At 37.3% G+C, this 121,081-nt stretch overlaps 2 protein-coding genes across 4 annotated transcripts; both read left to right on the top strand.

The window, feature by feature from the left end:
• Positions 1 to 3,343: 3,343 nt before the first annotated feature.
• LOC125243884 (uncharacterized protein C7orf31 homolog) lies at positions 3,344 to 8,388 on the top strand. The gene is made up of 6 exons (XM_048153746.1): positions 3,344 to 3,553; positions 6,630 to 6,878; positions 7,023 to 7,169; positions 7,783 to 7,854; positions 7,961 to 7,990; positions 8,143 to 8,388. Exons 1-6 carry the CDS (start codon positions 3,531 to 3,533, stop codon positions 8,300 to 8,302), a joined length of 681 nt encoding a protein of 226 aa, XP_048009703.1. The 5' UTR covers positions 3,344 to 3,530; the 3' UTR covers positions 8,303 to 8,388.
• Positions 8,389 to 22,480: 14,092 nt separating this feature from the next.
• osbpl3b (oxysterol binding protein-like 3b) lies at positions 22,481 to 118,627 on the top strand. 3 transcript variants are annotated; one of them, XM_048152095.1, is made up of 23 exons: positions 22,481 to 22,859; positions 69,410 to 69,637; positions 76,867 to 76,983; positions 77,475 to 77,528; positions 78,475 to 78,588; positions 82,497 to 82,661; positions 83,911 to 84,022; positions 84,102 to 84,205; positions 86,726 to 86,818; positions 87,143 to 87,302; positions 88,230 to 88,360; positions 93,322 to 93,429; positions 97,477 to 97,614; positions 98,353 to 98,446; positions 100,017 to 100,261; positions 102,326 to 102,463; positions 104,670 to 104,733; positions 104,831 to 104,909; positions 110,863 to 111,007; positions 112,182 to 112,326; positions 112,534 to 112,660; positions 117,329 to 117,451; positions 117,629 to 118,627. In XM_048152095.1, exons 2-23 carry the CDS (start codon positions 69,542 to 69,544, stop codon positions 117,723 to 117,725), a joined length of 2,649 nt encoding a protein of 882 aa, XP_048008052.1. In that variant the 5' UTR covers positions 22,481 to 22,859; positions 69,410 to 69,541; the 3' UTR covers positions 117,726 to 118,627. The 3 variants fall into 3 exon arrangements, with proteins under 3 accessions (XP_048008052.1, XP_048008054.1, XP_048008053.1); XM_048152096.1 differs by lacking the exon at positions 22,481 to 22,859 and adding an exon at positions 68,898 to 69,300; XM_048152097.1 differs by lacking the exon at positions 93,322 to 93,429 and having other exon boundaries at positions 22,482 to 22,859.
• Positions 118,628 to 121,081: the final 2,454 nt, after the last annotated feature.

Here is a 121,081-nt window from a genome sequence, read left to right as displayed (position 1 = left end):
GGGTGTACATGGTCTGCAACAATGCTTAGGTAGGTGGTACATGTCAAAGTAACATGGCAGGACCCAAGGTTTCCCAGCAGAACATTGCCCAAAGCATCACACTGCCTCCGCCGGCTTGCCTTCTTCCCATAGTGCATCCTGGTGCCATGTGTTCCCCAGGTAAGCGACGCACACGCACCCGGCCATCCATGTGATGTAAAAGAAAACGTGATTCATCAGACCAGGCCACCTTCTTCCATTGCTCTGTGGTCCAGTTCTGATGTTCACATGCTCACTGTTGGTGCTTTCAGCGGTGGACAGGGGTCAGCATGGGCACCCTGACTGGTCTGCAGCTATGCAGCCCCATTCGCAACAAACTGTGATGCACTGTGTATTGTGACACCTTTCTATCAGAACCAGCATTAACTTCTTGAGCAATTTGAGCTACAGGAGCTCGTCTGTTGGATCGGACCACACGGGCCAGCCTTCGCTCCCCACGTGCATCAATGAGCCTTGGCCGCCTATGACCCTGTCGCCAGATCACCACAGTACCTTCCTTGGACCACTTTTGATAGATACTGACCACTGCAGACTGGGAACACCCCACAAGAGCTGTAGTTTTGGAGATGCTCTGACCCAGTTATCTAGCCATTACAATTTGGCCCTTATCAAACTCAAATCCTTACGCTTGCCCATTTTGCCTGCTTCTAATGCATCAACTTTGAGAATAAAATGTTCACTTGTTGCCTAATATATCCCACACACTAACAGGTGCCGTGATGAAGAGATAATCAGTGTTATTCACTTCACATATATATATATATATATATATATATATATATATATATATATATATAATGTGAATTGAACTTTGTATTGCTTTATTGTCACTGAAGGGCAATTTGTCTTGGACTCTATATGGTGAAGTACACACACAATACATTCTTATGCTCCTTCAAATCATTATGAAAATTAGAGCAGTAAATAATAATGCACATTGACATGTTTGGCAGATGCCAAAGTGACAAGCCTATAGCAATGAGGTGTATATTTTATCAGTTCATTCATTCACTGGAAATCTCATCTCATTGGCATTGCTCTACTGTTTGAAATACAGGAATACTGAGAAATCATTAAAAAAAAGATGCATTGTATAACATCATAAAACAATAATTTTCATAAAAATCATATATTATTTAAAAGTGCGGACCATTAAAATACCTTAACACAATTTTTTTGTGTGTGTAAATTTGCAATGAAGCACTGATAAAAGCTTTCTACTCTTGGTCATGATGCCAAACCATACATATATATACATATGTACATACATACATACATATATATAATATAGTAATATAGTGAAGACATGTTTCATAAAATATAGATTTTATTTAATAGATATAGATTTTATTTAAAATAATGTTCATAAATCATATATATATATATATATATATATATATATATATATATATATATATATATATTTAATGATTTATGAACATTATTTCAAATAAAATCTATATTTTATGAAACATGTTGAACCTTACCTTAACCCTTGTGAGCCTTATGGACATTTTTGTCTTTTTCAGTTTTGTTTTGTTTTTTTGATAATTTTTCTTGTGTTAATGCCAACTGCATAAATTTTGGCTCAGGTGTGTATTTTTATTGGAATTTTACTATTTCACCCCCATTTCCTTTAATAAATCTATTTTACATGTTACACAAAATAAAAACACTCAGTACCTTAAGGACAAAAAAATCTCCATTAAAAACCATTGAAACTGCAATTTTTAATCCCAAGGCCATTTAACTATAGAATTATGCAGTCTTTGTTAACAGGCTTTCATTTTGTTGGCAAGGTTTCAAAATTAAAATCTTACTATTTTTTACAAAATGGTACAATTTTCTCAGGTTTGGCCTATAAAGCAAATACTTGCTTTATTCCTGTTTTCTGCTTCTGCATATTATATTATAGCCAATTGGATAAATTATGCAGCTATAATTGTTTGTTGGTATGGATGTCAGACTGTGGTTTATATGTGTGTATTAAAATTGTGTGTGTGTGTGTGTGTGTGTGTGTGCGCACACAACCACTGTGTGTACCAACAGAACTTTGCTGGCATCTAATGGGGAAAATTTGGTACTGCGCCCAAACTAAATCTTACTGAAAGCTCATTTTTTGAGATATCAACCTCAAATTTTTAACACAAATTATTTAGATTTTCTAGCAGTTTTAGAGTTCAACATGTTTCATAAAATATATATTTTATATAAAATATGTTCATAAATCATTTTCATAAACTTAAACCTCCTATATATATATTTTTTTTTATTTCACTTTTTAAACTTGTTTTACTTCAAAAAAAAATCTGTCAAGGGTCTTCTTTAAAATGAGACCAAACTTGCATCTGTGCTCCCAAGCTTAAAATTTTTATGACAGTTTTTGGACATGGACATTTTGTGTAACTTTTTTTAATTGACTCACAAGGGTTAAACTCTTGCAATTTTGGGGATCTGCCCAGAGAGTGTTTATACATTTTAATTAGCATCGATCTTTCATCTACGGATGTGTAACGCAGACAGGTCTTCAGAAAACAATTTCCTCAGATTCTGGGACTGTAGGGTGCAAATGCAGGAGAAGTTTACTAGTATTCATGTCTTGTGCTCCATAAAAATCCTCCATGGTGATCTTGATAGGTTAATCACTTAAGCGCATTTAAATGGTTGCTGGTGTGCGTTTTAGCCTATACCAGTTGATGCTCATTAGTACGATGAGGTACTGCTGCAGCCCTGACATTTAAAACCACCCCTAATGGACCGCAGCAGTATATTCCGACACAGGCTAATGAAACCGCTTCTCTATAGTTGAGTATTAACAAGCAACCAAGGGAGCGGGATCACTGCACTACATTTATAATACAACAGTAGGAGATGTAATACAGCAACCCCTCCAAAGAGGAGTACGATAATTGGTCACTGAACTTAAGTTTGGCATGTGTGCTAAATCCCAGCTTTTCTCGAAACCTTTGACAAGGCCCCTAGAGGATCCCAATTAAAGGTGTAATACTGAATATATTGCTCAACGCAGCCTTATAAATAAGGCCGGTCAGTGGAAATGCTTGGCAAGCAGTTGGCGGTGCCACCGGACAGGGTCTGGTATATCGATCAAATGTTCATGCTAAGACAGTGAGTGGGAGTTTTTCCTCAGGAGTGTGCATTTATAAAAACAACTAGGTATATTAAATGTATGTTTAATGTAATGTATGGAAGTGAAGCATTTCAGGACCACGGACAGCACTCCTGCTGTTTTAAATGGAGAGAGCAGTGATGAGTGGGGGGAATCAATTTAGAAACCTAAAAGAAATATCAAGTCATTACTCAAGCCTTTAAAAAGAATTTTAACTGAATGAATGAAGATTCTATTCTAATTTCCATTATGATGTCATCATACGACGTGTGACTATTGTGCCCATGCAGGTCTACGTTCTTTTTTAATCACTTGAAACATCAAAATAAATTAAGCTGACTGTTTTTCGAGAGCTGATATTACAATGGATGGAAAATTAAGGAGAGGGTAAGGCAATGTTTTCTAACTTATCAGAATATTTGAGTCTCTTGAATACAGCTAAATGTAAAATAACTTTTACAAAGCTGCATCCATTCCTACAGTGTATTAAGTCTCTGTAAAGAAACTTTGGTAACACTTTAATGGTCCCTTTTAAACATTCTGCTGACTATAAGTAACTTTGCAACTACAAGTCATACTCTCATTAACTGTTTGCTTAAAGGTGCCATCGAACGTTTTTTTACAAGATGTAATATAAGTCTAAGGTGTCTCCAGAATGTGTCTGTGAAGTTTCTGCTCAAAATTTTTTTTAATAATTTTTTTAACTGCCTATTTTGGGGCATAATTAGAAATGCGCCAATTCAGGGCTGCTGCCCCTTTAATTGCTCACGCTCTCCGCCCCCCCAGAGCTCTCGACTCTATCACTGCATAAACAAAGTTTACACAGCTAATATAACCCCCAAAATGGATCTTTACAAAGTGTTCGTCACGTAGCATGTCTAATCGCATAAGTATGGTATTTATTTGGATGTTTACATTTGATTCTGAATGAGTTTGAGGTTGTGCTCCGTAGCTAACGGCTAATGCTACACTGTTGAAGAGATTTATAAAGAATGAAGTTGTGTTTATGAATTATACAGACTGCAAGTGTTTAAAAATGAAAATAGCGACGGCTCTTGTCTCCGTGAATACAGTAATAAACAATGGTAACTTTAACCACATTTAACAGTACATTAGCAACATGCTAACGGAACATTTAGAAAGACAATTCACAAATATCACTAAAAATATAATGTTATCATGGATCATGTCAGTTATTATCGCTCCATCTGCCATTTTTCGCTATTATTCTTACTTGCTTACCTAGTCTGATGATTCAGCTGTGCACAGATCCAGACGTTAATACTGGCTGCCCTTGTGTAATGCCTTGAACATGAGCTGGTATATGCAAATATTGGGGGCGTACACCCTGACTGTTACGTAACAGTCTGTGTTATGTTGAGATTCGCCTGTTCTTCGGAGGTATTTTAAACAAATGAGATTTATATAAGAAGGAGGAAACAATGTAGTTTGAAACTCACTGTATGTCATTTCCATGTACTGAACTCTTTTTATTCAACTATGCCGAGGTAAATTCAATTTTCAATTCGATGGCACCTTTAATATCTGCTAACTCTTTATTGTGATGGTCCCCCAACAGACATTCTACTGACTATAAATAAATTTACAAGTACATGTCAACTTATTCTAACCCTAACCCTACCAGTCTACTAATACTCTACTAACAATCTAATAAGAGTTAGTAGATATTTAGGTGCAATGTTGCTTAGTCAACAGAATGTGTTAAAGGGGCCGTCAAAATAAAGTGAAACCGAAACTTTTTGTTTAAATCTACTTAAACTCATTATGTAAAACAATGTAAAACTTGACTATAATGACTATAATGACTTGACCTCAGCCGAAAATGAAAATATCATTGTTCAAAACCCATAAGACTTTCGTTCTTCTCCGAAACACAAATGCAGTTATTTTTAATATTCTATCATCATTTTTGTCTATCCATTGAAAGTGCGTGCAATCTAAATGTTCAAGCTTCAAAAAATAACATAGACGAACATTCATATTCATATAGCACATCAAATTATGAATGGAAGCTCAACTTCATCGGTTCTTGTGGGTCAAGCATACACTTTTAAAGGGTTAGTTCACCCAAAAATGAAAATTTTGTCATTAATTACTGCTCTCATGTCGATCCAAACCCGTAAGACCTTCATTTATCTACAGAACACAAATTAAGATATTTTTGATGAAATCTGAGAGGTTTTTATCCCCCGCATAGACCAGAAAGGTGCTAAAGACATCGTTAAACAGTCGACGTGACTTAAAATAGTCCATGTAACTATTGTGACGAGAATAATTTTTGTGTCTAATGAGTCGGCGTTCTGGACCTGGAAGCGCTGAACGTAAATAGCATAGGAGAATGACACAGAAGAGAAGATATTGTTAAATAAAGTAATTTTTGTTTTGTTTTTATGCAGAAAAAGTCGCTTTCGTCGCTTCATAAAATTAAGGTTGAACCACTGCAGTCACATGGACTATTTTAACAATGTCTTTAGTACCTTTTTGGACCTTGAATGAAAAAAACGTGAAATTGCTGTCTATGAGGGATAAAGAAAAAAACCTCTCAGATTTCATCAGAAATATCTTAATTTGTGTTCCGAAGATGAACGAAGGTCTTGCAGGTCTTCATACGTGAATAAAAGTCTAAATGAAATCGGTTCATCATATAAAACAATCGTATATCTTTAGAAGACTTGGATTAAACCGCTCGCTTCATTACTGACTATTAATGTCTTTATGAATGTTTTGTAGCTTGAAAATTTTGGTTGCACGGATCTTGATGGACAAAAATGATGAGAAAATAGTTAATTTCATCTGTGTTCCAAAGATTAATGAAAGACTTATGAGTTTGGGAAACACATGAGGGTGAGTAAATGTTTCATTTTCGGTGAACTACATCTTTAAACATTCCTATATGTGTAAACTGCACTACTTTTTCATTGGATGCATGTGCTATGAATTCAGCTGCTGAAACCAGAGATGGTTTTCCACTCTCTGCAGTAGCCTAGATCTCTGTTTCTCAGATAGCCTGCTCTGGTTTCAGCCTATCTATTGAATACAATCACCGAACTTTCTGCACTCGGAGGCCCGGCCACAGCAGACTTTACATTCGGAGCTGTGATTGCTCTCTGGAGGCTATTGATTTCTTGCATTATTCATTAGGAATACATTTACTTTTGAATTTACATAATTAGCTTTGAGTGTAACAGTTAAAACCTACCGACGGGAACTGACATCAGCCTAATTTGTTCAAAGATGACTTTTGCATTATATTCGGAATTTATAAGTGAGTTTAAGGGCTTAGCGGCAGGATTAAGTGCGATCTGTCAGCGAGGCAGGTCTAATGAGCATCTCGCATCACCAAATCCCTTAAACACAACAAAGGCCGCAGCTGAGCTTCCATAGTGATGGTGTTTGGACTTGGATAAAGTGTCACTCTGTGGTTTCATGTGGCTGTTTGTAGATTCAATACTATGAACAGTGTGGGAATCCAAGCCTACGGGAGCAGATGCGATTTTCATGGCAGCGGTGACCTGCCCAACATTCGCCGTCCTTTGATCCACCAGAATCAGGCTGAACACCTGCCCACCTTTCAACCTGTGTGCCAGAGCATTGGTCAGGGAAGCATGAAAGAGGAAACCTGCTCTTCTCCACTCAGACTTCCACCCATCTTGAGGAAACCGTTAAGCATCACTGGACTCTATATTCCAAGGTGAGAATATTCAAGGAGGCTGCATTTAAGATTTAGTTCTATATAATGAAGAGGAGTATTTTGTTATCATGTTTTGAGGACATAAGCATAAAGACGATTAAGTGTGATGTGACCTAAACTATGTGTCTTTAAATTTTACACAAGGGACAACAGGGTGTACCCAAAAAGGCATCATAAACAGCAAAGCCAACAGGCTTATAGAAAGATGACTTTCAGTTATCAGAATGAACATATCCCTGCAGTCATTAGGGGACATCAACACTTCGGCTTTGGAGGATCTGTGTTGCCTGAGTGAGTATTGCTAATTTTTTAAGTCATATCTGATATGTATTGAACACAATTTAATAAAATAAAATAATGTAAAATAAAATATTACATTATAATTTAATAAATTAATAAAATAACTAAAATAAAAATATTTTATTTATATTTTATATTTATTTTAAATACATTAATTTTTTGAAATATTTTGTTTCTTGTTTATATATATATATATATATATATATATATATATATATATATATATATATATATATATATATATATATATATATATATATATATATTTCATTTGTTTTATTGAAAAACTGATCATGAAAAATCCGATAACGCCTGTTAAATTCCTTAAAAGATTTCAACTTAGACTCCAGACTAAAATTTTTATGTGTTTATCTATATATATTTATTTTAAATACATTAATTTTTTAAATATTTTGTTTCTTCTTTTATATATATATATATATATATATATATATATATATATATATATATATATATATATATATATATAATTTCATTTGTTTTATTGAAAAACTGATCATGAAAAATCCGATAATGCCTGTTAAATTCCTTAAAAGATTTCAACTTAGACTCCAGACTAAAATTTTAATGTGTTTATCTTTAGGTCTGTTATCATTGAGCAATATTATGACCTCACCCTAACCAAGAAGAGTAATGTCCGACTGAATGACCAGCTGTAAGTTTTCAGAGACTCTCACTTGTTAATTTCACACACTAATCAAACATTAGGTTGATATTAACATTATTGATTTATTTATTATTTTATTATGGTTTGTTTCCAGGGTTCCCAAACCAACGGACATTGACATGAGGTAAAGTTATGAAATATGTTTCTGTCTGTTTTTGTTTTTTGTTTTTTTGTTTTGGTTTTGCAGTCAGTCAGGGATGGGTCAAGGACAGAGTGAAAGAACAATCTTTTCATTGTAAAAGATTTATAATCCTGTGTCTGTGTGTGTTCTTACAGTAAGAAGATGATTAAAGTTGATATTCCGAGGGAACATCCTTACAGCTCCCACATCCCCCGGTATCCCGCTATATTTCCATCATACCGATCCCCACCAGTCCAGCCTTCCAGCGCTTCTGCTCCTGTAGTTGTGTGGCGGCATCATCAAAGGAGCAAATAAACATAAAATAAAAGCTGAATAACAAAAAAAATGTTATGTATTAAAACATTTTGTGGACAAAATGCATTTTGTAATCCAGACAACCCCTTTCACAAACAAAATACATACATCTCATTTGAACATTGAGTCTCTTAAATACACTGTGTTGCCAAAAGTATTGGGACACCCCTCCAAATCATTTAATTCAGGTGTTCCAATCACTTCCATGGCCACAGGTGTATAAAATCAAGCACCTAGGCATGCAGACTGCTTCTACAAATATTTGTGAAAGAATGGGTCGCTCTCAGGAGCTCAGTGAATTCAAGCGTGGTACCGTGATAGGTTGCCTCCTGTGCAATAAGTCCATTCGTGAAATTTCCTCACTACTAAATATTCCACGGTCAACTGTTAGTGGTATCATAACAAAGTGGAAGCAATTGGGAACAACAGCAACTCAGCCACTAAGTGGTAGGCCACGTAAAAATCACAGAGCGGGGTCAGCGCATGCTGAGGCGCACAGTGCGCAGAAGTCGCCAACTTTCTGCAGAGTCAATAGCTACAGACCTCCAAACTTCGTGTGGCCTTCAGATTAGCTCAAGAACAGTGCGTAGAGAGCTTCATGGAATGGGTTTCCATGGCAGTGCAGCTGCATCCAAGCCTTACATCACCAAGTGCAATGCAAAGCGTCGGATGCAGTGGTGTAAAGCTCGCCGCCACCGGACTCTAGCAGACGTGTTCTCTGGAGTGACCAATCACACTTCTCTGTCTGGCAATCTGATGGACGAGTCTGGGTTTGGCGGTTGCCAGGAGAACGGTACTTGCTTGACTGCATTGTGCCAAGTGTAAAGTTTGGTGGAGGGGGATTATGGTGTGGGGTTGTTTTTCATGGGTTGGGCTTGGCCCCTTAGTTCCAGTGAAAGGAACTCTTAATGCTTCAGCATACCAAGACATTTTGGACAATTTCATGCTCCCAACTTTGTGGGAACAGTTTGGGGATGGCCCCTTCCTGTTCCAGCATGACTGTGCACCAGTGCACAAAGCAAGGTCCATAAAGACATGGATGAGTGAGTTTGGTGTGGAGGAACTTGACTGGCCTGCACAGAGTCCTGACCTCAACCCGATAGAACACCTTTGGGATGAATTAGAGCGGGGACTGTGAGCCAGGCCTTCTTGCCAACATCAGTGCCTGACCTCACAAATGCGCTTCTAGAAGAATGGTCAAAATATCCCATAAACACACTCCCAAACCTTGTGGAAAGCCTTCCCAGAAGAGATGAAGCTGTAATAGCTGCAAAGGGTGGGCCAACTCCATATTCAACCCTACGGATTAAGAATGGGATGTCATTAAAGTTCATGTGCACGTAACGGCAGGTGTCCCAAAACTTTTGGCAATATAGTGTATGTGTGCCCCTGCTCCAAAATCAGAATCATTATAAACTAAATAATTTATCTGTAGCTCTCTTAGGTGCAGAGAGTTCACTGAATTCGGAGTTTGTCCTTTCTTTTTCTATTTAAAAGGTGCCAGCATGACCTTAGATTCACTGAGAATGGTTTTCTTTTTATTTCTTCTTCAAACTATTGAAAAGCATGTCTCACAGAAGCAATGTCCTTGAGCGTTTGCAAACACAAATTCTTTCATTCTTCTAGCATCTGTGCCACCTCTGCATACAGAAAGCTGAAGAATGACAGCAATCTGTATTTTAGCTATTGTTGGAGGTTTATAGAGGGAGAATCAATGTTAAAAAAAAAAAAAAAAAAATTAACAGAGTGACCTTCACTGGGCAATCTACCAGACATTTTTTCCCCTGTCATTTTTATGACTGTTGAAAGATGTATTATTGATACTTTCAGTGAACCATATCTATAGTTTTCTTCTTCTAAACCATGACAACCATTAATTGTTGTATTCATATACTATTTATCTACAAATTCATGTTTAACTATATATAATAATTATAACAAATGACACTGTGCATTAATACAGTACACCAAATAGGCCTACACCTTTTCTCCTGGATGGTTACCATCCCAAGTTTATCTCCCTACTAATCAGTGCTGGGGATATTACATTACAAGTAACACGAGTTACATAATCAGATTATTTTTTTCAAAGTAAAGTAACATATTAACTTTTAAAATTACAACAAAATATCTGAGTTACTTTTTCGAATAAGTAACTGTAACACGGTTAGTAGATGTGGGAAGAAGGAGGCGGGAACCGGCGAACGTTGAACCAAACTTTAATATAAAATAAACAAAGAACAAAACGAAAGTAATGCCGGCAGACCCTCGCGGACGTCTGCCGGCCACACAAACATAATAAAACGTAAAATAAAGTCCAGGCCTGGTCCTCTCTCGTCCTTCACGGTCGTCGCTCCTCCTTTTATGCCTCCGGAGCTCCTCCGTGAGAGACTCGAGGCCGGCGCGCCTCGCAGGTGATGCTCATTGTCACTCGCGCCACCGGCCTCGTGCTGTTCCCTCACGGCTCTCGCCCGCCCTGCTCGTCACATACCCCCATCGTCCCTCGCAGGCCGGGGGGTACTCCCGACTGCGCTCTACTCCCCCCCGGGGCCTGTCTCGGCGGCCGCAGCACCTGGGGGTAAGGACAGACGAGACGAGAGAAAGGAGACGGAAGCAAGGGGAGCGACAGGACGAGAGAGGGGAGAGAGGAAAAAAGAGAAAAAAAAAAAAAAATTCTTGGTCCGGTTCCCCGACACACTGCCACTCTGTCCTCAGCCAGCCGGGAGGCTCTTCCTCGCGGTGCCATGCGGTGGCACTGGACGCTCGGTGGACGGCCCGATCCTCGACCGCCTCCTGGCGGCCGGCGATGGCTCCTCCGGACTTAGGGCAGCCGGCAGCGAGTCCCCCGTTCCCTGCTCCTCCCCTTTATGGCGGACGGCAGCAGGCTCTGGCCCACGGCGAACGGCGGCGACTCCTCCGCTCCCTCTTGGACGGCAGCCACCCCACCTTGTCCCAGGGGCACGGCCTCGAGCTCTCCGTCCCACCTGTCACTAGGCTTCAGCACCACCGCCTCGGGCAGCCTCTCGCGGTCTTCACACTCCCGCGCTGCCCGAACTCCGCAGCACCGCGATCCCCCTCAGCAGCGAGGGCTCTCCGACAGCATGTCCCTCCTTCCTCCCGGGTTTCGGCACCAATGTAACACGGTTAGTAGATGTGGGAAGAAGGAGGCGGGAACCGGCGAACGTTGAACCAAACTTTAATATAAAATAAACAAAGAACAAAACGAAAGTAATGCCGGCAGACCCTCGCGGACGTCTGCCGGCCACACAAACATAATAAAACGTAAAATAAAGTCCAGGCCTGGTCCTCTCTCGTCCTTCACGGTCGTCGCTCCTCCTTTTATGCCTCCGGAGCTCCTCCGTGAGAGACTCGCCATTCCCTCACGGCTCTCGCCCGCCCTGCTCGTCACAGTAACTAAAGTTACTTTGTTTTCCCATTTATTGACTGTCGCCTCTCCTGTCCCCATGTTGAGAGAAATCAGGAGTAAGTGCAAAGGTGCTGTGTGCGCTGTGAACATGATTATTGCAGTTTAAACTAAATGTGAGCATGCATTTACACATTTGCACAAAAACAGATTCAGTATTTCAAACAGAAATGCACACTTAAAATAATACGCGAACATGCAATAATTAGGCCTAAATGTTAAATAATATAAATATACTTTTATGTAATCTCACTTCATGAACCAATGTCTTTGCTGCTGACCTTCGATGATCCAATTAAACCATACCAATAAGCAAAAATTACTTTAGATAAACATCACATTTGTGTTTCATTCTTTTGTTTTTATTACTTAAGTTAGTGTTGAACTTTCTTCTCTAGCATCCTATTTTTTCTGTGATCCAGAATGGCAGCACAGCTGAGAGGTAAGTTTCAGATGCGCCCTCTACTGTACAGGAGCGAATTTGGATTTCCTTCAGCCCTGAGGCTTATTCATTACACTTTTGGTGTGAGAAGGCCTTTACATTTGCCAAAAAAAAAAAAAAAGTGCTAAAAAGTAAAGCAAAACTAACATAATGCATTACTTTCTATAAAAAGTAACTCATCATCATCATCAGTCCCATGACCTGGTGTGGTCGTCGGGTCGCTGCGCTGTGGAACATCTGATCGTTGGCACATAAAAAGTAACTAAGTAACACAATTAGTTACTTTTCTAGGGAGTAACACAATATTGTAACAGCTGGCATAATAAGCAGGACTAAGAGAGAACGATATGTAAAATTTACGAACATAATATGTAATAATATGTAAGATTTAACCTCAATTTTATGAAGTGATGCGAGTGCTTTGTTTGCACACACACACACACACACAAAAACAGAATTTACCACTTTATTTAAGCACTCATTTTCCAAAGTCATCTTGAATGTTGAATTGTCAATACAACTGAAAATTTTGAGAGAACAGTTGATTTCATAAATTGATGTTGATTTTCATAAAATGGTTTTGTTTGAATTCACCATTATGGTGATTAGTGTTCCCTTTGGTTGGGTACTTGAAACTTTTGGAACATTGATATTACCATAATTCTCTTCCTATTGATGCAGCAATGCAACAAAAATGATGTTTTATTGACAAAGTTTGGTAGGAACACGTTCAAATGATCTACCCAATCAGCACAAGAGGATGTCTATATACATAGTTGACTCACCTATGTTCCTCTACAGTTTTTCTGCATCCACCTGAATATAAAAAATTCTTGGCCGGTTCCTATTCCATCCAGGGGTAAGGGGGGGAGAACTCTGGATTCAGAACAAATTCCAAGCTAGGAGTCCTCCCCTCAGACAGCACGCCAAATACACATACTCTGATTATTTGTAAGTGTGAACTTGTGAAATCACAGTTGTTTGAAGTTTCAAAGGAAGAGAAATAATAAACGCATTGCTTTTAAAAGATAAACTAACTTCTTGCTAAATCTCCAATATGCATTTCATGTTGAATTATGGTCTATTACAACTGAATTGTTAACAGCTATTTCATAAAAACCATACTACTGTGAAACATCAGACACTTAAGGAGGTTAATTTCCTATAGTTGTGCCAATATCTTGCAAACCTGCTTGGGTCACACACAGACATCAACATTTAACAAGCAAAACACAACAGTGGTAACATTGTTATAAGACTCTTGCCATTACAAAATTGTATTTGCCGTCTTTAAAAAAAAGCAAAGCAATTGCTTAATTTATTCATGCCTCAATGCACTCTGGGAGTACACTGTTACTCAGAAATATTAAAGGGTTGGTTGCATCCGAAATTGCATTCTTCCCTAGTAGGTGCAAAGCACTATGTGACAAAATAAGTATGACTGAATTCATAGTACGCATAAAAGAGTAGGCAAAAAGTACCCGGATGTCTTCCGACGAGATTCTGAAGTGTGCATACGATGGACTACTATCCCATGAGGCTACTGGAGAGGATTTGTGAATGGCAGTGTATGTAACTGAAGCGATGTAACTGACTCTGGTAGGTCACATGATAATGACAGCATGGGGAATGTAGTAGCCTACGTCCGAATTACTGTACATTCATACACACATTCATACAATATAGAACATACTTTTTTAGTGGTCATGAAATAATTACTTAAAATAAGTATATACATACTCAAAAGAGTATGCGATTTCAGACGCAGCCTTAGTTCACCCAAAAATAAAAATTCTGTCATCAATTACTCTTTCCAAGCCTGTAAGACTTTCATTCATCTTACAAACACAAAATAAAGATATTTTTAATATAATCTGAGAGATTTGTGTCCCTCCATTGACAGTCTACGCAACTACCACTTTGACGCTTCAAATAGTTCGTAAAGAGATCGTAAAACTAATCCATATGAATTGAGCGGTTTAGCCCACATTTTCTGAAGAGACATGACTGAGAACAGTTTTCTTTTTTATTTGTACTTCTGGAGCTTTTTCAAACAAGTGAAAAGCATGTCTCACAGCAGCAATGTGTGTCGGTCCACTGGTTGTCCTTGAGCACTTGGGTACACAGATCCTTTCACTGCAGCGCCTGCGACACCTCTGCATACAGAAAGATGAAGAATGACGGCAATCTGTATTTCAGCCATTGTTGGAGTTTTATAAATAGAGACTGCAGTATTTTTGAATGACCTTCTACGGGCCTTGCATACATAAGCCTAATGTTTTTCCTGTCACTAATTTACCAAGAAAGTTGTTCTGCGAATAATAATGTCACAGTAAATGTTGTTGACTTCTTCAGACACTATGAAAATTGTTACTGTTTACAGTTTAACTGTCATATGAATGATTATGGTAGTAGTTCATAATGTTTTCTCTCATGTTTGTTACACGACTAGTTAATTTAGTACATTCCATGAATCACTTTGGTGATCAATGACTCTACTAAATCAACAGAGGGCGCAAATCCCATGTTTTTAGGTGTGGAAACTATATGTTAAAGGATTAGTTCACTTTTTAATGAAAATTTGCTGATAATTTTACTCACCCCCATGTCATCCAAGATGTTTAAGTCTTTCTTTCTTCACTCAAAAAGAATTTAAGGTTTTTGAGGAAAACATTCCAGGATTTTTCTCCATATAGTGGACTCCAGTGGGGTTCAATGGGTTGAAGGTCCAAATTGCAGTTCCAGTGCAGCTTCAAAGAGCTCTACACAATCCCAGCTGAGGAATAAGGGTCTTATCTAGCAAAACAATCAGTCATTATCTAAAAAAATAAAATTAAAAAAATTAAACTACATTTTAAACAAATGCTCTGCAAACCGCCACGCAATTTTTTTTAATTTTTTTTTTAGAAAATGAACAATTGTTCTGTTAGATAAGACCCTTATTCCTCGTCTGGTATCGTTTAAAGCCCTTTGAAGCTGCACTGAAACTGTAATTTTGACCTTCAACCGTTTGGGCTCCATTGAAGTCCACTATATGGAGAAAAATCCTGGAATGTTTTCATCAAAAACCTTTGTTTTTCGACTGAAGAAAGAAAGACATGAACATCTTGGATGACATGGGGGTGAGAAAATTATCAGGAAATTTTCATTCAAAAGTGAACTAATCCTTTAAATATAGGCCTAAACATTATCTAAGGTAAAATTAAACATTGCTGAACATCAAAATTTGGCTCCTATTTGTAATGTAAATTATTTATATTTTTAAATGTTGTTTAATGCTTATTGTCAGAAAATTTGATAATTACACAAGTCAGGTTTTTAAACTGGATTTAAACATGCCCCACATTATGGTGACAATATTGCAAAATTACAAAGCTCACAATTAGTTTGAAATACGAAAATTAACACAACACAACACCATAACAACATAACATAACATAACATAACATAACATAACATAACATAACATAACATAACATAACATAACATAACATAACATAACATAAAACAACATACCATACCATAACATACCATATCATAACATACCATACCATAACATACCATAACATAAAACAACATACCATAACATACCATACCATACCATAACATAACATAACATAACATAACATAACATAACATAACATAACATAACATAACATAAAACAACATACCATACCATACCATACCATACCATAACATAACATAACATAACATAACATAACATAACATAACATAACATAACATAACATACCATAACATACCATATCATAACATACCATACCATAACATACCATAACATAAAACAACATACCATACCATACCATACCATAACATAACATAACATAACATAACATAACATAACATAACATAACATAACATAACATAACATAACATAACATAACATAACATAAAACAACATAACATAACATAACATAACATAACATAACATAACATAACATAACATAACATAACATATCATAACATACCATACCATAACATAAAACAACATACCATACCATACCATAACATAACATAACATAACATAACATAACATAACATAACATAACATAACATAACATAACATAACATAAAACAACATAACATAACATAACATAACATAACATAACATAACATAACATAACATAACATAACATAACATAAAACAACATAACATAAAACAACATACCATACCATAACATACCATATCATAACATACCATACCATAACATAACATAACATAACATAACATAACATAACATAACATAACATAACATAACATAACATAATATAACATAACATAAAACAACATAACATAAAACAACATACCATACCATACCATACCATACCATACCATACCATAACATAACATAACATAACATAACATAACATAACATAACATAACATAACATAACATAACATAACATAACCCTGGGCCACCAAACCAGTCATAAGTCGCATGGGTATATTTGTAGCAATAGCCAGCATACATTGTATGGGTCAAAACTATCGATTTTTCTTTTATGCCAAAAATCATTAGGAAATTAAGTAAAGATCATGTTCCATGAAGATATTTTGTAAATTTCCTACTGTGAATATATCAAAAATGTATTTTTGTGAGTGGATATGCGTTGCTAAGGACTTTTTGGACAAAGTTTCTCTACAAAACTGCTTTTAGGAAACTAGCCACTAGATAATGAGAACACAATTTTGTAGTATCTTAATTCCAACACTAGATGGGAGCATTGTCTTTCTTTAGAAATCTTCAGCCAACTGAAACAAAGCGCTGTGTAGCAGTGGGTTTTATTTAAAACACTCCCATCCTCTTTGTCCAAGACAGTATTTGAAGGCTTTCCTATCTAAGCTGATATTTGCCTGTTCTTCTGTTGTAATTTATTCATTGCATTTAAGCAATTAAGATCATGTTCATATAACTGAATTTAATAAGTTAGCAGAAGCCCTCTAGTGGGTGCCAGCACCCTGGTTGAGAACTACTGCTGTAGAGCATTTGTGTTGATTATACCTGAACTCATTTGAATAATAGAGTTATTTTGCCTACTCGTTATTGTAGCTGGAGGCAATTACAACATGTAGTGTAGTTTAATACGCTGTACATATAAATATTTTCAAAAATAAAGACAAACATCGATGGTGTAATGTTGCTTAATTAAAGGATTAGTTCACTTTCAAATGAAAATTTCCTGTTAATTTACTCACCCCCATGTGATTCAAGATGTTCATGTCTTTTTTTTTTCCCTTCTGTCGAAAAGAAATGAAGGTTTTTGATGAAAACATTCCAGGATTTTTCTCCATATAGTGGACTTCAATGGCCTCCAAACAGGTCAAAGTTTGAACTAAATTTTCATATTCAATATGCTAGTGCAAGTATATAACAACTAGTTCAAACTTTGACCTGAGGAGGGCAGTAATACACTTAGCAGTGTCTACACTGCTGGAATTCAAATAGAGAAGAAGAAGAGAGCTAGTTCAAGATGATCCTTAAAATAATTAAAAAAAAACAAAATTAGAAAATGAGCGATGTTTTCTCTAGATAAGACCCTTATTCCTCATCTGGGATCGTGTAGAATGTTTTGAAGCTGCAATGAAACTGTAATTTTGACCTTCAACTGTTTGGAGGCCATTGAAGTCCACTATAAGGAGAAAAATTCTGAAATGTTTTCATCAAAAACCTTCATTTCTTTTCGACTGAAGAGAGAAGGACAAGGACATCTTGGATGACATGGGGGTGAGTAAAATTATCAGGAAATTTTCATTTGAAAGTGAACTAATCTTTTAAAGACTCAACAAACCACATTTCACCATGGGAACTTCCTCAAACTCTGTGCTTTGGAAATGTTTTTGGTTGATGGTGGATGCAAACTGTTATAATGCTGTGTGATTATTGTTTGCATCTAGTTTCTGGTGGAAGCCCACACATTTCCAGTGCAGTCACGCACAAACCCACTTCACATGAATGAATACACTGTCCTCTAACACACATAAGCACTCTCAATGATGAGGGTGTGTGTAATACCCCAGGAATGTGCTAAAAATATGCACAGCTTGGTGAACACACCCCCATAACACAGCATGTCCGACTATGACTAACAATACCCTCAACATCCCTTCTCTGTTTTAACTTTCTCATCCATTACAGGCAACACCAAACTGATGAAAGATACATTGTGCTACTCATGTATTATTTGGCTTCTCTTTATTGCTGCTGATTGGTTTTGATACAAACTAGAGGCTTGGATGCTCTTGAACACTCTTGAATGCTCTGCAGTTATTATCTGATAGTTCATTCTCTGAAGGGTTGTCTACTTCTTACTTATTGGTGACTTACTGGTGTTATCATGGTGACAACATGAACATAATTTATGGGCCTGTGGATGTGTATAACAAAAAGGATATGACATGCATTTTTAATAACCTTAAAACATTATGGAAACATCATAAATCAAACTGTAACATCATACATTTGTGTTTGTGTAAAGACAATGATTCCCAACCTTTTTGTGTCAGGTGCCTCCACAACTGAATGAGTAGTGCCACTCCATTTACCCAAACCATTAGCACTGTAATGAAAATTACCAAAATTGCGGTTGCACATTATTTTACAGTACATGCACTTATGTACAGTATACTTACAGTGAACTTACCTAAAAATACTGGTTAATATAAAAGGTAAATACATGGGTTAAGGTTATAGCTTTAGGGGTTGGTTCAGGGTTAGTATGATTCACTTTTTAAAACTAAAAACAACATATTGGAATAATATAGATTTAGTTTTAATTAATTTTGTTTTAATTCAGTTTTGAATATTATAAAATTAAACATCTCAAACACTATCATTAGGAAAAAATGGGTGAAACTTTAAATTAGGTGTCTTTAACTACTATATACTTACAAAATTTGTGTTGATGTATTACAAAACATTTGTGCTGCTTCTGAGGTGGGATACGGGTAAGGTAGAGGTTTGATGGTCTGGATAGGTTTAAGAGTGGGTTAATGTGTAAGGAGAGGGTCAACGACAGTGTAATTACAAATGTAATTACAGAAATGAAAGGGTTAGTTCACCCAAAAATGAAAATAATGTCATTATTCACCCTCATGCCGTTCCACACCTGTAAGACCTTCGTTAATCTTCGCAATTTTACTTGAAATCCGATGGCTCAGTGAGGCCTGCATAGCCAGCAATGACATTTCCTCTCTCAAGATCCATTAATGAACTAAAAACACATCTAAATCAGTTCATGTGAGTACAGTGGTTCAATATTAATATTATAAAGCGACGAGAATATTTTTGGTGTGCCAAAAAAAAAAAACAAAAAAAAAAAAAAAACATGACTTATATAGTGATGGCCAATTTTAAAACACTGCTTCAGGAAGCTTTGGAGTGTTATGATTCTTCGGTGTCAAATCATGATTCGGATTGTGGGTCAAACCGCCAAATGTCTGAAATCACATGACTTTGGGGCTCCAGACTGCTGATTCGACACACCGATTCATAACACTCCGAAGCTTCATGAAGCAGTGTTTTGAAATCGGCCATCACTATACAAGTCGTTTTTTTTTTTTTTGCCACACCAAAAATATACTATAGCGGATATAATATAAATATTATACTATATACTATAAATATAGCGATTTATAATATTAATATTGAACCACTGTACTCACATGAACTTCAGATTTCAACTAAAATATCTTAATTTGTGTTACAAAGATTAATGAAGGTCTTACGGGTGTGGAACGGCATGAGTGAGTAATAAGTGACAATTTTCATTTTTGGGTGAACTAACTCTTTAACTGCAGATGTAATTACATGCAGGTATTTTTAAAAATATAAGTACAATATAAAAACATGCATGTGCACAAGCGCATTTTATCAAATGATTAATTTAAGTGTTTGTGGTAGGTATAATGACAAAATTTTAAAAACTGTTAAACGTGTAAGTATCATACAATCATTTAAGACATTTCTCCTTATATAGAACCTTTTTGCCACAAAATATTCTTTAACATCGAGTCAAGTACCCTATAGGTGTTACGGACAGATGGGACAGAGACACAGATGATGCAGAAGGGCGTTTATTAACAACAGCAGGTAGTGAACAGATGCAGGCAAGTGAAATAGGTGAATAGAATGTAGTTAAGCAGAGACTGGAGATAATACTGTCCTTTGTCTTGCAGGTGCGAGGATCTTGAGAGGATGGGTGATCGGTGATGGTGAGGATACACACAGAAAGTAAGTTGACACACACGGAGACACAGGAGCACGGAGACTGAGGAAACACGGTGTGGAACAGGATAGTCGCTTAGACGTCTTTGAGATTACCATGAAACAGTCCTCTTCATAATAACGAGACTGAAGGAGGGGAGTGGTGTGCTTAAATAGTCCTGTGTGATGAGGTGCTGACGGGGAACAGGTGTGTGTGTTCAGCTGATGGTGGAGTGAGTGCAGGTGAGGGCCAGGGAGGATGATGGGAGATGGAGTCCAGGACAGACGGAGACTGTGACCATAGGGTTCTATACAGAACCCTACTTTTTTTCTTAGAGTAGCTTTTACCAAAAGCTGAGGTAAGTACTAAAATATACTGAAGGTGCAAACAGTGTCATACACACACACATAAAAAACACTATGACAAAAATATAATGCAATAACCATTAATTCAACAACATAAGATGTAACAAACCCTAATGTGCATGACAAAAACAAAAACCAAAAAAAAAAAAAAACAGAGACATATGCTAAAAATGAAAAACCATAAAATGTGAAGTGTCAGGGAATTCTAGAAACGTAAGTTTATAACTTTTTAATGTTAACTATAAGATGATTTGTTTATTTTTACTTCCAAAATGGTACATTAACCACATTTTACCGTGAAATTACATCAATTAATTATCAATTACCCTTGCACACCTGCAGGTAATGGATAGGTATGTAGGAGAAAGGACCAAAAGAGTCAAAAATCAAAAACAAAAAGTCCCACACACTATCAGTGCTTACAAAAGATGGATATGCCTGATGAAGGTCATGGGACCGAAACGTTGTTGCAAATAAAGGAATTTTGATAATTTTGTAAGCATTGATAGTGTGCAGGAATTTTTTAAATGTAAAATTACATGAAATGTATTGCAGTTTATAACATCTATTACAGCAATTAACAGTTTTTTTTTTTTTTTTTTACTTTAGCAGTTTTTACAGTCTTAGTTAAAATTACAATCTTTTTACAGTGAAATCAATGCCATAGTAGAAAAACTCATCAAATCTCTCACCTTTTCTTTTAATGAGACATCCAGGCTTGTTTATCTTTCACAGGTTTTGATAGTTCTAGGAGCAAACATGTGAAGAACCTTTCATGACTAGTTTCTGAAATCTGGCTGGTGAATGTACATTTTCAGCTATGAGTGTCATCCATACAAATGACCAAACATGTGCTTTCGGCCAGTGGTTCCCAAACACATTCCCACATTTGCATGTCTTCTTTGTCTGACACACCAATTTTAGATCTTTGAGTCACTATGAGCTGACAACCATAATCAGGTGTGTTTGATGGAGGAGATATGCAAAATGTGCAGTGTAGGTGGGCCTCCAGAAATGTGTTTGGGAACCACTGCTTTAGGCTATATCTTTCCTCAAATTCCCTAAAAAAAAAACAAAAAAACAAAAACAAACAAAAAAAGATAATTGCAAATATATTCTTCTTTTGACTAATATTATTATAGGTTTGTTATATTAGACTATTTAAATACATTTAGAATAATTGTAATATTATTATAGATTAATATTTAATCTAATATTTCATGCAATCATTTATTGCAATCAACAACATTAAAATCATCCAACTGGGTAGCTTTACCCGTGGGTATGTCAGTGCTTTATAGAGGGTCTTTTTTCCATCTATGGTCCATCTGGAAATGTGTCAAAGGTCAAGGAAAGTCTAAGAAAATGATGCTATGTAGGCTATTATAAAAGCTGTATACAAAGTGACTTTGGAGTGACCTTCATAAGGACCAACATCCATCACCAAATAGCCTATTTAAAATGTTGCTGACCAGGGGAAGCAGCTAAGCAAAGATGTATTAATAAATTAGAAAATGTAGGCATTATGTTAAAAAGAACCATTTATATTCATCAAAGTAACCAAAGAGCAACAAAATTGGGTGCTTAAAAACATTAATAAGTTTAGTGAGCTCTGAGAATGCGGCGACGTCACGGAAAGGTGTTGTCAACCCAGTGTAGCCCCGCCTCTACTTGTGACGTACGTGGTAATTCCCCCGCTGATTGGATAAGGTCACTTTCAGTTGCGTCTGTGAACCGCTCGCAGAACCCACGCGCACAAGACCGTTTATTTGCACAGTGAGCGCGAGGGCAGCGCATCTTCTGACTCGTTTTTGATTCAGCTCATTTAATCTTTTTATTTCTACATGTCGAATAACAGCGGTTTGTTTCAATATTTAACTGTATCCAGTTGTATTGCTTGGAGGTCAGTTACGCTAATACCCATCGTAAACTTCAAAAGAGGTGACAGTCTCCTCACAAATCGATTTGGTTTGTTATTATTCTTCGCTTGATACGCTGTGTTGTCGACAAGATGCCGCGCGGATACATTTCGTAGTTCTCTCCGCAGTTTTCTTATCCTCCGGAAGTGGCGGTCAGTTTAACACTAGTTTCTTCAGTTTAAAAGGTAAGTTAAAAACTTCTTCAACTACTGTAATTATGGCATTCCTTATTCTTTTCACAATTTTATTGGTTCTGCATGCCATGCAGTCCGGAAACATGTCCATGCATGATTGCAAGCAATGTATTTACCAAGTCAAGACTGTAAAAACGCTATAATAACTGATGTGATTAGGAAACTATTTTAGCTCGGGCGTGGACGACAGGAATTTTTGCAGCTATAACTAAAAATCCCTTTTGAAGAGAAAAGTATATCAGTGTTTTAGTTTGAGAGTTGCTTAATGGCTATACATTATCTTAATTTTGAGGGTTGGCTGACATTTATTTACTGAATTCATGGCATTATATTAATGTGAGCTATTTTCTTGAATGCACAAGGCATCAAACGTGAATTTTATTGGCCAAAGTTATTCTTTCATCTTTCTTCAATAAAGAATGTGATCACGCATGTGTCAGTATTAGAGTCTTTCTGTATTGATGACTTTAATCTCTTTAGATGCAAATAGGTTCATTAAATTTGCAGTAGGAAATTTGGTGCTTGCACTTCAACATGTATTAAATAACAAGCACTCTAAAGTACAACTCACAAGCTTGTCTAATTGCCTCAGTGAAATGGCATGTAGTTGCAAGTGAAGATGATGAAGGTGATGATGATGGTTTGAAGAGTTAATGTCAAAGAATGTGTTTGAGAGGTCTGGGTGTGTGAACTACTGGGTGTCTGACTTTGAACACTATCTGAATGTGACAAGAAGCACTGTATCCATTAGAAATACTCTCTTTTGTCATTTCCCTGTCACCATGGTAACAGATTGTGAAATGTGTTTTCTATGTATGTACTAGTCCTAACCAGAACTGTGTGCCAGCGAAGTACATTTTTTTAATACTTGCTACCACATTATTTAAAGGGACATTGAGCTGCCTCAGTGGCCAATTTGTGAATATTTTCGCAGCAAGATATATTGGGGGTGGACTGACTTTTATCTTCCTTCACGGCCATTTAGAGTAGAAGCTATGTTCTCCCTCCCTATCTCTTTATTTGCCACTTTCTATTAACAATACTCCAAGAAACGCAGACTTCAATGCATTACAGTTTTTTAAAACTGAACACCGCAGTTGAACAGGACAGAGCATTTCTGCAGAGATTTCTAAAATGATTATTTCACACAATATCCCACTGTGAAATTCAGTGCGTAGTGATAGCCCAATATTTTATTGATGTACACGACACAAATTAACGCTGAGTCAGAGTGTGTTTGTAGATTTCTTCAGCCTGTGTCAGTGTATCAAAGCATGATTGGATAGAACAGGGGGTCAAATTGCCCTCTGCGTAGCTTGAACACCAGTTGATTTTTGCAGTGATATGCGAAAAGGCTGTTTCTAACAGAATGGACTGAAAATGAATCTGGCAGGTTGCGGATGTCTTCAATAACATCTAAAATGATGAATGACAGCAGTTAATCCTGCCTCAAGATCAGTGCCACAATGTCATGAGAAATACAGCTTTAACCTAGTTTGCAACCTAATGTGTCAGTTTGTACATTAAAGTATTTTTGTTAACTAAAAATGTTACAAATTGAAAGTTTCACTGTATTTCGACTGACAAATAGAACAGACATAATCCAAGAATGCATATATAAGAAAGTCAACCTCAGACATATTGGCAAACTCAAAATAATTTCAGAGATGCTTAAGTTCAATGATAAAGAAAAAAAAACATTTTGTAATATCTGTTTATTCATATGCCTATGAAGTAATGTTTTAAAATATTTCATTTAAAGGCACAATATTAAAGATTTTTGGATTAAAATATCCAAAAACCACTAGAACAATGTTATATAGTTTGTTGACTTGTGTACTTACATTATCCCAAATGTTTCCAAGAATGTTTAAATCCAGAGAAATAAGTAATTTTAACCAGGACACGGATCGTGTCCTTGCGTCGCCTATCAATGACATCATACCCGCATTACCCTCGATTTCTGGTTTTACTTTTGTAGAAACCATGGAAACACCAAAGACACTTTAGTATGTGAACCACTTGCAGAATCTGTGAAAATGTGAAGAATTTTAACAAAATAAGAGAGATGACCCGGGGGTGAAAACTTTTTGAATTTGAAGGTAAATTGTACTTAATTTGTCTTCTGGGAAACATGCAAGTATCTTCTGTTGCTTCCAAAGGGCAGTACTAAATGGAAAAAAGAGATATTTAAACAAAATAAGAAAAATTTCATCCTGTTCAAAAGTTTTCACTTTCACTTATATGTAAACCTCTTTTATGTAAAATATCTTACTCAGGACAGTGCTAAATAAAAAAATAACATGCATTTTGTATGATCTCTCTTATTTTGTTAAAAATTTTCACATTTTCACAGATTCTGCAATACTTTTTCATGCAACTGTATTATGTGTTTTATTAGACATATGAGCAACTGTTTGGATACATTAATTGACAAAAAACTAATCATGTTAAATAGCTCAACACAGTAAGTCTTATTGTTTAAATCTCATTTTCTTGATTTACCACGAATACCATGTTTTACCATGCACGCCTAATATCGATCTAGCTTACTGCAGTGTGCAACAAGTGTCTCATAGCAGCTGCCGAGTGAACAAAGAGTAGCACTATAACAACTTTGAACACACAAAGGTATCTAATATGATAAAAAAAGCTCTGCTTTACCCCACATTCTCATGACCAGAAGAAACGGAAGTGGCGACAGAGGCATATTAAAAGATCTGCTGCTCTCGAGCCGTGTGTTGCACTCGTCTCTCATTAGCAATCGCTCTAGCGGCTTCATTCCACTCCAGCGGCTTTCAGCCACACCCTGCTTACTACTAAATAATAATATAATAATAATAATTCCTTACATTTATATAGTGCTTTTTCTGGGCACTCAAAGCGCTTTACACATGGAAGGGGGGAATCTCCTCAACCACCACCAACGTGCTGCATCCACCTGGATGATGCGACAGCAGCCATATTGCGCCAGAACGCCCACCACACACTAGCTTATTGATGGAGAGGAGACAGAGTGATGAAGCCAATCAGTGTATGGGGATGATTAGAAGGCCATGATGGACAGAGGCCAATGGGCAAATTTGGCCAGGATGTCGGGGTTACACCCCTACTCTTTTCGAAGGACATCCTGGGATTTTTAACAACAACAGAGAGTCAGGACCTCGGTTTAACGTCTCATCTGAAGGACGGTGCTTTTTGACAGTATAGTGTCCCCATCACTATACTGGGGTGTTAGGACCCACACAGACCACAGGGTGAGCACCCCCTGCTGGCCTCACTAACACCTCTTCCAGCAGCAACCTAGTTTTCCCAGGAGGTCTCCCATCCAGGTACTAACCAGGCTCAGCCCTGCTTAGCTTCAGTGGGCAACAAGTCATGGGCTACAGGGTGATATGGCTGCTGGCAAACAAACTACTGGCAAACTACTAAAGTAATGCTAATAAGTCTATAATACATTAGCTCATCCATGAATATGATTCTTAGACGTGAGGACACCCCCCATGATTCGGCAAAATCATGGCGCCATCAAGCTACGCCTTTGTTTTGAAAAATGACATATTGTGCCTTTAAGGACTTTTATCTATTAATGAATTTATGCATTTAACTGTAATTCATTTTATTAATTAATCAGCATATCATGTTAAATTACATTAATCCAAAAAAATATATATATAGTATTAAACATGTTTATAACATTGTTATAATGTAAATATGGCTCGCACATTATATTAGGTGTCTTTAACTACTATTCACTTGGTGAACATGGTGTTCATGTTGTATTGCCAAACACATTTGCTGCTATTGAGGTGGGATACGGGTAAGGTTAGGGACAGGTTTGGTGGTCTGGTTAGGTTTAAGTGTGGGTCATGTACCCCCGGCGTGTGGTGGGTTTTGTGGGGGGTAATTGAGAATGAATGGGGTAAAGTCACGTGAGAGGAGGCAATGTCTCCATCGCGCTATGATTGGATGAAATTGGTTATGAGTTTGGTTTGAAAAAGTTGGTCTGTGCGATAAATCCCACCTCTTGTTGATGTGCACGTTTCGGCGTCAGTTTGAATGAACAAATGATGGCATCAATGGGAAGACTAATTGAAAAGTAAGTAAACAGATCACCCAGTTAGATATCACTGCTTTATGTCACGTCAAAATCAAACTTGAAATGGACTGAGAACATGATGACTGTGGGGTTTTTAGTGCAATCAGCTTGGTGAAATTAAAAATACATCTTCCTGTCTGTGACAGACGGTGTTTATGGAGCATGACTGATGATCCAAAATAGCCCAAGTTGACTATTAAAAAGAAAAACATCAATACACAAATAAAATATATATTGTTTAAATTATTATTGCCTTTAGTTATTATTTTGAAATGAATGTAGAAATGCTTAAAACACTAACTTGATGAGATTGACTTGGTTTTGATAAATAGAACATTTATTACAATACATTGTTAATGTAAAATTACAAAACAGAACTGTATTTGGTTTCTTTTTTTCTTTTTTGATGTAATGTAATGTTCATTCAACAAGGAAGATGTGTCATCGTTAATATTAATGCACATGAATTTACATTGATTCATAAATAAATAAAAATTGTGCCTCCTCATTTCAGAACACCACTGCATGCCACTGGTACACAATAAGTGCATTGTATCAAATGATACATAGTTGCAAGGGAATGAGATGGTCCTCTATCCATTGCCCTTTCTCATAAAAATAACCTTAAAGAAAGTTCCATATCATCCATTCTGGCTTCTATTTCAGTGCTTGGTATGTCCCAGCCTGGCCAAACCTAAAGGATGCATTAGAGGCTGTAATTTCCTTTTCCATCAATATTGTATTATGGTGCCATTATGGTGCACTTTCCATTTCTTCAAATGGAAACTTCCTACAGCTTTTCTGCTTCCCACTGTAGAGCCCATGCAGCTCTCAGATTAGTTTTCACACTGAGTGTGAAAAACACTGCTAGATACACCATGTAGGAGAATAACTTAAAACTAAGCTGTGGGCAAATGACTGGGCCAGAGCTTATGGGAAGAAATGGGAAGTTTTAAGTTCTTTAAGGACATCCACCATATGTTTGGCTTTTTGGTTTCACCTGATGTCTGACAGCAGCTATTCAGGTAATCCTTCCCAGTATGGGGTTGCACATAGTAGCTGTGTCCTTTAACAAGAAAACGCACCTTTATTTTCACACCAGGACAGCATCCTGAGCTCAGGACCGTTTTACAAAATCACACACGCTGTTGCCATAGTCACAGTGTGAGGTGAAATAAGTTGAGTTTGATAAGAGTCCTCGGGAGGGTGAAAGAGGCTTGATTCTGTGGTTCTTTGATAAGGTATGGGAAGTTCTCTACAATCTCAACTGTGTGTTAGAAATGTGTTGTGGATATGGAGTGAGAGTGTATAGGGCTTCGAGAGCAGATGTTGTCGCTGCTCAAGCGCAGTGGCAGGTGTTGCCACCGTCTGCCTTCTTCATCATCCATAAAAGATGTGATTTCTAAACCTAAACAGGTGGGTGAGGTTACAGCTAGATGGAAAGACACCATTCTGTCTCAGATTTCTCTGGTTTTCACTGTATTAATATGTTGTTTATTTAAAGCAGTTTGTTTTTCACATGCTTCATTCACCTTTATTGAGGCAAAATCTGATATCTTTAACATCGTATTTAAGCCTTAATGATGACACATGATCTCATTATGTCTGTTCAGACAGTCTGTGCTGTAGACAGCTGATATCAATAGCTTCAGTTCAACTTTCCTTTGGTGTCATTTCATTGCTGTCTTCTTTGTGTTGTAGAAAGAGGACAACTCACAGAAAAGTACATGTATTATTATATGTATGTTAAAGGGTTAGTTCACCCAAAAATGAATTTTCTGTACTCACCCTCATGTCGCCCCAAAACTGCAAGACCTTTGTTTGTCTTCTGAACTCAAATTAAGATATTTTTGATGAAATCCGAGGGTATCTGATCCACACATAGGCAGCAATGACATTGTACCTTTTGAGGTCCAGAAAGGTGCTAAAGACATTGTTAAAACCGTCAACGTGATTACAGTAGTTCAACCTTAATATCATGGAGCGACAAGAATACTGTCATTTCTTTATCCTGTAAATGTAAGAAACATCATTTATATTATATTACACACTGTTATCTCATTACAGTTGCCACTCTTATAAAACACTTGAATTACATGTTGACTTTTAAAACTAAATTTAATGTCCAACAACAGATATTTCAGCAAAATTAATATTTTTGCGCTAAATATTAATTGTCTTCCTCTCTAATGCGTCCTAAAGTTTGAAGTTTAACGCAGACTGTCAGGATGAGCCTTCATGCAAATGGAAATATGTGAAATTGTAACACTTACAAATAATGTTATCACCATAAAATGAAAGTTTTGCGCTGAGGAAACATATCACATATGATATGGCATCTGTCAAAGTGCATGACAGGGCAAGCCATGTTAAACATTAGGCTAATGCAGTGGTTCTCAACCTTTTTTCCCAGTGGGCCACACTGTGGTCCAAGTGCAAGTTTCACTGGCCACATATCATTTACATATGACGTCACCAATGAAAACCAATCAGATTTAAAGGTGCCGTAGAATGTCTTTTTAAAAGATGTAATATAAGTCTAAGGTGTCCCCTGAATGTGTCTGTGAAGTTTCAGCTCAAAATACCCCATAGATTTTTTTTTAATTAATTTTTTTAACTGCCTATTTTGGGGCATCATTAAATATGAGCCGATTTAGGCTGCGGCCCCTTTAAATGCTCACGCTCCCCGCCTACGGAGCTCGCGCTTGCCTTTAACAGCATAAACAAAGTTCACACAGCTAATATAACCCTCAAAATGGATCTTTACAAAGTGTTCGTCATGCAGCATGTCTAATCGTGTAAGTATGGTATTTATTTGGATGTTTACATTTGATTCTGAATGAGTTTGAGGCTGTGCTCCGTGGCTAAAGCTAACATTACACACTGTTGGAGAGATTTATAAAGAAGTTGTGTTTATGAATTATACAGACTGCAAGTGTTTAAAAAATGAAAATAACGACAGTCTTGTCTCCGTGAATACAGTAAAAAACGATGGTAACTTTAACAACATATAACAGTACATTAGCAACATGCTAACGAAACATTTAGAAAGACAATTCACAAATATCACTAAAAATATAATGTAATAATGGATCATGTCAGGTATTATCGCTCCATCTGCCATTTTTCGCTATTGTCCTTGCTTGCTTACCTAGTCTGATGTTTCAGCTGTGCACATCCAGACATCCTGCCCTTGTCTAATGCTTGAACATGAGCTGGCATATGCAAATATTGGGGGCGTACATATTAATGATCCCGACTGTTACGTAACAGTCGGTGTTATGTTGAGATTCGCCTGTTCGTCGGAGGTCTTTTAAACAAATAAGATTTATATAAGAAGGAGGAAACAACGGTGTTTGAGACTCACTGTATGTCATTTCCATGTACTGAACTCTTGTTATTTAACTATGCCAAGATAAATTCAATTTTTAATTCTAGGGCACCTTTAATATTATGGAATTAGCAGATATTATTATATTATACCTACCTATTATTATATTATTATTATACCTAGATGTTGCACACACAGAAGAGGTGGTGTTTTCTGGTGCCACATACTGTATTTTATTTCTGTCACACTCTGCAAAATCAACAAATACCAAAAGAAATTTGTTTTTGTTTCACACTGTGTGGAAATTACTGGCATTGTGACTTCTTCATATCAAAGTGAAACTCTCTTGTTCAATAAACTCATGTTACACAATCCCCTGATATACAGTAGGCTATGTCACAGAAAATGAGAACAATTTATTCCACTAAATAAAAACTTACTGACATTAGTATTACAGTAATCAGATAATAATGCTCAATGAACATACACAAAATGTGTACAAGCATTTTAAGTAACTATTTAACTCTGGATGTAAATCTTTAACAGCATCATAACAGTCACCAAACAATGACAGAATGTTATACAGGCCACAAGTGCCTTAATAAGCAAATGCTACTGAACTCTTTTTACAAACAACATTGAGCGCATTGTAATTACAATCTCTGATGATATCAAGCATTCTGTCACGTCGCAGTCCCTCGCGTAGCATCCGCTAGCATTCGTGGGTGCACCAATGTGGATATTTTTTATCAATTTAAAATACAAGTACATCAAAGAACACATCGAATTCACATGTCTTTTGACACTATCAAAGGCTACCCATCTCGCTCATTGACAGCAAACTGATTCTTTCTCTTAAATTCTTCTTACCTTCACTGCTGATGCTACGATTCTTCTTGTTTGCAATGTGTTCCTTCATTGGTATGTTCCTTATTTCGTTTTTCTCCTCCAATAACAAATTTGTCCATTTTAATCCCTAAATTTACAAAAAATAATGGCTACTATTGGAATTCTGCCAAAGTGCGTGCTTGTAAGTGTTCGTTAACTGAGTAGCCTATCAGTAGTAGGTCTGTCTGAAAATAATAGGCCTATATGATCACCAAAATAATTTTATATGACAAAAAAACCTTTATAGTTCAAACTTAAATTCCTCTAATCCATTTTAATTTAATTTAAAAACAAAAATAAATTGTAAAACTGGAATTGTTTTTTTCAATGTGGTCAGCATATCGTGGGCCGCATTTCCATTCATGACAGGCTGCAGGTTTAGAAACACTGTGCTACTGCATTAGCTTGAAGCTTAAAAGAGAATTCTCATGTTTTTGGCAGCTTGGATCACGTACCTTTCCCTCAGCAGCTCACTCTGTTTCCTCCACTGTTTGCATTTTGTCCCTAGAAATGCATTATTAAAGGATTAGTCCACTTTCAAATAAAAATTTCCTGATAATTTACTCACCCCAATGTCATCCAAGATGTCCATGTCCTTCTTTCTTCAGTTGAAAAGAAATTAATAGGGGTGTAACGATACGCTCAGGTCACGATACGGTACGTATCTCGATACAGAGTTCACGATACGATGCGTATCACGATATTTTGAACAAAATGAAACTGAAATTCAAACAAGATTTATTAAAAAAACATGAACAAATTTCAATAATTTTCCTTGTTGTACATACAAGATCACATTTCAATAAAATAAATAAATATAAAATTTTAATAAAAACCTTCTGTATTCAAATTAACAGTTGAATAGGGCTGTCTGTCACTGAAAAAAAATGTTAAATTTAACATGAACTTAGAATTATGAATAGGGGCCGTTCACATATCGCGTCTAAAAACGCGTGGAAGGCGCGGCCGCACCGCTTCTCCTTCTTTCCAAAGCGCTTGCGCTCCTGTGGCGTCGGTCGTTGCTATGCAACCATGAACTGAGCTCTCCAAGAGGATCAGGATGTTTCTGCAAAGGATAAATGATTTCTAGCCCTTGCATTAGTTTTACTACGAGATATATTGATGGAGATAAGATATAAAAACCACCATGAACAGCTATGATCAGCTGTTCGGCTGAGCTTTTGATGTTTTGTTACGGAAAGGCCATAGCTGATCGGTTGATTCTTGTCACGCGACCTGCGGTGCGCTTGCGGCATTCTGAGAAGTTGAGAATTGCATGCGCGTCGCGACCGCGTTGATCCCATTATGAGCGCGCCTGCCGCCCGGCTACATTTGAAAATAATAACTGACTTGCACGCGGAAAAGACGCAATATGTGAACGGCCCCTAACTTAAAGCAAAGCATCGCAAGCGTCTTTTGTAGGGATGCACCGATCCGCCTTTTTCACTTCCGATACCGATCCCGATACCTGGGATTCAGTATCGGCCGATACCGATCCGATCCGATCTTCAAGTAATAAGAAAAGCGCTAAATTACCTAATAAACTGTATGCCTCACTTAGGGCTGTGACGGTCGGCATGACAACCGCGCCACCGCTGTCGTGGAGTGTCACCGGCGGTAGTGTGGCGTGTATATAATATATAATCTCAAAGGTCGGGTTAACCGAGAATTTTCCGTCATTGATGGAATTTTTTTAGCAGTGACGGAAAAAATCTGCAGCCTGTCCGTCATTTTGACAGATTACTGAGGCTGATGTAACTTAACTGTAATTCCCACCCCTGTCCAGTAGGTGGTGAGCGTGCTCCAGTGTGGCAGCAGAGCGCGAGTTCAGTCTCCAGAATAAAATGAAAACGATGCCTTTGATTACACACACCCAGTTTGTCCATTTTATTATATATTATATTATAATACTTATGCTTACATAAAGTTTCTATTCCGTTTTGTTTTAAATAGTTTTTATTTTTGTTGTTGCTGACTAAGTTTATGGTCAATGAATGGCTTTTCCTACGTGACATTGTTTACAACACTGATTGAACTGACGTGATACAGATTTCGGTAAGCTACTACAACTTTCAACATATTTTTTGATTTTCATTCATGTTTATTTCCTTCTGTAAAGTAGTAAAGAAGAAGAGATGATCACGTTCACTCACGATCCTCAAAAAGTGTTGAGATGAGATGTAAGATGAAAACTGAAAAGTGACGCAGACTTTAACTTTTCATAACACTTTCTTTTCATAATATAAATAATTGCATAGCCTATGCCTATTTGTTTATCTTATACGTTTGTGAATACATATGAAAATGTGGACGAAATCAGAAGCTATTAAATGTCTTATAATTAAAATATAAAAATTAAAATGATGCAGCAACATATGATAGATAGGACAGAACAAAAAAAAAATGCTATTAAACAATCTTTCATTGCGCAAAAATATTATAATATGAACGGCTCCCATGAGCGGCACAAAGCGCTTTTATGCGTATCCCGTGTGCAGAATGATGTGCTTGAAGCACCATGGAATCAGCGCGCAGCGGCAGCGCTCCGCAGTGAAAAGTTCAATGCACAAAGTGAAGAAATATTGATGCGTATTGTATTACCGGTATCTTGATTAAGTATAATAATAGAAACATTGATTCATCTTGGAGAGAGTTTCATTGTGTTGACTGTCGTAACTGAACGCGACACGCAGTCTGAATGCTGAATGGAGAGTGACTGACAGCCGCAGCGGAGGGAGGCCTTTACGTGAACTTTAATTTAACAACTAAAATATTCATCTGTACCTCAAATTAAACTATGGAATGGCTTCAGAGCACTTGGAATATAGTGCACAGAAACTTTATGGTGCTTTTTAATGTGTTTGTGCCTTTTGTAGAGCTTAACAACAACAGAATAGTACACGCACAATATCGGATTTTGGATCGGTCCCGTCCGGCCGATACCCGATCCGGCAAAAATGGCAGTATCGGCGCCGATACCGATCTGAATATCGGATCGGTGCATCCCTAGTCTTTTGCTTTTCTGTGAGCACAGCTGTTGCTGTGCACTGCGGTGAAAGAAAGCCACGACTTTTCTCACGCGACCATGCAAGAGACTGACATGAGAAACGTTTAAACCTGCTTGCAAGATTCAATGTGTGCCCGAAACACTTACTGAACTAGAGAGCTGATTGAGACACACCATCTACGATAAATCGTTACACCCCTAATACTTATAGTAATTTAAAAATGTGGTAGCATTGGATCTGGACAGGAAGGATAACTCTGGGAGTTGGAAGGGGTGTGTCGCGATTCTGCCTTCTCACATCGCGATACAGGTTCGTGGACCTGCGTATCGCGATTTCGGTTTCATATCGCATATCGTTACAGCCCTAGAAATTAAGGTTTTTGATGAAAACATTCCAGGATTATTCTACTTATAGAGGACTTACAGTTTCAGCGCAGCTTGAAAGGGCTTTAAACAATACCAGATGAGGAAAAAGGGTCTTATCTAGTGAAATGATCTGTCATTTTCTAAAAAAAAATAAAAAATTATTTACGTTTTAACCGGGTGTGTCTCATATGTCCTGAAAAGTGAAGCTGCGGGCTCTTTGATCGCCCCCTGGAGGCTGGATGCAGTACAGGTCATAAACCCCGCCCTCTCAATGCAGTCGAATGAGACTTCAGTGAAAACTTAAAAATAAATTCTGCTTCAAATAAAACTTTCTGAAAGATGGTTTTGGTTATTTAAGGTAGTTGTTATCACGCTGATATATATTCAATTGTTCGTTTTTGTGATGATTTAGTTTTTAGCTAGCAATTTGATGCTATAAAAACGGGGCGTGTCGTCATGATTCGAAGTTGATTAACAGCTTGTCTGAGGACTGTCGGAGCCTCGAGGGGAGATTGAAGATGTATTAACTAACTGTTAATTTTCGATTTCTTTGTTATTTAACACCAACAAAATGAGTTGTTCAGCAGTAAACTGTACTAACCGACCTACAGGATCTGACGGATCACTGAACTTTTTTTCTGTAACATTAAATGTGAGCGTTATAAGCTAATTAATAAATGTTATTAGTTAAGATAACACACCTAATGTTAACTATGTCTGGAAAAAGCAGGTGATCGTTATCTGGCAGTTACTTATTATTTTTATGGGTATAAAATAATAATTAGCAGGACAAAACTAATGATAGCTTACTCTAATTATAGCAATCGATCTCCTGTAACGTTAGTTGAACTTGATTTAAAATGGCAGGACTGTTTCTGACGATTTAGAGTTGTTTCTAGTGGCATATTATATTGATTTTATCTTCTGAATTTGCTGTTTCAAAAATATTATTGCTCTAGAAACAGAATGGCCTATTATTTTATAGGTAGAATTTTAAATTGTGTATAATTTTTATAGTCTATTTAAAATACATGAATGATGACGCAGTCGTCTGGGCGGAAGTTTGATACCGTGACTCCGCCTCCGACTCCACTGACGATTCCTTCTGCGCATGCCCAGGCTCCAAACTTTTTTTTTTTTTTGACGTATTGCGTAACGTGTCAGCGCCCATTCATCGGCCCATTTTGGCTTCAGTTCATTACAATGGAAGGAAGCGGCGTCACGTCGTCCATCTTTTTTTACAGTCTATGGTTTTAACCATGGTTGATCGTCTTGAACTAGCTCTCTTCTTCTTCTTCTCTATTAGAAATCCAACAGTGTAGACACTGCTAAGTGTATTACTGCCCTCCACAGGTCAAAGTTTGAACTAATTGTTATATACTTGCACTAGCATATTGTATATGACAATTTAATTCAAACTTTGACCTGTGAGTTTATTGAAGAAGAGATTTGCCAGTCATTTCAACACACTGTGAAACAAAAACGAATTTCTTTTAGTATTTGTTGATTTTGCAGAGTGTGACAGAAATAAAACACCGCCTCTTCTGTGTGCAACATCTAGGTATAATAATAATATTATTATCTGCTAATACCATAACATTGAATCTGATTGGTTTTCCTTGGTGACGTCATATGTAAATGAAATGCACCCCACAAGACTTGCACTTGGATCATAGTGCGGCCCACTGGGGAAAAAGGTTGAGAACCACTGAACTAACCAGTCACACCGGTTATTTCATCCCGATCTAGCTTTTATAATATTCCACATTGTCTATTAACAGGCAAGTCAACGTGACATAAATTGACATTACCTCATCACTCACTCACAAATGTTTCATAAATGGAGTTCGTCTTATCTTGATAATGCTTTCTCCAATGTTTTTTTCCATTCAAAACATTTTAAATAATGTACATGTGATTGATGTCTGTGTCAGGGCAACCCATTACTACAACTTTTCACATATTTAAGAAATCGGCAAAATATTTATGCTGTGTAACCATACCAACTTATTCCATCATTCTCTTCTTAAACTTTAAGTTTAACAAGTAAAGAATTGCATAGTACTTTTGAGGATATGAACGTCCAGTACTTTTGAGGATAGCATCCTTGTACCGGTGGCCTAATAAAAGCTGTTTTATTTTACATGGAGTGGGTTGCCTCACTGAAACATGGTGGTGCCATAATGAGATCACGTGACCTGCTGAATATTCGATTTACCTCAGTAAATCTGTGAACAGAAAAATTAATCATGACTGCAAATTCAAAAAGTTAATTACGACTGCAAATGCATTTATTTGAAATGAAAAATGTAGCTTTTGCACAATGTATCAGTGCAAAATCAACAAAAAATGACTTTGTGCACCTTTAAGGGATGAAGTTTTTTTTAACCCAGAGCTCATTCGAGACTATTAAAAAACCTGGCAGTCATAGAGGGTGCAAGTGTTTCTTCCTGGACAGGTTTTCTGGTCTAATAAGTCTTGCGAAGAGAAAGCAAAAAAGGTCAGAAAATCAAAAGACCTGAGCCAGTTTGCAGAAACGGTTGAGTTGTCAAGCTCAGAGGTCATGACTAATTGGCTACTCTGCCTTATAAATATTAAAGACAACAAAGAGCTTCAACATGCTCCTCCACTGTTCCCCTGCTGTTCTTGCCTCTTAAAAATACCTGTAACTAAAGGGTCAAAATGGCTGTGGTCTAAAAAAATCTTTGGCCTTAAATAGAAATGGATCAAAGCACATCTGCATCCCAGCAGCCTGTGGAATGAGGCCTCTGGTGGAGAGATAAGAGTTTATGGCCCCTTTGTGATCTAACAAGCCTCATTAAATAAACCTTGCTGAAGATACAGTACCAGGCTATTCTTCTGCACAAGACTGCAGTCTAAAGTGGAGTTTTATTCAATTCTAGCTGTGATCGGGTTTTATCAAATGGACGCTGATTGAAACTATGCACTTTAGCCTCCCTCTGCTTTTCTGTGCTTTCCTGGATGCGCTGGAGTTTGTAATAAGAGTGGAATTTAATATTCTGGCATCTCCTAGAGTGCTTTAGATTACTATATGTTATGTCATGTTTTTTTAGAGTTTAGAGCATCAGAGTTTGCCTGTTATTCGCAGAGGGTGTATGGGGAAGGCAGGATAAAGCTCTTACTGGCTGTACTGGCTAACTGATGTGAATTATCGTACATTAGACACATTATTTCAGGAGGTGGAAATTTTTCCAGAGCAACGCTGAAATGTGAGCCTGTGTTGCCTTTGTTTGCAGCATCTTTCCATTTCAGCAACAAAATGGAAACCTTTTAATGGTATTCTCACTACATGCACTTTATTTGTGCAAAAGAATCAGACACTAGCCCTCCTAAACAAAGACGCCTACACAGAAAATAAATAGCTGAAGTTTGGCTCACTGTCATTGCTTTGCTTGTGAGGAAATGTGTTATCACGATGTGATAATTAGCAATCCTACAATGCATAAATTAGGAGAACCTTTGGTGTCCAGATTCACCTTTCTTGCATTTTCTCTACAAATATCATTAAAAAAAAAAGAGATGCTATTTTGCTGATGTTTGTGTGATTTGATGATGTGGATTTCTATTTGGAGAATCAATGGAGCTATTGATATCAGAGCTGCTTTTTAAAGAATCCCTAATTATTTTAAAGGCGAAGTGTACATTCTTAAAAATGCTGGGTTGTTTCAACCCATGTTTGGGTCAAATATGGGCAAACCGCACCATTGGTTTATATTTTTAAATTAAATTTTCAAACCCAATGGTTGGGTTTGGCCATATTGGACACAAACATGTGTTGAAGCAACCCAGCATTTTTTAGAGTGTTTAAATTATGTGCCACTGTATTAAAAAAAAAAAACTAATTTAAAGCTGCAGTCCGTAAGTTTTGCCTGTTTGTCACCATCTCTGTTTGAAACCTGCAATTGCAGTTATTTGCGGAATTATCATCTTTATGTGTGTTATGCATCGGCACGGCTCCTCAGCGTGGATGAATCTAATGTTTGCTGTCAGTCACCACATCAGTGTGGATACTGTGCTTTGGAATCACAGATTGTAGTCTTGGAAGTGTGACCAAAATAAGAATTTTTACTGGAGAATGTCATAAAAGTCACAAATCTGCCACTTTTGTTCTGACAGGCATGCTCGAATTTCCTGCAAAAACCCACCAGTACCACTCAAATTAGAAAATATTAGTACAAGCATACTGTTGTGAATCGGGCTAAGGTAAGAAGATAGTTTTGAACACTTGCTGGTTATGTACTTGCTCAAAAATTGATTTTAGATCATTTTTAACCAAAAAAAAGCTGACTCCAGCTTTAAGTTTGGTTGCTACCTTAAATTTTTAAGTGCAAACAACTTGTCATTTCAACTTGAATGATATTAAACTGACATAAAAAAGTTGAGTATTGTATAAGAATAACATAAAAAAAGTTGAAAGTTGCTTAACTTATTTTGATGAGTTAAAGTAATGTAAAAATGTCAATACTTTGTGTACAGACTAAACAAAAACTTTTTGAAGATTGTTTCAACAGATTTTTTTCATTGGACCCCACTGATCCAATTCATGTAGACAAAAAACAGACATTTTTCATTTTTCAAACCACTGGGACGTGTGTGTGAGAGGGTTTTGTTTTAATTCTATTGTGTCTTGTTGCTCTAGTGATACTCTGTGTTGAAATAAATGAAAAACACATGTTTTGTAGTGGCAAGGTTTTATGCATTGTTGTTAATAAAATAATGTTCTGTTTTATCAGTCATCTGAAGTGGTTTACTTGTTGCCTGCAGTATTGATTTAAAGGGTTAGTTCACACAAAAAATGACAATTCTGTCATTATTTACTCACCCTCATATCCATTGATGAATGTTTATATGTGAATAAAAGCCTAAATTTAATCTGTTCATCATATAATGCGATCGTGTCTACAAAACCTCTCAATTCATATGCATTAGTTGTATGATCTCTTTATGACATGACATGAGGGTGACTAAATGATGAAAGAATGCAATTTTTGGGAGAACTAACCCTTTAATATCACCACTGTAGTAGAAGATCTTTGTATTGTACTGAAGCCAAAATGTTGGTATCGATCCAACCTCTAACATGCATTAATATTCAGAAAATTTGTCTTAAAAATATTTCAAGTCCAAGAATAAATTCAAGGTTGTGCAGTTAAAAAGTATCTGCTGTTGACATTGTATTTCTGCAAGGCAGTAGTTTTATTAGGTCAGGGCCTCAGTCTCAGAGCTGACACAAGGAGTCTTCAGTAAGAGCAGAATTTTCCTGCTGGGCTTCTGTGGGTCCGCTGGGACTGAAGTGCCCTGTTTGCGTTCTCGCCAGAGGAGGATTTCTGCTGCTCTTACACAGTCTTGCTCTCACTAAAGTCAGTGTGACATTTCTAAAATATTCTCTATTTTAAGATATACATGACTTCTAGTAGCCATTCACAGTGTCTCTGCAGAGATCTGATCTTTCTAGATCAAAGGAGTCGATGAAATATTTCGAGCAAACATCTGTTTGGTCTCTGTCGAAGAAGATGGTTTTCCCCGTCTCGGATATTGTTGTCTTTCCCCTCAGCTCTAATGAGTCAGTATTTGGCACGATCACGTCATCTGAAGAAAAGGGAGGGTATGTGGCATGTTTCAAACAGTCTGAATTCATGTCAAGAGATTTACGAGGAAGGGAGGGGCCCTAGGGTGGATGGGGGTCGGAAGTGGTTGAAGCACAGGAAGCAGAGCTTGTTCGTTCAAGAAACATTTAATCGGAAAAGTGTCTCACAACGCTAGACTTCATGAACTGTATTAACAAGGAATCCTCCCACATTCTGTCAAAACCATTAACTCTTCCATCTCAGCTAGTGCTGCGAAGAAAATGTCAAATTTGAAGGTCAAGTGCGTGAAGTATTTGAGTGATGTAATATTCATCATTCTTCTCTCTACCTTCTCATTGGTTAACCTAAGAGATTTTTACTAAAATCCAACACCCATCATGCCCACCTGCACACCATTTGAAAAACTAGAAGTTATCTTCACAGTTCACTGAAGAGCTGTTTCTCAATATTCTACATTCGCTCTGAGTGCCAATACTAATGCCAGTACATTTGTAAATGTGAGCGCGCTGGCGCGGTCTCATGGAGGCTGAAGCACCAGGGTTTGGCAGGCGCTCAGATGGAACTCTACAGCATCTCATGAGGAAAAGAGCACATCTGTGCATTCTCATGCTGGAGGGAAAATTCAGCCTCGAAAACACATCAGTGTCAGGCTTTCTGTGTAGACAACTTTGTTGATTATAATGGAAGAAATTTCAACACATCATATGGCTTCGTTCATGTTCAGTGTAGAGTGTACACTAGAATAGAACATTCAAAAGATCAGCATTTATTTGAAATAGAATTTAAAATATATATATTTTTTCTGCTTAATTTTTTTTTTTTGTGGAATCTGTGATACACTACCATTCAAAAGTTTCCCAGGTGAAAAAGTACACTTCCATAATGTACTTAGAGTGCTCTATTTTTGCGTACTAATATTGTACTTAATATACTAAAAAATCTTTTTTTACTTCTTAAGATCATCTTAAAGTCCCTGTAAAGTCAATTCTGAGAATTCTTTCTAAACATAAATGTTACAAATGTATTGCTGAAAGACATTACAAAGTCTGTGAATTGTGTAATGCTTAATTGTGAAGTTAGAGCGTTAAACAGTTTTTCACCAAGTCTCTGCTCAGGATTTTTTGGGCGGAGCTAAAACGGGGGTCTGATGACGCACATCGTCCCCCGAGCATAGCCCCTCCCCTAACACTATATAACTGTCGATCACGAACCGAGCGTGGCGCCGCCTCTAACGCGACAGCGGTTCACTCACTCAATCTCGAGTGTCATTACAGTCATACAGCCCTTTGCACATTTAACTAGTAATGCCTTCATCACGCAAATGCATATTACATGGTTGTTAAAATATACAATATGCTCGGTCTCCTTATTTATAAACTTTAATCAGACAGCTGGGATTCACAGATAATCCGCTGTTTTTGGTGAATGTGACTGAACAGACCTCGGCCCCCCTCCCGCCTCGGCCTTCTTACCGTCCCGACGATAACCGATGATATATGGGGCCGGACAGAGTCTCTCCCGTCCCGGCCTTCATCCTCCTGTCTCGCGGCACCGTCATTTGTTTGCTTATGTTATAATTAGTAGGTAGTCCACAGTAACTCTACTAAAATTTGCAACCCTCTAAATGATTATTTTTATATGCATCAGTATTTGACTCATTAGACTCAAGTCAGTTGAGACGGCAGCTCTCGTGAGTGGGTGTGGTTTCAGCGCCGACAGCGGACACGCCCCCAGCGTTTGAGAGCAGAGAGCGCTGCCTATTTTTTCAAGATTTTGATAACTTATTTCATTTACTTGCAGATTTTTTTTAATCATTCAAATTTGGCAGGGTAGTTAATAACACATTTTTCTGCGGTGTGACAAACTCAAAACACATACTTTAAAATGACTTTACAGGGACTTTAAGAACATGTAAGTGTACTCAACTGTGCTATTTTGAGACACCATGAATATGAACTAAAATGTGCTTTTAACATACTATCTCTAGAAGATATTCATGGTATCACAAAATAGCACAGTTGAGTACACTTAGTACTTCTTAAGATAATCTTAAAAAAATCTAAAGAAGAATTTTTAGTATATTAAGTACAAAATTAGTGTGTGAAAATAGAGCACTCTAAGTAGGCTACATTATGGAAGTGTACTTTTTCACCTGGGTTGAATTTAAAAGGAAAGAAAGGAAATTAATACTATTATTCAGCAAGAATGCATTAATTTGGTCAAAAGTGAGATTAAAGACATTATAATGTTACAAAAAGATTTATATTTTAAATAAATGAGGTTCTTTTGAACTTTCTTGCTGAGTAACACACAACCTTATACATTAATATATAGCTGCTTTTCCATCCAAATTTTCATCATTTTTAAAGAGACAGTTCACCCAAAAATGAAAATTATCTCATGATTTACTCACCCTCAAGCCATATATGTGTATATGACTATCTTCTTTCAGTCGAACACAATCAGAGATATATTTTAAAATATCCTTAGTCTTCCATGGTTTATAATGGTTGTGAATGGGGGGGGGGGCACGTTTTGAAGTAAACAATAATGCATCTATCCATAAAAAAAGTAATCCATATGACTCCAGGGGGTTCATAAAGGCCCTCTGAAGCAAAGGGATGCGTTTTTGTAAGAAAAATATCCATATTTAAAACTTTTTTAAATTCAAATAACTAGCTTCCAGCAGACAACCGTATGCAGAATGCCAAATTTCTGAGCTCGGAGCCCTCCCCCTGGACAGCACGCCAAATACGCATAACCTTTATTCTACTTAATTATATGTAAGTGTGAACTTGTGAAATAATGCTTTGTGGTATATCGCAATATATAACCATGTCATGAGGTGATACCCAACCCATTGTGTTGCTTCCTCTGTCACCATCTTTGATGTGAGAAGTAGCAGAAACACATGCCCAAATGCTAAAAACAAGTAATAGTTTTTGGAAAAAACTTACCTTAATGCAAAACTCCAGAAAATCAACCTCAGCCAAGTTTATGTGGAGAACAAATGTTTTTATTTAACTGAAAATTTGCATAGTTGGATGAAAACCCAGCATCTGCTAATATATAATTGAACTGATGTCGGGTCACAAGTTTGTGTATGTCGACTGTTTAACAATGGTATCAAACTTGACTCATCCATTGTACTGTTTTTTTTTTTTTTTTTAACTCAAGTGTTATATAATGTGAAACTGTTTTTGCACAAAGGACAGAGTTATTAATTTGTTATAAATAATCTTATCTGTGGTTTGGTTTTGTCTGCGTCCATCAAGTTCCTCTTAACCTTCCATTTGTAAAGTATTTCTAGGAATTCACTGGATTATCAGAAATATGAATTGTGACATGGTTATATAATATATAAAACAGTTGAATTTACAGAAAAATAACTATACTATGATACAGTAGATACCATTATGTTGATATAAAATTTCTTGTACCTTAAAATAATATTTAGGCTATCCCGCAAACCACATGCAATTCAAGTAGCCCTAATTTAGCCCTTCAATTTATGCTTGACCAACACACTAGTGTGTTTCCTTTTCTTAAAGTGTCTGTAAAGCAACTAGTGTGTCTGATATTGTACAGCATCATGTTCTGCTCAAGGACACAGATGGAACAGACCAACAGGACACTACACTTTCAGGAAAGCTGCTGAGAGACAATCTGATTTTTACAATATTGATGTTTTATTAACAAAGTTCAGGAGGAGTACGTTCAGATAATCTACAAAATCGGCTGAAGAGGAGGCCTAATAGCTGACTCACATCTGTCCCACAACAATTTTCCAGCATCCCTCCTCCATCCCAACTGCTCATAATTATTTGTTCCCATACCAGCCAGGGATGGGGGGAGGGGAGTACTCTGGGTTTGGGCCACATTCCAAGATTGAAGCCCTCCCCCTCGGACAGCACTCCAAATACTCCTTACTCGATTATATGCAAGTGTGAACTCAGGAATTATCAGCATAACGATTTGCCTGAATAATTGAATTGAAATTTACAATTTCAGAAAGTCTATGACAGCAGCACTTGAGCTGAATAAACTCTTTTGTTTTAAATATTCTAAAATCAGACACCGCAGTATTTAACAAGCACAATGTACTGAATGTTAATTTGTATTTAAAGAATGCTGAACACATTCTGCTCTAAATGAAAGATGCATGCACAGAAACTAAAAACTTTAAAGATTTGCATTTTACCTGCATATTTGAATTTGAATGTAAATGCAGATGGAGGTGCAAAGTGGAGTTTGTAATGGATCAGATCAACACACCAGCTGAATTTTCTATGTTGGACAGTAAGCTGGAGCAGACATATATGATAAGAGCTGCCAGAGTGAAAGTTAATGAAGACCGATGTCCAGCTGAGATAGAACGTCCTCTGAGAAACCTGCTCACAAAAGCAACCTCTCTGCTTCTGAACTTCCCTTTGAAATTGAAGCCTGCAGCTCAGTATTACAGCATAGACTTAATGAGAGATGGTACTGATTCTAACGTCATTATACCATTATTTGAGTCCTTACGGATCCCGGTAAGATATTTATCTGTCCTGAAGAAGCTAGAGAAGTCACTAAGCGTGAGAATGTCATTGTTCTTGTTTTGTTTTTTGTTTTTAACCGCAAAGATGAAAATCCCAACACCCATCTTAGGGGTGTGTCTTGGGTAATTTTAACTACTCAAGTAATTTGGGTGGGACAGGGGCATTTTGTGTTCATACCGTGTTCATATATATATATCTCTATATCATTGCTGTGTTTAGTTCTTGAGTACAGTTGTGATAATGGCACGATTTCACCCTCTGGATCAGTCTGAATCTGTTGGTGTGAGGAACGCTGTTACGGCAGAGATAAACATCACACCTATAAAACACTTCCAAAGCAGAAGCTCCCATGTTTCTTGCACAACACTATGAGTCATTCATGCCTCTAAGACCTCAGACCTCACATAAGTATCAATAAAAGCTCTATCTGTGTCTCATCCACAGCAATTCATTGCGAATCAGAGAGCAATGCATTTGTTTTTGAGTGTCTTCAGGATCTGCTGCATAATTCAAGCCCACCAGCTGATTAGATTGAGGCTTTGCCCACGGGCTTGACTGTTAAGCGGAGGTGGCACAGTGTGCATAAGCCTCTTTGGGCAGGGCTTTCTCAATGGAGTAAGTAGGGATTTCCTGACTTAATCTATTGGAAACACATTAAAAGACAATGGGTTGTATAGATTTGCCTACGGCAATGTTTTGATTTTGCAGCAGGGGATACCAACCCCTTCAAAAAAACTGGGCCGAACAAAATTTTTTCCAACATGTTTTGTGTGTTTTCCATTTATGAAAAATTTCATTTAATTGTTATTTATTATTTATTATAACAAATATCTAAAACTCTTTAACTAGATGTTGTCATATGAACAACTAATCAGTAATTAGACTGGACATTAGATTTAAGCTACACTTTTTAATTATCATTTTTATATTGATGAATGTTACTATTTTATGTATTCTGTTTGAACACAATCATTTTAATGAATCAATTTCATTCCTAGCTAACAAGGAACGTTCTCAAAACTTTGGGTAACTTACTGACAAGGTTCTCTCAAAGTTATCAACAAACATTTTTCCAGTAATGACGATTCCGAACGTTTGTTCAGAAATATAGTGTTATCAAAATGTTAGCTCAAAAAAATGTATTTACACATCATTCATGGAACTTTTTATTTCTGAAATGTTTAAGTTGGACGTTTGTCTAATGTTTTATAATGCTACTTGTTTCTGAACATAACATTTCCATATTGTTTGCAAGCTGATGAAATGAAATGTTTCCTTAATGTTCACATTAACTGGACGTTTTGATTGAGTAACCTAATGGGAACCTTAGCAAAGCATTCTTAGATTTTTTTTTTTTTTTTTTTTTTTTTTTTGAGGAAGTGAGTGATGCAAAATTTGATTTAGACAAATGACTCCTGTGTTTGATTTGGACTGATTTGGTTTGAATGATTCATTAAAAAGAACGATACCAACCAATCAAGTGTTACACATTCAGTCAACAGTCAGTTAGGATAACACAATAGAAAATGCTTTCAATTATTTTGAAATGTCCAGTCTTTCTCTCTCTTCACATTCAATTGACAACTAGGCTAAAATATATGTTTGTGGAGAAAACGTGTCTTTGTGTGTGTGTGTGTGTGTGTGTGTGTGTTTTAATGTTTTTTCTTTTTTTTCCTTTTTTTTTTGGCTTGGCCATTTTCCCTTTTCTTTGTTTGGTTCTTATGTTCTCTTTCTCTTTGTGTGTTTTGCTCGTGTTCCTCTCACTCTGTGTTTCTGTTCTGTCTTTGTCGATTTTCCTCTATGTCTGTGCTCATTCACTCAGATACCCCCACTTTTATAGTGTAACGTTGTGCAGTCATATATGTTTTATCCTCTCTCAAAGTAACAGAGCTTGTCTGGTTCAAAACAAGGTCTTTTTCAAGTCAGCCAGTGTAATATTACTTGACATGTAGAACCAGAGACCAGACTTCAGACTGACATGTTTTGTAAACTGGACTGTTATGCTATGGATGCTGGAGTGTTGAAGAAACAGTTGACCAAAAATGAAAATCTGGTCAGCATTTACTCAACCTCATGTTGTTCCAACCCAGTATTGTTATCATTTTTTTTTATTAATTCACATGACTTGTGTGTTATATTCCAAGTCCATATGATCTCTTCATATGCAGAACAAGACTGAAATTTAAGCTGTTATTTACTGCTAATCTTCCTTTATGGCAGAGTTCTCAAATATCCTCATTGTGTTTAAAAATGTAAACATGATATAGGGAGCTACGGCAAAGGGGAAGATTATCAGTGTCATTAGCTGACATGAAATTGTCACAAATACCAACAGGAAGCCTGAAACTAAAAAGTTAATTATTAAGTTAATTATTTCGTATTTTATTGTTGAAAATTTTTATGTTTTTAAAGGGTGAATTTTACATAACATTTCTGGGTCTCATTTTATTAAAATTAATAAAATAAGAAATTTAAGGCAGTAAATAGTAATACATAAAATAAAGCATAGACTTTATCATTTTGTTTAAGAGATAGTTAACCCATAAATATCTTCTTTCAGAAGAACACAATTGGAGATATATTTAAAAATATCCTTGCTCTTCCAAGCTTTATAATGGTAGTGAAGGGGCTAAGTGGTAAGCTTAGACTCCTCTCGCAGTTCAAACAAATAGGGCTGGGCAACAAACTCAAGCTCCTCTTATATCAAAGTCCTCCCACATTTCTCTTTAAAAATGATCACTTTAGACTAATTCGTGACCGGTGTTTTGTTTTGCTCTATCGTCTGCTTCCGCGTTCATCATTGTGTCATGTGTCGGGTCAGAGGTTTCTCTTCTGCCACAAATCAATACGTACGGCCGTCTGCCGGAAGCTATTTATTATAGTTTTAATTAAGGATATTTTTCTTACAAAAACCCATCGCTTCACATCAGAAGGCCTTTATTAACCCTTTGGAGCCGTATGGATTATTTTTATGATGGATGGATGCATTTTTTGGCTTCAAAATGTGCCCCCCTCCCCCCAATTACCTACCATTATAAAGCTTGGAGGAGCAAGGATATTTTTAAATATTTCTCCAATTGTGCTCTTCTGAAAGACGAAAGTCATATACACCTAGGATGGCTTGAGGGTGAGTAAATCATGGGATAATTTTCATTTTTGGGTGAACTAACCCTTTAAGATCATATATTAATCTACTGTTTAATTTGACAGTATACTCAAAATGTATCGATGTATACATAAACTGTAAGATCTAGTCTGACTTTGGCACCCATTTCTCTGCAACATAATCTGCACTGTTGCACCTTGGCATTAAAATATGTAGCCCCAAAACGCAGATCAAGGGAGTTATTTAAAGCCCCAGCAGGCCTCCACATCATCTTGGACCCAGATCTCGCTGACCTGGGGAGAAGGAACTGATATCTCTCACTGCCATTTCTGTAAACATAAGAAGAAAAGTGTTGAGTTTGTTGAGTTTCATGTCAGTGTTAATCTACTCTCACAGCAATTAATTAAAAAAAGAAACATAAAACAGGAAATTATATCATGGAGAGGACTCCTGCAAAACATCTTGACTGTGCGGCAAGGTCAATTAACCTTTTAAAATATGTAAAATATCTTTTAGAAATTTTAAAATATTGTTTTTATGACATGCAAGGTTATTTTAGGTTGTTAAATATAGTACCTGGGTTATTATCGATAACTAAAGCTAAAACCATAAAAAACATTTTCATTACTTTCATTACTTTAAATAAAATAAACATTTACTGAAATAAAAAAAGTTACCCCTAAAGGGGCATGTCACATTCAGGTCATGTTCTGTTTTGTTCATTGTCATGTTCTTTTTAGTTTCTAGGTCATGGTTTTTGGTTTTTGTTGGCTATGTTCAGACTGCAGGCAAATCGGATGTTTTCTCAAATCAGATCTTTTCAGACAGACTGTCTGCACTATTAATTATAAGGGATTAATTAAGATTTGTTTGTCCAGTCATATCCAACCTATCTGCATGGGTTGCTTTGGTAACAACGTAGGCATACCCATGTATGTGATGAACCTTTCAAAACAGATGCAGGAAAAATGGAGGTGCATCATCTTACTCTCCATATAAGCACCCAGTCAAGCTGCGGTGCTGAACTCCTCTGTCGCACAAGAAAAACATCTCGGATTATGAATGTAACCCTTGTTCCCTGAGAAGGGAATGAGATGCTGAGTTGTCTTGACAACATTTTGGGGAAGCCCTCGGTGTGTAAACATCTGAAGCACGTGTGAAACTAGACCAATCTTGGTTGGTGCTGCATCGTGACATACTCAGTGACGTGGCATGTGGAATGCACGGAAGCTATAAAGAGATGCCGGCACACAGTAGCGTCAGCTTCTGATAGGTCGAAGCAAGCAAAAGGGACGCAGCTTCTCATTCCCTCGTTAGGGAACAAGGGTTACAGTCGTAACGAGAGACATTTCCTTTTTAAGGGAACTTGCGCTGTGTCATCTTGACGACACTTTGGGGAATGTAATGCCCACTGCGCCATGCCAAGTGATGTCTGTCCTAGTGTGAAACTGTCCAGGCACAGCTTAGGACGAGAGGACCTGTGCGCCCGGTGTGGAAGGAAGATGCAGACTATAAAATCTAATGAACGTTTGCGGGGTAGCCCAGCCCACATATTTCTTGCGAGGCATGCCGCGCACCTGGTAGGCCGTAGAAATTGCCTCGACAATCCAGTTGCTGATTGTCTGCTTGGAGGCCGTAGATCCTTTCCTGGGCGACCCGAAACATACTAACAGCTGGTCTGACTTCCTCCAGTGAAAAAACCTCTGAACATACAACTCTAGGGCCCACACAGGGCAGAGTAAATGAAGTCTCTCCTCTTCCTCCGACACACGAGGTGGAGGATGGAAGGCCTGAAGAATGGTAAATCTAGGCACCTTAGGCATGTAGCCAGATCTAGGGTGTAAGATAGCCTTCACCCTCCCAGGAGCAAATTCCAAGCAGGGAGGGGAAATAAACAGAGCTTGAAGTTCCCCAACTCTCTTGATGGATGTAATGGCCAGCAAAAAAGCTATCTTTAGTGTGAGAATTTTCTCAGACGCTGACTCAAGCGTTTCAAAAGGGGCCAGGGATATCCATTCGAGAACCACCACCAGATCCCAGGCTGGGACTCTGGTATGAGTCGTAGGCCTCGACCTCCATACGAACAACCAACTGGTGCCTACCCAGAGTATAGTCTTGACCACTGTGGCTGAGAGACCAGCCTCTAGGTACTGAGCCCCCTCAGGGGCCAGACCCACAGTTTCCACAGCTCTGGACGGCAGTGAAATATTGTACCCCCACCCTGAGAAAGCAGGTCCCTCCTGATGGGAATCTCCCAAGGAGGGCCTGCCAGGAGTGACACGATGTCCGAGAACCATACTTGGGCTGGCCAGAACGGTGCTACCAAAAGGATACTGACCCATCCCGATGGACCTTTCTAGAACTCCCGGGAGCAGAGCAATCGGGGGAAATGCATACAGGCGTAGCCTTGGCAACGTCTGCACCATGGCGTCCAGACCCATGGGTGCTGGATGCTTGAGAGAGAACCACAGCAGATCTAGAGCACAACCTCTGCTTCTCGCAGGGCCAGTCAATATTTAATTAATCTACAGCACGAGTGAAAACCTCCACAAGCTCCTCATACATGGAATCATGGAGTGGTGAGTCTTCAAATTCTCCCACGTCGATGCTGAGCACATCCTCAGATACAGATAACTCAAGCATCAAACCCTCGTCCTGGGTGAAAGAAGCCACAGAGCGGGCTTCTGCATTGGGATCGAGGCCATCAGAGCTGGCTGATGAGTGCTGAAAAAGTGCCTCGGCGGCATTTATTAACCCACTAGAGTAGTATGGATTACTTTTATGATGGATGGATGCGCTTTTTGGAGTTTCAAAAACTCGGGCACTATTCAGTGCCATTACAAAGCTGGGAAGAGCCTGAATATTATTTAACATAACTCTGATTGTGTTTGACTGACAGAAGTCATATACACCTAGGATGTCTTGAGGGTAAGTACATTATGGGTTAATTTTCATTTTTAGGTGAACTAACCCTTTAAGGTCACAGAAACTACATTACCATGGTAAATACACAATATGAGCTGTTAAAAAAAACCATATGGACAATGATACTGATGAATAGAATGACATGAAATCATAACTGCATGCAAGTCCTTCCCAGCTAACACATGGCATACCAGTTATGTAATTTATTTGGTACTTTTTGTTAATTTCATGACTTACTAATTGAAAACGTAGCTATGACGTTGAATGCTCATAATTTCATTTGCTCTTTATAGTGAAGTGATATACAGCACGTGGCTCCGCATTTGCTCATGCTGCAAGCACAGTATAACATCTGACAGGACAGGAAAGTTGTTTTTCTAAGGTGAGAGACAAGTTATAAAAATAAATAACATTAGAACAATGACACTGACATATAGCCTGACAACATCTCATCTGACATCAGATAATGAATCAGGACAACATGTTTTTCTCAGGCACACTTTACTTAAACTGCGTCTGACAGAAGAGTCAACAAAATAAAAGTCTTGCATCAGAAAAACATTTAGAATGATGTTTTTTGTTGTTGTTTCTTTGACTACACACTTTGCGACCCACTTTTGGGTGACGACCCACCATTTGAGAAACACTTTTAAACTATGTTTTTAGATAATGTTTCCTCATCTTTATCATTTACCAGGGGAATCAGTGATCAACCATCAGAACTTCACAAGAAGTTATAAATATTTCAAACTCTTTTCGAGTTGTTTTGAACTTGAAAAATAAAGCTTTGGCAACCAAATTATCGCTATACACTCACACTAGTACATTTAATCAACCTAAAATTCAATTAATCCAGAATGTCTCTAAAGAGCACCGGTTGTCATAGAGGTTGCATTAATACGGCTAAATTTCCTTCATTAAACTAGTTTCTCCTGAGGGAAATGCAGGCCTGTGCCACAAATCAAGCTCAAACATGTCTCTATCCCCATAGGTCCCTCCCACAAGAATAAAGTGCCTGCTTGATATGTTTGCCAACACTTTGTGCAGGCAGAAGTTGTGAGAAATCCCTTACCATAACCATTAATCTAACAAGCTCTGCTGGTCATAAACCCCTCAAAAATACTCCAGTCTGCTAAACCACCATCTCGTTACCGCTGTAAGATGTATACCTCTTTAATCAAGCTCGATCGCTCCAGTAATACTGCCCATTACTCTAGCCTGCTGTAAAATCCCCCTGATTATCCCGCTTGCTTGTGATAGAGGCTGCAGGTTAATGATAATCTGCCAATACGATCAATCTGGTGCATTTACGCCTCTGTCTATAACTGAAACTGCCTCTTACATTTTCAGTAATTAAGCGTTCTGTGGTTTACTTATATACCTTATACCGTAAATATTAGAACAAACTATAGCGATTATTTGTGGTGTATTTGTGTGTGTGGGTGTGTCTGTGTGTGAGAGAGAGATTTGGGCATCCTACATTTACAGCGACCCCTTGACATCACCCTCTCATTTTCTGGAACATTATAGCACCTCAACCGTCTGCCGCCGCCTTGCCTGTACCGCCACTGTCATTCGTTTTCCGTCAGAGCTTTGTGTGGTAGTTATTTTTGGCATTGTGTGTGCCGTGCTCACTTTCAAAAGAAACATACAATACGCTGCACCCTGTGACAGAGAGATTAAATTACAGGGCCGCAGACACAGAGAGAGCTGCCAGTCATTCTATCTCACCTAGACCGTAATACGTCACTCCCTCATCTTTGCGGACGCTGCAGTAACAAGTGCAGGTCTTGCTGCATCTGAGCATTATCCTAATTTGTCTCCCTGTTGTTTTTGTTTTAGATGGTTTTGTTTTTTGTTTTAGATGGGGGGGGGGGGCTGTTTTTATAGAAAGTTTGGCTGATACACATAGATAATTACTTTTATATTATGATCTTCATAACAATTGTCTGTGTATGACCATTAGGATTAGGAGTTTTGCATTTTTTTGGCATAATTTTTATAACAGTTAGTACATTTGGTTCTGCACAATCCTTATAATTGTAATCCAATAGGGGTGTAACAGATCGCGGTTGATCCATGATCTGTACGAACCAGGCCCCACAGTTCGGAAGGCATGTGATTTGTGGATTAACTGCATTTAGCCATTATATATTGAAAGTTTACCAATTTAAAACACTCAAGCATTTTTAAACAATTCAAATGCAAGAAGAGTCGAATTTCGCAATTGCGTGTTGTTTTAAAAACTTAAAGCATGCGCGCTCACAGAGGCGCATTTCAGATGGCGCACGAACACATAATCGAGCTACGTAAGCCCGGAACACACCAAGCCGGCGGTCGGCCGTCAACCTGTCGGACAGTTTTTGTTCGCCTGTCGACTAAGTTTTCTTAGTGTGTTCCACACCGTCGGCTGAAGTTGGTCCTCACCGGCTTTTTTTCGGCCGATTCGACATGTTGAATTGCCGTCGGAGCTCGTCGGGCCGTCTGATCATTCTGATTGGCTGTTCAGCTACTGCCACCTGCTGGTACGGGAAGGAATTTCTTCTTACGCAGGCGCAGAACGGACGTGCTACTTAGCCGTTGGGTGTCTAGTGTCGGTTTGGTGTGTCAGGGCAACTTTGGATCCAGACGTTGCCGACATGAGCCAACCCCACAGTCTGCTTTCGTTACCACTAGTTCTTTGCCGTCAGCTTGGTGTGTTCCGGGCTTAACAGTTGAGATAACTTGAGAAAGAAATTGGATGCATTTCATCATATTGGTTCCGTGCATTCGGTCGTGCATTCATACTTGGTTCCACGCATTTAATGACAGCAGTCTAAAAATGCGATGTTATTAATTGTCAAACAACAAAACAACTTTAACAATGATTATTCTATATTTACTTTATACAGTGAACACTTGCAGTGTAATTACAATTATATTTATATTATTACATTTTTGTACATGAATATTACTGTTAGACCTAACTTTATTTGTAACTGTTCTATAGTATTTATCTATGTTTTAATTTGTGTATTCTTATTTTTACTGTCTGTTCACTTGTCTTTAATGATGTGTGAACTTTATTAGTTAGGAGTTTTTGCTGTGGTATCAAAGTACTTAAAGTGTTTTTTAAGTTAAATGTTAAGCATAGTTACAGTTGTCTTAAAATTTTTTATTTATTTTTTGATGATCTGAAAAATGATCCATTCTGTGACTCGAAAACCGTAATATGATTCGAACTGTGAGTGTTGTGATCCGTTACACCACTATAATCCAAACAAACAAAAAAATCTTGCTCTTGTAATAAAAAAAAAATAATATATATATATATATATATATATATATATATATATATATATGATACAAAAAATACAGCATTGTAATACAGTAATAAAAAAATCATGTCTGGGCACAATGATTTTTTTTTGTTAGTTTTTTGTTTGTTTATTAAAATCAGTATAAATGAAATTCTTTATCATCTGTATTTATAATTGTTTTCATTACATTTTCATTTCATTAAAATTATTTTAGTAATAGTAATAATATAAATATTTAGTAAATATTAAATATTATTATATATTTTAGTAAATGTTACATTGTAAATATTTAGTAAATTATATATATATATATATATATATATATATATATTTCAAACATATTATTACAATTTATACAATTTAATACATAATTGTTTTGTAAGTTTAAAAAAAACAAAAAAACAATTGCATTAATTTATTCCTGTGGTGGAAAAGGTGCTTTTTTAATACAAAGGCAGAGATTGTTGCTCTTGTGATTCTGTTAAGATAGTCTATTGTTCCATTTCCCTTTCGCTTGCTTCCTTTAATAAATAATGAATAGGTCATAAATAGTACTAAAAACAGCTGCCTCAACAGAGTTTTGATTAAAGAGTGAAATGAAGAGTGTGTATTTATCTGTTATTTCTGTGTCTATAATTGATGTAGTGTGAGAGGGTCTTGGATTGCCCACAGCATTAATAAATCTTTGATTCAGACCGGCTGTCTGTGGGTTGGAGCGCTGTGATGTGGCCCATTTCCCCAGTCTGTCACTTCTATGACGTAAAAACCAGAGATTCACACATTAACAACGAGGGGTGCGTTTCCCAAAAGCATTGTTAGTGAACTATGGTCACAAGTTCCATCGTTACCAGCACAGTTCAACGAAGTTCAGGTGTTTCCCAAAACCATAGTTCCAACGAACATTTGCAAACAGTATTGCAGTGTAAGTTGTGTGGTTGAAACTACAGCTCTTGAGCCTCAACCTGTGGTTAGAAGGATAGTTTCTTGTTAGTGTGACATGTGACCTTACATAGATTGTGCTTTTGAGCAAAATAAGCGCTGCACACCCCAGAGTGACGTAAGAGGGAACTTGTGTTTAAATTAAACATCTGGAAATAAACCAAAACAATGGAGAACAAAAATAGCAAAGTAGTCTTCAGATGCCGTGTTCCTTATTTACAGTAATAATCTGACATGAATTCGATATAGAATGGATTAATGTTATTTCTCCACCACCTGTGTGATGCATATCGTTGAACCAATGTGGTTCGAAAGACGGATGTGCAACAAAGTTACTATGTTTTCGGGAAACAGTCGTGACTAGCTAGTTAATTTCTACAATAATGCATTGTACTATGGTGGTTAAGCAGTGTTAAGTGACTGAGACCAATCAGACACAATTAGTTGTTATATTCCATAAATAATCAACCAGAGCCTACCCAACAAACAAATTAGGTGTCTGTGAAGTATTCCCAAACTGTAATTAACACTCAGATACAGGACAGGCCTCTGGTTACCCTGGTAACAATTAATAGTTTCTCCATCAACACCCTATCAAATTACATATGCAAAACACCATGCTCAAAGACATGGTTTCCTTCAGAATGTATGACTCCTTATTGGCTCACCCACCTCCTGAGGGTGTGACATCTTCACACTTTAAAAGATCACAAGATCACATGGATTCTGAGAAATTCTGACCTGAAGATGATGCTGAGCTAGATAACCTGTAAGGACCCCTAAGTTTGTGACAGGCTGCGGTTGAGACTTTCCATTCATCAAAGATCCTCTGACTCAAACTGGTTTGCACGAGGTAGTTCATGTGCTGAATTTCAAACTATGTGATAACTTCTTGCTTTCCTGTATTCTGCTTCAGCTCTCTTTCCATTGCTAAACTATATGCACGTATGTATGCGTATGTTAGATTGGTTTAAGTGTTTAATGTAGTTAATAAAGTTTTGTTTGTGACACATGTAAAATTGTTTGTGGTTCATGCTCATACTGTAGTCCCTAATCATGTAGATTTTTGCTACATGCTACATACAGTGTTACTGTACAGTAAGAAAGTTATTTCCCATAACCCCCAAAAATGAACATTTCTTAGAATTAATAAACAAGTAACTTGATTGCTGGACGAACTGGTTAGTTGATTGTGGCATTAATTCTGATATATCAAGTAGTGCCTAATTTCTTACGGCTGATCTAAATATAAGATTAGTTAGAATTAATTATTCATATTTCCTTTTCAGCTAATTTGATACAGCAAGTTACATCATTGTACAGGAAATGTACCCCAGAACTTTTGACCTTGCTCGGCTGGACCTCAGGGTCGAGTTGGTAATAAACATCTCATCTCTCTTTTCCTAATGCAAGTGAATTTCTAAATGTTCACAAGAAACTAATCTAATCCTGTTAATACTAACACAAAGATATATAAGTGGCTGCTTACCTGCTTATCATCAGCTCTTGTCCAGTAATATGGTTTTATGGCTGCAGTAATACTCTAGAACAGGGGTATTCAAATAAAGTTACAAGAGGACTGGTCTCTATATTTCCTTCCCAGCGGAGGTCCGGACAATACTTTTTTGGAATAGTTATAAATATTTCCATCTGGGCAGCATTAGTATTTTGTAAAAGAAAAGAAAAAAGCTAAACATTCAAAATAGCCATCAAAATGAGGATATTGAGTCCCAAAGGCCAAAGCAGTGGCGTCTGAGAAGTTTTAAAAAAAAGTCAATATCTCATCAGCACAATTGGATATGAATATTAGTTTTGGGTGTAACGTGCAATAAACCAATCAGAGTCTCATCTCCCATTCCCTTAAAAAGCCAGTTCTCACACCATGGCGGATTCGCTATGGTGGAATTTGCAAGTGGAAAAACTGAACACTTCTCTAGTGAGGAAACGAATCTGCTCGTGCACGAGGTTAAAGTATGCGAGCAGACCATCTACGGGAAAAGCTGGCTTCCACCAAAGCATTTTTTCCTTTATGCACACAATAATAATCTTTTACATTGTAATCCTTTACTTTTTAATATTTGGCATGTTTGTGTGCTGGTGCGTGTCCCTGTGTGTGTCACAAGAAGAGTGTACACGCGTTGTGCACCCACATATTAGGCACATATTACTAACGCGCCCTTTAAATAACAAAACAAATATTACACCATTGACTTTAGACCAGGTTTCAGTTGGTCAATGGCGCAGTCTTTTTCAGTTTCCTCAAAATAGCAATGCGCCAACAATGTGCCTGAACACACCTCGTTTTCAGACCAGTACGCCCATGGGTGCCCAAATGGGCGCAAATGCATTTGCTGTTTAAACAACATGGTGCAGGACATGAAAATGATAACTGCGTCGGGCTGAAACTAGCTAAATACATTGCGCCGGGTGTATGATAGGGCCCTTAGTCTGGTACAGTAAGTCTAAGTTTAAAATGCTCTGTTCAGCATTTTGAACAGAAAAAATGTTTATTGTTTTCTGTTCAACATTATAAACATGAAACAAAGTTATCTAAGTAATTTCATAGTTTTAAGTCTTTTCTTGCCATCTACAAATAATTTTCTTAATTATATTATTGTTTATCATGAAATTTTCTTAACAATCTATATATATATATGAAAACCGTTGCAAACCTGGTTTGAAAGGTCAGAGACATATACTGTATGACGGATAAAAATAACTATTTGCTTCATCCTCATTTTCTGAAGTATTTTAATGAAAATATACATTATTTTGCTGCTCACCATGTTTCTTCTACGGTAACTGTGTCATGTGCAGCTCTTATAGAGCTTTACGTCTATAGCAGGGGAGAGAAGTAATGCGCAAGGAATGGAAAGGGCATAAACGTAGCGAGTTTGGCTCTATATAAAAATATTAGAGGAATGCTAAAGGATCATTACCATAAACGGCCCTGATGCCTCCTCTAGAATCATCCAGCACTGCCCTAAAATATTTGTTGGCCAAAAAAGTTGTGATCCATACAGCTTTTGTGCTTTATTCCAATGTTTTTTGGAAGCCGTACTATAGCTTGCTGTGCTGAACAGACAGAAATGTATGTTATTTACTGAAAGTCTTGACATCCACTCTTTAAAATGCACACCTTGGCACACTTAGCGATGATCATTCTTGTCAGTTGGATCTCTTCAATTAATGACTTGATCTGGTACACAAAACCAGTCTGAATGATTTGGGTTGATCTGCTCAACTCAAAGACTGGTCACAGCAATTCTGAAAAAGAAGAAAGTTGTCAGTGTGTAATGACAATTTCAATCTGTTCTTCCCAAAAAAAAACGGCTTCAGAAGGCATGTAATAGAGTCGCATAGACTATTTTATGATACTATTATGGTACGTTGGTGTCCATTTCGAAGCTTGAAAGCTTCCAATCTTCGTTCACTGCAATTGCATCGAGAGCAAGTTCTTTCAAATTTCTCTTTATGTGTTCCATGGAACAAAGTTAAATGGGTTTGAAATGACATGAGGGGGTGTAAATGATGCTAGAATATTTATTTTTGGGTGGACTATATCTTTGAAGCTCAAGCTGAGTGCTTGAGCCCCTTGATTTCAGACGGCAAGCTGCAACTGAAAAAGGATCTTGTGAACATATGAACTCATGAAGCAAATACACAACAAAAGTGCTATTTAAGGATCAATCAGGATTTAAGCATCAGATTCCTAAGAAAGAATGTGAAAAACATAAATAGCTCATATCTAACTGATATCCAACATCTATATTTACAACTTAAACCATTCTGTCTCTGTGTCTTTATTGGCGTAAATAAATAGCCTGTGCTGTATTCAACTGCACACATGACAGTAGGACGTGACTCAATGCCCAGAGATTTTCTTCAGATAAACAGCCTGCTTCATAAAGCTAGAGTTACATGCCGTGTGTGCGTGTGTTTGCACTTCTGCTGGTCTTTGTAAGATGGTTATTGTGTGTGTGTTTGCATAGTTTATATGCTTCTGTGCACATATATGTTTGCATATTCCTGCTTGTGTGTAAGGTTAGATAATGCATGTCCATGGATTTTCTCTTTTATTAATGTAGATTTTACAACCCAGGCTCGTTGGAATAATGTGCTTGTGGTGACATTTCTGCAAAACGATATTATGTTGTTTCTTGCACATTTTGCATCACTTTAATAGTAAAATGTTCAGTGAGTGGCGCTAAAAGCGTTTAGTTTCATCTGAAACAGATGAATGTGAATCTGGAAATGTACCATAAACGTAATCATTCCGATTAAAATCATTCCGATTGAAAGATTCGGTGGACTGTTTACATGAGACATTGGGCCCTATTTTAACGATCTAAACGCAAAGTGTAAAGCACACGGCGCAGGTGCACTCAGGGCGTGTCCAAATCCACTTTTGCTATTTTAACGACGGAAAAACGGTCCGTGCGCTGGGGCGCATTTTTGAAATGGGATGTCCATATTCTCTTAATGAGTAATGGGCGTAACGTTCAATAAACCAATCAGAGTGTCATCTCCCATTCCCTTTAAGAGCGAGATGCGCTCGCGCCATGGCGGATTGCTATTTACATGGCGGAATTTGTTGGCGGAAAAGCTGAATGCTTTTATATTTATGTAGCCTACACAATAATATTCTTTTACACTGTAATCCTTTTGTTTTTAATATTTGCCATGTTTGTGTGATGCGCATCCCTGTGTGTAATAAGCAAAGTCAACGCGCACTGTGGACGCGCTCAGAGGCGCAGTTTCTACCAACGCGCTCTAACAAAAAAAACATTGCGCCTTTGACTTTAGACTTTAGACCAGGTTTGAGTTGGTCTATGGCGCAGTCTATTTTCAGCTCCTTAAAATAGCAATGTGCCGGCAATGCGCCTGAACACACCTCTCTTTTAGACCAGCACGCCCATGGGTGCACTAACAGGCGCAAATGCATTTACTAATTTAAGGACGTGGCGTTGAACGGGAAAACGCGTACGGCGCCGGACGCAAACTAGCAAACACACTTGCGCTGCGCCGGGTGTATTATAGGGACCATTATCTAATCCGATATGGTGTTTACATGCGCCGGCGCTTTCAATCGGAATGACTTTGTGACATGCGCACATTAGCCTATGTCCTGTTTCAGTTTTACTCCAGATTGATTTTGCCACCGCCATTTTGCATTCTGACGACCCCTGAACGATTGACGTGATGACGTAGACGAAAACTAAAATCGGTTTAACGTGTTTACATCTCAGAATTTTTATTTTGTTCGGTTTATAGAAAGGTTTATCCCACCCCTCTCAAACTGATTACAGTTTAATTCGATTTGGGCATTTTTATTCCGAGATGTTTATATGGAGCACTTTTTTATTCGGATTGGACTTTTAAACCGATTACAATGCTCCGTGTAAACGCACCTATTGACCAAAGTCAAGTCAAGCTAAGATGAATAGCGAATTTAGCGAACCGTTAGGGAATGGAACGGGTCCGGAGAGTCTGCAGGGTCCAGAGACACAATTTTTAAAACTTTCAATGTAATCTTCAAAATTGTGAAATGCTTAAAAACAGTGTCTAAGGGTGTGTTCACATTTGGCAGGTTTATTTAGATTAAAATGAACTCTGGTGTGATTGCTCTCAATGCTTTGTTAGTGCGTTTCATTTAAATATGTATGAAAGCTGCCATTCGAACATTGGTGCACACCAAAGAAGCAGACCGAGACCCCTGAAAATTGGACCAAACATGGACCAAAGACATCTAAATGAACCAAAAACAGGATGTGATGTCACAAGATCCTAAAAAGGACAGAATGCTCAAACATACCTGTTTTTTCTCATCATAGGAGCTACTTCACACATTGCAGTTCAGTACAGGCGTTGGAGCCATCGTCTGTTTGCAGCAGACCAGTTTCAAACTCAGATCCTGGAGGGCCACAGTCCTCCAGAGTTTAGTTCCAACCCACAGAGGGGTTTTCCTTGCAAACTGTAACAACTAAACACCAATTTAAGCAGCATTTTGGTGTATATATATATATACCATATTGAAAATGTTGTATATATATATATATATATATATATATATATATATATATATATATATATATATATATATATATATATATACAACATTTTCAATATGGTATATATATATATATATATATATATATATATATATATTATATTGAAATATACATTTTAAGAAAAAAAAAATCTAGGAAAGATGTATATTATAGATGCTTTGCTTTTTCAATCAACCTTTTGTCTTTAGAATAGTTAATCATTGGTAACACTTTACAATAATGTTCATTAGTTAAACATTAGTTAGTGCATTAACTAACATGAAATAACCATGAGAAATACATTTTTTACTCTATTTACTAACAAATATTCCATATAAAATTAGGTTATTAAAGCCGCATTCATGACGATTAAAGAATTAGAAAATGCAGTTTTAATCGTTTTAGGTGGAGTCATGTCATATTATAATGACTATATAAACTTCCCACAAATATTTCATGTCAACTACTTATGTGTGCGCGTCTACGTGTATGGCTGCATGTATAGTGTATGTGTGTGTGTGTGTGTGTTGAGTGTGATCAGTGGAAAGTGAATGAATAAATAATAGGGGCGGCACACTGAGGCAGCTGCTCTCTGTTGGCTTCTGAAGTGGCGCGGGGTGAGGTGAGACAGGCGGCGGTGGAGAGTGCCGTTTATTCACAACCAGGAGTCTGTTTACCGGAACAAACCAGTCGCCACAGCTACTTAAAGCGACCACATACTGAGACCGTAATTAGCCGTATTTGTATCCTCGATTGCTCAGTAAGAGGTTTAGGAAGTTGCCGTCAATTCAAACAATCAACTTCATGCTGACTGATTTGACTCATCTGAGATGAAAAAAAATACAAATTCCAATAGAATGGAGAAAGTTGAATGAGAATATCCAGCTGTTATTTCACCTGAAGTTGCATATAGAAACAAATAGGCAACAAACCTCTCTTGGTGTTATAAAGGTCACAACAGCACCCAGTAAAAGTGTAAAGTGTAAATACTAAAATTGTTATTACTATTAGTCATCATCAGTGAGGTGCTTAACACACACCATCTGTGTAACCGCAGGTGTAAATATGATTTTGTGATCTGATCACTGAAAACAGGTACTCAACTGAAATAACATTGAGCATTTCAACATTTGTGGTGAAAGTAAAATTCAAGCACATTGAGTTCAACAGCATTATTTTGTGGTTTTTCAACATGTACAGTAGTGACACATTGACTAAAATGCCATTGATTAAATTTTTGACTGGTCACAGGGGACCCTTTTGAATGCATGTTAATATCAGGTGGAAATGGCAACATGTTTCGGCTATCCACTTTGGATGCAAGATTGATGTTTTTATGACAGGACGCGGTCAATGCAGATCACTCTCTCAACATGTTTTCTAGTCTATGAAGGTTCAGTCATCCAGGTCATAGCTTGTCAGTTACAATTAACACAAAAGCTGATTGTAAATTTTAAAGACACGTCTTCACACTGCTGCATAAAAAAAAATGTGGATTACTCCATCCTCACAGGAAGTGATTAAACCTCAGAATGTCATTGTGCAGCAGACACATGATGCTGATCATTAGCTGATGAGTCGTCATACTGCAACATACTGCTCATTTTCACAATTTCCTGTGTCGTATCCTGCTCTAAGTGAAAAGAAAGTATAATTTTACTAAAATAAGTAGGAGTAAACAACCGAAAGAGAGAGAGAGTGAGAGACTTTTTTATTGACTTCCACAGGCTGATGGAAATGAAGGGGGGTTTGGTTGTGGAGTGCAGAACTAATCTAATTAACCTTGCTGCATTTCACTGTCCCACATTGTGACCTGTGCTGCTGCTCATAATGAAAAGTGAGAGAGAAAGAATATGCTTTTTAAAATGCCATCAAAATACACAGTAGAAATCTCAGCCAATATGTGCCTTGCCACAATACTAAAATATAGAACATTTTGCTTGCCTTTCTATTACTAATAAATACTAATTTGGAGGAAGACGCAGAACTGGTAGATGGGACAACCCAGGACGAAGGAAGAGCCAGGGAGGAGATGACGGAGGAAGAAACCAGGACAGCACTTACAGCAGGAGGAGATGAAGGCAGGAGGAGCCAGGTTGGAACCCAGAGCACTGTCAGGATGAAGGCCCACGGTGGATTCGATGGTTGGTGGTGCCAGGGTGGAGTCAGCGGTTCTACTAGTAGTCCGAAGTACTCAACAGCGGTGGAACCATGAGATTTGGAGACCCAGGCTTAGCTTGGGTGTCTGCTTGGGCGCTCTCTCGGTGTCTGCGGTGGGCTTAGGCAAAATGTCCATTTTGGGTGTTGTTGGTGGCTGGCTGGTCTCTGGGTCTGGAGTGGGGCTGGTGTTGGCCTCATCCGAGAGGCAGACAGTCATTGAAATAGTTAACCCTGGGTCATTCTAAATTCCGGGTAAATGGAATCCTGGGTTATCTTGCTTCACGTTTCACACTGCTCATATTTTACCTGGAGTTAACAATTAATCCTGGGGATTTGTAAACTGACGTTTCACACTGTAAATACCTAAACCCTGGGTTAATGTTCTTATTTGCATATTTGTGGTGTCAGTGTCATTGATTGGATGAACGCAGCATGTCATCTGTTTACATAAAGCTCTAGCATTCTGCATCCTCGTATTGACGACCGTACTATCGAGTTTATACTGAATGGACATTTTGGACTATAAAGATAAGAATGAAATGGTCTCCTTTTTCACGTTTTCTTTCAGCATTTGACATCTTACTCTCAAACGCGGAATTTACTGTTTCTATACAATGCGCAGTGTTTCTGTGACTGTCCAGAGCAGGCAAATATGAGTTCACGATTGGTTGTCTGTTGCTAAGCGTCTGGCTGTAACATTCTAAAACCACATTAGGTGCGTCCCAATTCGCGTACTAGTGCACTATTCTATGATGTTTTTAAGTATAAATAGTGCAAGTAGTGCGTTCACACTGAAAATTCCAAAAAGAAAAAGTGCACTTTAAATACCCGGATGGTGCACTAAATTAACGGAAAAAACGAAGTGTGGAATGTTGGACACTTCGTGCACTCAACTGTCGCAGCTTTAATTACGTAGAGGAGGGGGAGGGGGTATCGGACTCCGTTGTTATATGACAAAATAACCTTATACAATTCACGCACTATATGGATGAGTACATAGTGCATAAGTACATAGTGTATAAGTGCATAGTGTATAGTGCGTCGTTTGGGACGCAACTATTGTTTCACACTGTACAAGTTTGGCACCGTAATGCAAGGTTAACACCTGCTCCAGAGCAGGGTTTCATAACCCCGGGTAACCCCGCTTATAAGTTACAAGTGTGAAACGTTCCTTTACTCTGGGGTTAAAAGTGGTGTTTAGAATGACGATAACCCGGGGTTAAGCGCAGTCTGAAAGGCCCAATAGAGAAGTTGTTATTAGCCAACAGCCACTCTACAAAAGCAGCAAATGTCCCTCAAGGGCCATCACATGCAGGCATGCCTTACATCGCTCATTTAAAGGTGGGGTAAGTAGATTTTCAAAAATGCTGTTTGGACATTGTTGATATTTGAAATCAACCCCAAAAAAACCCACCCCTCTCTTCATTGCTCTGCCTCCAAAACTCACACTCCAATCCTAACCACCCTGCTCTGAGTCAGTCTCGAACCCTGGCCCATTCGCTGCTGGCAGGCGAGGCGAGTGCACTAACAATGACGCTAAACACCTCATTCTCTAGCGGTTGTCAGTGCACAGTGGTTTACCTGCACAAGAGAGTGGATGTCTGTTTATCACAGCTGATGCGCAACAAAATAATGCTTCACGGAAAATAAAGCGCAGATGATGAACAAACGACAAGGAAGCGCAAAAAATGAACGTACAGTACACAAGAGTAAATACAAACAAGTGTTTGTTGTTAGTCGCAAACAGCACAGCAGCTCCAGACAATCACTGACGCTCACACCCAGTGTTACTCACGTGTGAAGCGAAATCAAAGCAGCCTCCGCGTCTGTTTTCAGGTTTTCCCGCTTGGCTCTCTCCAGCGCTGGAACGCTTTTCTAATATTAACGCGGGTCCTAAAGCGCTTGCCCAGTCAGAAACCTTCATTCCAGTGATATTCTTTTGAGCTCTTTTTATATTGTTTCATCTCTCTTTCTGATCTCCCTCTTGCTCGTTCTGTGTCCTCGACCATCATACGCCCCCTAATGCTGATTGGTTACACATTTGTTGTTGGTGTCGGCCCGACTAACTTCCAAACAGTGTTTTTGAAAAACCACCTTTAATCTGTTGAGGAAAAACGTACACAGGGAGCGGTCGGGGAAGGTGGTAAGGCACGCCAGGTCTAAAACATCACTCGTGTGGTCCTCGAGGGTTTCATCTAAACAGAGCAATCTGACCGCAGGAAGATTTATTTCTTGTTAGGTTGGGTATTCTGTAACGTTGTGGCTGTATAATGCGCACAATGAGGAGTTTTTAATGAATAAATCTAAAATGTAATGCAGCAGCTCGACAGGAAAACAGAATAGCACAACCACATAAACAAGTCCAAACACTGAACAAAGGGAACCAAGGGCTTAAATACACAGGGAGACTAATTACAGGAACTGGGAACAGGTGAATACTTAATTAGAACCTATGAAAACATATGAGTGACTAGGACTAAACCAAACAATGACAATGAAAACTAAGACTAGACAGAACAGAACAAAACAAAAGAACGTGATAATACCATTCACTTTCTTTGTTTAACAGTTCTATTTAATAATTTATTAGACAGATAAACAAAGACTGTACATGTATGAAGACAGAGAATGGGAGCTCATGTGAATCTCCACTAAGGTGCTGCAAAGCTGCTTTCTCAGCGCTGCCAAAATAAAAGTTCTGGTGCTGTCAGAATAAAAGTACGCTTCCGACACTTTTTGGCCAAACTTAAAGGTGCCGTAGAACGTCTTTTTAAAAGATGTAATATAAGTCTAAGGTGTCCCCTGAATGTGTCTGTGAAGTTTCAGCTCAAAATACCCCATAGATTTTTTTTTATTAATTTTTTTAACTGCCTATTTTGGGGCATCATTAAATATGAGCGGATTTAGGCTGCGGCCCCTTTAAATGCTCACGCTCCCCACCCACGGAGCCCGCGCTTGCCTTAAACAGTGCATAAACAAAGTTCACACAGCTAATATAACCCTCAAAATAGATCTTTAGAAAGTGTTCGTCATGCAACGTCGAATCGCGTAAGTATGGTATTTATTTGGATGTTTACATTTGATTCTGAATGAGTTTGATGGTGCTCCGTGGCTAAAGCTAACATTACACACTGTTGGAGAGATTTATAAAGAATGAAGTTGTGTTTATGCATTATACAGACTGCAAATGTTTAAAAATGAAAATAGTGACGGCTCTTGTCTCCGTGAATAGAGTAAGAAATGATGGTAACTTTAACCACATTTAACAGTACATTAGCAACATGTTAACGAAACATTTATAAAGACAATTTACAAATATCACTAAAAATATCATGTTGTCATGGATCATGTTATTATCGCTCCATCTGCCATTTTTCGCTATTGTTCTTGCTTGTTTACCTAGTCTGATGATTCAGCTGTGCACAGATCCAGACATTAATACTGGCTGCCCTTGTGTAATGCCTCGATCATGGGCTGGCATTATGCAAATATTGGGGTCGTACATATTAATTATCCCAACTGTTACGTAACAGTCAGTGTTATGTTGAGATTCGCCTGTTCTTCGGAGGTCTTTTAAACAAATGAGATTTATATAAGAAGGAGGAAACAATGGAGTTTGAGACTCAATGTTTGTCATTTCCATGTACTGAACTCTTGTTATTCAACTATGCCAAGATAAATTCAATTTTCAATTCGATGGCACCTTTAAAAACTAATCAGCCAACACAATAATTATCAAAATACCAATATATCAGCCTTGGTGATGTATCAGTCTGTAGGTTGGTGAATAATCAAATAAACATACACAAAAATATTTTTATAACATTTAATAGGCTTAAAAGTTAAAACATTATCTATATTAGGATTTGTGAGGATAATACTTCATTTTTTATATTAAATCACAACCGATAGGTGTATTTAAACTTAAATGTGCAGTAGGTGATCTGGGAAAAGCTAGCATTGAAAACATATGATCCCACCCTCCCTGCAAAATGGCATCTGAAGCCACGCCTTCTCCAAAACACATAAAGGCGCACACACACAGCTGCTCTCTGCAAAGCGTCACAAGAACACGCCGTTAAAGTACCTCATGTCTCAAAGCACATAACATTACAATAATAATGAACGTAAACAACTTAGGCCCCGTTTACACTAGTGCGTTTTTGTTTTAAAATGGCTTTTTAAAATAAAAAAAAAACGATCTTCGTCTACACTACAGGGCCGAAAATGCATGTCACGTGATTTTTCATGCACACTGGGAATGCGAGTACAAGTGTAAACAGTTGCCTCTTGCTCATTTGGATAGCTGTAGTATTAACGGTGCTCTAAGTGATGTCACACGTTTTTAGGCCAAAACATTTTTTGTCACATACAGCAAACATCTCCTCACTATCCGCTAGCTGCCTGTCCCCTGAACACACTGTATAAAAAACGCGGTCTCTGTAGTCGCCACAAGCTCCGAAAACGGCAACAAAAACAAACTGGTGCAGCCTGGACCACGAAACATAATAAACATGCTCCAGCCAATAACCGACAAGAATGATTTTAAATGCGCGTTCATGACTGTTTCAGGAAGCACGGAGGGGAGGGGGAGGAGTAGGAGGAGGGAGGGTCTAGCTAGCCTCTGTTTTGTTTGACAACACTTCGAACGTCAACAGGAAGTTACTCCACCCAGGATCACTTAGAGCACCTTTAAAAAAAATGCAGAGTTTATCTGCACAATGGGCAGCCACTCCATCGTTTTCAAAAGTCTCCGTTTTGGTAAGTTTATACTGAAACGCAACCCCGGCGTTTTCAAACTAAAACAGGTCTGCAGCGTTTTCGAAAGTCTCAGTTTTCGAGGTTCGAAAACACCGGCGTAGTGTAAACGACAGGCGTAACCGTAGCAAAACTTATGCGATTTAAAACAAAAACACACTAGTGTAAACAGGGCTTTAGAGAGCTTGTACCTGATTGCTGCAGATTCATTTCAGTGTTGATACTGTTGACATGGAAACGCATAATTCTGAGTCTGACTGAACAGCTCCGGTTAGAACGTCACGGGTTGCCATCACTTAATTATGGTAGTTATGGCATGAATGCAGCATAAGCTTGTTGTTTTGATTCAGTAGGAACTGTAAAAGGTGGCTGCTGTTTTTTTGTGGTCCTCCGTGACTGAGGTCTGTCTGTAATCTGTATGAACTGCATATGATGATGTATGATGTCTGCGCGAACAGGGTGCACGAGGGTATGTAAAAACATACGTTAACAGGAAGGTAGGACATTGTATTATTTAATTCGGACCAAATATAATAATTGAATGAACATTTTCTGGTCATACGCCTTCCACAGACATTATATTTTTTTTAAAATACACTTATAAAACCATTTTAAAAAAGTATGACCGTTAATATCAGGATATGAGACTTTCAACCAGTATAACAAAAAATGTTTCTGTAGAGAATCACCTATTGCACCTTTAATGTGACAGAGTTTTGTGAATTGTGTGTATATATATATATATATATATATATATATATATATATATATATATATATATATATATATATATATATATATATATATATATATATTATATACCCTTATATACATATATTATATGTGTGTGTGTGTGTGTGTGTGTTTGACTTATACACCACACCCTGTAACCTACTCCATTATTTGACACTAGGTACAGGTGCTGTAACACGAGTATGCATATGGTGCTGTCGTGACACAAGACTTCAAACAAACCCAGACACAAGCAAGAGGGTATTTGCATTTTGTTCTCCATTCATGTGAGAACCACACTGAGAGGAAGACAGAGCAGTTTGGACGAGATGAGACAGGGAAGGAAGGACGATTACTACAGCGATCATTGACGTCTGTTTCTGCTATAAATGAAGCACAGATTCATAGTCAGTGTGTGTTCAGTGTAGCCCCCACACTTTCATAACTCTGTAATCATAATTCAAAGAAGCTGAGTGAGTAGGAGACGATCTGTGGACGACATCTATAGTATGTCCAGTGTTTCACACTGGCATCTTTCCTCAGCACAACCCTAGGATTGTGTATCACGCTGACCAAGCCTTTATGCTTTCAGATAATTCTGCTATTTGATATCCTGTGGTGGGTGAGTGGTGTTCATTACCTGTACAGATGAAAGCCTGACATCATGTTGAGGTTGCCTTTCTCATAAATCTCCTGATCGACTCTTTCTTTCTCTCTTCGTCTGTCCACAGGCTCAAAGCTTTGGAAGAACAAGCAAATGGAGACCCACAACTGCTGAGCTATCGGTTCTCCCTCTTTTCCTCTCCTCCAGTTCCTCCTCTTCCTCTTCTTTTTTACATTCTCCATCTCACTGAGAGCACGAGATGAGTTCAGAGGAGAAAAGTTCCACCATGTCCCAGAAGATCTCCTCTCCATCTCACAGCAATAGCAGTTCCTCCTCCAAACATGACAGCAGACAGGTGAGTTTGTGTGTGATTTGACAATTAATAAGCTACATTGGTATCTAACTCATCCTGCACCTTTGAATGGATGAGAAACCTCAAATCATTTAGCATGTTGAGGAGAGGTGTTGTATTGCTTTTCTAAGCTATCAGAGAATGATTTTCACCTGATGGATGATAAAACGACCAAACCCGGAAAAAACTGAAATGTATAATTTTAGTATAACAGCACAAAGCAATCAAAAAGTCTAACTAGCACTATTAAATACAAATGAAGTGAGGATGAACAAGACATAGACTTCCAGCTGTTTTGTATTAGTGTGTATGAGATCAATTAAGACAGTGTTGATATTCCAGGTTTAATATTTGTCCTGCTGATACTGTAAATAGGTAGTTGGCGTGAAATAATTTTGGGAAATTGACATCCTGTGGTGTGACATGAAATGCGTCATTTAAGATGATGGTTTCTGATTCTTTTATAGTAAAAAGCATGAAAGCCTGCACATGTTCATTCGAAAAAAATGTTTTATTCAGAATTCAGTACATAAAAAATGCACAGTGCAAAGACAAAACATTTTTGAAATCATTTTTGAGTGTCTACCATTCTTTTATATTTATTATGCATGTATTTATATGCCCTTGTAGTAACTGAGAGAATACATGAAATATTAAAGATTAATTTGCCACACCACAGGACTATTTACAATTATTTTTTAAAGCAAAAGGGTAATTAACATCAATAGTTAAAGGGATAGTTCACCCAAAAATTATCCCATGATTTACTCACCCTCAAGCCATCCAAGGTGTATATGACTTTCTTCTTTCAGTCAAACACAATCGAAGTTATATTAAAAATATCCTGGCTTTTCCAAGCTTTATAATGGGAGTGAATGGTACCATTTTTTGAAGCTCAAAAAAGCACATTCATCCATCATAAAAGTAATCCATAGAAAAGTAATCCAAAAGTAATCCAATCCGGCTCTAGAGGGTTAATAAATGCCTTCTGAAGTGAACTCACCGTGAGTTTTTGTAAGTAAAATATCCATTATTATAACTTTATAAACTGTAATCACTATCACACATTCACGAGAGAGTCAAGTTCCGGTGTATAACGCAGGATGTAAGTGTAGTTTGAGCTTAGATGAGAGTAGACGCCTCTCACGATTCAAACTCAAGCTCCTCTGACATTTCTCTTTAAAAATGATCTTTTTCGACTTCTAATTCATGACCGGTGTTTTGTTTTGCTCTATCCTCTGCGCTTCTGCGTTCGTCAGTGCATCATGTGTCGTGTTACAGTTCACTCTTTGACCAGAACTAAACTCGCTTACGGCCAGATATTATATTTTATAAAGTTATAAATTTGGATATTTTTCTTACAAAACCACATTGCTTCGCTTCAGAAGGCCTTTATTAACCGCCTTGAGCAGTATGGATTACATTTGGATGGATGAATGCACTTTTTTGGGCTTCTTTCCCATTATAAAACTTGGAAGAGACAGGATATTTTTAATATAACTCTGTGTTTGGCTTGAAGAAGAAAGACATGTACAGTACAGTCCAAAAGTTTGGAACCACTAAGATTTTTAATGTTTTTAAAAGAAGTTTCGTCTGCTCACCAAGGCTACATTTATTTAATTAAAAATACAGTAAAAAACAGTAATATTGTGAAATATTATTACAATTTAAAATAACTGTGTACTATTTAAATATATTTGACAAAGTAATTTATTCCTGTGATGCAAAGCTGAATTTTCAGCATCGTTACTCCAGTCTTCAGTGTCACATGATCCTTCAGAAATCATTCTAATATGCTGATTTGCTGCTCAATAAACATTTATGATTATTTTCAATGTTGAAAACAGTTGTGTACTTTTTTTTTTCAGGATTCCTTGATGAATAGAAAGTTCAAAAGAACAGCATTTATCTGAAATACAAAGCTTCTGTAGCATTATACACTACCGTTCAAAAGTTTGGGGTCAGTAAGAATTTTAATTTTAATTTTTTTGAAAAGAAATTAAAGAAATGAATACTTTTATTCAGCAAGGATGCATTAAATCAATCAAAAGTGGCAGTAAAGACATTTATAATGTTACAAAAGATTAGATTTCAGATAAACACTGTTCTTTTGAACTTTCTATTCATCAAATAATCCTGAAAAAAAATATTGTACACAAATATTTTGTACAATTGTACACATTAAATGTTTCTTGAGCAGCAGATCAGCATATTAGAATGATTTCTGAAGGATCACTGTACTGTACATCTAGGATGGCTTGAGGGTAAGTAAAATTATGGGATAATTTTCATTTTTGAGTGAACTGTCTCTTTAAGGGAATTGAGACATGACCAGCAAACTCTTGATGGTGCAGACTGATTCTGTCTTGGCATGTAATCTGCTAGCAATCACATTGTTTACTTTATGGCACAAGCTGATTGGTCTCAGATATATCTGCAGCAAATGAGCTTGCTTGCTCAACATTTAAATAGACTGATTCAGAGTTTTCTGTAAGCCGGTCCATTAGTATGCTCTCAGAGTTCCTCTGATAACTTCCACCTCCCCCAGCGCCACCTCTCTAGATCTGCTATATGGGTAATTTTATGTATGTATATTTGTGCAGCTGCTGCATATCTGTGAACGTATTGACAGAAGCAAGTCTCTGTACTTGCTCTGCAGCAGCAGAAGCATGCTTAGCAGATCTAGTCCATTAAGACCAGATAAAATGACATTGTCATAATCATTAACATGTTAAAACTAAGGGTTGTCATGACTGAAATATATTTACCCTTATAAATTTATATGAAAGTATTTATAATCATTTAAATTTGAACCTAAAATCTTGATGTCAAGAAATAAAAATTCCATGCATACATGCATCAACTGCACAAACATTAGCTTTTAGTTAGATATGATATAGCAGATATGAGAATCTATAATTTAACAGCTGTGGTTTGTTCTTAATGCCTGATGTTCTGTTTATACTTCTTAGGATGACAAGCATCACGTAACTTTTCTTGATACTTTTCGTGATTTAAAAAGATATTGAACAAAACCATATAAATAATTTACATTGCTCAAAATGAGTTCTTTTTTGTAGTTTTCTGAAAGCAAATGAAAACTTGATGGACATGACAGATGAAAGCAGAAAGCAATGGACTGGACAAAATGTTTTTGGACTTTGTCCAAAAATTTCTCGGCTATTCTTTTCTGATTTATCTTCTTCAGTCTCATTACCCGCTGTTCTGAAACACAGTATTAATCTGTCTTCTCTCAGTCAGAGGACTCTGTGGGAAATATGAATATCACTGATCTATGAAATGAGCCTTGAGTGCCAGATAAATAAAAAAACTCAGCAGCCCCCTTTTTTTTTTTTTTCATTTATTTCAATCCCAAAACACTTCCTGATACTTTGATGTGAATGAATTAGTGGTAAACTAATCATCTTCTGTGGAAATGAAGGATAAATACAGCAGGATTCAAAAGTGCTCTCAGACTTTTGGACACCGTTGCGTGTCTTTAATCACACTTTGTTCATGCAGGTTTATTTATATTGTGTATAGGCTTAATATATCTGTGTGCATACAGTATGTACACCTGCATGTGTGTGCGTTCATATGCTCTGAGCTCCGGAGGGCGGATGGGTGTCCTTCTCCCCAGATGAACACGCTGACCTGATTATGAGGCTGTAATCTCTAATCTCATCATTTGGTAGCATTATAAAGCTCATTACTCCTTCTAAGCGGAGATATGTTTCACTGTTCGGGTGGCAGACGTTACTCTCAATACCAACATCATGGAATTATGTTGTGTAGAGTTTGAACTATACTGCAAAGAGGGTTGAAATCCCAGCAGGTGATCTGATGCCTTCATTAACAGAACTATCTATCAAATAAATACTTTCTGAGAGTGCTGCATACTAACTGTATACTTTGTGTCACAACATGGGGAACAACAGACATTTTTCCCTCTAAAGCACTCTAAAGAATATATTATTTATATATAAAACATTATTTCTGTAATAAGTACTCTTTTTAAAAGTATGCTAAAGTGTACTTCTTTTTCACCAGGGTGATCAGCTGGGCTCTTTCACTGTCATAACTCCCTTGAAGGTTGTGTTTGCTCTTTGATTTGAAATGTTGTGTAAGAGCAGTTGGTTTCATTAGTCTCACTCTGTGGTTCTTAATGCATGTTTGGGTTTTGTCCTTGGCAATATAGAAATGTCTCTTTGAATGTTGTCCTTGATGTAGTGAATTGCTGAGATTGTGTTTGGGCAGTGCAGCTCTTGCCTTGAGGAAGAGACAGAGTTTGCTGAAGAGGGAGAATGGAGACCCACATTTATGTCCCGTCTGTCAGGGCTCTAAATAATAGAGAGAATATCTCTCTTCTCTAATTCCCACCTGATTGCTAACAGTGTATGCACATAAATTTGTTATACAGTGCCCTCCACTAATATTGGCACCCTTGGTAAATATGAGCAAAGGTGGCTGTGAAAATAAATCTGCATTGTTTATCCTTTTGATCTTTCATTCAAAAAATTCACAAAATTCTAACCTTTCATCGAATTAAAACAATTGAAAGTGGGGGGAAACTCACATTATAAAAAAAAATGTTTTTCTCCAATACATGTTGGCCATAATTATTGGCACCCCTAGAAATAGTAAAATTATATTTTACCCCCTAGTAAAATATCTCTGAAGTATATTCCCATTCATATTTACATTTTTTTTAGCACACCAGGGTGACTAGGAGCATGACATTGTCCAGCCATGACTTCCTGTTCCACAGGAATATGAACATGAGGAATCATGAAAGGCCAAATTCCCTTAATCGTTCATTACAATGAGTAAAACCAAAGAATATAGTTCTGATGTGCAGCAAAAGATTGTTGAGCTTCACAAAATAGAAAGTGGCTGTAAGAAAAAATTTAAAGGATTAGTCCACTTTTAAATAAAATTTTCCTGATAATTTACTCACCCCCATGTCATCCAAGATGTTCATGTCTTTCTTTCTTCAGTCAAAAAGAAATTAAGATTTTTGATGAAAACATTCCAGGATTATTCTCCTTATAGTGGACTTCAATGGCCTCCAAATGGTTGAAAGTTAAAATTACAGTTTCAGTGCAGCTTCAAGGGCTTTAAACAATACCAGACGAGGAATAAGGATCTTATCTAGCGAAACGATCAGTCATTTAAAAAAAAATAAAATACAACTGTATATGCTTTAACAAACACAAATTATCGTCTTGCACGTGCTTCCGCTTTCCGCATTCTTTAAAAAGCTTACGTATGTCCTATGCCTTCCCTATTCAACTTACGGAACGAACGCAGTGCCAGAATCATTTTTATCCGTAAGTAGAATAGGGAAGACGTAGGACATACGGTCTTATCTAGCGAAACAAACGGTCATTTTCGAAAAAATATAACTGTATATGCTTTATAAACACAAATGATCACCTTGCACGTGCTTCCTCTAAAACCACACTTTCGTGGTGACTTACTTACGGAAAAAAACAGAACTGGCGTCGTGTTCGTTGCGTAAGTAGAATAGAGAAGGTGTAGGACACACAGCGTAAGCTTTTTGAAGAATACGAAAGTGCGGTTTTGCCGGAAGCACATGCAAGGTGATCATTTGTTTATATAAAGCATATACATTTACATTTTTTAGCGAAAATGACTGATCGTTTCGCTAGATAAGACCCTTATTCCTCGTCTGGGATCATTTAAAGCCCTTTGAAGCTGCACTGAAACTGTAATTTTGACCTTCAACCATCTGGAGGCCATTGAAGTCCACTATAAGGAGAATAATCCTGGAATGTTTTCATCAAAAACCTTAATTTCTTTTCGACTGAAGAAAGAAAGACATGAACATCTTGGATGACATGGGGGTGAGTAAATTATCAGGTAAAATTTTTTTATCCTTTAATGTTCAATAAGGCTGCATTTTTTTAATCAAAAATACAATAAAACACTAATATATTGAAATAATGCTACAGTTAATAACTTTTTTTCTATTTTAATATGGTTTAAAATGTAATTTGTTCTTGTGATGGCAAAGCTGAATTTTCAGCGGCTGATAATCCAGTCATCAGTTTCACATGATCCTTCAGAAATCATTCTAATATGCTGATTTGGTGCTCAAGAAATATTTCTTGTTATTATCACAGTTGAAAACATTTGTGCTGCTTCATATTTTTGTGGAAACCGTGTTTTCCCCCCCAACAGTTCAAAAGAACAGCTTTTATTTGAAATTATATCTTCTGTAATATCACTTTTGATTAATTTAATATATCTTTGTAGAATAAATGCCAGACTTTTCAATGGTAATGTGTATATATGGTTTGTGTTGGTTCTGAATTTTATCCTAAATTCAGTATTTTCTTTTTACACTGCTTTTTATTCACAAATATTTCCAGTTTGTGATCTAAAGAAATGACAATACGTGCAGGAGCTCTAAACCTATAAATAAGTTGAATACTGGGATGAGTTGATTGATTTTTTTTTTTTCTGTGTTCCTAAATAAGGGGAATCATAAGCTTGCATCAACTCCATTTTCTAGGCCTGCTGCCTTCATGACCTATTAAATCACTTTCTGTAAATTTATTATGCATCTTCATTAAAATTGACAAATCTCTACATTATTTCACACACAAATAAGGACAGTGCGGTACGACCAAAATCATATACCTGTATGATCCTAAACCAAACCCTAATGTAACCCTTATAGTAAGTAGTTGGTTTGGTGTTTTATGTTTTTGTATTTTTGTTATTTATGGTGTTGGAATGTTGTTTTAATGGAAAGCACTTTGGCCAACTCATGTTGTTTTTAAATGTGCTATAAAAATAAAAAATAAAAAAGTACATGTGGTTAATTAATATTACTCAGTAAATCTGTAGTTACACTGAAACAAGGACACCTTGAAATAAAGTGTAACCCTTATTTCATATTAATGTGTTGAGGTGCTTGGCAGTCGCAAGTGATGTCTTTGTCTTGAAAGGTTGACTATTTTCACATTGCATGTTTTTTCATCATTCTCATGTGTAAATAATGCAAAGCAGTCCTGCCTAATGATTGTCAGCTAATTATATTTACTGCAGTATAAATGACATCTCTACCAGTTATGGTCAAATGTTTTATTTAATTGCCATTTTTTCATAAGATGTATTTTGATAACCCATATTTTCGAGACAACTCATATACAACGTTGTGTTTCATTGTGCAGTGTAAATATGTATTGAACTGAATTGTACAGGACAACTGGGAGATCGTCGAGGGCTTGCGTGGTGGTCTTTCCATTGTTCAAGAGCCAGAGAAGCAGGCCGGCTACATGCTGAAGAAAAGAAAATGGCCCATGAAAGGTTGGCACAAGGTATGTGTGGGAAATTGTCATGCCTCTACCAATGTTTTATTCAAAATATTTGGAAAAAGTGGAATTGCAGAAATTTTCAGTATTACATCTCAAAGCAGCTGAGTGGATCTGTGCTAACCTGTCTGAACACATTGTGCTCACACTGATAGACTCTGGGTTGCTGATGAATGATCTACCTGTGCATCATTTTGTTCAATTTAAGCACACAAACACTTCTTTTTTGATGCTAAAATACTTTCTCATGCCATTCAATGTGCAGATACAACCCTAAGTATGCCATTCTAAGGTTTATTTGCCTTGAAAATACACATATACCCCTTCAAACAAAAAGAGTGTGTACAAGAATAGACAGAAAAGAGGCACAGTGATATACAGCCTCTCATTCATCAAGAGTGTGTTAGCGTCCCCTGAGAGGACATTCATCATTTACCGAAAAAATCTGACCCAAGTTTCTCCTCTGTCCTCTCCTCTTTGTGCTTCTTTTTTCACAGAGATTCTTCCACTTGGACAAGGGCATTTTGAAGTACGCCAAATGCGCAGCTGATGTGAGTCTAAAAGGCCTCACGTATATAAATACTGTATACACACACATTCACTCAATCCATTGAACTAAAGCACTTAGGACTTTTAGTGGTTAGTTCTCCTTCATGAAAGTCTTTACAGAGCTCCAGCAATCTTCAGAGGTCTTCATCCTCCATCTTTCCATCAATACATGTTTCCTGCTGATAAAGCCTCTAGCTGTGGGAATGTAAAATCAAGGTTAATTTCCTCAGGGTGTGACAGCCGATAGTTTGCAAGTGCGTAAATTTCATAACAGAAACTGTTATGCCACTACCACCGTGCCGTGCTTGCCTTCCCTCACTACAATCTGCCCTCTTAAGCAGCATTATGAAGTGGACACTTATGGCCAGGGCATTAAAGTATAATGAAAGTACGTAATTAACCTGCTATATATCTTTCAGATTTATCTGGGGCTTTTTTAGCCTCTAAATCAAGGCCACTAGTCGAATGTGCCTGTGAGAATGGATCATTGACAATTTTACAGTACTGCAAACTCGTCACCTTTTTGTGAAAACCACTGTTTTGAATGCACAATATGATGCTGAATCACTTTACTTTTTTCAAATATTTATTCCTTATAAATACTAAAAGAGATTTGTTAATGGAACAGTTAAGGAACCAAATCCATAAGTTCTTCACAATTCTCACCCCTACTTTTATGTCACTAATGCAAATCTATGAAATAGCCACAGTAAGATGGGATTACTTGGGCTATCTCACTCTATCTGTTGTATTTTTGGTGTAAAGGATGCAGTAGATTTGATTATTTATGGAAAAACAAAACCAAGAATTCAATTTGAATCATTATTCAAACCAAGAGCAACACATTTGCTCAGTAGTAATTTGAGTGTGTTGCAACAGAGTAACAATGTTGTATTGATATATGAGGTAACGCTGATATTTATAGGTCAAACCTTCTGCTGTGTGCAGGTCGAAAAAGGCAAGCTCCACGGCTGCATTGATGTGGGGCTGTCCGTCATGGCCATTAAGAAGAAAGCCAAGTGCATTGATCTGGATGCTGAAGAAAACATTTATCACTTAAAGGTATCACAACAATTATAGTATTACACTGACCTCAGAATGTTCTGCGGTCACAGGAGGAGCATTAGTGGAGATTGATGCATACTGTAATTTTGCTGCAGTTTTACCGGAACATTTTACGTTATGATGGAACAGTAGATTTTTTCTTTACCCTCATATTAAAGTAGCACTAGGAGGTTATTTTGCCTTTAAAGGGGTCATGAACTGAGAAATTAAAATTTTCATGATCTTTTGACATATAAGAGGTCATTGTACTATAAAAACATTGAGTTCAGAACTCAAAACTTTCTTGTTAGTCTAAAAACTGCTTATATTGAAAGCCAATCTGCCAAAAAGTCAGGTTGTGGAATGTGCCACTTTATTACGTAATAGTGTGGCTAAACACCGCCACCACAGAAGAAGATCAACACCTGCCTCAACATAACTGCCTGTTTAGCCCCACCCACCGATTCGCGCATGTAATAGGTAAATAACGAGAGAGGCATACGCAGGTCTACCCAGAAACTAAACGTTAAAGATGGCTCCGAAGACAGCAAGACGCTGTGCAGTGCCAAGTTGTGGAAAAACAGTCTTTGCATTGCCTTCCTTCTGATCCCAAAATTAGGAGAGAGTGGATGAACTTTGTTTTTAAAGGATTAGTTCACTTTCAAATAAAATTTTCCTGATAATTTACTCACCCCCATCTCATCCAAGATGTCCATGTCCTTCTTTCTTCAGTTTAAAAAAGAAATTAAGGTTTTTGATGAAAACATTCCAGGATTAATCTCCTTATAGTGGACTTCAATGGCCTCCAGATGATTGAAAGTCAAAATTACAGTTTCAGTGCAGCTTCAAAGGGCTTTAAACAATACCAGACGAGGAATAAGGGTCTTATCTAACGAAACGTTCTGTCATTTTCGAAAAAAAAAATGTTAATGTATATGCTTTATATAAACAAATTATCGGTTTCCAAGTGGTTCCACCAAAACCGCACTTTCATATCCTTAAAAAAAAACTTACGCTGTATGTCCTACGCCTTCCCTATTCTACTTACGGAAAAAATGGAACTGGCGCCGCGTTCGTTCCGTAAGTTGATTAAGGAAGGCGTAGGGCATACAGCATAAGCTTTTTTGAAGAATACGAAAGTGCGTATTAAATCTTATCTTAAATTAAATCTTTTGTAACGATATACACTACTGTTCAAAAGTTTGGGGTCAGTATTTTTTTTTCTTTCTTTTTTTTTGGAAGAAATTAATACTTTTTTTCAGCAAGGATGTGTTAAATTGATAAAAAGTGATAGTAAAGATTTATATTGTTAGAAAAAAATTATATTTTGAATAAATGCTGTTCTTTTTAACCTTTTATTCATCAATTAATCCTGAAAAAAGTATCACAGTTTCCAAAAAATATTATGCAACACAATTGTTTTCAACAATGATAATAACTGAGTATCAAATCAGAATATTAGAATGATTTCTGAAGGATTATGTGACACAAAAGGCTGGAATAATGGCTGATGAAAATTCAGCTTTGCATTACAGAAAAAAAAAATATTTTAAAGTATATTAAAATAGAAAACCTTTATTTTAAATTGTAATAATATTTCACATTATTACTGTTTTTTCTGTATTTTTGATCAAATAAATGCAGGCTTGATGAGCATAAGAGACTTCTTTCAAAAACATTAAAAATAGTAATGTTTCCAAACTTATACACTGCGTTCCAAATTATTATGCAATTGACATATCAGTAAGATTTCAGTACAATAAACATTCAGATTTTTGTTTTTCTAAGAAAATGTGTGTTTGTTTATTTATCCATGTCTTTTTAGATAACTGGTTTCAATCTCAGACAAAATAATTTGCCAGATCTATGGAAACCCTACTTAGAGGTTGTTCCACATTATTAAGCAAGTCACAGTTCTCATGCAATATGGGGAGGAAGAAAGATCTTTTTGAAGATGAAAAGCATGAAATGGTGCAATGTTGCGCAAAAGGCATGAAAACAACTAATAGTGTGTGAAACTGAACGGAGATTATCGAATTATCATAAGATTTGTGAGGGATTTAGAGCACAGCAGAACTCGGTCAGATAAAGGCTTATTAATGAAAGTTCCTGTCAAAAAAATTATTGTATTAAAAGGGCAGCTATAAAAAAGCCAGTGTTGAGCAGCAAACAGGTATTTGAAGCTGCTGGTGTCTCTGGAGTCTTGAGAACCTCACCATGCAGGCTGGCAGTTGTGCGTAAAGATGCATTTTAGACACCACTAACCAAACCTCACAAAGAGAAACATTTACAGTGGGTGTAGAAATACATTTTCAAACTGTTTTATTGCTGTGGTGTTTTTTTTTTGCAGCATGGGATAGTGCATAGTGCATTGTACAATAGTGCATTGTACTATGCACTATCCTCCTTTTTATACCATAGCTGAAAATGGCCAGTTATGAACTCCAGATATCTTGAAAAAGTCATTTTAATACCCTCCATCTCACTTCCCAATATTCCAGCCCAAATCATCACCCACCAGCTCCTTGCTGACGTCGCAGTCTTGTTGGAACGTGGTGGCCATTCACCAACCATCCAGAAATCCATCCATTTAGATCATCCATTGTAGTACGGCATTCGTCAGTGAATAAAACTATTTAAAAATGAGTCTTCATGTATTTCTAAACCCACTGTAAATGTTTCTCTTCGTGAGGTTTGGTTTGGAGTGGCTGAAATGCATCTTTACGCACAAATGCCAGCCTGCATGGAGAGCTTCTTGAGACTCCAGAGACACCAGCAGCTTCAAATACCTGTTTGCTGCTCAACACTGGCTTTTTTTTTTTGACAGGAACTTTCCTCAATAAGCCTTTATCTGACCGAGTTCTGCTGTGCTCTAAATCACTCACAAATCTTATGATAATTCGATAATCTCCATTCAGTTTCACACACTATTAGTTGTTTTCATGCCTTTTGCACAACATTGCACCATTTCATGCTTTTCATCTTCAAAAAGATCTTTCTTCCTCCCCATATTGCATGAGAATTGTGACTTGCTTAATAATGTAGAACAACCTCTAAGTAGGGTTTCCATAGATCTGGCAAATTATTTTATCTGAGATTGATACCAGTTATCTAAAAAGACATGGATAAATAAACGAACACACATTTTCTTAGAAAAACTAAAATCTGAATGTTTATTGTACAGAAATCTTACTGATTTGTCTCTTGCATAATAATTTGGAACGCAGTATATATATATATATATATATATATATATATATATATATATATATATATATATATTCCAAATATAAAGTTATTGAGAAACTTGTTATATATAGATAGATACATTTTTTTCTCAATAATTTTAATTTTATGAACAATGGTGGAATAACACATTTCCCAGAATGCTTTGAGTAAATATATTATAGATTAAAATCTGATATGAAGTTGCTTAATAAGTATACATGTCTGAATGAAAATTATTTGTTTTGTTCAGAAATTCCTGTGTTTAATTTCTTTGAATTCCAGTATCTTCTTACATTCTAAAATTTGTCCAACCATGTTTTTACTGATATTATATTATAGGTTGTATAGGCTGGCATATCATGTTCAAAGCTATTAGAAAATCATTACAATCCCAAAACAGATTAACATTTTAATATAAGAAAGCTTTACAAAACTCAAGAGAGAGATTGATTTTAAAATGAAATTCTGCTCCCATGTAGTGGATCCTCTTTTAAAGAGAATCATTTAAGGGGCAAAATCGGTTTTGTCAGCTTCTATTTGTTTTTCTCCAGTTTGAACTCTTGATCTTAGGAATAGGCAGCTAGTCCTTCAAATAGTCAAATAGCAGCACAGCATCAAGAAAAACAGCTTCTGAATCCTGATTGAGTATAGGTTTCCTTCATCCCAAAGCTTTAACTGTGGTCTCCTTGTGCTTGCAGATCAAGTCCCAGGAGCTGTTTGATGAATGGGTCTCTAAGCTACGTCACCACAGACTTTACAGGCAGAATGAGATTGCAATGTTCCCTCATGAGAAAACACTCTTCCACCCTCATTACCCCCTCACCTCCTCCCCCACGATATCCGACAGTCAGTCCATCAGAAAGGTAACGCCATGGGACATGTAGAGGGTTTAGATGGAAAGATAATGTCAGATGAAATGACAATGACTGTGCTAGTGCTTTAACTTTGAGAGGACATTAAAGGACTATTGTACTGTAAAGTCTACAGCATTTAGAGAAAAAAACCCTCTCAAAAATCACTTTCCACACTAGTAAATTTATTTTGTCCACTAACAACATCCAACAGTGTAAACACATTTATCACAGTACAAGTTTTTTTCTGAAGGTAATGAAAATTACCACCATATTTCCACCACATCTGATGACAAATGATGTATTGTGTTCAATATCATTCTGTGATGATTATGGAAATGGCATTTTTTTTAAATATTTTGGCATAAATTGGCTTTTGCTCGGGCTAACTTCATAGCTAGTATTAGTCCTAAATACACATAATAAACCTGCACATTCACACTTTGGTCGCTCTATCGACATCTATCGCATGTTCGCAGCTCTTACATCAGTTACATGCTCTTCTGCACGGATGAATCTGATGCTTTGAGGTATTCCCATGGTTACCAGTGATTACCATATCAGAGTGGATCATTATACAGTACACCAAGATCCACTGACAGTAAGAAGATTTTGCAGATAAAGTGCAGATATGATACAGTACCAAATCTCAAGCTCAAACTTTAAAGCGTTATTTTGTAGGTTTTGAACACAGATTTTATGTACTCAGTCAATAATGGAATTCCAGTCATATTTAATCAAAATATCTTTCATAATACAGCTTTAAATAATATTGTTATCTCTTTTTTCCCATAATTTGACCATCACAGATGGATTGGAAATTCTGCACAATTAAAATATTCCATTCATAAGCAATATTTACAATTGTTTGGTGTGGTGGAAATGATGTCACAGCTGTGGGACAGTTGTAGTTTTTGCAAAATAGATGTAAATCAATTTCACAAAATAAATATTGAAATGGTTTATGTCATGAACATCATTTATCTATAAATAAAAGAGAATATATATATATATATATATATATATATATATATATATATATATATATATATATATAACATGATATGATATGACAATGAATTTACTTTAATTTACTTTAATGAAAATAAAATTGGTTTACTTAGCTGGAGTTGTATTAATACATTTAGCTTTCTTTCTCTTTCTCTCTCTTCTCAATCATTTCCTGTCTTTTCTTCTGTCTCTATCATCTCCCTATCATTTTTTCATGCTTCTCTCTCTCTCTCTCTCTCTCTCAATGTAGCGTGCCTCTCTTGCAAAGCAGTCGTCTCTCCACTCGCCTGTATCTTTTACCAGCCAGGCCAAGGTGACCGCCTGGCTCCAGTCTTCTGATGACATGGACAGGTGCACCAAAGGTACGCACATACCAGTCTTACACTGAAGATGCAGTGTCTGCAGATTTTTACTGCACAATGTTCTTTCTTTCTCTCTCAGAACTCTCTGTGTGTGAGTCTCAGCTCCTGGAACTGAATCACTTGTTAAGAAGTATGGAGGTGTTACACCGCACCTACTCCGCCCCAGCCATCAACGCTCTGCAGGTTACATGTCATTCACACACAAATTTATAATATTTTTTGTTTTGTTTTTTTGTTAACATAATTACACAAGTCATATATCAGAAATTGTTCTTGGTTAGATTAAGTGTTTTACATATCCAACAAATGTAAAGATGTTTTTGGTGAATTGGTATTATTTTATATTTTTTTAAAGTGCCCCATTATGTGCGATTTATAGTGTGAATAGCTGTTTATGAATGTAAAAGGACTGCAAAGTTTTAAAGATCAAAGTAAACTTTAAATAAAGTTATTGTCTCCCAAACGAAAGAACCGATTCTCAACTGCCTGAAATGAGTCTTACTTCCTGCATAACCCTGTATGTAGGTTTGTAAGACAAATTTGCATAATGCTACCTGATGGTCTTCATTGGCTGCCCGTGAACATCATCTATTTTGCCCCACCCTCAAACACTGTAGTTGTAGCTGAGGCCTGGAAGAGTTCATGTTGTCGAGATGTTGAGAAGACGCTGTTTTCTGCGCTGTGAAAACAAATCCACTTTGCATGCACTTCTAAAGAATGAGGGCTAGCCCTGGAATTAAAACCAACGCAATTGTTCCCATTCGTATCCCTGTGTATATTCAAGTGCTGAGGAAGCCTTCGAAGCTGAAATTCAGATACGGTAATGGGAGTTTCCTTTCCGACACACGCTGTAAGCAGTAGACCAATCACAACAGACTGGGCCATCTGACCAATCAGAGCAGAGCAGGCTCTCGGAAAGGTGGGGTTTAAAGAGACTGAAGGCGTTTCTCAATGTCAAGGATACTTCCTTGGCAGGACTGGTCCTTCCAAGTCACTTCCTTCAGATGCTAGGCGAGGCTCCTCTTTAGCATTCGGAGAACACGTAAATGGAACAGACTAGCAAGTGCACGTTACGTCAGTGAAAAGTTAAAAGAAATGCCGGTGACGGCAACCAAGCTAACAATTGTTAAATGACGGTCCGGTTCAGTTAGCCATCAATAACGCAATTTGTATTTGTATAATTTATAATATCAATACGGTAGTAATTTGTACTGGCATTTAAATGTTAAACTTTATTTATCTGACATATTTACTACAGTTATAACAAATGTTTGGTAACGTAAATATACTTACATTTGAAAGCATATTGCGCGCTAACGTCTGACATTTTTTTTTTTTTTGAACAAGATCGCAAAGCTGCGCACATAGGATTGTGGGTGATTTTAGAGCGCGAAGAGCGCGAAGGCTACACATATGCATCCTTTCCTGTATATGGGATATTTTTCGAATGAAGGACTCAGTCCTTGTTTGAAATTCCGAGGATCCTCGACATTGGAACAGTCCTTCGACGGATGTCGATGACGTAGCATCCTCGAAATTCTGGCTTCCGAGGATCCTTCCTTGACATTGAGAAACGCCTTGAATCCTTAATCGAACGCTTCAGATGCCGTAAGAAAAGAGGTGATGCTGCAGTGTATATTATGAGAAAATGAAAGCGTTTTTTGACCTTGGATGCATGTAAACTAATTGTAGCAGACCTCCAAAACAAAATTAACAGCCTTTAAAATATCATAATTGGGGCACTTAAAGTTTTACTTGGAAAACTTTTAAAAATGTTTAATAGAAAAAACTTCTTTAAAATCGCTGCCTTCAAAAAAGGCAAATCTTAGTCCCTCAGGCAGTGGTCCAGCTGTGCCTGTGGATGCTGTTAATGTTCTTGCCTACGGTACAACTGACAAACAGTCATTCGGTTGATAGCACAAGTTCAGAGGATAGCCATGATGAGATTTGCAGTAATAAATCAAATTATTCCACATAACTGCGGTAACAGATGAGATATTATTCAGAGAGCTGTCCTTTTCATCTGCCAAATGGGCCACCTTATTTTATTACAATTTCTGTTTACTTTAGCTGCTGCAAATTTAAATGTATTCTCTGTACTTAAAGGACAAGTTCGCAGATTTTCATTTTGTGTCATATGGCGGACAAATAAGCAGGGAGATCTGGGTTCAGGTAACATTGAGAGAGAGTACACGTTGTTCATTTACATATACTACCGACACTGTAACAATACAACGATGGATGAAAATTGCGAACTCGTTCCTTGAGATGTTGTGAATTAATCCTCTTATTTTGCAGTAGAATTGTATTTACAGTATGGCCAATAAAACACTAAGCTAAAATCAGTCATTAAGTAAATGAAAATTATGTTTAGTATGAAAAATAGATATTTATTTAGAGATTCGCTAAAGATTATATTTAATTTGAACCCTTAAATTATAAGTGTTTTTAAAGATTAACTGTAAGCGATTGTTCAATGAAGGCAAAGCTTATCTAAATGTAAAACTAGGGGAAATGAGCATAAACAATTAAATATCCAACATTATATATCCAATATTAATCGATAGTGGTATATTAAAACATGTCTAATATCGGCCAATAATCGATATGGTACTGATATATTGTGCATATGTACAAAGAATACATTTTAGCGAATGGTTTTCAGTATGTATTGGGTATTTCAGTATTTTTTATTTTTTGTAGGCTTCAACTTACGACAGCCCGAAAAAAGAGAAGAGACATCCCAGAAAATGGCGTTCCAAGAATTATGGGAAAGACAACAAAACAACCCTGCAGGTGATCCGTGACCTTCTACTTGCATACCTGATATTAAAAAATCTTCACTTCAGTTTACACGAGAGCCATGCATTTTTAATGTTAATGCAATGTTTTATTGAGCTGATTTGCTGATGTGACAATGAAAGTCACTCTCGTTCGCATGGCTCGTCCTGTAGTCTCTTAACTGTTACACAAAGGACCATTAAGTATTACTGCATGGATGAGAAATTTCCTATTACCTTTTCCTCAGGCCATTTATCTCGCAGTGTTCCTTTTGCAAAAATGAATAGCACCATCATTGACCACTGACCTGGTATTTTCTCCTTCCTCTGATGTTTTTAGGTTCCAAGCTGTATTTCAGCAGGTTCTATCCGTCTCCACGCATCCAATCCCAACCTCTCTTCAGTAGACCTGACCAATGAGAAGAGTTACCATGAACCTCTAGACTCGCCTATAGATGTATCCAAACTGCAGGAAGACTTCTGCCGTGTCGCAAACAACCGTGAGTGCTTCAACAGATTGCAACTAGATTTAGTAATATATATCTAGAATGTGTCCTTTGTGACAAATGATACTTCATCATTCTCCCCCAAATACTACATTTTTGGCTCAGAATGTCTTATTTGCATATAAAATATGTGTCATTAGGAAGAAATTGCTGAGGGACAAATCTCTGGAGAATGCAACAGATGTTGATTGCAAATGGTTGTTGCACTTTATCTTCAGGAGGATTGTGAAAATCAGTCTCTCATGGTCAAAGAAATTTGCCAGCTGCTCCTTTAGCACAAGTCAAGAGGTTTCATTGGACAACTTCTCTAGATGAGAAACAAGAATAAAATACTAAAATACTTAAGTATATATATATATATAACATATAATTTAGTTTTCTTTCCGCAAAATGAAGGAACTGAATAAACTACATTTAATATAGAAAAATATAACCACCATTAACTATTTACCTTATAGTATCTAATCTAATCTAATTGAACTAATGTAAATTCACTAAGAACATATGGAAGAAGTAAAATTTGGAGAAGCCATGTTCAACAAGCTTTCTTTTTTTTTATTTCTGCAACATATCAAATCAATATCAACTCAAGTACAAGTTTTCACTGCACACTTCCTGTTTCCTTCCTATAGATACCTTTTCAAATCACTCAGTATGATTTGCATCTGTGCCAGTTTTCATGTGGAGGCCAAAGCAGCTTTTACACTCCTGCTATGATGAAACAGAGACACTTCTAAAATGCACATTTTGCTTCCAGGCATATGATTCATATGTATACTCCCTCAAATTACAAACAGATTGTGTTTTATAAATCATGCATGAAGATGTGAGAATCAAAACCAGATTTGTAAATGATTTGTCCACCTTGTATATATCTGAAATGGTGCTAAACTCTTTTTTTTTTTACATGTTTGTTTCCAGTTCATACAACCATGAAATCAGCCCTGTGCATGCTGACTACAGAGAAAGAGAGACTTAAACAGATGCTGGAGCACGAGTCTTGTCCCTCCCCCTCGGCCCAGCTCCTAGGACTAAAGAGTGCCCTGACTGCTGTAAGAACACAAACACACACACACACACACACACACACACATTTCCTCTCTGTGCATTTCCTCATGCTCAACACTGTTTACTAACAATCGTTCTGTTTCTTGCCTAAATACTTCTTTGAAGCATTGCATGCTACTCAGGCAGAGCTCTTGTTTTGTGCAGATGTAAACATGCTTCTCTTATCATCAATTCATGAATGGCCAAAGAATGTATTTAGATGTGCTTTCTCATAAAGTGCAGGGAATTACCTGTGGAAGGGCTATTGTAATATAACGAGTATGTCCGCCTTCTAATGTATCTTGTGAACAATAGAGTTGACCCTCCAAGGAGCCATTTTTACATGCTAAAAACAGTCTGTGCTAAATCGAGTTCTGTAACGCTGAATTATGACTCATCTTCTTTAGTGAGTCACGTTATTGTGAAGTAGACCCCTACTTTAGCACTTCTGAGAAAGAACGCCAAACATCTGCTTTCTGTTAGAACTGCTGGGGAATCTTTTTGAAATTCACAGTGCATCCTTACTGGCCACATTTCAAGTAACTTGGAACTCCATAACTTTATGTTCTGTGAGAGTTTTTTAAAGGAATAGTTCACCCAAAAATGAAATTTTTAAAGTTGTTTACTCAACCTTATCCAATCCTATTTAACTTGCTTTCTTTTATACAACATAAAGAGAAATATTTTGAAGGATGTTCATGCTGCACTTTCCCATACAGTGAAAATTGGCCAGGACCAGGCCTAACTAAGACAACAACAACAAAAAAATCATTGTAAAAGCACCATCAAAGTAGTCCATATAGCTTGTTCAACTTTCAAGTTGTTACATTATTACTACACTAACGTTTATCTGGCCAAAAGAAGTCACCATAATAGTATTAGTGCTATATAGATTGGCGGAATCCATGAAGCTCCCACACTGGAGAACTAACTTTTTTGGGTGCAGATATGGTGTCTTGTTTTTACCTGTCATCTTCACCAACATGATTTTGTGTGTCAGTATAGTACAGTCCCTCCAGAATTTCATGGGTCTTTTTTCTTTTTTTTGCTGCCTAAAATGACTGAATTTGTGGTGGTTTTTCCTAAAATTTTCATCAATATTTGTGGCATTTCTTGTTATTTTGCTGTGAAAATATACCACAGACTACATTCTTCTAAAATTGCTATTTATTTTTCTGACCCTGAGAACCAATGCAGGGCTCCAGACTAACATTTGAGGGCAGTAGCACGGTGCCATTAAGTTCTACACTTAACGTCTTTTTATTTTTAAATTAGTGTTTGCTTTCCTACATTGTGAAACTTTTAGTTTTATAAATGAATAATGTTCTGGTCATCACATTAAAAATAACTCAAATAATGGTGCCATTATCAATTCAAATTGGGTAATATTTAAAGCTTTGAAATGCTGGGAAAAGTTGTGTAAAGCACTTAAAAGCACACAAAACATTAGACCATTTCTGCCACAAGTTGTTTCTGTTAGTGTTACAACAGTAAAACCCATGGTGAATGTTGGTGATTTGTGGACTGAGCGATTTGTGGTTTCATAGTTGGCACTGTTTGATCTGATATCTGTGGTTTAACAGAAAATTATGCGCTGAATTTCAATGCTTAAAAGATTTCACAACAATGTTACTGATTCTGTGGTGAATTCAAGCTCTTTCTAAACGGGATCTCCCAATGCTGTACAGGTGCTGGTCATATAATTAGAATATGTGAAAAAGAATATGTGAAAAAGTTTATATTGTGAATTATTTTTAAAAATGAAACTTTCATATATTCTAGATTCCCTACATGTAAAGTAAAACATTCCAAAAGTTTGTTTTTTTAAATTTTGATGATTAGAGCGTACAGCTCATGAAAGTCCAAAATCCAGTATCTCAAAATATTAGAATATTTCCTAAGATCAATCAAAAAATGGATTTTCAAAACAGAAAAGTTCAAGTTCTTTAAAGTATGTTCATTTGTGCACTCAATACTCGGTCGGCAGCACATATTACAGCAAATGACTTGCTCCTAGCACAAATTACAGCATCAGTGAAGTGTGGCATGGAAGTGATCAGCCTGTGCACTATTGAGCCTTCAGATCATCTGTATATTGTTGGATCGACTGTTTCTCATCTTTCTCTTGAAAATATCCCATAGATTCAGGGGTCAGGCATGTTGGCTGGCCAATAAAACACAGTAATATCATGGTCAGCAAACCACTTGGAAGTGGTTTTTGCACTGTGGGCAGGTGCTAAAGTCCTGCTGGAAAAGGAAATCAGCATCTCCATAAAGCTTGTCAGCAGATGGAAGCATAAAGTGCTCCAAAATCTCCTGGAAGATGGCTGCATTGACTTTGCACTTGATAAAACACAATGGACAAACAACAGCAGATGTCACGGCCCCCCAAATCATTACTGACTTCAGAAACTTCACACTAGACTTCAAGCAGCTTGGATTCTGTGCCTCTCCAGTCTTCCTTCAGACTCTGGGACCATGATTTCAACATGAAATGCAAAATTTACTATTATCTGAAAAGAGGACTTTCAACCACTGTTCACTGTCCAGTTCTTTTTCTCCTAAGCCCAAGTAAGATGCTTCTGATGTTGTTTCTGTTTCAGAAGTGGCTTGGTAGTCCTTTTCCTAAAGATGTCTGAGTGTGGTGACTCTTGATGCGCTGACTCCGGCTTCATTTGACTTATTTTGAAGCTCTCCCAAGTGTCTGAATCGGCTTTACTTGACAGTATTCTCAAGCTTGTGGTCATCCCTGTTGCTTGTGCACCTTTGCCTACCCAATTTCTTCCTTCCAGTCAATTTTGCATTCAATATGCTTTGACACATCACTCTGTAAACAGCCACCACATTCAGTAATGACCATCTGTGACTTACTCTCTTTGTGGAGGGTGTCAATGATTGTCTCCTGGACCATTGCCAAGTTAGCAGTCTTCCCCATTAGTGTGGTTTCAAAGAACAAGAGATACCCGGAATTTATACTGTAGGGATGGTCATTTAATAAAACTCGAATGTAAATATTCTAATATTTTGAGATACTGGATTTTGGACTTTCATGAGCTGTCTAATCAACAAATAAAAAAAAAAAAAAATTGAAATTGAAATCTTTTACTTTACATGTAGGGAATCTAGTATAAATGAAAGTTTCATTTTTAAAAATAGTTTACAATAAAAAAATGAACTTTTTCACGATATTCTAATTATATGACCAGCACCTGTATATTAACGGTGTCGCTTGATATAGATCAGCCCGTTTAAGTCAAACGAGTAGCGTGGATTAGTTCCACTTTCCTTTCATTTGTCCATTGTAGCCATTGTAGATCGGTCTTCATGCAAGACTGTTCTTTCCATTTTTGGAATTGAGAAACAGCCTTTGTTTCACTGAACGCACCTTGCGATGATGTGACAGGATGTATCTAAGCCCAAAATCTGCAGAACATCTGCGGCAAAGAAAAAAAGCCCCTCTGAATATTGTGGAGTTTGCTTGATTTTGCGATAAATTCAGCGATCGCAGAATCGCGAAATCCTGGAGGGATTGGTAGTAGCTACATACTCCCTGTGTTCCATTCATCCCTATGCCCTAAGGGTGAGTGAGAGCTCTGAAAGGGTGTAGAAGAAAAAAAAAAAAAAAAAACTATTGCCTGTGCAAAAAATCATGGGTGCAAAGTGTCAATCAGTTGTACTCTTTGAAATCCTTCATTCCGAAGGCCTCTTTGGAGTGGCCAGTTTTGAGCACTTCGGTTAAAACAACCCTTCAACATGGCAGCAATGATTGTTCTCACTCCGCAGTTGAATATATCCCATTCGGAATGCAGCCACTTTGTCTTCTTATCCCTTTTTTTAGCCTAATATGTTGGAGTATCAACCAGGGCTGCGTTTCCTAAAAGCATCGGAAGCCTAACTAGATCGTAGAACCATTGCCACCAATAGTCTCTACGATCAACTTGACTCATGATGCTTTTGGGAAACGCAGCCCTGGTTGACACTCCAACATAGTAGATGGCTGTACTGAACCTTAACGGTAGGTAGCAGTACCGCACCTTAATAGTTACTGGTACTGGATTATAAATGCTATTATAATATGTGTAATATTAACACAATATCAGTTGTTATCATGGATATCGTCACTGTACCGGTATAATTGCAATACCCTAAATTCAATCTTGGCAGTTACGATCCAAAAACTTTGATTGTTTATGAAAAACACAAGAATCAGTGCCATTTGATGCCATCAGCATCAAAACCATTGCAACAAATCTTCGCACACCACATTTGAAGTGCGAGATTTGAGAATGTATTTGCATTTTTTCTGAATAAGGGCCAGATTTACTAAACAGGGCACATTAGCGAGAGAGCGCAATTCTAAAAAAGCACAGATGGGAGTGGAAAGTTCTGTGCATGATCTACTGACGACGTGCAAATTAAAGAACAAGACGCAGTCAGATCACTTCCATAATGACCAACAACAATCTACCAAGAGCAGCGCAAATTAGCGTTTGGTTTAAGACATGCTTTTTTGGGTGGTAAATAATGGAGCAAATACCAATAAATTAACTAGCTCAAACATTAGTAAATCACCTTGCATGATTAATTTACATACTCTTCCCCCATAAATTTTGCGTCTGAAAGGGAAACTCCTACAAATGCATATGCGATAAGGTTGGCTGCAAAAAATAACTGTGTCCATGCCCATTCAGCACTAATTTTTCACTGCCTGTCTTTAATAAATCCTGACAGTAGGTTTTTAATGCTAGAAGAGGGTTTGTGCTGGTGCAAGCTGTGAGTAAATCTGGCCCGAAGTGTTCTTTTCTTAGCTTGACAGTCCTAGTCACTGTATGCCTTTGTCGTAAAGGTTGAAAATACATGAGGGTGAATAAATAATGAGCTGATTTCTGTTAATTGCTTAAGGTATGTTTAATAGTTAGGAGCTCTATGTGGACTCCATGTGAGTTTTTGCTGGTTGCTTTTGCAGGCTGTAACACAGAACACTGAGCTGAGAGAGCGTCTGTGCAAGATTCACGCTGAGTCGCACATCTCTGAGCCCTCTGTCCATATAAACCTCAGTCCTGGCCCCCTGCAGGTGGGTCTGGGAAATGTGCTATCATTACACCCACCCACCACCCCAGTGCCATTATCAAGACCAGACCATTTCTACAGCTGCCACCAACCATACACACTACATTTCATTAGTCATTGCTCACTAATCACAAGTAGCGTTATTGTAGAAAGAATTACCGTAAGATTTGTCAGCCGAATATTTTTTATCACCTTGGGTTAAAACCTGAGGCTTAAGTTGATTTATGCTAATTGAATCCACAGATACTCTCTGGAGAGGCTGAGTCAGACTTACTAATGCCAGTTAATCATGTCTCTGGGTAGTATATGCCCAAACCCACTTGCATGCACCCTAACAATCTTATATTGCACCCACGCTTCACATGCTATCAGTGATATGTTCCTGTGGAATTGTTTTGTCAATAACCAACTTCCCTAACTGACATTCTAGTCAACATAATGCTTTTACGCTAATTATCTTGCAAAGCTCTGCCAACTGTCTTTCCTTTTTGTCTTACTCCTTCATAACAAGTCGTGATTCAAAAGAAATTGCTTGCTAATTGTTTATTTTACTTAATTATGTTTACTTGGTCTTGTGCTGATATTCTCTATTATTTAGCATTTTTGTTTTCTTTAATCTTCTGTTGGGAACTTGTATCCTGTTTGTTTCGTATTTCAGCTAATGAGTTGAATCGCATGAAAGCTGCAGGAAATATCCAGGACAAATCTTTCCTCAAAATGAAAAGGAACAAATAAGAAATGTTGTATTTTTAAAGAAAATTAAGCCTATTTTAAGGCCAATAATATTTATCCATAGTGATTTTTTGGCATTTTCATGACAATTAGGCATATTTAACAGATCTCTGTAAAAAATCTTATTCTCATAACTGACATGTAGAAATCTCATTTACCTTACTCTAATGTGAAAATGTGAAAGTATAAAGTACATTTGTATAATTCTAAGTCTAATATTTGATATTGTGAATGTAACCCTTCTAATGTATTCAAAAACTACCGACACCTTTTGCATTTCTGGTTTAGTTTTGACACGGAGGAATGTGAGCTTATAAAACAAAACTAAAACAATATTTTATCTGAGAAGTAACTTAATTAGTGAATGCACAAACATTTCTAAGCATTGACTGTTATTATTACCATGTTATTACTATATCCACTTTGGACTGTCGTTCATTTGATATTGTTTATTTTACCAACAAAAAAAAAAGTCCTAAAAGTGTATGAAATATGGGAAAGAGGCTTAATATATTTTACAAAAATATTTGAGACAAATCTGGGCTGGATTTCCTGAATCCTTGTTAACTCTACGTCGTTCTTAAATTATTCCTTCAAGCTGTACCTTAACGTTAATACGTATATATCTTAGTCAAGTATACCTTCTGTATGTCATTCGCTCGTAAGGTTGGTCTGGACCACTTTTAGCTATACCTTATCACTGTTGACAATCTATACGAATATAATTCCGAAGTTGTAATACACACAATTTTCAATTAGTATAATGGCAAAGAATAAAATGCAAAGATTTTCATGCAAAGAATAAAATTGTCATTACACTGATGGTTGTTAACTTTTTAATTATATTATCCAAAGGTATATCAGCTGGCAATCCATTAAAGGAGTCTGTTTAAAGAGAATGATTGTGGTGGGGAGTTTTGTCGAACTATGGCAGCGATACAGCGAATAGTTGTGCTAAATCAAAGACGGCGCCTTCGACCCCCAAAACATTTTAACCCTTTGACTTGTACGATCACACCGGTGTGATTAGAACGTTCAATGCGTCACTGCTAAATTCAGTTGTGCTTTGGCACTGAGACAGACACGCTCAGCGCTTGTCATATATCACTATTCAGTGTTTTCAACCACACCAGGTTTATTTTAGGTTTCATACATTTAAATAGACATTTGACAAACAGACATTTACAGTTTGTTAAATTAAAATTCCATACACTGATGTCTATGGAAGCTGCAATAATAATCCTTTTATAATTTGACAAAATGTTTTATTCATATCAGATACACTTTGTGTATGAAACAATAAAGGTTACTTTATTCTTCTCCCAGTTCACCGGCCACTTATTTTTATGTATTTCGGGGAAAATTTTGTAAATCCAACAAAATTTACTTAAACATATTTTATAATCGGAATATATATAATTCATGATATAGATTGTGAATATTTTCAATAAAAAAGGAAAAACTAAATAAACGCGATACCTACATATCTGTCAGCTGCATGACGCGTCTCTGAGGAATTCATACGTTATAAAATAATGTTCTAAAATAACAATCACCTTAAACTCATGCTGGGGGCTCAATATAGAATATAGAGGCCCCAGAATATAGATAAATTTCAATATAGATTTAGTTTGCAATTTGTATTATTTTCATAAGATAACATGAGTCCTGATACATGCAATTTCAACTTCTGAAGTGCTTCTTTTATAAAGACCACTGCTTTCTCACATAACACAGTGAAGCAGCCCGGCATAGAGTGAATTATCGATTCTCGAGCCATCGATATCAACCAATTCAGCACCGCCGCCATGGACAGCACCTGATAACATCGCACTTAAAGGGATAGTTCACCCAAAAATGAAAATTTGATGTTTATCTGCTTACCCCCAGAGCATCCAAGATGTAGGTGACTTTGTTTCTTCAGTAGAACACAAATGATGATTTTTAACTGCAACCGCTGCCGTCTGTCAGTGGTATAATGCAAGTCAGCGGGAACTTGGACTATAAGAGTAAATAAAACATGACAGACAAATCCAAATGAAACCCTGCGGCTCGTGACGATACATTGATGTCTTACGACACGAAACGATCGGTTTGTGCGAGAAACCGAACAGTATTTATATCATTTTTTTTACCTCTAATACACCACTATGTCCAACGGCATTCATCACTCGATTCGTACTCTGAAAGCGGCAGTGATGTCTCGCGCATATACTTCAATGAGTGCTAGACATCACTGCCGTTGTCAGAGTGTGCGATCAGACCTCACGAATCGAGTGATGAATGCCGTTGGACATAGTGGTGTATTAGAGGTAAAAAAAATGATATAAATACTGTTCGGTTTCTCGCACAAACCGATCGTTTCGTGTCGTAAGACATCAATGTATCGTCACGAGCCGCAGGGTTTCATTTGGATTTGTCTGTCATGTTTTATTTACTCTTATAGTCCAAGTTCCCGCTGACTTGCATTATACCACTGACAGACGGCAGCGGTTGGAGTTAAAAATCATCATTTGTGTTCTACTGAAGAAACAAAGTCACCTACATCTTGGATGCTCTGGGGGTAAGCAGATAAACATCAAATTTTCATTTTTGGGTGAACTATCCCTTTAAGAAGATATACCTTAAGCAACCTGATTAGGTATAGTTCAGGGAACACGCCTAGAAAAGGTATAACTTTAGTTAAGATATACCTTTAGAGTCTTCATAGCATGCTAAGATAAAACAAATCCAGCCCCGACTCATAAAAAAAGTCTCCCAGAAAGACTCATGTGTAAAGCCTCAGTTGAAACCTAGATTAAAATTGACCCAGAAGTGTTACAATGTATATTTTTAAATGATTATATCTATTTCAAAAAAATCATATGTATTTTGATATTCTTAATCCATTTCCAAAGTTAAGCTCCCATACTAAAAATAGATTTTTTTTTAGAATTTTTAATGTACTTATTCCTGGTCAAAACTGAACTGAATGCAATAAGAGAGATAATTTATGCATATTTTATTGTTTTAAAAAACAAAAACAATATAAATGGACAGAATGATTCATTTCTATATTAGAGGATAGTGTGCCTAATTGTTGTGAAAATAATGAAAAATTATAAATAGAATGGTCACAAATATATAATATAATATAATATCATATCATATCATATAATACAAATCTTTTCATTTTTATATTAATATAATATTATGAATAATTTATAAAATTTATGAATATAATGTTTGATTTTAGGGACAAATATGATCCACATTTTGCTTTTTGAGATTCACCCATTTGGCTCTATGTGACGTAAAGCCATGATTTCTCTTCAAACAGAAGCAAGACTCCGCTGATGGTTCCCGCCCCCTTGTCCACCAGGAGTCCAATGAGAGCAGAGCTTCCATTACAGAGTCTCTTTCGGAGTTCTTTGATGCACAGGAAGTGCTGCTGTCAGCTAGCTCTTCAGAAAATGAGGTGAGGATGAAGTCCCCTCTTTTCACCTGTCCAACAAATGTGCTGCTATAAGTATCATCACAGTTGGGCACTATGACCAAAATGAGTCATACACTGAAAGTGTCCCAGTATAACACAGTTTGGCTATAGTAGGTTATAGTATAGTTTCAGGTTTTTTTAAATCGCTTGACAGACTGATACATTTTGCCTAGCTCTACCAAAGCATCAAATATTTCATTTACTGCACTTCCTCAAGAGGCCAGCTGCCTCTGCTCTCCCCTTCACCTAAGGCATACATTGAACTAAACACCCTATTAGGAGACAGAGGAAGGGACTAATTATATTAAACATGTAATAAGTGCTACGGATGACATTCCACAGCTAGAGGAACCAGCCATCCCTGCTTTCTCTCTAACTTAATTTCTGACTCACATTGAGGCCGACCTGCTCAAGCGTCTCCTGTAGCAGAAGTAATATGAAAATTGAGATAATTGCTTCTCTCTAAAAATACCTTATGAAGAATTTGGCTTCTTTGACAATTAGAACCCTGAAAAACTTCCTTCATCTGCTCCATTTGAGTGATGGACACACAAACACACTAAAGTCTTCATTGTTACGATAATGTGGTTTATTAGAGGGTGCAGAGAGATCCATTTGTTAATGTGTTTCAGTTGCTAGATAATTAATAGACAGCCTTTGATTCATTTATACTGTTAGAGAGCCAAACACCTGTAATGATGATGTGTGGTTTCCCGCTAGCCTTCGGAAGATGACTCATATATCAGTGACATCAGTGACAACGTGTCCATGGATAACTTCAGCAACGAAGCAGAGAATGAGAGACTCAATACAGGTGGGTAATGTTCCCTCTAAGTTGCACGCGTACGTGATCATGATCATGATGTCGCACCCACGCAGAAAACATAAAATGCTGCGCAGAAGGCAGATGCAAAATGTGTGGGGAAAGCCATTTTGATTGTATTCTAGTGAATGAGAAATCATTGCAATGTTCGGGTCAAACGCTATAGAGTAATAAAAGCTGCCGTTTTAGAACTGGTGAAAGCGGTTTACTGGTTTCATAGAAAGAATGGACAGTTCCTGTTGTATGAATGATGTTCTAAAGAGCTCAATAGGGGAACGCAAAGACATGAGAAAAAAGTCATCATGTTTTAAAGAAGAGTGACTTGATCAGATGCGGAAATAACAGATGATTTGCACAACATAGTATTTACAATTTCACACCCACCACAGGTGTAAACTCAAAATACCTCAATTTAAACAGGTTTTGTGTAAGTTTCAGGGATGTTAAGATGACTATAAAATGTTTATTAAAGGGTTAGTTCACCCAAAAATGAAAATTCTGTCATTAATTACTCACCCTCATGTCATTCCACACCCGTTTTTTGATAAAATCCGATGGCTCAGTGAGGCCTGCATTGACAGCAAGATAATTAACACTTTCAAATGCCCAGAAAGCTACTAAAAATGTATTTAAAACAGTTCATGTGACTACAGTGGTTCAACCTTAATGTGACAAGAATACTTTTTGTGCACCAAAAACACAAAATAACGACTTTATTCAACAATATCTATTGATGGGCGATTTCAAAACACTGCTTCATGAAGCTTTGAAGCTTTATGAATCTTTTGTTTCGAATCAGTGGTTCGGAGCTTGTATCAAACTGACAAAATCATGTGATTTCAGTAAACGAGGCTTTGTTACATCATAAGTGTTTTGAAAATTTCAATGGTTCACATGAGTTTCACCATGACTTCCTGTTCCACAGAAGTATAAATATGAGGAAACACTAAGGCCAAATGATGGACTAAAACCAAAGAATATACTTCTGATGTGCAACAAAAGATTGTTGAGCTTCAGCTGTAAGAAAATAGCTAAAGCTTTGAAAATCCCCATTTATACCATCAAGGCAATAATTAAGAAGTTCCAATCAACTAAAGATGTTACAAATCTGCCTGTAATATAATATAATATATATATATAATATATATAATATAATATAATATAATATAATATAATATAATATAATATACATTCTCAGGTAACCTAAAATTGTGCTTCATATTTAGTAACTTCTGAATTAACTGCTTATATTCAGAAATATGAAAAAGGAAAAAGGTTTTGCTTAACAATAAATAAAAATTAGTGGGTGCATTGGTTGGTATGCCACATTTTTCCTCAAGTCATTGATATTTTGCTATCATTCCAGTGTTATACATGAAATACAAACTGCATTTCATACATTTGACAGCTGTTTTATAGCTGTGTGAGGGATTTGGTATGCTCAGAAAGACCACTGACAAGCAATTTTAGCATGCCAGAACAGAAAATCCCAGAGACACAATTGCTGTAGATCAATCTTAGATGCATTTCCTGAACCACAAATGTTTTTTTGTTTTTTTAGGTTGCATAGAGAACGGTGGTTCTCAAGAACAGCGGCGGTCTTGTCTTCCCTCCCCAAGTCCCAATACCAGCAACATCAGCCTGTGGAACATCCTGAAGAACAACATCGGGAAGGACCTGTCTAAAGTAGCCATGCCTGTTCAACTCAATGAGCCGCTCAACACACTGCAGAGGCTGTGTGAGGAACTGGAGTACAGCGAACTGCTGGACAAGGCCGCACAAACACAGGACCCATTTGAACGCATGGTAGGCAGAGGTCACATGCTTAATTGCACAAACCTATTTGCATATGAAAAGTATTTGGAATTTAAAAACATGCATGGACTTAAGTCTACGTTAATATTTTTAGCAAATCACAATTATTTTGCACATTAAAATAAAAGAAATACTGCCATCCAAATGCTTTCTGGTGCAAATGTGAATTTTCAGGAGATATTCTGACTTTTGTGAATGCAAAGTGTTCTGGTTTTGCTTTATGTTCACATTTGCATATCCTTACAAAGTTAAAGGGTTAGTTCACACAAAAATGAAATTTCTGCCATTAAGTACTCACCCTCATGTCGTTCCACACCTGTAAGACCTTTGTTCATCTTCAGAACACAAATTAAGACATTTTTGATGAAATCTTAGAGCTCTCTGACTCCATAGTCAATGATTTAATTACCACTTTCAAGGCCCAGAAAGGTAATAAAGACATTGTTAAAATAGTCCACGTGACTACAGTGGTTCAAAGAGCATCAAATACTACACTTTAGATTTTCTTATCCCAGACATTGTTAAAGATTTAATTCCTGCCGCCAAGATGCTCCTCTATCGGTCACAGATCATGGTTCATCAAGTGAAACTTAAATCTGTCACAGGGGTGGTTGGATTTATTCACGCACATTAAAAATATTTATTAAAAGCTTCTTTCTTTTCACATTTTTATTTACAGGATTAACATAATAGGCTGTATATTAACCTACTGGGAGAGAACCGGTACATCTATGTAAAATCAGATATTAAGCGCATCCATATCTCGTTTCATAACACCTCTGCGAAGATTCGACTGTAAGATTGGTAGTCGAATCAGGCTCCTCATATCGAAGCATCGAATCGTCGACTATTCAGGGTCAGCCCTAATATATATATATATATATATATATATATATATATATATATATATATATATATATATAGTAAATTTTATTGTTTACTATTAATATTGTAATATTCACACACTTCCATAGTCTGACTTATGATGTCACAATGCATGAGAATTTATTAGCCTGATGTGATTGTTTAGAGTGATAAAAAATGTCTGATCCAGGCTAATCATCATGGGATCCATTATTGCTCATCATGAGACCATGATTATTGTTCAGAAATCATTCTACCCGCTTGGAAATATGCTTTAGTCAGCTTCACTCTACTGTATCCAATGACACTCAATGAGCGCCCATCATCGTTCTGTCTTAGTCTCTGGAGGAAGACAGCAATCCTTTCTCTCAATTTAAATAATAGCTTCATCTTTTGAATTTCCAATGCACTAATGTCTTGGTAGCTTAGTGTCTTGTAGCTTTTAGGTATGATGTAGTTTAATCACAAGAGACAAAGAATTTTAAATCAATATGAAATCAAAATTGACCGGTTTACTCTAGTTGTGCATGATTCATCATTGCACATTATTTAATTGGGGGGGAAAAAAAAAAAACTGGTCTTCAGTTGGAAAAAAATAAATTACTTTGCCTCTGAAATGACTTTCCTTTTTGGCTGATGTCTCATAGGCCACATTTTCCCTCAGGTGATTGGCTAAAAAATGTTTCTGGTACTGAATGAAAATGAGGGTGTATTAGATATCCGTATCACAGTAATTTAATGCCAGTTCACATTAATATAACAAAGGTTACAGCAATAAAATAAAGACAGGTTTGAAGAAGAAGCGTTACCATTGGGATACTTTGAAATGCTCTAGAGAGGGTAAACTTGATTTTCAGCATTCACATCCCTGTCAAAAAGCCTCCCAGGTGCTTCCAGTGTTCCAGAAGAGGGATTCATCCTCCACAATGAAATGCAAAGTCACATTCAGGTCTAAAAAAACACACTTTTCGTGATCTAATCATTTCCCAATGGATAAAAACAGGTCCAGCCTAGATCTTTTTATTGGTTGAATATTTTGTTTCACACCAGATTATGTAAATAAAATACCATTTCACATGCCGGACAGATCAGAAACAGTGTCATTTCAATAAAGTCTTAATAAAGAGTGTGAAGAAATGGGCAACATATATCAGCGCATAACTAACCAAGAGTGCACTGATCTGTTTGTAGGTGTACATCGCTACATTTGCCGTGTCTGGCTATGCTTCCAGTTACTACAGAGCAGGAGGAAAACCCTTTAATCCAGTGTTGGGCGAAACCTACGAGTGTGATCGTCCAGACAAAGGCTTTCGCTTTGTTGCCGAGCAGGTAGGATGCTCTACGTAAGCTGTGTTTTTGTATGGCATGTGAATATAGCTATGTTTCCATCCACCTACTTTTAAGCGAATTTTGTGTTATTGCATAAAAAAATGCTGATTGGAAATGCCAAAATGCTCATAAATTCCAAAAATGTGTATAATTTTTTTCAGATAAGAAGACATGCGCATAAACTACAAACCCGATTCCAAAAAAGTTGGGACACTGTACAAATTGTGAATAAAAAAGGAATGCAATAATTTACAAATCTCATAAACTTATATTTTGTTCACAATAGAATATAGATAACATATCAAATGTTGAAAGTGAGACATTTTGAAATGTCATGCCAAATATTGGCTCATTTTGGATTTCATAAGAGCTACACATTCCAAAAAAGTTGGGACAGGTAGCAATAAGAGGCCGGAAAAGTTAAATGTACATATAAGGAACAGCTGCAGGACCAATTTGCAACTTATTAGTTCAATTGGCAACATGATTGGGTATAAAAAGAGCTTCTCAGAGTGGCAGTGTCTCTCAGAAGTCAAGATGGGCAGAGGATCACCAATTCCGTGGAGCAATAGTGGAGCAATATCAAAAGGAGTTTCTCAGAGAAAAATTGCAAAGAGTTTGAAGTTATCATCATCTACAGAGCATAATATCATCCAAAGATTCAGAGAATCTGGAACAATCTCTGTGCGTAAGGCTCTAGGCCGGAAAACCATACTGGATGCCCGTGATCTTCGGGCCCTTAGACAGCACTGCATCACATACAGGAATGCTACTGTAATGGAAATCACAACATGGGCTCAGGAATACTTCCAGAAAACACTGTCGGTGAACACAATCCACCGTGCCATTCGCCGGCTAAAACTCTATAGCTCAAAAAAGAAGCCATATCTAAACATGATCCAGAAGCGCAGGCGTTTTCTCTGGGCCAAGGCTCATTTAAAATGGGCTGTGGCAAAGTGGAAAACTGTTCTGTGGTCAGACGAATCAAAATTTGAAGTTCTTTTTGGAAAACTGGGACGCCATGTCATCCGGACTAAAGAGGACAAGGCCAACCCAAGTTGTTATCAGCGCTCAGTTCAGAAGCCTGCATCTCTGATGGTATGGGGTTGCACGAGTGCGTGTGGCATGGGCAGCTTACACATCTGGAAAGGCACCATCAATGCTGAAAGGTATATCCAAGTTCTAGAACAACATATGCTCCCATCCAGACGTCGTCTCTTTCAGGGAAGAACTTGCATTTTCCAACATGACAATGCCAGACCACATACTGCATCAATTACAACATCATGGCTGCATAGAAGAAGGATCCGGGTACTGAAATGGCCAGCCTGCAGTCCAGATCTTTCACCCATAGAAAACATTTGGCGCATCATAAAGAGGAAGATGCGAAAAAGGAGACCTAAGACAGTTGAGCAACTAGAAGCCTGTATTAGACAAGAACGGGACAACATTCCTATTCCTTAACTTGAACAACTTGTCTCCTCAGTCCCCAGACGTTTGCAGACTGTTATAAAAAGAAGAGGGGATGCCACACAGTGGTAAACATGGCCTTGTCCCAACTTTTTTGAGATGTGTTGATGCCATTAAATTTAAAATCAACTTATTTTTCCCTTAAAATGATACATTTTCTCAGTTTAAACATTTGATATGTCATCTATGTTGTATTCTGAATAAAATATTGAAATTTGAAACTTCCACATCATTGCATTCTGTTTTTATTCACAATTTGTACAGTGTCCCAACTTTTTTGGAACCGGGTTTGTATAATAGAAACACAACAAAAATCTCACGTGACTTTTGACTAAACAGAGAATGTGAGTGCAAACTGGACTAACCAGGGGACCAATTTCATTGCACAGCATCTCAAATGTTGCTTTGATCATTCTGAAATGCCTGAGCCAAAATCTGTCATCAACATGTTTGGGTATAATAACCTTTCAAAACCGTCTCACTCGATTGTGTTCCCAAACACCAGGCATCTGCCTCTGAACGCAAGATAACATGACAGTGCTTATTGCGTTTCATCTGCATGCTCTGAGGCGCAAGTAGTTTATGAAAAAAGAGCCACAATGGCTTCCCTGATTGCAACAGCTTCCGTTTTTATTCCAGACATTTTTTGCCAATTTTCTAGGAACATATGGGATGGAAACGGTGCTTTATTTGCAAATGTTTAATGCAATATTACAATTTTGTTTTCATCCTCCAGGTCAGCCATCACCCCCCCATATCAGCATGTCATGCTGACTCTAAAAACTTCATCTTTTGGCAAGGTAACACCACAGTAATAATGCAGGCTTATTGTGTCAGTACAAATTAGCTGATGTCTGCAGAAGTGAAGCTAATCGTGTTATATGTGACTGATTTCAGATGTGAGGTGGAGGAATAAGTTCTGGGGAAAGTCCATGGAGATTGTACCTGTAGGAAGTACTCATGTGGTTCTCCCTGGGTAAGTGCTTCTGTTTATTTCACATGCTATCCGGTCTGCTGTTTTTGTATGACTTAATATAATGTAAATGATGTCTCTTACTGAAATATGTAGAGGAAAACCCATGAATGATTTATGTTTTTTTTTTTAAATCCTTGACATATTTTGGACAGTGGGGGGCGCCGTTTTGTTTAGGTGTACAGTGTATTCTCCTCTTCTTATCGCTAGGAAAGCAGTGAAGACTTGCATCGCTTTTCTTGTTGCCCTTTGACTGAAAATTACAATCAAAAGCCGCACAATGTTGCATCGAATATTATAATTCAAGTTGTGTTGTGGTAAAAATAGCAACAGGGTAGCGCCAGTAGCTCACCGAATGCAACCATTTGACATCATCGACATAGAATAAACAAAACGGCGCCCCCCATTGTCCAAAATATGGATAGGATATTTATATAGGATAATAGGATTTTTTTAAATAATGTAAATCTTTCATGGGTTTTCTATTGCATATTTCAGTAAGAGACATCATTTGCTTTATATTAAACCATACAAGTCTTAATACCTGGGGTTCCCTTTAAATGCTTATCCTTAATCCTTATCCACTAAATCACAAAAGTCATGGGCTCTTTGAATATTGTTGTGGACAACGTGGGACCTTGGAGACAAAAAGGTTGAAAACCACAGGTCTATTGCACACTTGAGAGAAGCAAGCATGTATTATTAATACATTGAAAGTCTGTTTATACATTAAGGGCAGGGCTGTACATACATGATGATGCAGTAAAACAAGTGTTGAATGTAAATGTAATAAGGTTTGTTGTGGCCTAATGGTTAGAGAGTCGGACTTGTAACCCGAAGGTCATGGGTTCGAGTCTCGGTACTGGCAGGAAATGTAGTTGGGAGTGGTTTCTTCCACTCTCATTACCCAAAACTGGAGCTTGAGCAAGGCACCTAACCCCCAATCTCTCCCCGGGCACCGCAGCAAAAAATGGCTGCCCACGGTGGGTGTGTGTTCATGGTGGATGTGTGTGTTCAGTACTCACTGCTGTGTCTGTACTATTGGATGGGTGAAACGCAGAGCACAAAGTCCAAAGTATTTTTGTGTTATTCCTCACCTACAGGCATATTAATAGAAAACAATCTCACACTATAGCTAAAGTTCAGCTTGCTCAGTCAGCCTAGTTCTGGTTCTCCAAACTCCCAATAGATTGTTCTCCATAACTGCATCCTCATGGATGAGACATGCAGATGACTACATAGTTCAAAGATTAGTCAACTCTTCAACAATTCTGAGACTGTAAGGTCTGTTTCAAATGTTTAACATTCTTTTAGTTGTCAAAATAAATTAATTGCAACAGTTCCATAGCCTATACCTAAATTGAACTCAGTACAAAGGAAAAATTGTGTTCTCTTTTGAATCCCCGTGTACAAGAATGTGAATATGACAAAGGCAGAAGCCAGTGTTCTGACAATTTGTACTACCCTTTCAGATTTTGCTACCTCTTATTGAAACAAGTAGGTTGCACAATTCAACAGCGAAAAATGAAATGGATGGATGAAATGTCAGGACACATGTAGCACATATGCCAGAATGTAAAATTTGTTATTTTATGCATTTAAATGTAATGTAATTCATAATTTGGATTGTATTTTACCAAATAACACAAAATTGGCGCCTATTTGCTAGTACAAATGCACAGTGCTCGCATTTATTGTGCATTAAATTACAGATAAAAAATTATATATCATTTGTGCCTTAAATTGTGATCTCACATAGCAGTAGGCTCTATTTTAATCCTTACATTTGAGATGTGACGCATATAACAAATACGTATATGCAGGGGTTAAATTGGGATTTGTTATGTGGGGGGGCTCTGTGGTTTCAGGGATGCATGTGTATGTGAAGACAAACTAAAATATAACAAGTTGAGAGAGCCCTCTGCTATGAACACTAAAATGCAGATCAAAATCATTCTATAGATGCTGGTAGTGTGCAAGGCTACATCTGATGACAATAAAATCTTTCTGTAGGCCTGTGCCTTCTCCTATGTGTCAGTATCAAATATAAGAGTGATGCTACCATTAAAGGAGAGACTATAAATACAAAATACAGTGCTCGACATTAATAGGATTTTTTTGTGTGTTGTAAATATAATTTATTCTGAAAAAAACAATATTCTCATCAGTGTTTTATCAGCAGTGACATATTTAAATCTGCATATTTATGTTATTTACCCTGGGGGTATTTTATTAACCTTTATAAAGGGCATGAGTCATTTATTCAAATGATTCATTCAAAAGGCTGAATCAAGAATGAAGCAGTTGTTTATGACTGGGCCATTAAATCTTCACTCAACCGATTCGTTCAAAACGCTGAATCATTCGAAACGGCTGAGCGTAGCTGTGAGATGCGCTGGTTCTGCCTTGTTTGGAACTATTTTCGCTGCTACAATAGAACAAAAAACAGGCAATATTGCACCTAAAACATAAGTAATTAATATTAACTACTTGTTTATTGAACTGTTGTATGAAATTAGTGTCAATTTCAATCATGGTGATATTCAGGAATTCAGCACTTTCGGTCGTGTGATGCTTAACTTTATCATGTCTTAAATAGCTATAAAAACCCCACATATTGAATTTTTATTGCTACATAATAACTGAGTTTCTTTGTGTGAGTAGAGCTAATTTGTTTTGAATTCTCCTCAATAGGTTACATGCGCCTCAACAGCGCAATAGGCTATCGCCGCCAATATATATATTACTTTCACATCAAAAAATCCACTTGTCCCGGATAAGCGTATGTCGAGCCCTGTTAAGCCTATGTGCCGGGGCTCAGCCCCGGACGGCCCCAGCCCAATTTAACCCCGCATATATGCATGCACAGTTTTGACACTGATTTAATTGCCTCCATATTTAATCATGTTGTAATAACTCTTTCACAATCTTGTATATCTACTGTTCACCATTCACTGTTGATCTACTGAAGCGCCCTCAGCACCTGTACCTTTTCCTCGCTCGTTTGACTTGTGCCTAGAACTGAGGCAAAGTTGGCGTGCGCACCTAAAAAGTCTCCCGTTTATTGTAGTTGTAAATAGGCGGTTGTATGTCTAAATAAACACAATTTGTGTCAAGAAAAAAGAGAAACAGCAATTGTGAGCGAGGTGGCCAAGCTAAGCCCTTAGCCCCCTAGCTCCAACCCTGCAACTATAATGATAACAACACAGAGAAACGCTATCGTCGGAATAATTGAGAGCCAATAAAAACATTGACAGCCAATCAGAATCCATCCTTCTTTAAAGAGCTTGAGCATTTAAAGTTCTAGATGACATAACTACAGTGTTCGCTTAGAATAAACAGAAAGATAACGTCTGTTGGTGTGGACAATAATATAGTTATCGTTATAGTTATCATTCTTGGTGTGAACGGGCCTTTAGTGTTGCTTTGAAACTTTTGACTAAAGTAGACCATAGAGGTAAGAATAGATTGTAGGTAATTGGTGTCTTGAATGATGGAACTGTCCAAATTATAGCAGCAGCTGTGGTTGATGTTGTCAGTGTCCTTATTCTCCCTAAGCAATGGAGCAGTTATCTTTCCTGGAAACAGCAGACTGGGGCAGTGAGGTGTTGAAGTTGTCAGTGACAACAGCAGCCAGTTACTCAGCAGCACACATTGTGATGACATATGATGACGGACTGTTTGTGATGAGTGGGTTGCGTTGCTTTCACTGTTCTACAGGTTTTACAGATCCTCCAATTCTATGAATGGAGCTCAGTTTTCTCCGCCTAACTCAGCTCATAATGTAAAAGTTAGAAATGGTAGTGAAGAGTTATAGTTTTGGTGATTTACTATGGTATGTTTTGGAAATTTCTTTCTCTGGCATACTTCATTCTGATTGGTCGATCATGGCATTCTGTGTTGTAATATTTTTGAGCAATGACTTCTAAACTGTAAAGTTGACATTTGAAAACAGTTGTGCTGCTTATTTTTATTTTTTTTACGGAAAACGTGATACTTTTTTCAGGATTCTTTGATGAATAGAAAGTACAAAACAACAGCATTTATTTGAAATAGAAATCTTTGTTACATTATAAATATCTTTAGTGTCATTTTTGATCAATTTAATGCATCCTTTCTGAATAAAAATTTTATTTATTCATTATTTTATATATATATATATATATATATATATATATATATATATACATATATACACAGTGGGTACGGAAAGTATTCAGCCCCCCTTAAATTTTTCACTCTTTGTTATATTGCAGCCATTTGCTAAAATCATTTAAGTTCATTTTTTTTCCTCATTAATGTACACACAGCACCCCATATTGACAGAAAAACACAGAATTGTTGACATTTTTGCAGATTTATTAAAAAAGAAAAATTGAAATATCACATGGTCCTAAGTATTCAGACCCTTTGCTGTGACACTCATATATTTAACTCAGGTGCTGTCCATTTCTTCTGATCATCCTTGAGATGGTTCTACACCTTCATTTGAGTCCAGCTGTGTTTGATTATACTGATTGGACTTGATTAGGAAAGCCACACACCTGTCTATATAAGACCTTACAGCTCACAGTGCATGTCAGAGCAAATGAGAATCATGAGGTCAAAGGAACTGCTTGAAGAGCTCAGAGACAGAATTGTGGCAAGGCACAGATCTGGCCACGGTTACAAAAACATTTCTGCTGCACTAAAGGTTCCTAAGAGCACAGTGGCCTCCATAATCCTTAAATGGAAGACGTCTGGGATGACCAGAACCTTTCCTAGAGCTGGCCGTCCGGCCAAACTGAGCTATCGGGGGAGAAGAGCCTTGGTGAGAGAGGTAAAGAAGAACCCAAAGATCACTGTGGCTGAGCTCCAGAGATGCAGTCGGGAGATGGGAGAAAGTTGTAGAAAGTCAACCATCACTGCAGCCCTCCACAAGTCGGGGCTTTATGGCAGAGTGGCCCGACGGAAGCCTCTCCTCAGTGCAGGACACATGAAAGCCCGCATGGAGTCTGCCAAGATGGTGAGAAATAAGATTCTCTGGTCTGATGAGACCAAGATAGAACTTTTTGGCCTTAATTCTAAGCGGTATGTGTGGAGAAAACCAGGCACTGCTCATCACCTGTCCAATACAGTCCCAACAGTGAAGCATGGTGGTGGCAGCATCATGCTGTGGGGGTGTTTTTCAGCTGCAGGGACAGGAAGACTGGTTGCAATCGAGGGAAAGATGAATGCAGCCAAGTAAAGGGATATCCTGGATGAAAACCTTCTCCAGAGTGCTCAGGACCTCAGACTGAGCCGAAGGTTTACCTTCCAACAAGACAATGACCCAAAGCACACAGCTAAAATAACGAAGGAGTGGCTTCACAACAACTCTGTGACTGTTCTTGAATGGCCCAGCCAGAGCCCTGACTTAAACCCAATTGAGCATCTCTGGAGAGACCTAAAAATGGCTGTCCACCAACGTTTACCATCCAACCTGACAGAACTGGAGAGGATCTGCAAGGAGGAATGGCAGAGGATCCCCAAATCCAGGTGTGAAAAACTTGTTGCATCTTTCCCAAAAAGATGGCTGTATTAGATCAAATGGGTGCTTCTACTAAATACTGAGCAAAGGGTCTGAATACTTAGGACCATGTGATATTTCAGTTTTTCTTTTTTAATAAATCTGCAAAAATGTCAACAATTCTGTGTTTTTCTGTCAATATGGGGTGCTGTGTGTACATTAATGAGGAAAAAAATGAACTTAAATGATTTTAGCAAATGGCTCCAATATAACAAAGAGTGAAAAATTTAGGGGGGTCTGAATACTTTCCGTACCCACTGTATATATATATATATATATATATATATATATATATATATAATCCATTATTTGACTATTATACACTATTAGTTAACTAACACTAATGACTAACCAGGCATATTATAAATTTACAGTAGACACACACTCACAGTTTACTCTCACCTGCAGCTTTGGGGATCATTATGAGTGGAATAAGGTGACATCATGTATCCACAACATTCTGAGTGGGCAGCGCTGGATCGAGCACTACGGCGAAATTTCCATCAAAAACTCCAACAGTGAGAAATGCCAGTGTAAAGTCACCTTCATCAAGGTCAGCTACCTCTATATCCCATCCATTCTGAAATGCTTTTTTTCTTATATTTTAAGGTTTCTTCACATTGCATTATATGGAATCTTGTTTCTGTCACTAGATAAAATAAAATAAGGTAACTGCAACTTTGCAATTCTGACTTTTTTTCTTGCAATTCTGACTTTTTTTTCGCAAACTCTGAATATATATACAATATATAATATCTTAACTTGGGAAAAAGTCATAATTGCGAGATTTAAACTTGCAATTGCAAGAAAAAAGTCAGAATTGCAAGTTGTAATTGCAAGTTATCTTGCAGTTCGGACTTTATAACTCGCAATTGCAAGTTTATCTCTCTCAATTGTAAGAAAAAAGTCAGAATTGTGAGATATACGTGCAATACTGACTTTTTTCATGCAATTGTGAGTGTATATATCCCAATTCTGACGCAATTCAAAGTTTATAACTCGAAATTCTGACTTTTTTTCTCAGAATTCTGAGTTTAAATAATCTCACAATTGCGAGACATAAAGTCGGAACTGCGATTAAAAAAAACCAAAAAACTTTGAGATATAAAATTGCAATTGCAAGAGCTTCCATAGCATTGGGCCAGTTGATATTCTGATTCAACACTGCCTTGCCTGACAAACTTATAAGACATAAAATGTCGGTCACACCTTCCTGGCCTTTTAGAGAGCACCACATTCTTTAGCATGTAATGAGGGATCTGTGTGGCACAGTTTAGATAACTGAACTCAGACACTGAGGTCTTCAAAGACTTCCAGCAGACTTCAAGGACAATGGGTCAGGCTTTGCTGAGGGGTGAAGGAAAGACAGAAAAGATCAATTAGGGCAAAGGAGAGCAAGATCAAACAAGAAACAGGACAGAATGAGATTCTGCAAAAGTCAGATAATTATTCATGGTTCATCCCCTATGAGATTAGTTAGGTTCACTGACTGACTCAAGTATGACATCTACTGGTGATCTCCTTCATCTGACCTGATTGCTGCAGTTACTGTTAAATGTCACTGTTCTTTATAATGCCACATTAGTGATGCCTTAATGGTGAATTGATTCTGTATTTTCCCTCATTTGTTCAGTATCAGTATACCTAACCCAGGTGGTCTCATTTAAATATGTACACACTTCTTTGTTCAGAGGTGACCTGATGAAACATGTCTATGTCCTTTGCAGGCGAAGTACTGGAACTCCAGCATGAATGAGGTGGAGGGAGCTGTCACAGACCACAAAGGAAAAGTCATCCATAAGCTGTTTGGGAAATGGCACGAGGGAATGTACTGCGGCAGCCCACCCTCTGCTACCTGCATCTGGAGGACGAGTAAGAAACAACACACACACACACACACACGCAGTCTGCCCTCTTTTTTAGATGTGCCATAATTTTCTGGTGTATGCTATCTGATGTATTTCACAGACGATACAGTTATTTGTGTTTAGTAGTTATTTATTCATTTGCTTAATATTTCAGAATGTATTTAAATGAAAACTATTTATCATCAGCTTTCATCTGTATGTTTGTGTACAGATCCCATGCCTTCTGATTATGAGCAGTACTATGGATTCACCAAGTTTGCTATGGAGCTCAATGAGCTCGACCCTCTTACCAAACCACATCTTCCACCCACGGACACCAGACTACGACTTGACCAGAGGTAAATACTTACATCCATATTGTTGAGCTTCCAATGAAAGGTTATACACTGAACAAAATTATAAACGCAACACTTTTGTTTTTGCCCACATTTTTCATGAGCTGAGCTCAAAGATCTAAGACTTTTTCTATGTACACAAAAGGAATATTTCTCTCAAATATTGTTCTAAATCTGTGTTGGTGAGCACTTCTCCTTTGCCGAGATAATCCATCCACCTCACAGGTGTGTCATATCAAGATGCTGATTAGACAGCTTGATTATTGCACAGGTGTGCTTTAGGCTGGCCACAATAAAAGGCCACTCTAAAATGTGCAGTTTTATCACTCAGCACAATGCCACAGATGTCACAAATTTTGAGGGAGTGTGCAATTGGCATGCTGACTGCAGGAATGTCCACCAGAGCTGTTGCCCGTGAATTGAATGTTCATTTCTCTACCATAAGCCGTCTCCAAAGGCGTTTCAGAGAATTTGGCAGTACATCCAACCGGCCTCACAACCGCAGACCACATGTAACCACACCATCCCAGGACTTCCACATCCAGCATCTTCACCTCCAAGATTGTCTGAGACCAGCCACCCGGACAGCTGCTGCAACAAACGGTTTGCATAACCAAAGAATTTCTGCACAAACTGCCAGAAACCGTCTCAGGGAAGCTCATCTGCATGCTCATCGTCTGTCCTAATCTGGGTCTCGACCTGAGTGCAGTTCGTCATCGTAACCGACTTGAGTGGGAAGATATTCACATTTGATGGCGTCTGGCACTTTGGAGAGGTGTTCTCTTCACGGATGAATCCCGGTTTTCACTGTACAGGGCAGATAGCAGACAGCGTGTATGGCGTCGTGTGGGTGAGCGGTTTCGCTGATGTCAACGTTGTGGATCGAGTGGCACATGGTGGCGGTGGGGTTATGGTATGGGCAGGTGTATGTTATGGACAACGAACACAGGTGCATTTTATTGATGGCATTTTGAATGCGCAGAGATATCATGATGAGATCCTGAGGCCTATTGATGTGCCATTCATCCACGACCATCACCTCATGTTGCAGCATGATAATGTACGGCCCCATGTTGCAAGGATCTGTACACAATTCCTGAAAGCTGAAAACATCCCAGTTCTTGCATGGCCAGCATACTCACCGGACATGTCACCCATTGAGCATGTTTGGGATGCTCTGGATCGGCGTATACGACAGCGTGTTCCAGTTCCTGCCAATATCCAGCAACTTCACGCAGCCATTGAAGAGGAGTGGACCAACATTCCACAGGCCACAATCAACAACCTGATCAACTCTATGTGAAGGAGATGTGTTGCACTGCGTGAGGCAAATGGTGGTCACACCAGATACTGACTGGTTTTTGGACCATTAATTTAGCATTATTTATATGCCATTATAGCATTTATTACTAGTTTTATTAATTCCGTTTCGTGTTTTTATCTGTTCTGGTTCACTGCTCTGAGACTTGATGAGTGATCCAAGTGCAGCATTTATTTAAATTAGGACAATCCATAAGAGTAGTCAAAAACAGGAAAATGGCCAAATACACACAATAATCAAATTAATAAAATAGGAAACAGGTGGAGAACATGAACACTAGAACAGGGAAGAAGAATACAGGTGCTCAGAAATGCGGTGGTAACACTAACAAAACTATGCAATGAAAGCGAAGAAGAACACAGCTTAAGGCAGGAACACACCAAGCTGATGGTCGGCCGTCGGGCAGTTTTTCTTCGTCGGCCGACTAAGTTTTCTCAGTGTGTTCCGCACCGTTGGCTGAAGTTGATCCTCGTCTGCTTTTTTTCGGCCGATTCGAAATGTTGAATCGGCGTCGGAGCTCGTCGGTCCGTCGGGCCATCTGATCATTCTGATTGGCTGTTCAGCTACTGCCGAAATCTTTGAATCCCTTGGAATCCCTACCGAAATCCGAAATCCCTTGCAATCCCTACTGGTTCGGAAAGGCATTTCATCTCACGCAGGCGCAGAACGGATGTTTAGCGTCGGTTTGGTGTGTCAGGGCAACTTTGGACACAGACGCTGCCGACGTGAGCCAACCCTGCAGTCTGCTTTCGTCGCCACTAGTTCGTCGGCGTCGGCTTGGTGTGTTCTGGGGGGTATTGCACAAAAGCAAGATAAGGGATTAAGCTGGGATTTTCCAGTTATCCTGGCTGAATTTAGCCCTGACTCGGTTGCATGAAGGGAGGCTAAATTAATCTACATTAAGTTACTATGGAGATTTACACTTTGCAGCTAGCCTGCTCCGGAGCAGGCTAACTGTCAGGCTAAGCTGAGCTCCTCTAACACTGACCAATAGGAACGCAATGATATTACAACTGACTCTCTCACATACAATTATTTGACTTTATTAACATATATATATATATATATATATATATATATATATATATATATATATATATAGTGTGTGTGTGTGTATATTATGTGTATATTATTATGTGTGTATATTTTATATATATATATATAATACACACATTTACTAAATTGTGCTAAATAAAAATATATATTGGTGTAAGTTTAAGACATTTTTATTATTTTAATATTTTATTAAAAGTAAGTATGATGAGAAACAAAACATTTAAAGAGAAGTAATTTCTTAAAAATTAAGTGTTATATAGCCCACTAAATCATTCTCAGACTTAATGCTGACAACAATGGAAGCACTTGGGAGAGAACTGTCAGGAGACTTATTTCTTAGCACAGAAGAATACAAGAGGATTACCAAATCATTGTTTTAAGTGTGAAAATATAGCAAAAGTAACACAGAAATTCAAAATCAATAAACCTGTGACAAGGCCCCTGAAACAATCAGGCCTTCATTTGTAAGCTTTCATTAAGTGATGAGTGATTTTTTGCTAGACAAAGAGCAGGAGAAATACCAAGTGAGTGTTTCAGAGCCAGCAAAAGCTATGAAAAGAGTGACAGAGTAAGATGCAGCCTGCAGAAGTGGCATGCATGGTTGTTGTCCACACTGAAAATACCCACTGTAGTCAAAGCACAATAAAGTCAGCTAGCCTTTTCCAAGGCCCATATTTAATCTATACTCTGGTCTCATATATATATATATATATATATATATATATATATATATATATATATATATATATATATATATATATATATATGGAATTCAGGTTGATTAGGACACTTTTTGCTATTGAAATGACTGGGAAAATGTGTCCTAATCAACCTGAATATATATATATATATATATATATATATATATATATATATATATATATATATAGGTTTTCCTTTCTTACTGGCTAAATGTTTTGTGCCCAATATTTAATTAGATTGTTTTAAAATATATGAATACATTTCTCTCTGGTTTTGTTTGGCAGTAGTACTCTTTATGGTTATTAGAAGAGCAGAAATTAAAATCACAAAATTAAAAATTAAAATTAATATGCACAGACTAAATTTTAATTGGGAAGATGAATCTAAACTCAGTAATTGTCCCAAAGTATATTGATTTACCCCATTACAATAGTCCATTTACAGTTACTATCATAAAAATACACTACAAACTGTAGGTTTGAAAGTGTACATAAGGCACATTTAATGTCCAACATCAAATATTTTAGCGAAATGTATATTTTAGAATTATTGCGCTTCTATTGCGTCCCGTCTGTTTAGCGCGCATGCGCGCAGCAGCGCTCGTTCACTGTGAAGTTTAGCCTCAAAATGGAAATATTTGCATTACTTTCTAACATTTACAGATGGAGAATAAACTTGTGAAAAGTAAGTTATGCACTAAGGAAAACACCATGTCTCAAACGCATAAAATAGCACAAAATGTATGCCGTTTCCTATGGTGGATCGATTTGATCCATGATCGACCTCTAGGGCTGCTTAAGAAAAGCGTGCACACGAAATTATCTTGACTAGGTGAATCTGGATCGAATTAGCGGGACTGCGTGAACTTCAATTACGTTTTATGAAACCGTTTTAGCCCAAACTCATTTGTTAGGTTAATTCAAGTCAGGTTTTGGAGTTTAATCCTCGCTTTTCTTAGCATCTTTTATGAAACAGCCCTCGGGCCTTTAAACTGACAAACACAACCAACTAACGATCCACAGGTGGGAGAAATACCAGGAGAGCAAAGGAGTCAGGAGTGCCCTCTGGTGGATATCATGGGCACTCCAGCTGGCAGATGTAACATTGTCATTTTTATTATATTATTATTATTATTTTCAGTTTTAGTCATTTTAGTAATTAGCACTTTATAACTTAATCTTATTTTATTTCAGACAGTTTAAATAGCTTTACTAAACAATAACATCACTGCAGTAGATGATACCAGTGCCAGGGAAATTCTCAATACTCAATTTCAATATCTCAGCAGAACCTGAAATGCCAATATTAAAATTGATATACCATGAATATTAAGCTATGATCAAATTAATATTCATGAGCTAAGTTATTAACATTGGAAGGTTTAAAATTGTGCAACTCGCATACTTGTTTGACAATTTTGCACAAAATTACCATTAATTTTGACATCCACAGGGGGAGTTATTCAGAAATAAATGTATCACATCCAGGACCAGACATAACCATTAGGGCCACCAGACGCTAACATCATTGCATCCGTCGGGTTATGCAAGAACAAATGAATTTCATATGAGACTGTTTGTGTGTGCACGCAGGTTATTGGAGGAAGGGAATGTTGAATCAGCAGAGGTGCAGAAGCAGAGGATCGAACAGCTGCAGCGAGAGAGACGCAGAGTCCTGGAGGAGAACCACATAACACACCAACCTCGATTCTTCCAGTATGAACTAACTATCCTGCTTTACCAATCTTTAAAAAAAAGGACCTATTATACATTTTCAGCTTTCTTTAGTGTGTAATGTTGCTTTGTGAGCATGAAAAGGGTCTGCAAAGCTACAAAGTCCATTCCAAAGGTCCAAATCCAAGTTACAACTATTTTCTGCTTTATCACCAACAGGAAGTCCAAAGATGACACCTGGGTGAGCAACAACACTTACTGGGACTTAAGGAAAGAACCTGGATTCACTAACCTTGACTGTCCAGTCCTCTGGTAACTCAGAGGAAGCCAACATACATCTTTGCTCACCGTTGCCTGCTCTGACCAACATTACAGATTCAAAAGACAACAAAAACCTTTCAAAGTGAGGTAGAGACTGATAAAGCTGTGAGATACTGATGGCCGCAGAATTACAATCTGATCTTTTCAAATCATTTCTTAATATTCATTATTTAATGTCCCAGCAGTTCACTTGCCTTAATATGCTTGCATTATGTATAGTTTCATTTATGCAAATGGATCCCTTGGAAGTATGAGAAATATGCAATCTTGGCCCAGTTCATATTTTTTGTTTTGTTGATGTGCACAATACGTAGCACAAGAAACCAAGAGAAAAACTGTTGGATTGTGGTCTCTTGTGGCTAAATGTAGTACTGCAGATGACCGCAGCCCAAAACATTGTTTTGTTTTTTAAAAAAAAAAAAAGATATATAGTATGTTGTCAGAACAAAACTGCGTCGTCTACCTCTTAAAATGAAATTGTCGAGAAATTTATGATGTTTATTAGACTATGAATATATGATACATACATATAATGCCTTATATAACATTATATACATTTACTTTGCTAGAACTTTTAATCAAAACCAATGTATCGTTACAAAGTATTGTAATTTTTCGACCGCCTTTTATTCTGAGACTCTTGAATGAACAAACTGTTTAAGGTTCTCAAAAATATTTATATTCATCTTAACTTATTCACAAGACTGACAGATGGCTCAACAGTACCATCACAGCGTGAGCCTCGCAGTGTTTTAAAGCTTCTTCCACACAGTTTGACCTGTAACCTGTGTTCATTTCACTACGCACTACGACAAAAAATGTTGGGGGACTGGGTTACTTGCGTGTTGATCGCTGCAGTGTTTCCTCTGTCCTTCAATAAAGTCTCATTTAAAAGATTGTTCTTTGTTGGTTTTATTTCATATTGAGACAATGAGTGCATTTGCTGGGCTTTATTTGGCTGAGGCAATGAACCTGGGTAATGTAAGTTTCAGATTGTGTGATCTGGGATTTTTTCTGTCACAGCTACTGCTATGAATCAGTTTGCATGCAAATGTCATCTTTGAGCTGTTTGTGTAGACCTTTTTAATGGCTTTTATAGTGTTTGACGTAAATCCTTGACAACCCACAAAGTATTTCCTGTCATATGCAACACTGGATATTATGAGTCATTGAGTTAATAGGGAGATTCTTCCAGTGCAGTTCATCACAGTCTTGTGCAGTGTTGGAAAAAAATAGTGTTGCTAATCCTATAACTAGATTAAGAGAATCCAATTAAATAAAATAATACACTAATCTTTTTAGTTTCTCAGTAGTAAATATGGAGAAAGTTTAAAGTGAGTAACTGGACTTGGGTGTTTCAATGAATAAGATAAAGATGACATAAACCAAAACTCTGGTTTTTACCACACTGGTTCATGTTTCAGTTAAAGGCACACTATGTATATTTTCACCGCTAGAGGTCACCTATTCAAAACAAAGGTGTATCTTAAAGGATTACTCCACTTTTAAATAAACTTTTGCTGATAATTTACTCACCCCTATGTCATCCAAGATGTCCATGTCTTTCTTTCTTCAGTCGAAAAGAAATGAAGGTTTTCAATGGGCACCAAACGGTTGAAGGTCCAAATGGCAGTTTCAGTGCAGCTTCAAATGGCTTTAAACGACGATGAATAAGGGTCTTATCTAGCGAAACGATTGGTCATTTAAAAAAATAAATAAAAAAGGTCCCGTTTTTCGTGGTTTTTTGAAGCTTTGATTGTGTTTATAGTGTGCAATATAACGTGTTCATGTTTCGCGTGTAAAAAAAAAACAGTATTTTTCACATAATTTACTTATCTGTATACGTTACCGCTGTTTCCACTGTCATAAAAACGGGCTGATGACTTCCTTGTTCTATGAAGTCCCTCCTTCAGAAATTTTATTTATACTCTAACAACAACATTACACACTAACTAAAGTTTGAAACATGGGATCACGAAGAACGGGACCTTTAAGTTTTATAAGCACAAATGTTGGCCTTGCTCTTTCTCCGATGCGCATTCGTGACGTCACGTAATACGCAATTACGTTGAAAAGGCCACGGTTGACGTAGGCGGAAGTATGGAGTCAGTGTTTACATTACAAATGTGCGGAAGGAGGATCGTATACACATATTCAAATGTCTTTGTGTCAGTTTATTGTTTAACCCTTTGAGCGGCACGTTCCCACATTTGGGATGTTTATTTCTGTGCCCCTGGGCGTACGGTTCCACATATGGGATTTAGAATGTTCAGCGACGTCACATAATAACTGCTAGATTCAAACTGTGCTTTCGCGCTCTGGCTGCGAGACGGACGCGCGCTCTCTTGTCATCACAGCTATGCAGTGTTTTCAGCCACATAATGTTTCTTTTAAGGTTTCAGACATTTAAATACGCATAAGCACCATTAAACAATACATTTGGAGTTTATAAAATACACACTGATGTCAGACGTCAGTGGAAGCATCAATAAACAGTGAATTCAAATATAATTTGCCGACATTTATTCATATCAGACACACATAATGGGTGTAACTATAAAGTTTACTCTCTTATTCTTCCAGTTCACCAGCCACTTACTTGCATACATTTCAGAAGAAAATGATGTATTCACCTGCTGTAAATCAGACTGACAGAACTCTGTGAACTGCAGTGCAAACTAAGATGGCGGCGCCCATCTCGCATTATAGATCAAGATAAAGATCATTTATAAAGGTTTTTAAACGACAAAACACACTCTCACACATATTTGAGAATCGGAATATCATATAGTTGAAGACATGTAAGCAAGTTTGCGAATATTTTAAATAAAAAAGGAAAAACAAAATGGCTACGTTCAGCGCTCGTGACACGCACGCGTCGCCATGGAAACAATAAGGGCAAACGTTCTAAAATAAGGGTCGCCTTAAAAAAAAACTCACTCTGGCGGTCAGTTAGAATATTTTAAACGCTTGAAAGGTGTGCGTATCCCGGGTGTTTTAATATTAGAAAGCCTAAAAGAAAATTTTTGTCAGGACAGAAATTTGTGACTTTTCAGAGATTTCCTGAGCGAATGAAACTGTGGTTGCTACGCCTACGTCAACCGTGACCTTTTTAACGTAATTGCGTATTACGTGACGTCACGAACGCGCATCGGAGAAAAGAGCAAAGACAGCATTTGTGCTTATAAAACTTAAACTTTTTTTTTTTTTTTTTTTAAATGACCGATCGTTTCGCTAGATAAGACCCCTTTTCATCGTCTGGTATCGTCTGGTGTCGTTTAAAGCCCTTTGAAGCTGCACTGAAACTGCCATTTGGACCGTCAACCGTTTGGTGCCCATTGAAATGAATGA

The sequence above is a fragment of the Megalobrama amblycephala genome, linkage group LG13, assembly GCF_018812025.1.
Source record: "Megalobrama amblycephala isolate DHTTF-2021 linkage group LG13, ASM1881202v1, whole genome shotgun sequence".
NCBI classification, from domain to species: Eukaryota; Metazoa; Chordata; class Actinopteri; order Cypriniformes; family Xenocyprididae; genus Megalobrama; species Megalobrama amblycephala.
This window is presented reverse-complemented; position numbering and strand designations above follow the sequence as displayed.

Bases quoted from the DNA above. Each gene is read 5' to 3' on its own strand.
- LOC125243884 (XM_048153746.1), top strand. From the start codon at position 3,531: ATGGATGGAAAATTAAGGAGAGG. The intron at 7,170-7,782 runs GTGAGTATTGCT...GTTTATCTTTAG, and splicing joins GGAGGATCTGTGTTGCCTGA to GTCTGTTATCATTGAGCAAT. The intron at 7,991-8,142 runs GTAAAGTTATGA...GTGTTCTTACAG, and splicing joins CCAACGGACATTGACATGAG to TAAGAAGATGATTAAAGTTG.
- osbpl3b (XM_048152095.1), top strand. From the start codon at position 69,542: ATGAGTTCAGAGGAGAAAAGTTCCACCATGTCCCAGAAGATCTCCTCT. The intron at 98,447-100,016 runs GTGGGTAATGTT...TTGTTTTTTTAG, and splicing joins GAATGAGAGACTCAATACAG to GTTGCATAGAGAACGGTGGT. The intron at 102,464-104,669 runs GTAGGATGCTCT...TTCATCCTCCAG, and splicing joins TTCGCTTTGTTGCCGAGCAG to GTCAGCCATCACCCCCCCAT.